The sequence below is a fragment of the Schistocerca cancellata genome, chromosome 10, assembly GCF_023864275.1.
Source record: "Schistocerca cancellata isolate TAMUIC-IGC-003103 chromosome 10, iqSchCanc2.1, whole genome shotgun sequence".
Taxonomy (NCBI): Eukaryota; Metazoa; Arthropoda; class Insecta; order Orthoptera; family Acrididae; genus Schistocerca; species Schistocerca cancellata.
In genome coordinates this window covers 73,666,954-73,811,132 of record NC_064635.1, presented here as the reverse complement: position 1 = coordinate 73,811,132, position 144,179 = coordinate 73,666,954, and the positions used below count along the sequence as shown (strand labels likewise).

The following is a 144,179-nucleotide window of genomic DNA, read 5'->3' as shown; positions in this document are numbered from 1 at the left end:
TTGTCTTTCCGTCCATGTCCTGGGAAACACATTCCTGAAGCTCTTAATAAATACAACAGGGTGGACATTTCGTTTTTCGCTATTGAAAGGTTGGAATGTCCTGTGTTTTATTACATTGTCCTCTTTTTTGCACGTCTGATTGTTACATTCTGGGACATTCATCACTTCGTGATGTGCGCTGCACGGTATCGCATGTTGTTCGTGCTCATAATTCGCATTAGGTTGCGGTTGCGCACTCGTACCCTGCCTACCGTCAGCGTTATTATAGTAATCAGTGCGCGGAGTCGGATTCATGATCTGTCCGCCACTGTTTACATTGCTTTCCAACGCAGACAGTCTTCGCGCGACCTCCTGTTGCCAATTTGGCGACTCCGCTGTCACACGGGACTTGATCTGTGCTAATTCGGCATGTAGTGCTGCAGCGCTAGCGTCAGTATTTACACTCGCGGCCGCAGTCGCTTGTTCTACAGCTGTTTTTACATCGCTTTCAATCTTTGCAGATATCTCGCGATCCTTTACTTCTAGCCATTCATTTAATTCTTTTTCTACTTTTTGAGCTTGCACTTCCAAATATGCGTCAATACTTTTCCGTGCATCTATCTCCACATTATCCACGCGGTTGGTTAAAGTCTGGACATTGTCTTCAAGCCTAGCCTGCGATATCTGTAGTTTTTGCATCTCGCCGGCCAAGCTTTGCACAAGATCGGGTATTTCTTTGCACGCGTCCCGCATCTCGGCAAGTTCGCTTTGTATACGGTCTAGTTTCGCTTCACTGCGCTGCTCTTGCTCACTGAGCTTTTGCGTAAATTCTTTCCCTTGGTCATGTAGCATTTGCGTTAATTTTTTCTCCTGCTCATGTAGCATCTGAGCCAGTTTTTCGTCTCTTTGTTTTTCCCTCTGTTCTAACATTCTTTCTTTTCCCCTATCTCTTTCTTCTAACCTGCGCAGAAATTCTGCAAATGGGTCTGCAATCGGTGAGCCTACTGGTGTCCCGCTTAATCTAGCACTCGATTGGCCCCCGTGCCCAGGCAGTGGAGTTGTTACTCTATTCTCATTCTCCTCACCCCCCGCTCTGAGGCGGTGGCTTGGGACTCGTTTACGTATTGCAAATGATCCTCACTTTCCATATTAACAGAATTTTGTTCTTCTGGTACGGATGCTTTAGGTTGTCCTATCTTACCCATACTAAATTCACTTTAAGCCAATGACAAATCTTTAACACTGATACACACAAAATTAATTATCCCCTCCAAAAATAAACATATAAATAAAGAAAACGAATAATTATCCCCTCCAAAAATAAACACATAAATACACAAAACACCGAAGGTATCTCATGTGCACATGGGTTCGATATTCCGCACAGAGCTACACAGGATGCTTGCACAATAGGCCTTACCTTACTTATTTTTCTTTCTCGCAATCCTTTTTCTTTTCTACTCTTTTTCCTCTCCAAATCTCCTCAGGGTGTGGTTTTGTTGTTGTACATGTAAAAGAATTCATACAAGCATTAATATTTTACAACAATTAGACACATACATAATTACATTCAGTACAATAGAATCATATTAATCGGGCCCCAAAGTTGCGGCGCCAATCTCGCGACGTCGGCTGTCGTAATTTAATATATATATATTGTTATTGTGATTATTGTTATTTGATTGTTGCCGACTTACGTGGTGGGCCTTAATAAAAATGATATTTCATTTAAATTTTGATTTTACGATTAAATGCGTTCCTGAAGTTCTCCTTTTTAACAATATTAATTTCAAATTATTCGTTACGTTAATGAATGTTAGACTCGTTGAATCTTAAAACATGAGCTTATAAGTTGTACAATGTAATAAACTTTTCATATTAATTTCCTCGGCTAGTCAGTTCACCTTAAAGCATAAGATCTTTAGTTATTAGTTACAATTGCGGCCCACACACGCGCGAGAGTATTTTTCTTACCTCCGTTAACCATTGTATTGTAGTCAGAGTCCTGGCTCTGAGTCTCGGCTATGGTACTGAAAATAAGAATCTTAAAGCTAAGTATTTTCTGCAACGTCGGGCGGCTGTGGAGAAAAATTAATATTATGCTAATAGCGGGCGAGTTTTCAGCTTCCGCTAATTTTTTTCATAAGTTAATATCGCCACGTAATGGCGTCGTTGGCTGCATCGGCCGCCGCAGTTGTTGAGCTGTAAATTACTTGAATGCAGGTTAATTCAAGGAAGGCGGACATGAAATCGGGATCACCTCTTACAAATTAAAAGTGCACAATAATATTAAATCAGTATATTATATGCTTAACTCAGACAAATATGCTTACATTTGTCAGCACACGCAAGATGTCCGTCGACACACAAGAAAAACAAGAGAAGAAGTAATAAAGACGACTAAAAAAATTAACAAAAGAGTGTATCTTGTCACCTCTTTAGATCACTTTGTCATAAATTATTTCTTTGCATTTGAAACCTGGACAGAGAAATTATTATTTTACGGCTACATGAAAAAAAAATCTCTTACAAATTATGAATGTCTTCTTTATAAATATTGTCTTTTCGTAATATGGCACTGGGGGCGCTATAAGCAACAACAGACGAGAAAAAAACACTGCCTAAAAACTACATTAGCGGCCAGGGCAGGTAAACAGAACACTAACCGGCACAAGGCAGAAAGTTCTACTGGTTCACTTAACCCTTTCGTGAGCCGTGGGAAACATGCTTCCCACTACAATGAACTCTCTCCTAGTCCCGTGGGATTCACAGTTCCCACCTCTGTATGGTGCTACCACCTAGTGAACAGTATAGGGTACTACTTCCAATCGGAAATTCGCGCCGTGTTTGCTGTACCTTCGCGCAGAGGCACTGTGTAGCTGAGTGTTGCTCTGTAGACGAGCCTTTCAGTGCTATTTGCGTGACATTTTGTGAATCTTTTCCTCAGTGCTATAGTATAAGGTAAATACTTTTGATTTACCCAAATTTATGAAGGAAAACGTAAAATTGGAACGAGGAGAATTCCAGTTTGAAACAAATGGAGCCACTTCTGCAGTAAAATGGATGGATAACCGTCCAGTCACTTTCCTGTCCTCAATTCATGACCCATGAGGAACAGCCACAGTGAAAAGGAAAAACATGGATGGTACTAGTACAGAGATTTCTTGTCCTGAAGTTGTGGCAGAATACAACAAAATAATGGGTGGTATGGATAAGTATGATCAATTATGAGAAAGGTTGCTATTGGCAGACGTTCTGTAAAATGGTGGCACAGAATATTTTATTTCCTGGTGGACGTTACTGCAGTGAACAGTTTTATCCTGTGGAAAATAAGTAAAAGAGAAAGTGGACAGCATGATCAGCTCACGTACAGGATCCATCTAGCCAGGCTTCTCATCTCAAAAAAGGCGTGTCCGAAAACCTGTCTTTCTGGCAAAAAGGGGTAAAGTACCTGAAGATTTTCGTCATGTGGCTGTAGGGGAGCATCAACCCATTTTAGGAGAAACCTACTGGACGTGCCATCATTGTAGTACCAAAGCTGCGGAAAAGAGCACTCGCTGTGTTTGTACATATTGTCAAATACCACTTTGCATAGACCCATGTTTCAGAAAATTTCATGGCAAATAATTGTGAACAATCATTGTAACAAGTAAATTTATCAGATAAATATGACACATATTGAAAAAGTTGTTTGTGTCATTTAACTCCAAGGAAGGGCAGTGGGAAGAATACTACCCACCTTGTTGTGTGACCTCACTTTCATAGTTGGAGCAAATTTGATATTCTGTATGATAAATATACCTATCTGTTAACAACTATCTGCTCTCCATTCATTTAAAAAACTGCTCAATAATTTTGCCCACGAAAGGATTAACTACGAAACAAGATAATACGGTTAACTTCACCCAAAATGAACACTGCCTGAATTTACGTTAGCGGCCAGGGCAGGTAAACAGAACACTAACGGCCACAAGGCAAAAAATTCCGCTGGGGCGCTTGACTATGCGCAAATTAATTTGATCAATTGCACCTGACGGCAGCTATCTCGAACACTTCACTCGTCGTTGCTCACAGGAAAAACCTCCACAACAGCAACGCCGGAACCAACAACGTTATATTCAAAACGACTCAACCTTCACGTCCTGGGTCAGCGAGCGACGATGCTCGCACCGATCGGACAGCTCCAGACGGACTCCGACACTGCGCAGAGACCGTCAGCGGCCCAGTCGACAACGCGGCACGGAGATTTCCTCGGACCAACCGACCGGCCAACAATACACCAAAGGTCAGGCGCGGCTTAAGTGATGCGTGGCGGCAAAGGTCGGGTGGGCGATGTCCACGCAGGGCTCACTGCTGCTGCAAGCCAGCGACTGGCTGGCCCGGGCTGCGCTCCAGACGCGTTGCAACTGACTGCCAGGGCCCAACTCACGACCCCAACTGCCGCCGTGAACTCTCCTCCTCGCACGTTCCGACTGACTCCCTCAGAATGCCGACAGCATCTAAATTATTCGTCAGTGAAAATAGCGCCAACTACACACACGACCTGAGAAACACTTGCACGAAGACCTGAACGATACCGAACAGTAACTAAGCATGCACGAAGACAAATGGGGAGTCGATGCGCACACACAAACACACACACACACACACACACACACACACACACACACACAGCCGACGATCGGCGAGTCAAAACGCGTCGTCCGGTAGGACGACCGACCGACGATCCACCAAGACCGTGGCCCGGCTCAAGTGATGCGTGGCGGCAATGGTCGGGCGAGCCACGTCGACGCAGACCTCACTGCTGCCCCAACCCGACTGCACCAGTGCCGCGTTGCAACTCCCCGACTGGCGGGTCCAGACTGCGCTCCAGACGTGTTCCAAATGACTGGCAGACCCGAACTCGCAACGCGAACTCCGAACTGGCTTACGACAGACCTTTTTTTTTTCCTTTATCGAATTTCGAGGGCTGGCAGCAGCTTAGTACGCTGCTCTGCAGCCTACAGACTTTTTAAAACGTAAAAAGAAGATAAGAAACAATAAAAGCAGGCGATAAAACGGTGACTTAAATTGTAAAATGGCGGAAAATTGTGGAAAGTTAAATCATAAAGCAAAGGGTTGGCAATGCTAATAAAATACACAGGAAGCAGGCATGTAACATAGTAGACAGACAATTAAAAAAACATGGCGACAGTCTGGTTTCTGTTCGCAAGAGATATAAAAATCACACCCGGCGACAGTATTATGTCTGTTCGCAACACTTCAGAAAAGACACACAACACTGAACACTCACTGTGAACACTGCACTAAAATGTCGGCACAAAGATGACACACCATAGCCAAGGGCATATGGGGGGGGGGGGGGAATGGACAGATGAGGGGGAAAAAAAGGAGGGAGGAGAGGAAAAACGAAAGGGGGGCACCAAAGGGAGAGGACTCATAGGGGGGGGGGAGGGGCAGGGCAGATGCGAGAGGGAATGGGAAAAGGCAGAGGAGGGAAATGCAAAAGGACTCGTGGGAGAGAAGGGGGGCAGAGAGAGGGTAGGTGAGGAAAAAGAGGAGGGAAGGGGGGAGAGGGAGCCCAGGAAAAGGACGGAGGAAAGGAGGGGGGCTGAGGATCAGAGTTGATAGGAGGGATAAATGGAGGGAGAGAGGGCATCATCCGGGAGGGGGAGTTGATGGAAGCCACCTTGGGAAAGGAGATGACGGGTGTAGAGATGGAGGTTACGACAGACAACGACCGGAGAGTAAAAGCAGTTGAGCGAAGATACTACGATAGGGGATATATCGATACACGCTGCTAGCGCCGGTCATGGTGTCGCAAAGCAGCAACTCAGTGACAGTAGTAATTTAAATTAACGTAGTGAGGTGGAAGTACGTTAAAAACAGAGGGTGTAAAATAGATGATGGCTGGAACACTAGCCACGAATGGCTCGCTGCATCTACATAAACACTCCGCAAGCCACCATACGGTGCCAGGCAGAGGGTAATCAGCACCAGTACCCGTCATTTCGCCTCCTGTTCCACTTGCAAATAGGGCGGGGGAAAACGACTGTATGTGCGCTTCCGTATAAGCCGTAATTTCTTTCATGTTATCTTCGTGGTCCTTACGCGCGATGTAGTCGGCGGGAGCAGAATCGTTCGGCAGACAGCTTCACATGCCGGCTCTCCAAATTTCCTCAGAAGTGTTTCCCGAAAGGAATACCGCCTTATCTCCAAGGATTCCGATTTGAGTTTCCGAAGCGTCTCTGTAACGCTTACGTTTTGTTCGAACCTACCGGTAACAAATCTAGCAGCACTCCTCTAAACTGAATCGATGTCTTCCTTCAATCCGACCTGGAATGGTGCGCGCCAGCGTCCTCCATGCGGTCTCCTTTACAGGTGAACCACTCTTTCTTAAAATTCTCCCAATAAAGCGAAGTCGACCATTTCCCGTCCCTATAACAGTTCTCACATGTTCGTTTCATTTCATATCGCTTCTCATTGTTACACCCGGATATTTAAACGACTTGAGTGTGTCAAGCTGGGCGCTAATAATACAGTATCCGAATATTACAGGTTCGTTCTTCCTACTCATCCGGATTAACACATTTAGAGATCGCTCCAATTCATCACACCATCTGGAAATTTCGTCTAAGACGTATTGTATCTTCCCACCTACAGTCACTCAACTTCGACGCCTTACCGTACACCACAAGAACAAAGTTTTTACCACAACTCAATAAGCAACAAACCTATCATGAAGTACATAAAATGAATACTGATTAAATGATAGATGAAACTATTAATAAAAATTCGTTTCACTGTAAGATGAAACTATACTTTACCCCACCCCTGTACAATAAAATGCGGCATTCCTTGAAGTACCTCTTTAGAATGAAGATTAAAAACCTTTTTTACATGTCGCAATACACAGGCGAAACTAATATACACTACTGGCCATTAAAATTGCTACACCACGAAGATGACGTGCTACAGACGCGATATTTAACCGACAGGAATAAGATGCTGAGATATGCAAATGATTACCTTTTCAGAGCATTCACACAAGGTTGGCGCCGGTGGCGACACCTACAACGTGCTGACGTGAGGAAATTTTCCAACCGATTTCTCACACACAAACAGCAGTTAACCGGCGTTGCCCGTTGAAACGTTGTTGTGATGCCTCGTGTAAGAAGGAGAAATGCGTACCATCGCGTTTCCGACTTTGTTAAAGGTCGCATTGTAGCCTATCGCGATTACGGTTTATCGTAACGCGACATTGCTGCTCGCGTTGGTCGAGATCCAATGACTGTTAGCAGAATATGGAATCGGTGTGTTCAGGAGGGTAATACGGAACGCCGTGCTGGATCCCAACGGCCTCGTATCACTAGCAGTCGAGGTGACAGGCATCTTATGCGCATGGTTGTAACAGATCGTGCAGCCACTTCTTGATCCCTGAGTCAACAGATAGGGACGTTAGCAAGACAAGAACCATCTGCACGAACAGTTCGACGATGTTTGCAGCAGAATGGACTATCACCCAAGAGACCATGGCTGCGGTTACCCTTGACGCTGCATCACAGACAGGAGCGCCTGCGATGGTGTACTCAACGACGAACCTGGGTGCACGAATGGCAAAACGTCATTTTTACGGATGAATCCAGATTCTGTTTAAAGCATCATGATGGTCGCATCCGTGTTTGGCGACATCGCGGTGAACACACATTGGAAGCGAGTATTCGTCATCGCCATACTGGCGTATCACCTGGCGTGATGGTTTGGGGTGCCATTGGTTACACGTCTCAGTCACCTGTTGTTCGCATTGACGGCACTTTGAACAGTGGACGTTACATTTAAGATGTGTTACGATCCCTGGCTCTACCCCTCATTCAATCCCTGCGAAACCCTACATTTCAGCAGGATAATGCACGAACGCATGTTGCAGGTTCTGTACGGGCCTTTCTGGATACAGAAAATATTCGACTGCTGCCCTGGCGATCACATTCTCCAGATCTCTCACCAACTGAAGACGTCTGGTCAATGGTGGACGAGCAACTGGCTCGTCACAATACGCCAGTCACTACTCTTGATGAACTGTGGTATCGTGTTGAAGTTGCATGGGTAGCAGTACCTATAAACGCCATCCAAGCTCTGTTTGACTCAATGCCCAGGCGTATGAAGGCATTACGGCCAGCGGTGGTTGTTCTGGGTTCTGATTTCTCAGGATCTATGCACCCAAATTGCGTGAAAATGTAATCACATGTCAGTTCTAGTATAATATATTTGGCCAATGAATACCCCGTAAACAGAACCTGGATGCATCCGAAAAAATGACGTTTTGCCATTCGTGCACCCAGGTTCGTCGTCGAGTACACCATCGCAGGCGTTCCTGTCTGTGATGCAGCGTCAAGGGTAACCGCAGCCATGGTCTCCGAGCTGATAGTCCATGCTGCTGAAAACGTCGTCGAACTGTTCGTGCACATGGCTGTTGTCTTGCAAACGTCCCCATCTGTTGACTCAGGGATCGAGACGTGGCTGCACGATCCGTTACAGCCATGCGGATAAGATGCCTGTCATCTCGACTGCTAGTGACACGAGGCCGTTGGGATCCAGCACGGTGTTCCGTATCACCTTCCTGAACCCACCGATTCCAGATTCTGTTAACAGTCATTGGATCTCCACCAACGCGGGCAGCAATGTCGCGATAGGATAAACCGCAATCGCGATATTCTACAATCCGACCTTTATCAAAGTCGGAAACGTGATGGTACGGATTTCTACTCCTTACAGGAGGCATCACAATAACGTTTCACCAGGCAACTCTGGTTAACTGCTGTTTGTGTATGAGAAATCGGTCGGAAACTTCCCTCATGTCAGCACGTTGTAGGTGTCGCCACCGGCGCCAACCTTGTGTGAATGCTCTTAAAAGCTAATCATTTGCATCTCACAGCATCTTCTTCCTGTCTGTAGCACGTCATCTTCGTGGTGGAGCAATTTCAATGGCTAGTAGTGTAGGTTAACCACCCACATTGCTTAATCTTGAAAGATGGGCAAAACACGGCGGACGATTCAGCCCGGTATACAGGGCGGAGTAAAATTGTGTCACGAAATTTTAACCCCGGCTAGTTGATGCCACTACGAACCAAAATTACTAATGTTGTGTAGGTCGACAACGCAAAATTTTTAAACTACGGAAACTTGGCGCGACGAGCCCCGATTGGCCGTGGGATTGCCCTGTTGCCGGATACTCCGGACAGCGCGTGACCGCAAATGCTTTGCCTGCCGCAGATCGACTTCTTCTCTTTTTTATTTTTTATTTTTTTTTTTTGGCTTCTAGCATACAAACGTTTTAGCCACCATAAATAAATGTACTGACACACATAACAAGGTAACATTTTTTCTTCGTCATACATCGTGTTTTAGGGCATACATTCATATGTTTTCATATCAAAATTATTGTAATCAGATTACAAAACACAGTTGACTGCTAGAAATTTATTTGTTAATTTCTTTAGCTAAGTTCAATTCATTTTAGATTTTTATGTCTTCTTTCTCTAGAAACCGGGATATGGCATCCTATGTACTCCTGGTTGTATCTCCGAGAATTGGGATTGTGCATAGCGGTTGGCAGTGACCAAGTCTTAAGACCTCCTTTAAAAAGTTAACTCTGCCTTTCCCATAGCGTCGACACTGAAATATGATGTGATTTACATCACCAATTATTTCCTCTTCACGTTGACAGTAGGGTGTCTCCGAAACGCCCATTCTATGTAACTGGGGAGGAAAGATTCATGACTGAGACGCATTCTCACAATGGACGTTATAATTTTCCTTGAATGTTTGAAGTTTGCAAACCATGTCTGTCTTGGTATGAATGTATGTATACGTGCATAGCTTTCACCTCTTGTTTGTTGGGTTTCATTCCATACTTTCTGCCATTAGAGAATCGCTTGTTGCTTTACTTTTAGGAGGTATTCTGTGTATGGGAGGTTAATATCCGTAGGTCTTCCACTGTTAATCGCATCTCTCGCTATTTGATCTGGTTTGTCATAGTACAGAATGCCGGAATGTGACTTGCCCCATACAAATTCTATAATTTGGCCAGTCTTTTTAGCTTTGTGATAATGATCCACTATGTCGAGGGTGTGTTTACTAGTACTTTTGTCCCAATTCCTGTAACTAATGAATTTCAGAACGCTTTGAGAGTCAGTGATTATTACTGCCTTGGGTATTTGGAGAGATCTTGCAAATTTGATTGCCTTTATAATAGTGGAAGTTTCATCAAGAAATATGGAAGCATCACCTGGTAGTTGAAGCTTCTTCTCTTCTGCAGATTCTGGACAGAGGAAAGCACATCCGGTATAATTTTTCGTCGCGATGTTTCCAAGGCGCCCTGCACGCTCGGTGGTAACGCGGCCAATCGGAGGGCGTGGCGCCAAGTATCCGTAGTTCAAAAATTGTGCGCTGTCGACCTATAATTTTGGTTCCTACTGGCATCACCTAACCAGCGTTAACATTTCGTGACTCAATTTTTCTCCACCCTGTGTAAGAGTTCTAGCAAGGCCATTCACGTCAGCGGCGCGTAGTGGTGCAGTACCGCCTCATCTACATCTACATCTACATCCGTACTCCGCAAGCCACCTGACGGTGTGTGGCGGAGGGTACTTTGAGTACCTCTATCTGTTCTCCCTTCCATTCCAGTCTCGTATTGTTCGTGGAAAGAAAAATTGTCGGTATGCCTCTGTGTGGGCTCTAATCTCTCTGATTGTATCCACATGGTCTCTTAGCGAGATATACGTAGGAGGGAGCAATATACTGCTTGACTCCTCAGTGAAGGTATGTTCTCGAAACTTCAACAAAAGCTCGTACCGAGCTACTGTGCGTCTCTCCTACAGAGTCTTCCACTGGAGTTTATCTACATCTCCGTAATGCTTTCGCGATTACTAAATGATCCTGTAACGAAGCGCGCTGCTCTCCGTTGGATCTTCTCTGTCTCTTCTATCAACCCTATGTGGTACGGATCCCACACTGGTGAGGAATATTCAAGCAGTGGGCGAACGAGTGTACTGTAACCTACTTCCTTTGTTTTCGGATTGCATTTCCTTAGGATTCTTCCAATGAATCTCAGTCTGGCATCTGCTTTACCGACGATCAACATTAGATGATCATTCCATTTTAAATCACTCCTAATGCGTACTCCCAGATAATTTATGGAATTAACAGCTTCCAGTTGCTGACCTGCTATATTGTAGCTAAATGCCAAAGGATCTTCGTTTCTATGTATTCCCAGCACATTACACTTGTCTAGATTGAGATTCAATTGCCATTCCCTGCACCATGCGTTAATTCGTTGCAGATCCTCCTGCATTTCAGTACAATTTTCCATTGTTACAACCTCTCGATATACTACAGCATCATCCGCAAAAAGCCTCAGTGAACTTCCGATGTTATCCACAAGGTGATTTATGTATATTCTGAATAGCAACGGTCCTACGACACTCCCCTGCGGCACACCTGAAATCACTCTTACTTCGGAAGACTTCTCTCCATTGAGAATGATATGCTGCGTTCTGTTATCTAGGAACTCTTCAATCCAATCACACAATTTGTCTGATAGTCCATATGCTCTTACTTTGTTCATTAAACGACTGTGGGGAACTGTATCGAACGCCTTGCGGAAGTCAAGAAACACGGCATCTACCTGGGAACCCGCGTCTATGGCCCTCTGAGTCTCGTGGACGAATAGTGCGAGCTGGGTTTCACACATCGTCTTCTTCGAAACCCATGCTGATTCCTACAGAGTAGATTTCTAGTCATTATACTCGAACATAATACGTGTTCCAAAATACTACAGCTGATTGACGTTAGAGATATAGGTCTATAGTTTTGCACATCTGTTCGACGTCCTAGGCGCTACATTCTGGAACCGCGGGACCGCTATGGTCGCAGGTTCGAATCCTGCCTCGGGCATGGATATGTGTGTGATGTCCTTAGGTTAGTTAGGTTTAAGTAGTTCTAAGTTCTCGGGGACTGATGACCTTATCAGTTAAGTCCCATAGTGCTCATAGCCATTTTTGTTCGACGTCCCTTTTTGAAAACGGGAATGACCTGTGCCCTTTCCCAATCCTTTGGAACGCTTCGCTCTTCTACAGACCTACGGTACACCGCTGCAAGAAGGGGGGCAAGTTCCTTCGCGTACTCTGTGTAAAATAGAACTGGTATCCCATCAGGTCCAACGGCCTTTCCTGTTTTGAGCGATTTTGTTTTTCTATCTGTCATCTATTTCGATTTCTACCATTTTGTCATGTGTGAGACAGTCTAGAGAAGGAACTACTGTGCAGTCTTCCTCTGTGAAACAGCTTTGGAAAAAGACATTTAGTATTTCGGCCGTTAGTCTGTCATCCTCTGTTTTAGTACCATTTTGGTCACAGAGTGTCTGGACATTTTGTTTTTATCTACCTACCACTGTGACATAAGACCAAAATTTCTTAGGATTTCCTGCCAAGTGAGTACATAGAACTTTACTTTCGAATTCATTGAACGCCTCTCGCATAGCCCTCCTCACACTACATTTCGCTTCGCGCAATTTTTGTTTGTCTGAGAGGCTTTGGCTATGTTTATGTTTGGTGTGAAGTTCCCTTTCCTTCCGCAGCAGTTTTCTAACTCGGCTGTTGTACGTCGGTGGTTCCTTTCCTTCTTTTACGATCTTGCTTGTCACATATTCATCTAATGCATATAGTACGATGGTTTTGAACTTTGTCCACTGATCCTCAACACTATCCGTACTTGAGACAAAACTTTTGTGTTGAGCCGTCAAGTGCTCTGAAATCTGCTTTTTGTTACTTTTGCTAAACAGAAAAATCTTCCTATCTTTTTTTAATATTTCTATTTACGGTTAAATCATCGATCCAGTAACCGTTTTATGATCGCTGATTCCCTGTTCTACGTTAATTGTTTCAAATAGTTCGGGTCTGTTTGTCACCAGACGGTCTAATATATTATCGGCACGAGTCGGTTCTCTGTTTAACTGCTCAAGGTAGTTTTCAGATAATGCACTTAAAAAAATTTCACTGGATTCTTTGTTCCTGCCACCCGTTATAAACGTTTGGATCTCCCAGTCTATATTCCGCAAATTAAAATCTCCACCCAGAACTATAACATGGTCGGGAAATCTACTCGAAATATTTTCCAAATTTTCCTTCAGGTGCTCTGCCACAACAGCTGCTGAGCCAGGGGGCCTATAGAGACATCCAATTACCATGTTTGAGCCTGCTTTACCCGTCACCTTCCCCCAAATCATTTCACATTTCGGATCTCCGTCAATTTCCTTCGATACTATTGCACTTCTTATCGCTGTAAACACGCCTCCCCCTTCACTGTCCAGCCTGTCTCTGCGGTGTACATTCCAATCTGAGTTTAGAATTTCATTACTGTTTGCATCTGGTTTCAGCCAACTTTCTGTGCCTAGTACTATGTGGGCATTATGACCGTTTATTAATGAGAGCAGTTCTGGGACCTTTCTATAGACGCTCCTGCGGTTTACTATTACCACATTAATACTGTTATTCCCTGTTGCGTTTTGCCTACTACTACCTTGTCGCGTCTCGAGGAGGCGTCTTGTCGGGCCTAGGGAGGGAATTCTCTAGCCTAAAAAACCCACTTGTGTACTCTATACGTACTCCGCTACCCTTGTAGCCGCTTCCTGCGTGTAGTGCACGCCCGACCTATTCAGAGGGACCCTACATTTCTCCACCCGATAGCGGAGGTCGAGGAATTTGCACCCCAGATCTCCGCAGAATCGTCTGAGCCTCTGGTTTAAACCTTCCACTCGGCTCCAAACCAGAGGACCGCGATCGGTTCTGGGAACGATACTACAAATAGTTAGCTCAGATTCCACTCCGCGAGTGAGGCTTTCCGCCTTCACCAACTCCGCCAACCGCCTGTACGAACTGAGGATGACCTCTGAACCCAGACGGCAGGAGTCACTGGTGCCGACATGAGCAACAATTTGCAGTCGGACGGTCCTCAGCTCCGCTAACGGCTGGTAGGCGCCATGTCCCATCGGCTCTGTGACCAAAATGGTACTGAAACAGAGGATGACAGACTAAAGGCCGAAATACTAAATGTCTTTTTCCAAAGTTGTTTCACAGAGGAAGGTTGCACTGTAGTTCCTTCTCTAGATTGTCGCACAGATGACAAAATGGTAGATATCGAAATAGACGACAGAGGGATAGAGAAACAATTAAAGTCGCTCAAAAGAGGAAAGGCCTCTGGACCTGATGGGATACCAGTTCAATTTTACACAGAGTACGCGAAGGAACTTGCCCCCCTTCTTGCAGCGGTGTACCGTAGGTCCCTAGGAGAGCGTAGCGTTCCAAAGGATTGGAAAAGGGCACAGGTCATCCCCGTTTTCAAGAAGGGACGTCGAACAGATGTGCAGAACTATAGACCTATATCTCTAACGTCGATCAGTTGTAGAATTTTGGAACACGTATTGTTTTCGAGTATAATGACTTTTCTGGAGACTAGAAATCTACTCTGTAAGAATCAGCATGGGTTTCGAAAAAGACGGTCACGTGAAACCCAGCTCGCCTCATCCACGAGGCTCAGAGGGCCATAGACGGGTTCACAGGTAGATGCCGTGTTTCTTGACTTCCGCAAGGCGTTCGATACAGTTCCCCACAGTCGTTTAATGAACAAAGTAAGAGCATATGGACTATCAGACCAATTGTGTGATTGGATTGAGGAGTTCCTAGATAACAGGACGCAGCATGTTATTCTCAATGGAGAGAAGTCTTCCGAAGTAAGAGTGATTTCAGGTGTGCCGCAGGGGAGTGTAATAGGACCGTTGCTATTCACAATATACATAAATGACCTGGTGGATGACATCGGAAGTTCACTGAGGCTTTTTGCAGATGATGCTGTAGTGTATCGAGAGGTTGTAACAATGGAAAATTGTACTGAAATGCAGGAGGATCTGCAGCAAATTGACGCATGGTGCAGGGAATGGCAATTGAATCTCAATGTAGGCAAGTGTAATGTGCTGCGAATACACAGATAGATCCTTTATCATTAAGCTACAAAATAGCAGGTCAGCAACTGGAAGCAGTTAATACCATAAATTATCTGGGAGTACGCATTAGGAGTGATTTAAAATGGAATGATCATCTAATGTTGATCGTCGGTAAAGCAGATGCCAGACTGAGATTCATTGGAAGAATCCGAAGGAAATGCAATCCGAAAACAAAGGAAGTAGGTTACAGTACGCTTGTTCGCCCACTGCTTGAATACTGCTCAGCAGTGTGGGATCCGTACCAGATAGGGTTGATACAAGACATAGAGAAGATCCAACGGAGAGCAGCGCGCTTCGTTACAGGATCATTTAGTAATCGCGAAAGCGTTACGGAGATGATAGATAAACTCCAGTGGAAGACTCTGCAGGAGAGACGCTCAGTAGCTCGGTACGGGCTTTTGTCAAAGTTTCGAGAACATACCTTCACCGAAGAGTCAAGCAGTATATTGCTCCCTCCTACGTATATCTCGCGAAGAGACCATGAGGATAAAATCAGAGAGATTAGAGCCCACACAGAGGCATACCGACAATGTTTCTTTCCACGAACAATACGAGACTGGAATAGAAGGGAGAACCGATAGAGGTACTGAAGGTACCCTCCGCCACACACCGTCAGGTGGCTTGCGGAGTATGGATGTAGATGTAGAACTCGGCACAGATGGCGGAGGGGAGGTCGCCACGACGGTAACCCCACGTCCCGGGAGCGACCCAATGTAGACAGACATTCTCAAGCCCATGGCTGCAGCTGGCAGAGCAGAGTCGCCTCGCTGTCCAGCGGTCGTGACGGTACTGCGGGTTTCCGGCTATGATGTGTGGTCCGTGCCCCAAACTCCAGATTTATGCACATTTGTTTCACTAAGGCCAGGCGCCTAGTCACACGTTGCCATAAAAAGAGGCTCGCCCTGGTGTGGGTCACTTCCCCCTTGCTAAGCGGTTACCACTGTGTGGTGCTGTTTGCTGCTCAACTCGGCTTTCCTTGCTGCAAGATGCGCTGGCGTATCTGTTATTGTGACCCACCTCTTGCTACACTGGTGGATACCAAGCTGTGGCTCCTACTGTAATTCTCTATGGTTCTTCTATGTTACTTCTTGTATTTTTGTTAAAGACTAATAATTTCTTGATTAAAGACTGGATCGCGGCACTACAACCCGAATCGAAAATTTCACTTGACTATATAGCTTAAACGAAGACAGCAATGCCATACATCCCCATAAAACAATCACACTATGGAAAAACAACACACCGCAAAGTTGGAATCGATTATTTCGCTGGACCTCTCGGGGAAGATCAGTTTGGATTCCGTAGAAATGTTGGAACACGTGAGGCAATACTGACCCTAGGACTTACCTTAGAAGAAAGTTTAAGGAAAGGCAAACCTACGTTCCTAGCATTTGTAGATTTAGAGAAAGCTTTTGACAATGTTGACTGGAATACTCTGTTTCAAATTCTAAAGGTGGCAGGGGTAAAATACATGGAGCGGAAGGCTATTTACAATTTTTACAGAAACCAGATGGCAGTTATAAGAGTCGAGGGACATGAAAGGGAAGCAGTGGTTGGGAAGGGAGTGAGAGAGGGATGTAGCCTCTCCCCGATGTTATTCAATCTGTATATTGAGCAAGCAGTAAAGGAAACAAAAGAAAAATTCTGAATAGGTATTAAAACCCAGGGAGAATAAATAAAAACTTTGAGGTTCGCCGATGACATTGTAATTCTGTGAGAGACAGCAAAGGACTTGCAAGAGCAGTTGAACGGAATGGACAGTGTCTTGAAAGGAGGATATAAGATGAACATCAACAAAAGCAAAACCAGGATAATGGAATGTAGTCGAATTAAGTCGGGTGATGCTGAGGGGAATTAGATTAGGAAATGAGACACTTAAAGTAGTAAAGGAGTTTTGCTATTTGGGGAGCAAAATAACTGATTATGGTCGAAGTAGAGAGGATATAAAATGTAGACTGGCAACGGCAAGGAAAGCGTTTCTGAAGAAGAGAAATTTATTAACACCGAGTATAGATTTAAGTGTCAGGAAGTCGTTTCTGAAAGTATTTGTATGGAGAGTAGCTATGTATGGAAGTGAAACATGGACGATAAATAGTTTGGACAAGAAGAGAATAGAAGCTTTCGAAATGAAGAATGCCGAAGATTAGGTGGGTAGATCACATAACTAATGAGGAAGTATTAAACAGAATTAGGGAGAAGAGGAGTTTGTGCCACAATTTGATAAGAAGAAGGGACCGGTTGGTAGGACATGTTCTGAGGCATAAATGGATCACAAATTTATCGTTGGAGGGCAGCGTGGAGGGTAAAAATTGTAGAGGGAGACCAAGAGATGAATACACTAAGCAGATTCAGAAGGATGTAGGTTGCAGTAAGTTCTGGGAGTTGAAGAATCTTGCACAGGATAGAGTAGCATGGAGAGCTGCATAAAACCAGTCTCAGGACTGAAGACCACAACAACAACAATAAAACTTAACCCAAGACAGAAATACCAGACGCGCCCATAAAACAATCACGCTATCGTAAAGCATCACACAGTAGACAGTACTTCCACCAGAATAAACGGAACAAAAAAAACCAATAAAGACACAGAATAGGAATCGATTATTTCGCTTGACCTACGTAGTTTAAACGAAGACAGCAATACTACACAACCCCATAAATCAATCATACTATGAAAAACGGCACACAGACTTCCTCCAGAATAGACGGAACAAGGAAACAGAGAAAAAAGGCAATGTTGGAATGGAATATTTCACTTGACGTACGGATATATAGCTTAAACGAAGTCAGCAATACCGGGCGCCCCCATCAAACAATCACACTATCGAAAAACAACACACAGAACTTCCTCCAGAATAAACTAAAAAGAACACAAAGGTGGAATTGATTATTTCGCTTGACCTATATAGCTGAAACAAAGACAGCAATATCAAAAAACCCCATACAACCATTAAAACAAGTATCCAACAAAAATTAAACTAACCAAACGCAAACTTGGAAACCCTCATGTCGAAAAGATTTGCCTTCGTTAAACAAACTACGATCTCACAATAAATGAAGAAGGTCATAAAACATACGTACGAACCACGGAAACTCTACAATAATGAAGTTTGGCCACAACACACACACACACACATTACCGCTAACAACAAAATACTCATACACAACTCCAAAGCAAAAGACAGTCATTCTCTCTCTCTCTCTCTCTCTCTCTCTCTCTCTCTCTCTCTCTCTCTATACAGGGTGTCCCAGCTATCTTGTCCACCCAAAATATCTCTGGAACAATAAGAGCTATTGGAAAACGACTTTCACCGGTATCAATGTAGGGCTGGGGCCCATGAATGTACATATTTGGAAACAATCTAAAACGAAAGCATATGTGTTTTTTAACACAAACTTATGTTTTTTTAAATGGACCTCCTATATTTTTTCTTCAGCAATCCATAGCATGACAAAGCACATACACAATGGCGTTGATTGCATCGCAATATTCCCATTACATCCCGAGATATTGAGACGCGAAGTTGACGCTTGAAACAACCGACATGCGCTGCTAGCGCACGTCCTGAGGCTCAGGCGTGAACCCCATGCTGCCCGTAATCGCGATGTGATTGACATGTGTAATCACGCCTCCATACTTATCAAGAGGGACACTTAATTGTCAATCACATCGCGATTACGGGCAGCATGGGGTTCACGCCTGAGCCTCAGGACGTGCGCTAGCAGCGCATGTCGGTTGTTTCAAGCGTCAACTTCGCGTCTCAATATCTCGGGATGTAATGGGAATATTGCGATGCAATCAACGCCATTGTGTATGTGCTTTGTCATGCTATGGATTGCTGAAGAAAAAATATAGGAGGTCCATTTAAAAAAACATAAGTTTATGTTAAAAGCACATATGCTTTCGATTTAGAATGCTTCCAAATATGTACATTCATGGGCCCCAGCCCTACATTGATACCGGTGAAAGTCGTTTTCCAATAGCTGTTATTGTTCCAGAGATATTTTGGGTGGACAAGATAGCTGGGACACCCTGTATACAAACAAACTGCAAACGAAAGCTAATAGCTTAAAAACAAGAAAACAAATAAATAGCCACTAGGTACAAAAGGCTCAGTTCCATCAACTGAACCATTACCACCACCACAGAAACACAAATATTCGCCGAAATAGTGGTCCACCGCTAACAACAACACGACCTCTACAAAAACAATCCATTTTAAATATGCTGCGCCTTCACAATGTCACATTCGAAAGAAACAATTAGCTATTTGCGAGAAACAAGATTATAAATAAGATTACCATTCGTTTCAGTCGCAACAATTTGAGCTATACACTTAGGTTCCTGCCTAACCCCACTCTCAGCAGACGTGAAACATTACAGAAACAGCCAAATACTTATAAGAAACTATAATCACTAATCGTTTCACACCCAACAACTTAAACTGTGATCTTGCATTTTTGCTTAGCCTTATCCTCGGAAATATGGATAGAAACAGCCAGGCATTTGTGACGGGAATACGAATATAACCGGTATTAGTTTCTCTAGCAACATTTTAAGCTGTGCCCTCAGGTCCAACCTAGCCACACCCTCGCGAATAGCGACATATTTAGAATAAGGCCCTAGTCACACGACATTTACATTTAACCGAATGATTTACACACATCGGTTTACACCGGTTACCACACGCTGGACCAGCGTTTCTCAAACTGTGTCCCTCAGAACAGTGCTGATCCGTGGGAAGTTAATAAGTGCTTCAGGAATAGTTATTACTAGCAGGACTTTTTTTTTTGACATTTTGAGGGTTCCAACTATTTTTATAAAGTTTTATTATGATTATTTACAATTTGTTATGATTTACAATGAAGTAATCATTGAGTAAAACAAGTTTTCTAATTCCAGAATGAGATTTTCACTCTGCAGCGGAGTGTGCGCTGATATGAAACTTCCTGGCAGATTAAAACTGTGTGCCCGACCGAGACTCGAACTCGCGACCTTTGCCTTTCCCGGGCAAGTGCTCTACCATCTGAGCTACCGAAGCACGACTCACGCCCGGTCCTCACAGCTTTACTTCTGCCAGTATCTCGTCTCCTACCTTCCAAACTTTACAGAAGCTCTCCTGCGAACCATGCAGAACTAGCACTCCTGAAAGAAAGGATATTGCGGAGACATGGCTTAGCCACAGCCTGGGGGATGTTTCCAGAATGAGATTTTCACTCTGCAGCGGAGTGTGCGCTGATATGAAACTTCCTGGCAGAATAAAACTGTGTGCCCGACCGAGACTCGAACTCGGGACCTTTGCCTTTCGCGGGCAAGTGCTCTAAGTTCTAGGGGACTGATGACCTCAGAAGTTAAGTCCCATAGTGCTCAGAGCCATTCTATCAAAGTACGAGGATTCTCAAAGTGTTCCGTGGGAGAGTAACGAAACAGAAGATTGCTCGATAATTTTAGTTGCATTCTGCTTACAGCTGATTGAAACCGAAGGCGTGATTCCGGTCGTAATTTTCGCACCGATAAGTAGATTTGTTTGTGTCGTGACTACTCTGACGCAAACTTGTGACACAGTTGTGTTGTTGCACAAAAAGTAGTCTCAATATTTGAAAGCCTGACGTCAGATTTGTAAAAAATTCTAATACTTAGTTATTAAAATTATAAATTTATTAAATGTTTCTATTTTACACTTCGATGTCTCTTTTTAATTTTGTTTTTTAGAATTTTGTAAATTTCAAGTTGTAGTTTTTCTAGGAATACATGCATAGGCCTTCAAAATCGCTTGTCTATCGTGAGCAAAGTATCTATGCACAACTACATTCCACCTGAAGTCTGGTGGACAGTTTATAAACCATCACGAATAGTAGCACATCATATAAATTCATTGTCACTTACGTGTCTATGGGACCTTGCACTAATAACTATTTTTTCGTTATGTTAAGTTCACACTATGATGTTCTCATTTTGGGGTGGTAATGTTGTGTGTTTTTTATACTGGTACACACTCGACTAACGAGCCGTAACTGTCTGCATCTACATAATTACTCTGCTATTCACAATTAAGTGCCTGGCACCTTCAACCTGTCTCTCTACCGTTCCACTCTCGAACGGCACGCGGGAAAAACGAGCACTTTAATTGTTCCTTGCTACCCTTATTTTTCTTATTTTATTGTGATGGTCATTTTTTACTTCGTAGGTGGGTGCCAACAGAATGTTTTCGCAATCGGAGGAGAAAACTGGTGATTGAAATTTCATTCGAAGATCCCGTCGCACCGATAAACGCCTTTGTTTTAATGTTTTTAATATTTCGCGATAATACAAAACGAGCCGCCCTTCTTTGAACTTTTCCGATGTCATCCGTCAGTCCCACCTGATGCGGATTCCACACCGCACAGCAATACTCCAGAATACGGCGGACAAGCGTGATGTAAGCAGTCTCTTTAGTAGGCCTGTTGCACCTTCTAAGTGTCCTGCCAATGAATCGCAGTCTTTGCTTTGCCCTACCCGCAACATTATCTGTGTGATCATTCCAGTTTAGGTTATTTGTAACTGTAATCCCTAAATATTTAATTTAAATTACAGCGTTCAGATTTGTGTGACTTATCGCATAATCGAAATAAAACGGATTTCTTTTAGTGCTCATGTCAATAAACTCACACTTTTCTTTATTCAGGGTCAACTGCCACTTTTCGCACCGTACAGATATCTAAATTATTTAGCAATTCGATTTGGTCATCTGATGACTTTACAAGACGGTAAATGACAGCATCATCTGCAAACAATCTAATAGGGCTACTCAGATTGTCTCCTTTGCCATTAATATACTTGTAAATCAGGAACAATAGAGGGCCTATAACAATTCCTTGGGGAACACCGGATGTTACTTCTGTTTTACTCAATGACTTTCCGTCTATTAGTACGAACTGTGACCTTTCTGACAGGAAATCACGAATCCATTCGCCAAATAAGGAGATATTCCATAGTCACACAGTTTGGTTAGAAGACGCTATAATGGTACGCACATAACAAGGTGGGTGGTGCAGCGATGAGCGGTGCCAACGGACAGCCAGTAGCGTATCTGGACGTAGTCTGCCTTTGGGGTGTGCACTCTGCCTTTGGGGTGTGCACAGATCTTGTAGCACTGATTTTCTTGTTACTGTACGTATGGTGAGGATAAATAACCGCTGCAGTGGGTAGCATAAAACAAACCCAAGAAGAGACATTCCTTCCGTTCTACACGAGTGTTCGAGACGCAACGACATGAGATTTCCATATTTAAAAAAAGTAAAATCTCCAAGATTAGCGACAATTTATACAGGGTGGTCCATTGATCGTGTCCGGGCCAAATATCTCACGAAATAAGCGTCAAACGAAAAAACTACAAAGAACGAAACTTTTCTAGCTTGAAGAGGGAAACCAGATGGCTCTATGGTTGGCCCCCTAGATGGCGCTGTCATAGGTCAAACGGATATCAACTGCGTTTTTTTTTAATAGGATCCCCATTTTTATTACATACTCGTGCAGTACGTAAAGAAATATGAATGTTTTAGTTGGACCACTTTTTTCGCTTTGTGATAGATGGCGCTGTAATAGTCACTAACGTATGTGGTATCACGTAACATTCCACCAGTGCGGACGGTATTTGCTTCGTGATACAGTACCCATGTTAAAATGGACCGTTTACCAATTGCGGAAAAAGTCGATATCGTGTTGATGTACGGCTATTGTGATCAAAATACCGATCTGGCGTGTGCTATGATTGCTGCTCGGTATCCTGGACGACATCATCCACGTGTCCGGACCGTTCGCCGGATAGTTACGTTATTTAAGGAAACAGGAAGTGTCCAGCCACATGTGAAACGTCAAACACGACCTGCCACAAATAATGATAACCAAGTAGGTGTTCCAGCTGCTGTCGCGGCTAATCCGCACATCAGTAGCAGGCAAATTGCGCGAGATTTCGGAATCTCAAAAACGTCGGTGTTGAGAATGCTACATCAACATCGATTGCACCCGTACCATATTTCTATGCACCAGGAATTACACGGCGACGACATCGATTGTCGTGTACAGTTCTGCCACTGGGCACAAGAGAAATTACGCGACGATGACAGATTTTTTGCACGCTTTCTATTTAGCGACCAAGCGTCATTCATCAACAGCGGTAACGTAAACGGGCATAATATGCACTATTGGGCAACGGAAAATCCACGATTGCTGCGACAAGTGGAACATCAGCGATCTTGGCGGGTTAAAGTATGATGCGACATTTTGGGAGGAAGGATAACTGGCCCCCATTCTATCGATGTCAATCTAAATGGTGCAATCTATGCTGATTTCCTTCGTAATGATCTACCGATATTACCACAAGATGTTTCACTGCATGACAGAATGGCGATGTACTTCCAACATGATGGATGTCCGGCACATAGCTCGCGTGCGGTTGAAGCTGTATTGAATAGCATATTTCATGACAGGTAGATTGGTCGTCGGAGCAATGGCCCTCACGTTCACCGGATGTGACGTCCCCGGATTTCTTTCTGTGGGGAAAGTTGAAGGATATTTGCCATCGTGATCCACCGACATCTTTTGACGACATGCGTCAGCGCATTGTCAATGCATGTGCGAACATTACGGAAGGCGAACTACTCGCTGTTGAGAGGGATGTCGTTACACGTATTGCCAAATGCACTGAGGTTGACGGACATCATTTTGAGCATTTATTGCATTAATGTGGTATTTGCAGGTAATCACGCTGTACAACATGTGTTCTCAGAAACGATAAGTTCACAAAGGTATCACTTTGCAGCCGGGATAAAATGTTCAAACGTTCCTACAGCCTGTATTTTAATTTAAGAAACCTGCTGTTACCAACTGTTGGTCTAAAATCGTGAGCTATATGTTTCTGACTATTACAGAGCCATCTACCACAAAGCAAAAAAAGTGGTCCAACTAAAACATTCATATTTCTTTTCGTACTACACGAATATGTAATAAAAATTGGTGGTTCCTATTTAAAAAAAAAACGCAGTTGATATCCGTTTGACCTATGGCAGCGCCATTTAGCGGGCCAACCATAGCCCCATCTGGTTTCCCCCTTCAAGCTAGACGAGTTTCGTTCTTTGTAGTTTTTTGGTTTGATGCTTATTAAATGAGATATTTGGCCAGGTCACGATCAATGGACCACCCCGTCCGTATATGATCGAAACGTATCTCAGATTTAAATGTTTTTAACACATTCCTCAACGAAACTCCGTCTAGAAATCTCGTAGAAAATGGAAGAGGTTCTGATCGTATGTAAAGCATACGGTACTGATGACAGCGACAATAAGCAAAGCTACCAAATAATGTTTCCCGAAATCTTTCATCAAAGATGAAGCTGTGAATAATCCAGAATTAAGTTGATAACATGGGTGATTTGGAAGTAGACAATCGGAGTGTAACGAAGCAGCTTGTGCCACCAAAGTCAAGTCTTTCGGTCCAGAGTGTATGTCTGTTAAGTTCCTTTCAGAATAGTGATCAAATAGCTGCATGAATAGTAATCGTATACGAAGGGCTTTCAGTAATAACGCAACACGTTTCTTCCCAACCAATTTTGGATCACGAAAATTGTAATTTTCTTTGCGGCATTTCGTACATTCCCAGAAACTGCCGGTGGATGGCAGCGCTATAACCAATCTTCAACATCAAATACACTACTTGCCATTAAAATTGCGACACCACGAAGATAACGTGCTACAGACGTAAAGTTTAACCGACAGGAAGAAGATGCTGTGATATGCAAATGATTAGCTTTTGAGAGAATTCACACAAAGTTGGGGCCGGTGGCGACACCAACAACGTGCTGACATGAGGAAAGTTTCCAAACCGATTTCTCATACACAAACAGCAGTTGACCGGCGTTTCCTGGTGAAACGTTGTTGTGATGCCTCGTGTAAGGAGGAGAAACGCGTACCATCCCGTTTCCGACTTTGATAAAAGTCGGATTGTACCCTATCGCGATTGCGGTTTATCGTATCGCGACATTGCTGCTCGCGTTGTTCGAGATCCAATGACTGTTAGCAGAATATGGAATCGGTGGATTCAGGAGGGTAATACGGAACGCCGTGCTGGATCCCAACGGCTTCGTATCACTAGTAGTCGACATGACAGACATCTTATGCGCATGGTTGTAACGGATCGTGCAGCCAAGTCTCGATCCCTGAGTCAACATGTGGTGACGTTTTGCAAGACAACAACCATCTGCACGAACAGTTCGATGAGGTTCGCAGCAGCTCGGACTATCAGCTCGGAGGCCATGGCTGCGGTTACCCTTGACGCTGCATGACAGATAGGAACGCCTACTCAACGACGAACCTGGGTGCACGAATAGAAAAGCGTCATTTTTCGGATGAATCCAGGTTCTGTTTACAGCATCGTGATGGTCGCATCCGTGCTTGGCGACACTGCGGTGAACGCACACTAGAAGCGTGTATTCGTCATCGCCATACTGGAGTACACCCGGCATGATGGTATGGGGTGCCATGGGTTACATGTCTCGGTCACCTCTTGTTCACATTGATGGCACTTTGAATAGTGGATGTTACATTTCAGATGTGTTACGACCCGAGGCTCTACCCTTCATTCGATCCCTACGAAACCCTACATTTCAGCAGGATGATGCACGACTGCATGTTGCAGGTCCTGTACGGGCCTTTCTGGATACAGAAAATGTTCGACTGCTGCCCTGGCCAGCACATTCTCCAGATCTCTCACCAGTTGGAAACGTCTGGTCAATGGTGGCCGAGCAACTGGCTCGTCACAATACGCCAGTCACCACTGTTGATGAACTGTGGTATCGTGTTGAAGCTGCATGGGCAGCTGTACCTGTACACGCCATCCAAGCTCTGTTTGACTGAATGCCCAGGCGTATCAAGGCCGTTATTTTGGCCAGAGGTGATTGTTGTGGGTACTGATTTCTCAGGATCTATGCACCCAAATTGCGTGAAAATGTAATCACATGTCAGTTCTAGTATAATATATTTGTCCAATGAATACCCGTTTATCATCTGCATTTCTTCTTGGTGTAGCAATTTTAATGGCCAGTAGTGCATATTCGTAGTTGGGAATACGGACAACCATCAACTGTATAATGGAATGACGACAATGAAAACTTCTGCCAGGCCGGGACTCGAATCCGGATTTGCCTTTTATCACGAGCGGTCGCCATACCATTAGACTATCCGAGCACACCTCACCGCCAGACACAAACTTCCATATCTCGTCAACCATGTGTCTCTAACCTGGGTTCAAGTGCTGGTCCGGCACAAATTTTCACTGTTGTCATTCCATTATACGGAAACTGCAAATACATTTCATGTATTTCATAACGGCTTTTGTCGCCGCAGTACCTGTTCCTTTGGACACACATACATGTCCAAAGGCATACTGCATCGTTTTTCCGAACAACACAGGCACTGAAATATTGTAATCTTGAAAATGGCGTCTGCATCTGGGGTGTGTTCCAAATTAAGAGCAGTCATTGAATTTCATTGACGGGAAACAAAACCATCACAAATAATTTTCTGGTGTTTTCAGCATGTCTAGAGACAGTGGCAAAGTATTTGTCGTCAACAACGTAAGGGGAAGGAAATCTGTGTGATTTCCCGTGCACAGGCAGACCGTCACATTCGAGGCGATCGACGAATAACAGTGAAGCAAATCAAGGCTTGACACCGAGGGAGGTGGCGCAGTGGTTAGCACACTGGACTCGCATTCGGGAGGACGATGGTTCAATCCCGCGTCCGGCCACCCTGCTTTAGGTTTTCCGTGTTTTCCCTCAATCACTTCAGCAAAATGCCAGGATGGTTCCTTTGAAAAGAGCACGGCCGACTTCCTTCTCCGTTGTTCCCTAATCCGTTGAGACCTATGACCTCGTTGTTTGGTCTCTTTAGCCAAATCAACCAACCAAGTATCGACTTTACATCTCTCTTGGTAGTGCTGACATATTTGTCCACAGCGTATTCGAAGGTTTCCTCGAAGGCTAACTGAAGAACATAAAGCAGGAAGATGGATCATCTGTGTCGAATTTCTACAGCCCTGGCATCACACCTTCTGACCGCCATTCGTGTGGCCCACAGAAGAATAGACTCCGCGGGAAACAGTACGTGGATGATGGAGATGTTACTAACTGATGCAGCATGAACTAGGCTGTGGCGCAGAGCAGTTTAGCAGTGTCATGACGGCATACAAGCTGTGACATTAAGATGGCGTAAGCCCATAGAACTGCACGGAGATTACGCTGAAAATGATGCTTTATAGCCAAAGAATATCATAGCAATATGGAGTATTTCAATCACGAATAAAACAATCCTATTTAGAGAAAAATAAATTTTGGGGTACTTGCTCAACGACCCTCATACAACCGATCGCTCATGAAATACACTCCTGGAAATGGAAAAAAGAACACATTGACACCGGTGTGTCAGACCCACCATACTTGCTCCGGATACTGCGAGAGGGCTGTACAAGCAATGATCACACGCACAGCACAGCGGACACACCAGGAACCGCGGTGTTGGCCGTCGAATGGCGCTAGCTGCGCAGCATTTGTGCACCGCCGCCGTCAGTGTCAGCCAGTTTGCCGTGGCATACGGAGCTCCATTGCAGTCTTTAACACTGGTAGCATGCCGCGACAGCGTGGACGTGAACCGTATGTGCAGTTGACGGACTTTGAGCGAGGGTGTATAGTGGGCATGCGGGAGGCCGGGTGGACGTACCGCCGAATTGCTCAACACGTGGGGCGTGAGGTCTCCACAGTACATCGATGTTGTCGCCAGTGGTCGGCGGAAGGTGCACGTGCCCGTCGACCTGGGACCGGACCGCAGCGACGCACGGATGCACGCCAAGACCGTAGGATCCTACGCAGTGCCGTAGGGGACCGCACCGCCACTTCCCAGCAAATTAGGGACACTGTTGCTCCTGGGGTATCGGCGAGGACCATTCGCAACCGTTTCCATGAAGCTGGGCTACGGTCCCGCACACCGTTAGGCCGTCTTCCGCTCACGCCCCAACATCGTGCAGCCCGCCTCCAGTGGTGTCGCGACAGGCGTGAATGGAGGGACGAATAGAGACGTGTCGTCTTCAGCGATGAGAGTCGCTTCTGCCTTGGTGCCAATGATGGTCGTATGCGTGTTTGGCGCCGCGCAGGTGAGCGCCACAATCAGGACTGCATACGACCGAGGCACACAGGGCCAACACCCGGCATCATGGTGTGGGGAGCGATCTCCTACACTGGCCGTACACCACTGGTGGTCGTCGAGGGGACACTGAATAGTGCACGGTACATCCAAACCGTCATCGAACCCATCGTTCTACCATTCCTATACCGGCAAGGGAACTTGCTGTTCCAACAGGACAATGCACGTCCGCATGTATCCCGTGCCACCCAACGTGCTCTAGAAGGTGTAAGTCAACTACCCTGGCCAGCAAGATCTCCGGATCTGTCCCCCATTGAGCATGTTTGGGACTGGATGAAGCGTCGTCTCACGCGGTCTGCACGTCCAGCACGAACGCTGGTCCAACTGAGGCGCCAGGTGGAAATGGCATGGCAAGCCGTTCCACAGGACTACATCCAGCATCTCTACGATCGTCTCCATGGGAGAATAGCAGCCTGCATTGCTGCGAAAGGTGGATATACACTGTACTAGTGCCGACATTGTGCATGCTCTGTTGCCTGTGTCTATGTGCCTGTGGTTCTGTCAGTGTGATCATGTGATGTATCTGACCCCAGGAATGTGTCAATAAAGTTTCCCCTTCCTGGGACAATGAATTCACGGTGTTCTTATTTCAATTTCCAGGAGTGTATATGCACCTATAGACTCAGTGGTTGCACAAGTCACACCAATAAATAAGAACGAAAATAGATGTAATCCACAACACATATATAGCAGGGTTTTTGGTTCATATACCGTTTCCCAATATTATGAAATATTTCGAAGAAAACGATCTGCTGACACTTAATAGAATGGATTCAGAAAATATTGCTCTTATGAAACACATATGGCTGTTTATTCACAGCAAGTAACGAGTGTTCTTCAGGGGTTTCGGTCGATTTCTGTTGTCTAGCTCTCCAGAAGACTTTTGACATCGTTCCTGGCAAGCGGCTGCAAATCAAATTTTGTGCCTGTAGAGGTTTGTCGCAGCTTTACGACTGGATTCGTGCTTTCTTCTCAGAAATATCGCATTTCGTAGATATTTCATCGAATGAAACAGATGTGATATCTGCGGTTCCCCAAGGAATTCTCTCCTCTGAATACCAAAGCATTTTGTGGACTCTACCTGCATAGAGAGAGAGATAACCACAATGATAAACTAACAGAAATGAGTCGAGACACAGAGGAAGTAATGACGGGAGTTGCCAGTGGGCATTGATTTAAATCGATGGGAAAAGTCGAAAATTTGTGCCCCACCGGGATTCAAACCTGGGTCTCCCACTTACTACGTAGATGCTCTGACCACTGAGCTGTCCGACATAGTGGTCAGTGCAACTACCCGACTACCCTAGCAAGCCTCCCGTCAGATCCAAATTCTCAACCACACACTACTGATGTAATGCCCCTTGCCCTTTAGCCTCATTACTCGCGGCATCTCACCGATTCCCGTAAGTATTTGTGCTTGGTAAGCATCCACACTGAAGGGATCATTGGCCGTCCTCACCTGAATTATGTGTATGTGGTGTCTGTTCTTTCGAACATGCCGAAAGACAGAGAGTTTGCAGAGAAAAATTTTGGTCTTCATTTTTACCACTTGCTGTTCGAGAGTGAAGCAGTCTAGAAATAGTCTGTAAGTTGTTCAGTGAAGCCTCTGTGAAACACTTAAATATAAATTGTAAAGCTGTGGACGTAAATGTAGATAAAGAAACACATGTGAGCCAAAACATTATGTCCTTCTGTTTAAAAGAGTACTAATTTGCGCGTGGAACGCAATAGAGTAGCGGTTCTGCTTGGCAGAGATTCGACAATTGTTTGATAGGTTTCCGGTGGTATATACCAGCAGATGTCTACGCACAGACTACACAATTCCTGTCAATTACGAGCCGGTGATTGGTGCGAGCGTAGCTGGCGCCCGATGGTGTCTCGGGTATTTTTCATCAGTCAGGTCAGGCGAAACTGGTGCCGAAGACATCAATGTGAGTTCACTATCATACGTCTCAGGACGGTACAGCACGAAGTCACGCTTGTGAGAACGATAGTTGTCCTGCTGGAATGTGCCATTGACACCAGGGAAGTTCGAATCCTGCCTCGGGCATGGATGTGTGTGATGTCCTTAGGTTAGATAGATTTAAGTAGCTCTAAGTTCTAGGGGACTGGTGACCTCAGAAGTTAAGTCCCATAGTGCTCAGAGCCATTTGAGCCATTTGAACACCAGGGAAGTCACAAGCGTGAGGGGATGCCGGTGGTCCACAAGAATGTTTACGTCCTCAGGTTCCAGGGAATCCCAGATGAGCGTTTGCCTTAGCATAATATTGCCGCCACTGACCTACCTTCATGGCGCTTGTAAGGTGGCGTGGTCTCCTGACCTTCATTTCTTACTTATTCCATCCTCACAATCGTATTCTGCACAGCAAGACGCTTCATTCGAACCCAAACTCGATAAGGTAGAGTCAATCTTGTATGAATTCATATAAATATAAGTTTCGTTCTAGGGAGGTGGCCAACCCGCTGGGAGGCCCGTCCCTTCAGAGAGGTGGGTCGACGCACGCCTACTTTGGCCGGAACGACCGCCCAGAGAGAGGACAGCTTTTCAGACAAATTTAATTTTTCCTGTCAACGAAGCTCTTGCTTGCATATCTGCCATATTTCCTACTGATATTGTAGCTTTGTTTAGACACTGCCTTTCCACGAATTAGTTTCAGTACAATAATGTGTTCTATGAAAAAATTAATAAAGTGGCAATGGGTAGCCCTCTAAGTCCAGCCGTTGCTAATATTTTTATGGAATTTTTTGAACAGCAAGCACTGCAGTCAGCCAGAATAAGGTCTTTGAAGTGGTATCTGTATGTGGACGACACTTTTGTCATATGGAATCACGGTGAAGAAGAACTGAACCGTTTTTTGAAGCATTTGTATAGCATCAATCCGAAAATACAATTCACTATGGAGACAGAAAGTAATGGACAGATTAATTTTTTGGACGTCTCAGTGATTAAACGAGCAGATGGGACTCTGGGTCACAAAGTCTACAGAGAAGATACGCATACCGATCGTTATCTTCATAAGGATTCAAACCATCATCCCAGGCAGAAGAGAGGTATTATCAAGACATTGGTGGACAGGGCTAATAAAACCTGTGAGCCAGCTTATTTGCAAGAGGAACTAAATCACTTGCGAACCGCTTTCCAGAAAAATGGGTACGCTGGAAAGGAGATAGATCGAGCACTCCATCCCAGAAGAAAAATGTCCGAAAACGTGCAACAACAACAACCATCGGTGGGGAAAGTTTTTCTTCCATTCATCCACAATATTACGGACCGTATCGAGAAAGTGCTGGCCAAGTTCAGAGTCGAAACAATCTTCAGACCCATCAAGAAGATTAGTGAATGCTTAAGATCGGCGAAAGATGCACGACACCCTTTAGCTACTCCTGGTGTGTATAAGATTCCGTGTAGTTGTGGGAAGGTTTACATTGGAACCACAAAAAGAAGTATCAATACTCGCCTAACTGAACATAAAAGGAACTGTCGACTGGGACACACGGACAAATCGGCTGTAATGGAACATGTTTTTGAAACGGGTGACCATGAAATAAAATTTAGTGAGACGAGCGTGCTAGCTAAGACATCGCATTATTATGCACGTATGTATATAGAGGCTGTAGAGATTTTTAAACACCACAATAATTTTGACAGGAAAGAAGAAGGCTTGAAGTTAGGTGAGATATGGCGATCGACTTTGTACCAAAGATGTGACAATCGATTACCTTCGGTCGAGAGTAATGACGCCAGCCAGAGATAGGTTTACTGTTGACAACACGTGACGAGTGGTGGTGCCCTCTACACGCTCTATATAAACAGAACCTCCACGGCCTAGCAGCCAGTCGTAGACGCACCTCAGATGATGTTGCCCGCAGCTGGCAACGAAACGTCAGGGAGAAGTATTTCTACTATTGGACCACGGCCTCTTAGCCCGGAAGTTTTAATTACTGAAGACGCTAGCCGTGAAAGCCTACACGCTATGACTCCAGTGAGTATTGCTAAGTAGAATCAGTGGAAGAGTTAGGGAAGATGCATGGCCCTGGTAAAAACTGCTGTTTTGCAGGGCGCGCCGCAGCACGTTGTGTGAAGCAGTCGGCCTCCGTTTCTGGCGGTGGCGCCGCTGGGGCAGTCGCGGCTTTGGTGTCTCCCTCTGGTGGTAAAGGGGAAAGGTTGCCTGTTCGCGTGAATTTAAGGGGCGCAATGAGCTCGCCAGTTGATCAGTCTGGGTGAGTCTGGAGTCAGTCTGGGGTCAGTCTCTCGTCCCCAGCTTGCTACTATGTCTCTCGTCCGAATTTGTGGCGCAGTGAGAGAACTCAACGAGTGGTCGCCCAGTCGGGGGCGGAGTTCCTGCATCTGAGTCTGCGCGTTAGGCCGCCAGTCTGCTCGAGTTTGCTCAGGCAACGGTCACTGGCGGTTGGATCGATCGGTTGGTCGGTCGCGCATGTGAGGTCGACATGTGAGTCCAGTGGGCCGCGCCTTATGGCGAGGGGTAGTGGCTTCGCGGTCGACACGAGAGCAACAGGAGTCCACCCACGACATCGGTCTGGCCGGTACGAGCTGCGACGCCGTTGAAGCGGCTGGCAGCGGACGGTTCGGCAGAGCGTTTTGGGGGTGCTGTGCCAGGTCTTCGCCAGAAATCGCAGTTTATTAGAAGTTAAGTGCTTGGTGATGTGTTGTTTCATTTACTGGCTAAATTCTACTTGTTTTCTTGTTGAGGTCACCAGCCGCTTTGTTTTGGGTTCGTCCCACCACTCTTCTCCGTTTGCCCAACCGCAGGAAGGTGGTTATTTATGACTTGGGTGGATCGTTTTTCCCTTGTGGAGTAGGGGCGGGTTATAGCAACATGCGGTTAAGATTGTTCGGTAATCTCCCTATCAATCTGCCGTACGTTAATAGCTGCCTGTCGGATTCGGTGTGTTAACGAATTTATTGCTTGAAGTGTAACGGCCTAAGTTAAAATCAAGTTGCACCTTCGGTGGCAAGTTAATCTTTTAATTTTTGTGTTTTGTACCATTTCCATCCCTCCTATGGTGCGCATAGTTTGTGTGCTTGTGTGAATTGTTAAAACTTTTACTTTAAGGTAATCTGGTGTGTTGCAGATTTGCACCTGTGTAGTCTTTCAGAGATTGTTGTAAGCGGTCGTGACTACGGCCGTGTCAAAAGGGAGCGGCAAGGTTCTCAGCCTGGAAGCTCATACACTCAAAATTTGTTTCTTTCTACCTCTGAATAAATTGTAACTTGATATTTAGAGGGTGTTTTCTGCTTATAATTTTAAATCTGTATCTTAAAAAAAATCCTATAGGAATAAACTTCTCATTTGTTAAAAGCAATTTCATTTTGATTTCATCAGTTAGTCCCTGGCAACTACTTCCACGCTCACATAGTGTGATTAAATGTGTTAATGTTCTTGATGAATCGCTAGTAAATAAAGTAAAATCTTAAGAAAAAGTTTTGAAAGTCAAACAGTTCAAACAGCATTCCATGGGGAATTTTCCAATAGGATAACCGTCGCCCACATACCGCAGTTGCAACCCCACACGCTCTACGGAGTGTCGACATGTTGCCTTGGGCTGCCAGGTCACTAGATCTGTCTCCAATCGAGCACATATGCGACATCATCGTACGACAACTAGGGCATTGTCCACATCCACCATTAACTGCCGCTGTGTGACTGACCAAGGGAAACAGGCATGAAACTCCTACCCACAAACTGACAATCGATTCTTGTACAAGACAATGCATGCACGATTGCTTGGGTTCGTCTGGCACCTGTCCAACACAATGCATGCACACTTGTTTGCATTCAACATTCTGGTGTTACATCGGTTATTTATGTACTAATACACTACTGGCCATTAAAATTGTTACACCGAGAAGAAATGCAGATGATAAACGGATTTTCATTGGACAAATATATTATACTAGAACTGACGTGTGATTACATTTTCACGCAATTTGGGTGCATGGATCCTGAGAAAGCAGTACCCAGAACAAACACCTCTGGCCGTAATAACGGCCTTCATACGCCTGGGCATTCAGTCAAACAGAGCTTGGATGGCGTGTACAGGTACAGCTGCCCATCCAGCTTCAACACGATATCACAGTTCATCAACAGTAGTGACTGGCGTATTGTGACGAGCCAGTTGCTCGGCCACCATTGACCAGACGTTTTCAATTAGTGAGAGATCTGGAGAATGTGCTGGCCAGGGCAGCAGTCGAACATTTTCTGTATCCAGAAAGGCCCATACAGGACCTGCAACATGCGGTCGTGCATTATCCTGCTGAAATGTAGGGTTTCGCAGGGATCGAATGAAGGGTAGTAACACATCTGAAATGTAACGTCCACTGTTCAAAGTCCCGTCAATGCGCCAAGAGGTGACCGAGACGTGCAACCAATGACACCCCATACCATCACGCCGGGTGATACGCCAGTATGGCGATGACGAATACAAGCTTCCAATGTGCGTTCACGGCGATGTCGCCAGATACGGATGCGACCATTACGATGCTGTAAACAGGACCTGGATACATCCGAAAAAATGACGTTTTTCCATTCGTGCACCCAGGTTCGTCGTTAAGTACACCATCGCAGCCGCTCCTGTCTGATGCAGCGTCAAGGGTAACTGCAGCCATTGGTCTCCGAGCTGCTGCAAACTGCAAACGTCGTCGAACTGTTCGTGCAGATGGTTGTTGTCTTGCAAACGTCCCCATCTGTTGACTCACGGATCGAGACGTGGCTGCACGATCCGTTACAGCCATGCGGATAAGATGCCTGTCATCTGGACTGTTAGTGATACGAGGCCGTTGGAAAGCAGCACAGCGTTCCGTATTACCCTCCTGAACCCACCGATTCCATATTATGCCAACAGTCATTGAATCTCGACTAACACGAGCAGCAATGTCACGATACGATAAACCGCAATCGCGATAGGCTAAAATCCGACCTTTATCAAAGTCGGAAACGTGATGGCATTTCTCCTCCTTAGACGAGGTATCACAACAAAGTTTCACCAGGCAACGCCGGTCAACTGCTGTTTGTGTATGAGAAATGGGCTGGAAACTTTCCTCATGTCAGCACGTTGTAGGTGTCGCCACCGGCGCCAACCTTGTGTGAATTGTCTGAAAAGCTAATAATTTGCATATTACAGCATCTTCTTTCTGTCGGTTAAATTTCGCGTCTGTAGCACTTCATCTTCGTGGTGTAGCAGTTTTAATTGCCAGTAGTGTATTTCGCATTTGCAATGGCTTATCTCGCATTTACATCAACCTGTCTTGAATATGACACCTATACAAATGTATCCCCTCAATTTCATTACGCTACATTAATTTATTTTCTGATGGTCCGACTTTTTTTACCGTTGGTGTATACCGCGTTAAGAAGCGATAGCGATAGCGGCGGTTTTCGTACAGTATAAATTTGTAGGAATAGCCAGAAGCTGAAACAGTGGCCCAATAAGCACAGCCTTGCGTTGCCAGTTAGCTGGGCAGGCAACACCTTGAGCATAAGACGTGGAACACACACACACACACACGCACATATTCACACACACACAGAGAGAGAGAGAGAGAGAGAGAGAGCACAGTGGCAGCACTGCAAAGTATTCTCCATCCCACTGTCTGCGCAAAATACATCACGCAGTCGCCTTCTTACTTGCAAGCCACTATAGTTGTGTAAATAAAAAGAAGTCTCAGTAAATATTGCACCATATGTGAACAAGCGTAGCGTTCATTCTCCTTCGTTCTGACAGCTAAATGGGATGGGGTCGAAGAAGAAATGTGGCAATATCAGACTGAGGCCGCACGTTTGCCTGAATGCAGTCGTCGACGTCTTGTGCTGGAGATACAGGGGCACGAAGTATTTTCGCCGTATCAAAGCCCTGTGATTAGATATAAAAGAGAGCAGTATAGTGTGATACAGCGGCGGAACCGCACGAACATTCGGCAACGCCAGCTAGGTAGATACCGCCTGTGGCACCACAGCTTCAGTGTGCAGCAGTGAGGACAACTGGCTTGGACGCATGGCAGAAAGCTTCTCAAGGACCGGTAAGCTGAAACTCCTTACGATTTTATAGTGCTCGTCAGGCAAATGCCGGGATGGGTCCTTTGAGAGGGCACGGCTGACTTCCTTCCTATCCTTACCTAATCCGATGGGACCGACGACTTCGCTGCTTGGTCCCCCTCCCAGAACCAACCAGCCTATCAAGCAAAAGAAAGTTAGGCGCACTAATACACAGTACGCGAGATGGTGGAGAATAGCAGTGCCACGAAATTTGATCCCTGGATAGCTGACGCCACTGCGAACCAAAATTATGACTGTTGTGTAGGTCGACAACGCACCGTTTTTAGACTACGGAAACTTGGTGCCAACGCTCCGAATGGCCATCCGACTGCCCTGTTGCCGTTCGCGGGTTGACGGGCAGTGTTGGTAACGAAGAGAAATATACGGATCGCTTTCAACATGCCGCCAATGCCAGGAATCTTTGAAAAAGTTTGACAAAACACCGTTCTACGTTACCAAGCTTGTGTCGCGTCAGTGGGTTGCCAGTTCGAGAACCTACTTTAAGTAAACAATAACCTAGCTACAAAAAGACTGTTTTCAGAGCCGATACAAATTTGTAAAAGACTTTCTGTATGCAAACTAAGGGAATTAGCTATCCAGGGTTAAAACTTCACGTCACAATTCTTCTACTGCGTTTTTTTTAAAATAGGAACCCCCATTTTTATTACATATTCGCGTAGTAAGTGAAGAAATATGAATGTTTTACTTGGACCACTTTTTTCGCTTTGTGATAGATGGCACTGTAATAGTCACAAACGTATAAGTACCGCCAGTGCGGTCGGTATTTGCTTCGTGATACATTACCCGTGTTACAGTGGACCGTTTACCAATTGCGGAAAAGGTCGATATCGTGTTGATGTATGGCTATTGTGATCAAAATGCCCAACGGGCGTGCGCTATATATATGCTGCTCGGTATTCTGAACGACATCATCCAAGTGTCAGGACCGTTCTCCGGATAGTTACGTTATTTAAGGAAACAGGATGTGTTCAGCCACATGTGAAACGTCAACCACAACCTGCAACAAATAATGATAAACAAGTAGGTGTTTCAGCTACTGTCGCGGCTAATCCACACATCAGTAGCAGACAAATTGCACGAGATTCCGGAATGTCAAAAACGTAGCTGTTGAGAAAGCTACATCAACATCGATTGCACCCGTACCATATTTCTATGCACCAGGAATTGCATGGCGACGACTTTGAACATCGTGTACAGTTCTGCCACTGGGCACAAGAGAAATTACGGACGATGACAGATTTTTTGCACGCGTTCTATTTAGCGACGAACCGTCATTCATCAACAGCGGTAACGTAAACGGGCATAATATGCGCTATCGGGCAACGGAAAATCCGCGATGGCTGCGACAAGTGGAACATCAGCGATCTTGGTGGGTTAATGTATGGTGCGGCATTATAGGAGGAAGGATAATTGGCCCCCATTTTATCGATGTCAATCTAAATGGTGCAATGTATGCTGATTCCCTACGTAATCTTCAACCGATGTTACTACAAGATGTTTCACTGCATGACAGAATGGCGATGTACTTCCAACATGATGGGAGTCCGACACATAGATCGCGTGCGGTTGAAGCGGTATTGAATAGCGTATTTCGTGACAGGTGGATTGGTCGTCGAAGCACCATACCCTGGCCCGCACCTTCACCGGATCTGACGTCCCCGGATTTCTTTCTGTGGAGAAAGTTGAAGGATATTTGCCATCGTGATCCACCGACAACGCCTGACAACATGCGTCAGCACATTGTCAATGCATGTGCGAACATTACGGAAGGCGAACTATTCCCTGTTGAGAGGAATGTCGTTACACGTATTGCCAAATGTATTGAGGTTGACGTACATCATTTTGAGCATTTATTGCATTAATGTGGTATTTACAGGTAATCACGCTGTACAGCATGTGTTCTCAGAAACGATAAGTTCACAAAGGTACATGTATCACTTTGCAACAGCCGAGATAAAATGTTCAAACGTTCCTACAGCCTGTATTTTAATTTAAGAAACCTACCTGTTACCAACTGTTCGTCTAAGATTGTGAGCCATATGTTTGTGACTATTACAGTGCCATCTATCACAAAGCGAAAAAAGTGGTCTAACTAAAACATTGATATTTCTTTACGTACTACACGAATATGTAATAAAAAATGGAGGTTCATATTTTTAAAAAACGCAGTTGATATCCGTTTGACCTATGGCAGCGCCATCTAGCGGGCCAGTCATAGCGCCATCTGGTTTCCCCTTGAAGCTAGACAAGTTTCGGTCTTTGTAGTTTTTTCGTTTGACGCTTATTTCATGAGATATTTGGCCCGGTCACGTTCAGTGGACCACCCTATATATATATATATATATATATATATATATATATATATATATAAAGAGGAAGCCGCCTTGTAGAATTTTGCACAGAGCATAACTTAATCATAGCCAACACTTGGTTCAAGAATCATAAAAGAAGGTTGTATACCTGGAAGAATCCTGGAGATTCTAAAAGGTATCAGATAGATTATATAATGGTAAGACAGAGATTTAGGAACCAGGTTTTAAATTGTAAGACATTTCCAGGGGCAGATGGGGATTCTGACCACAATCTATTGGTTATGAACTGCAGATTGAAACTGAAGAAACTGCAAAAAGGTGGGAATTTAAGGAGATGGGACCTGGATAAACTGAAAGAACCAGAGGTTGTAGAGGGTTTCAGGGAGAGCATAAGGGAACAATTGACAGGAATGGGGGAAAGAAATACAGTAGAAGAAGAATGGGTAGCTCTGAGGGATGAAGTAGTGAAGGCAGCAGAGGATCAAGTAGGTAAAAAGACGAGGGCTAATAGAAATCCTTGGGTAACAGAAGAAATATTGAATTTAATTGATGAAAGGAGAAAATATAAAAATGCAGTAAATGAAGCAGGCAAAAAGGAATACAAACGTCTCAAAAATGATATCGACAGGAAGTGCAAAATGGCTAAGCAGGGATGGCTAGAGGACAAATGTAAGGACGTAGAGGCTTGTCTCACTAGGGGTAAGATAGATACTGCCTACAGGAAAATTAAAGAGACCTTTGGAGAGAAGAGAACCACTTGTATGAATATCAAGAGCTCAGATGGCAACCCAGTTCTAAGCAAAGAAGGGAAGGCAGAAAGGTGGAAGGAGTATATAGAGGGTTTATACAAGGGCGATGTACTTGAGGACAATATTATGGAAATGGAAGAGGATGTAGAGGAAGACGAAATGGGAGATAAGATACTGCGTGAAGAGTTTGACAGAGCACTGAAAGACCTGAGTCGAAACAAGGCCCCGGGAGTAGACAACATTCCATCTGAACTACTGATGGCCTCGGGAGAGCCAGTCATGAAAAAACTCTACCATCTGGTGAGCACGATGTATGAGACAGGCGAAATACCCTCAGACTTCAAGAAGAATATAATAATTCCAATCCCAAAGAAAGCAGGTGTTGACAGATGTGAAAATTACCGAACTATCAGTTTAATAAGTCACAGCTGCAAAATACTAACGCGAATTCTTTACAGACGAATGGAAAAACTGGTAGAAGCCGACCTCGCGGAAGATCAGTTTGGATTCCGTAGAAATGTTGGAACACGCGAGGCAATACTGACCTTACGACTTATCTTAGAAGAAAGATTAAGAAAAGGCAAACCTACATTTCTAGCATTTGTAGACTTAGAGAAAGCTTTTGACAATGTTAACTGGAATACTCTCTTTCAAATTCTGAAGCTGGCAGGGGTAAAATACAGGGATCGAAAGGCTATTTACAGTTTGTACAGACACCAGATGGCAGTTATAAGAGTCGAGGGGCATGAAAGGGAAGCAGTGGTTGGGAAAGGAGTAAGACAGGGTTGTAGCCTCTCCCCGATGTTATTCAATCTGTATATTGAGCAAGCAGTAAAGGAAACAAAAGAAAAATTCGGAGTAGGTATTAAAGTTCATGGAGAAGAAGTAAAAACTTTGAGGTTCGCCGATGACATTGTAATTCTGTCAGAGACAGCAAAGGACTTGGAAGAGCAGTTGAACGGAATGGACAGTGTCTTGAAAGGAGGATATAAAATGAACATCAACAAAAGCAAAACAAGGGTAATGGAATGTAGTCAAATTAAGTCGGGTGATGCTGAGGGAATTAGATTAGGAAATGAGACACTTAAAGTAGTAAAGGAGTTTTGCTATTTAGGGAGTAAAATAACCGATGATGGTCGAAGTAGAGAGGATATAAAATGTAGACTGGCAATGGCAAGGAAAGCGTTTCTCAAGAAGAGGAATTTGTTAACATCGAGTATAGATTTAAGTGTCAGGAAGTCGTTTCTGAAAGTATTTGTATGGAGTGTAGCCATGTATGGAAGTGAAACATGGACGATAACTAGTTTGGATAAGAAGAGAATAGAAGCTTTCGAAATGTGGTGCTACAGAAGAATACTGAAGATAAGGTGGGTAGATCACGTAACTAATGAGGAGGTTTTGAATAGGATTGGGGAGAAGAGAAGTTTGTGGCACAACTTGACTAGAAGAAGGGATCGGTTGGTAGGACATGTTTTGAGGCATCAAGGGATCACAAATTTAGCATTGGAGGGCAGTGTGGAGGGTAAAAATCGTAGAGGGAGACCAAGAGATGAATACACTAAGCAGATTCAGAAGGATGTAGGTTGCAGTAGATACTGGGAGATGAAGAAGCTTGCACAGGATAGAGTAGCATGGAGAGCTGCATCAAACCAGTCTCAGGACTGAAGACCACAACAACATATATATATATATATATATATATATATATATATATATATATATATATATATATATATATATATATATATATATATATATATATAACAACAAACTTTACATATTCACATACTCCTTTACCTTTAATCCAAATAAATAGAGACTCATTTACAGCTATTTTTCTTTTGTTACGAGTATACAATGACAAGGCAGAGGTAGACATATAAGCAGATTTACCAAAGTCATTATTTGCAAGTTCAGCCATATGGTATGTACGGTAGGCGATAATGTCTCTATCCACAAAACTTTCAAGTCCAGGAACATTAGGTACTCCTGTACCTCCACGTACAATAGCTACAGTCAGCCAACCATTACATCTACATCTACATCCATACTCCGCAAGCCACCTGACGGTGTGTGGCGGAGGGTACCTTCAGTACCTCTATCGGTTCTCCCTTCTATTCCAGTCTCGTATTGTTCGTGGAAAGAAGGATTGTCGGTATGCCTCTGTGTGGGCTCTAATCTCTCTGATTTTATCCTCATGGTCTCTTCGCGAGATATACGTAGGAGGGAGCAATATACTGCTTGACTCTTCGGTGAAGGTATGTTCTCGAAACTTTGACAAAAGCCCGTACCGAGCTACTGAGCGTCTCTCCTGCAGAGTCTTCCACTGGAGTTTATCTATCATCTCCGTAACGGTTTCGCGATTACTAAATGATCCTGTAACGAAGCGCGCTGCTCTCCGTTGGATCTTCTCTATGTCTTGTATCAACCCTATCTGGTACGGATCCCACACTGCTGAGCAGTATTCAAGCAGTGGGCGAACAAGCGTACTGTAACCTACTTCCTTTGTTTTCGGATTGCATTTCCTTAGGATTCTTCCAATGAATCTCAGTCTGGCATCTGCTTTACCGACAATCAACATTATATGATCATTCCATTTTAAATCACTCCTAATGCGTACTCCCAGATAATTTATGGTATTAACTGCTTCCAGTTGCTGACCTGCTATTTTGTAGCTAAATGATAAAGGATCTATCTTTCTGTGTATTCGCAGCACATTACACTTGTCTACATTGAGATTCAGTTGCCATTCCCTGCAACATGCGTCAATTCGCTGCAGATCCTCCTGCATTTCAGTACAATTTTCCATTGTTACAACCTCTCGATACACCACAGCATCATCTGCAAAAAGCCTCAGTGAACTTCCGATGTCATCCACCAGGTCATTTATGTATATTGTGAATAGCAACGGTCCTATGACACTCCCCTGCGGCACACCTGAAATTACTCTTACTTCGGAAGACTTCTCTCCATTGAGAATAACATGCTGCGTCCTGTTATCTAGGAACTCCTCAATCCAATCACACAATTGGTCTGATAGTCCATATGCTCTTACTTTGTCCAATAAACGACTGTGGGGAACTGTATCGAACGCCTTGCGGAAGTCAAGAAACACGGCATCTACCTGTGAACCCGTCTATGGCCCTCTGAGTCTCGTGGACGAATAGCGCGAGCTGGGTTTCACATGACCGTCTTTTTCGAAACCCATGCTGATTCCTACAGAGTAGATTTCTAGTCTCCAGAAAAGTCATTATACTCGAAAACAATATGTGAAAACGAATCATTAATGTCAATACTAAAATTAAGTCCACAAGTTCAGCCATATGGTAGGTACGGTAGGCGATAATGTCTCTATCCACAAAACTTTCAAGTCCAGGAACATTAGGTACTCCTGTACCTCCACGTACAATAGCTACAGTCAGCCAACCATTACATCTACATCTACATCCATACTCCGCAAGCCACCTGACGGTGTGTGGCGGAGGGTACCTTCAGTACCTCTATCGGTTCTCCCTTCTATTCCAGTCTCGTATTGTTCGTGGAAAGAAGGATTGTCGGTATGCCTCTGTGTGGGCTCTAATCTCTCTGATTTTATCCTCATGGTCTCTTCGCGAGATATACGTAGGAGGGAGCAATATACTGCTTGACTCTTCGGTGAAGGTATGTTCTCGAAACTTTGACAAAAGCCCGTACCGAGCTACTGAGCGTCTCTCCTGCAGAGTCTTCCACTGGAGTTTATCTATCATCTCCGTAACGGTTTCGCGATTACTAAATGATCCTGTAACGAAGCGCGCTGCTCTCCGTTGGATCTTCTCTATGTCTTGTATCAACCCTATCTGGTACGGATCCCACACTGCTGAGCAGTATTCAAGCAGTGGGCGAACAAGCGTACTGTAACCTACTTCCTTTGTTTTCGGATTGCATTTCCTTAGGATTCTTCCAATGAATCTCAGTCTGGCATCTGCTTTACCGACAATCAACATTATATGATCATTCCATTTTAAATCACTCCTAATGCGTACTCCCAGATAATTTATGGTATTAACTGCTTCCAGTTGCTGACCTGCTATTTTGTAGCTAAATGATAAAGGATCTATCTTTCTGTGTATTCGCAGCACATTACACTTGTCTACATTGAGATTCAGTTGCCATTCCCTGCACCATGCGTCAATTCGCTGCAGATCCTCCTGCATTTCAGTACAATTTTCCATTGTTACAACCTCTCGATACACCACAGCATCATCTGCAAAAAGCCTCAGTGAACTTCCGATGTCATCCACCAGGTCATTTATGTATATTGTGAATAGCAACGGTCCTATGACACTCCCCTGCGGCACACCTGAAATTACTCTTACTTCGGAAGACTTCTCTCCATTGAGAATAACATGCTGCGTCCTGTTATCTAGGAACTCCTCAATCCAATCACACAATTGGTCTGATAGTCCATATGCTCTTACTTTGTCCAATAAACGACTGTGGGGAACTGTATCGAACGCCTTGCGGAAGTCAAGAAACACGGCATCTACCTGTGAACCCGTCTATGGCCCTCTGAGTCTCGTGGACGAATAGCGCGAGCTGGGTTTCACATGACCGTCTTTTTCGAAACCCATGCTGATTCCTACAGAGTAGATTTCTAGTCTCCAGAAAAGTCATTATACTCGAAAACAATATGTGAAAACGAATCATTAATGTCAATACTAAAATTAAGTCCACAAGTTCAGCCATATGGTAGGTACGGTAGGCGATAATGTCTCTATCCACAAAACTTTCAAGTCCAGGAACATTAGGTACTCCTGTACCTCCATGTACAATAGCTACAGTCAGCCAACCATTACCATGTGAAAACGAATCATTAATGTCAATACTAAAATTAAGTCTACATCCACAGAAAACACAGGGTCCATCGACAAGAGCGGTGGCAGCAACGGTCTTCACAGCATTCTTCTTCTTGTCTGCAGCAGATGTTGAGAATTCAATGTTCTCAATTGTTTTATAAATTGTTTGTCTGGAACGACGTCGTGTTTTCTGTGGATGTAGACTTAATTTTAGTATTGACATTAATGATTCGTTTTCACATGGTAATGGTTGGCTGACTGTAGCTATTGTACGTAGAGGTACAGGAGTACCTAATGTTCCTGGACTTGAAAGTTTTGTGGATAGAGACATTATCGCCTACCGTACCTACCATATGGCTGAACTTGCAAATAAAGACTTTGGTAAATCTGCTTATATGTCTACCTCTGCCTTGTCATTGTATACTCGTAACAAAACAAAAATAGCTGTAAATGAGTCTGTATTTATTTGGATTAAAGGTAAAGGAGTATGTGAATATGTAAAGTTTGTTGAAGACTGTACTTTATATTTTCATAAATAAAGTGATCTGTAGCGTAGCTGAGAACCGGACAACGGTACATCTAGAACCTGTCGGCATAGAGTATGTAACAGCATGTTACGTCATCACACTGACCAGTTGACCTTTGACCCCGCGCCGATAAGGCCGGCCGACGTCATCTTGGCAGCGCGCCAGCGGCGGACTTAGCGCTCAGCTCAATATATATATATTTGTGTGTGTGTGTGTGTGTTTGTATGCATAATCTCGGCCGCAGTGAGCTCCCTGCCGCCGTTGGATAAGTAGCATCTAGCAGTAAGTCGTACTCTTAGCTCACTTATTTGTTTCATAGTCTAATTACTAATTTCTTTGCGTGTGTTTGGGAACTTGCATAGTTTAATTCACAAATTTCGGGCGTGTTATGATATTTGAGAGTTGTAGCAGCACGTTTTATTACCCGTGTAGCGTAAATTCGCGTAATCATCAGTCATCTGTTTGTTTTGAACGCTTTGTGAGATGAAAGAGAGGAAAAAAATGTTAGGGATGAATAGGGACTGCGCCTGTTGTGTACGGATCCTTGGGAAATTGGCCGCCGTCCGTGAGTTGGCCGTGGTCGACAGGCTCCAGGCTGCTGCTCTGGGTCGCGGTGACATTGGGACACCCGAGGCGAGCGCTTCGGCGCCTCTGGAACCTGTAGCATCGCCTGGGATCTCTGATGCAGCCGCGCCCTCGCATTCTGACGTCCCTACTGGTCGACACTTGCCTGGCGGTGATTGGCGAACGGTGGCGGGGTAGCGAATCCCTGGGCGGAAGGCGAAAGTTGTTGCTGGCCGCAAGGCTGTACCCTTACGCCTCCGTAACAGGTTTGGGGTGCTGCCCACTGCTGAAAGAACTTCTGAGCCAGGAAGGGCGGCCTCGCCTGTTGCGGCAGTGGCCGGTCTTCCTGAGAGGTTCGGACAAGCGCAGAGGGTGGGATTGCTTGTCATTGGGAGCTCCAGTGTCAGGCGGGTGATGGAGCCCGTTAGGGATATGGCAGCTAAGGACAGGAAGGGAGCCAATGTGCACTCCGTGTGCATACCAGGCGGAGTCATCCACGATGTGGAAAGGGTCCTTTCGGATGCCATGAAGGGTACAGGGTGCAGCCAACTGCAGGTGGTGGCTCATGTCGGCACCAGTGATGTGTCTCGCTATGGATCGGAGAAGATTCTCTCTGGTTTCCGGCGGAGTTGGTGTAGACTGCCAGTCCTGCTAGCGAGATGAAGGCAGGGCTCACCATCTGCAGCATCGTCGACAGGACCGATTGCGGACCTTTGGTTCATTAAAAATGTTCAAATGTGTGTGAAATCTTATGGGACTTAACTGCAAAGGTCATCAGTCCCTAAGCTTACACACTACTTAACCTAAATTATCCTAAGGACCAACACACACACCCATGCCCGAGGGAGGACTCGAACCTCCGCCGGGATCAGCAGCACAGTCTATGACTGCAGCGCCTCAGACCGCTTCGCTTATCCCGCGCGGCAAGGACCTTTGGTACAGAGCCGAGTGAAGGGTCTGAATCAGAGGCTCAGACGGTTCTGCGACCGTGTAGGCTGCAGATTCCTCGACTTGCGCCATAAGGTGGTGGGGTTTCGGGTTCCGCTAAATAGGTCAGGTGTCCACTACACACAGGAGGCTGTGTGGCGTGGACTGAGCGGTTTTTTAGGTTACACAGTCTTGGGAAAGATCAAAACGGGCTCCAGTCTCAAAGGGTGCAGAGTAAAGAATCGACCAAGCAACAGTCGGTATTGTAGTTGTAAATTGTCGCAGTTGTGTTGGAAAAGTACCAGAGCTTCAACCCCTGATAGAAAGCACTGAAGCTGAAATCGTTTTAGGAACGGAAAGGTGGCTAAAGCCGGAGACAAATTCTGCCGAATTTTTTACAGAGGCGCACATCGTGTTGGGGATAGGATAGATTAAATAAAGTACGTGGTGGCTTGTTTGTATCTGTTGGTAGTAGTTTATCATGTAGTGAAGTAGAAATAGATAGTTCCTGCGAATTACTATGGGTAGAGGTCATACTCAACAGCCGTACCAAAATAATAATTGGCTCCTTCTACCGATCCCCCGGCACAGATGATATAATAGCTGATCGCTTCAAAGAAAACTTGTATCTCATTACAAATAAGTACCCTACTCATACAGGTATAATTGGTGGAGACTTCAATCTACCCTTGATTTGTTGGCGAATATACATATTCAAGGCCGTACTGAATGCTTTCGTTGAGAATTGCTTTGAACAGTTAGTTCATGAGCCAACACGAATTGTAAATGGTTGCGAAAACACACTTGACCTCTTAGCCACAAAAATGGTTCAAATGGCTCTGAGCACTATGCGACTTAACTTCTGAGGTCATTAGTCGCCTAGAACTAAGAACTAATTAAACCTAACTAACCTAAGGACATCACATACATCCATGCCCGAGGCAGGATTCGAACCTGCGACCGTAGCGGTCGCTCGGTTCCAGACTGTAGCGCCCAGAACCGCACGGCCACTCCGACCTCTTAGCCACAAATAATCCTGATATAATTGAGAGCTTCATCACGGATACAGGGATTAGTGAGCACATGGTCATTATAGTGAGGCTCAAAACCATATCAACCAAAACCACTAAAAATAAACCCAAAATACATCTATTTAAAACAGCAGATAAAAATTCGCTTGATGCTTTCCTAAGAGAGAGAGTCGCCATTCCTTCAAGCTAATTATGTAAGTGTCTCTTGCTCGGAGACCATGGCTGCGGTTACCCTTGACTCTGCATCACAAACAGGAGCGCCAGCGATTGTGTACTCAACGACGAACCTGGGTGCACGAATGGCAATACGACATTTTTTCGGATTAACCCAGGTTCTGTTTACAGCAACATGATGCTCGCATCGGTGTTTAGCGAATTCGCGGTGAACGCACATTGGAAGCGTGTATTCGTTATCGCCATACTGGCGTGTCACCCGGCGTGATGGTATGGGGTGCCATTGGTTACACGTCTCGGTCGCCTCTTGTTCGCACTGACGGGACTTTGAACAGTGGACGTTACATTTCAGATATGTTACGACCCGTGGCTCTACCCTTCATTCGATCCCTGCGAAACCCTACACTTCAGCAGGATAATGCACGCCCGCATGTTGCAGGTCCTGTACGGGCCTTTCTGGATACAGAAAATGTTCGACTGCTGCCATGGCCAGCACATTCTCCAGATCTCTCACTAACAGAAAACGTCTGATCAATGGTGGTCGAGCAATTGCCTCGTCACAATACACCAGTCACTACCCTTGATGAACTGTGGTATCGTGTTGAAGCTGCATGGGCAGCTGTACCTGTACACGCCATCCAATCTCTGACTCAATGCCCAGGCGTATCAAGGCCGTTATTACGGCTAGAGGTGGTTGTTCTGGGTACTGCTGTCTCAAGATCTATGCACCCAAATTTCGTGAAAATGTAATCAGATGACAGTTGTAGTATAATATATTTGTCCAATGAATACGCGTTTATCATCTGCATTTCTTCTTGGAGTAGCAATTTTAATGGCCAGTAGTGTAAAAGGGGAGCTATCAAAATAGCCCAAACAATAGAAAAATAAATATACGAGAAAATTTACTATAAACGTTTTACCTGCAGTACGCACATATGTAAAGAAAGTAAATTAATGCGATCGTTGAGTTTATTTCTCATTTGAAAGTTTCTCCATACGTGGGTCTAAATTGTAAACACAGAGAAGCAAATTTTTTTCGAGTGATAAAAGAAGATTTCCTGTTTTTAGTTTTTAGAGCAACTGTAGACAGAAAACACTTTGTCCAGGGATTAATACACCTCCCAATATCGTGTCGGACCTCCTTTTGCCCACCGTAATACATCAGCTCGACACGGCATGGACTCAACATGTCTTGGAAGTTGGTTGCAGAAATATTGAGCCTTGCTGTCTCTGTGGTTGACCACAATTCCAAAAGTGTTGCTGGTGCAGGATTTTGTGCGGTAACTGAGCTGTCGATTACGTCTCATGTCGGGCGATCTGGGTTGCTAAATCATTCCCTCGAAATGTCCAGAGATCAAATGTGGCGTGGCACATTGCCATTCATGGAAAATTCCATCGTTGTGTCGGAACATGAAGTCCATGAATGATTGCAAATGGTCTCCGAGTAGCCGAAGATAACCATTTCCCGTCAACGATTGGTTCAGGTGGTTTAGAGAACCCACTCCATTCCAGGTCAACAAAGCCCACGTCCTTATGGAGTCACCATCAGCTCGCACAGTGTCTTATTGACAGTTGGGATCCATGGCTTCTGGTGTCTGCTCCACGCTCGAACCCTTCCATCAGCTCTTACCAGCTGAAATCGCCACTCATCCGGCCAGACCGGGGTTTTCCAGTCGCCCAAGGTCTAATTGGTACGGTCACGGAGCTGGAGAGGCTCTGTACGCGATGTCAGGCTATTAGCAAAGGCACTCGCGTCGTCTTCTGCTGCCGTAGCTCATAGACGCCAAATTCAGCCGCATTGTGCTAACGGATACGTTCCTCTTGCGTTCCACATTGATTTCTGCGGTTATTTAACGCAGTGTCTCTCATCTGTTACCACTGACAACTCTACGCAAATGCCGCTGCTCCCGGTCGTTAACTGAAGGTGGAGCAAAAAAAAATGTCCAGACACTCTGTGACCAAAATGGTACTGAAACAGAGGATGACAGACTAAAGGCCGAAATACTAAATGCCTTTTTCCAAAGCTGTTTCACAGAGGAAGACTGCACAGTAGTTCCTTCTCTAGAATGTCGTACAGATGACAAAATGGTAGATATCGAAATTGACGACAGAGTGATAGAAAAACAATTAAAATCGCTCAAAAGAGGAAAGGCCTCTGGACCTGATGGGATACCAGTTCAATTTTACACAGAGAACGCGAAGGAACTTGCCCCCCTTCTTGCAGCGGTGTATCGTAGGTCTCTAGAAGAACGTAGCGTTCCAAAGGATTGGAAAAGGGCACAGGTCATCCCCGTTTTTAAGAAGGGACGTCGAACAGATGTGCAGGACTATAGGCCTATTTCTGTAACGTCGATCAATTGTAGAATTTTGAAACACGTATTATGTTCGAGCATAATGACTTTTCTGGAGACTAGAAATCTACTCTGTAGGAATCAGCATGGGTTTCGAAAAAGACGGTCGTGTGAAAACCAGCTCGCGCTATTCGTCCACGAGACTCAGAGGGCCATAGACACGGGTTCCCAGGTAGATGCCGTGTTTGTTGACGTCCGCAAGGCGTTCGATACAGTTCCCCACAGTCATTTAATGAACAAAGTAAGAGCATATGGACTATCAGACCAATTGTGTGATTGGATTGAGGAGTTCCTAGATAACAGGACGCAGCATGTTATTCTCAATGGAGAGAAGTCTTCCGAAGTAAGAGTGATTTCAGGTGTGCCGCAGGGGAGTGTAATAGGACCGTTGCTATTCACAATATACATAAATGACCTGGTGGATGACATCGGAAGTTCACTGAGGCTTTTTGCAGATGATGCTGTGGTCTATCGAGAGATTGTAACAATGGAAAAATGTACTGAACTGCAGGAGGATCTGCAGCGAATTGACGTATGATACAGGGAATGGCAATTCAATCTCAATGTAGAAAAGTGTAATGTGCTGCGAATACATAGAAAGATAGATCCTTTATCATTTAGCTACAATATAGCAGGTCAGCAACTGGAAGCAGTTAATTCCATAAATTATCTGGGAGTACGCATTAGGAGTGATTTAAAATGGAATGATCATATAATGTTGATCGTCGGTAAAGCAGATGCCAGACTGAGATTCATTCCGAAAACAAAGGAAGTAGGTTACAGTACGCTTATTCGCCCACTGCTTGAATACTGCTCAGCAATGTGGGATCCGTACCACATAGGGTTGATAGAAGAGATAGAGATCCAACGGAGAGCAGCGCGCTTCGTTACAGGATCATTTAGTAATCGCGAAAGCGTTACGGAGATGATAGATAAACTCCAGTGGAAGACTCTGCAGGAGAGACGCTCAGTAGCTCGGTATGGGCTTTTGTTTAAGTTTCGAGAACATACCTTCACCGAAGAGTCAAGCAGTATATTGCTCCCTCCTACGTATATCTCGCGAAGAGACCATGAGGATAAAATCAGATAGATTAGAGCCCACACAGAAGCATACCGACAATCCTTCTTTCCACGAACAATACGAGACTGGAATAGAAGGGAGAACCGATAGAGGTACTCAGGGTACCCTCCGCCACACACCGTCAGGTGGCTTGCGGAGTATGGATGTAGGTGTAGATGTAGAAGTTCGTCGACCACTGCGTTGACCGTGGTGAGGAAATGCCTGAAATTTGGTATTCTCAACGCCATCTTGACACAGCGGGTATTGGAATATTGAATTCCCTAACGATGTCCGAAACAGAATGTCCCACATTTCTAGCTCCAAGTACCACTCCGTTCTCAAAGTATGTCAGTTCCTGTCGCGCGGCCATAATCACGTCGGAAACCTTTTTACATGAATCACGCGAGTACAAATGACAGTTCCAGCAATGTGTATCGCGGTCCCATGACTTTTGTCGCCTTAGTATATTTTCAGTGCATCTGTGACTTTCTTTTACTTGTGCCTTGTTCCCACAATGACGCAGGGTCGGCATGGTTAATCGTAATTGGCAAGGTTAATTTAAAGGGTGGCCAGATGCCTTTCCTCCCGCCACCCCGTATCCCCCGCGACAGAATTAGTGTACCCCAACTGTCTGTGTCTAGTGTAATCCGTGGAATAGTGCGAATGTGTTCAGATGTCTGCGAGCTGTGTAACTGAGGCGGAACGTAGGGAACAGCCCGTTATTCACCTAGTGGGATGTGTAAAACAGCCTAAAAACCACATCCAGGCTGGCCGGCACACAGGCCTCCGTCGTTAAGCCGTTGGGCGGATCGATCCGGGGCCGGCGCGCCTACCCGAGTCCAGGAAGCAGCGCGTTAGCGCTCTCGGCTAACCTGGCGGTTTCAGTGGTTCTGTGACTAAATTTACAAATTCATTCCGATGACAAAGCAAAAACGTATTTCAATCTTCATATGTAAATTCCATTTGCACAGTCATGTCCGCAGTCATTTCGGTACCCATGTCTTCGAGAAACCATTTTTATCTTCCGGGAAATACGTCAACTGAGTTTTCAACTAACGCAAGTGTATCTTCGTGTAGTCCAAACTGTGGTGAATAATAGCGACTTGTTCATCCGAATTTTTCTCAATAATCCTAAGTGAGCGGGAACACACTCAGATTTTTCTTTGAAGGCGAATAATCCAAATATTTACCTTTTTAATGAAAGCATGCACTTTGTCATTAATAAAACGTTTTCATTACGTCCTAGTAAATTCACATTCAGATCTTCAAGATCAACTAAGGTAGCAAACCACATACACCATCATTCTGTAAACGCAATGATAATGAGGTTTGTTTATTGTGGAAAATATTATTAATTCATCTCGAAATTCCAGTACCTGGGTTAACACTTTCTCTCACGATAACCATCTAACTTCTGTACGGAAAACAATAGGGTTTTTTTTATTTTCGCCCATTTCATCGCAAGGACTAGCAACTGTCGGCCTTTAATAAAATTAACAATTTTTCCTATTTCATAATCAATGTGATTGAGATTTTTCAGCAGGTTTTTTGTGACAAGAGCATGTCAATGAAGCAACCATTAAAAGAAAATGGTTCAAATGGCTCTGAGTACTATGGGACTTAACGTCTGAGATCATCAGTCCCCTAGAACTGAGAACTACTTAAACCTAACTAACCTAAGGACATCACACACATCCATGCCCGAGGCAGGATTAGAACCTGCGACCGTAGCGGTCGCTCGGTTCCAGACTGAAGCGTCTAGAGCCGCTCGGCCACATCGGCCGGCCTACAACATATTTTCTTTGACCAATGTGTACCCATCACGTAATATTCACTCCTCACAAAACGTAAGAACTGATACATGTCTGTTAATTTGATTCAGCAGAATGAATAGTAAAAACTTCAACTCATGTGCTGAGTTATCTAATCGCGAATTTCATCCGCGATGTCATAGATTGACCTTGATATTGTGTCGTCAGAAAGCGATATATTACTTTTTTTTATTTCTTCCACGCCTATTACTAGGCTAAACATATCAACTGCAGAAGCCAATATGATGCTTTCGGGTATTGAGTGAAGGTTGGACATCTTAGCTACTCTTAACGCTGAGAAATAAAACGCTTCACTCATACCTTTATTTGTACGGCTTGACTTAGACAAACAGAAGGTTGATGATTTCTCAAGTTATGTAATTTTCTTTCGAAAAATCCCAAGGTTTAGATTCAAAGTGTCGAACTAATTCTGATGTGAGGTAAAACCGTAATTTAAATAATTGTCATTGTACAACTTGGTCTTTTTTACCGACTGATTCACTATATGTACATGGCTCACTTCATTTTTTTACAAATTTATTCATTAAAAAGAAAGTAATCCAGTTTCAAGGTTGACCATACACTAAAATAAAAGCACCAGACAAATTCTTCGCATTCGAAACTTAACTGAAGTGTTCAACCGCAAGCACCTCTTTTATACTGGTGACAGTCCGAGTTGTTCAAACGCATCCATATGCCTGTTCAAACATGCACTTACAGCGAGTATTATAGAAAGAGACGAGATTACAAAGGGCAGGTACACATCAAATTGGAACTTGCAAATTGGTCATGACTGTACATGTCATCCATGCATGTTCATACATGTCGCTATAAATACAGCGACATAAAATAATAGGGACCGTCGTATTACATTTTTTATGCCGTCGGTATTTTCTTAATGTATAAAAGTAATGCAGCGTGATTATTAAATAATTTTTTTCATGTATAAGAAAAGTAAAAGGCTTGCGAGTGAGGTTCAAGAAATGTTAATTTTATTTACATTATTATATTTATATTTTATTGTATATTTACTATTTTGGGATTACAGAGCTAAGAAGGTTAAGAATAACTGTTCTCGATCACCACAGCCCTTTCTCACCTCTAAAAGCAACAATAAACACGTCAGAAATACGCCTTGTTTTGTGTTGAGTACCTGCAGGAGGAAGGAGATAACCAATCCATATGAAAGTGACGGTGAACAGGAAGTCTACTGTCATCCAAATGAGAGGGCACGTGCTTCTACAGCAAGTGAGCAAACAAGTTCGATTGCTGTTACTTTCCTTCCCCCTTTTACTTCCGCTCACATGCTCAACCTTGAGCTACCTCGAGGTATCGTAAGTAACACAGAAATCAGAGGTATTAGAAGAAATGTAAGAATTCATAACAAATTTCTCGACAGGAGAATCTACTGCAGATAGAGTATTTCTACTGATGGTGGCTGTGCAACTGACGGTATGTAGTGGCAAGAGCAGTGGAGGAGGAGGGGGGGAGGGGGGGGGGGGGAAGGGGCTGCTCATATTAGTTTCGAGGTGAACGGCGAAGTAGTTTCCTCAGATTTTACCACAAATTGCCCTGGACATAACTGCTGGTTGTCAGGCTCAACCCACACATTGAGGAAATATTAGATACAGCACAAGTAGGGTTCAGAAAAGGTAAATCGACAATCGACCAAATATTCACACTAAGACAAATATTAGATAAGAACTGGGAGCACAGTCATGATACCTTTCGCCTGTTTACACATTTCAACAAAGCATACGACAGCATAGTAAGAGGGGAAATGTGGAGGATAATGGCAGAGTGTCAGATACCTGAAAAGCTGATAAAGCTAACTAAAATGTGTGTGATGGAGTCGAAGGGTAGAGTGAAAGTACAGGGGGAGTTCTCAGAAGCATTTGAAATAAAAACAAGAGTGAGACAGGGAGATATTATATGACCAACCCTGTTCAATTTGGCCCTCAACAACGCCCTGAGGACAGTAACATGTGAAACTGCAGGAGTCACCACAGGAAAAAAGTTAAATGTCCTGGCTTTTGCGGATGATATTTTGCTGATAGGAAAGAACGTGGAAGACCTGGAGGAAATGGGGACTGTGCTAATGGAAGAAGCTAAGAAAGTAGGTCTAAGTGTAAATTAAAGTAAAACAAAGTTCATGGTAGTAGGAAGAAGCGCTCGTTTAGAACCAAACCATCGAAAAATCGGAAATCTAACAATATAGAAAAAAATGGTTCAAATGGCTCTGAGCACTATGGGACTTAACTTATGAGCTCATCAGTCCCCTAGAACTTAGAACTACTTAAACCTAAATAACCTGAGGACATCACACACATCCATGCCCGAGGCAGGATTCGAACCTGCGACCGTAGCGGTCGCGCTGTTCCAGACTGTAGCGCCTAGAACCGCTCGGCCACTCAGGCCGGCTAACAATATACACTCCTGGAAATTGAAATAAGAACACCGTGAATTCATTGTTCCAGGAAGGGGAAACTTTATTGACACATTCCTGGGGTCAGATACATCACATGATCACACTGACAGAACCACAGGCACATAGACACAGGCAACAGAGCATGCACAATGTCGGCACTAGTACAGTGTATATCCACCTTTCGCAGCAATGCAGGCTGCTATTCTCCCATGAAGACGATCGTAGAGATGCTGGATGTAGTCCTGTGGAACGGCTTGCCATGCCATTTCCACCTGGCGCCTCAGTTGGACCAGCGTTCGTGCTGGACGTGCAGACCGCGTGAGACGACGCTGCATCCAGTCCCAAACATGCTCAATGGGGGACAGATCCGGAGATCTTGCTGACCAGGGTAGTTGACTTACACCTTCTAGAGCACGTTGGGTGGCACGGGATACATGCGGACGTGCATTGTCCTGTTGGAACAGCAAGTTCCCTTGCCGGTCTAGGAATGGTAGAACGATGGGTTCGATGACGGTTTGCATGTAGCGTGCACTATTCAGTGTCCCCTCGACGATCACCAGTGGTGTACGGCCAGTGTAGGAGATCGCTCCCCACACAATGATGCCGGGTGTTGGCCCTGTGTGCCTAGGTCGTATGCAGTCCTGATTGTGGCGCTCACCTGCACGGCGCCAAACACGCATACGACCATCATTGGCACCAAGGCAGAAGCGACTCTCATCGCTGAAGACGACACGTCTCCATTCGTCCCTCCATTCACGCCTGTCGCGACACCACTGGAGGCGGGCTGCACGATGTTGGGGCGCGAGCGGAAGACGGCCTAACGGTGTGCGGGACCGTAGCCCAGCTTCATGGAGACGGTTGCGAATGGTCCTCGCCGATACCCCAGGAGCAACAGTGTCCCTAATTTGCTGGGAAGTGGCGGTGCGGTCCCCTACGGCACTGCGTAGGATCCTACGGTCTTGGCGTGCATCCGTGCGTCGCTGCGGTCCGGTCCCAGGTCGACGGGCACGTGCACCTTCCGCCGACCACTGGCGACAACATCGATGTACTGTGGAGACCTCACGCCCCACGTGTTGAGCAATTCGGCGGTACGTCCACCCGGCCTCCCGCATGCCCACTATACGCCCTCGCTCAAAGTCCGTCAACTGCACATACGGTTCACGTCCACGCTGTCGCGGCATGCTACCAGTGTTAAAGACTGCGATGGAGCTCCGTATGCCACGGCAAACTGGCTGACACTGACGGCGGCGGTGCACAAATGCTGCGCAGCTAGCGCCATTCGACGGCCAACACCGCGGTTCCTGGTGTGTCCGCTGTGCCGTGCGTGTGATCATTGCTTGTACAGCCCTCTCGCAGTGTCCGGAGCAAGTATGGTGGGTCTGACACGCCGGTGTCAATGTGTTCTTTTTCCATTTCCAAGAGTGTAGAAGACAGACACATTAACGTACCTCGGTGTCAACATCAACCAGCAAAACCTTATAGATCAAGAGATAGTAACGAGAATTCAAGTTGGGGGAACATGTCTAGGAGCTGTGCAGAACATCATAAGAGTGAAGTTACTGCCTAGGCAGGCAAAATTAAGAGTATATGAGACTATTATCAAGCAAATAGTGGGCTATGCAAGTGAGACATGGACCCTGACAAAGAAAACAGAGGAAAAAACTCATTTTCATTTTGAAAATAAAGTACTGAGAAACATATATGGACCAATGAAAGAAAATGGTGGAGAGAGGAAAAACAGAGAACTCAGACATTTATACACACTGCCTGACGTCGTAGAGAGTGTGAAAATAAAGAGACTAAGATGGTAGGGACGTTTGAGGAGGAGAGGGGAGAACACGGTAATAAAGGCTGTAATGGATGTAGAAACTGAAGTAAAGAGACCACTGGGACGGCCGAGAATGAGATGGAAGGATAATACCATGGCAGACATGCAGATACTGGGTCTCGGAGGTGAAGATGCAGATGACAGGAAAGTGTGGAAGTCTGGACTGAATGAGGCTAAGGACCGACTGCGGTTTGTGTGGCCAGTAAAAGTAAGTCAGTCTTCTACTACGTGTTCCTCCTTCCTTCAGACATGCTGTAATGATAAGTCGCTCTGCGTGGCAGGGCAGGATGCGAGGTCGGACCGTGGAGATAACTTTTTTTCCCTAGTTTCTGCCTCCCTTATACCAGCTAGGAATCCACATATGTACAGTTGAACAATGAAACGACTACGATTTGTGTGACGCGATTAGAGCGCAGATAAATTTTTGGTGACAAATTCATGAATGCAGACCCAATCCGCTGGGTGGTCACACAATGTTTTATAGCATATTACGCGATGCTCACTTTACGGTACTGTATGGTGCATATGTAAAAGAACAAGTTGTTAATAAAGCTCGACTTCAAACTGTTCGTGTGTTGTCAGAGCAGAGAATAAGGTAATATTGGAAATAAGAGCTTACAAGACATGTATCTTGTAAGTGCTGAACAGAACTTTTATTCATAGTCCCGACTCAGTTGCTGTAAACGCAATATAGCGGATGGGTCCAATGTAGTAATTGTTGTTTCCCACTTCTTGGAAACTGAGGTGGCTAGTACTAATATACACTACTGGCCATTAAAATTGCTACACCACGAAGATGACGTGCTACAGACGCGAAATTTAACCGACAGGAAGAAGATGCTGTGACAACTATTTTGAGGCCTGGAGGAAACTCATTTTCGTGATGGGATCAAGGCACTGAAACATCATTGGACCAAGGGCATTAATCTACAAAGAGACTACATTGAAAAATAAAAAGTTTCAGTGACCTAAGTACTTTTTTCTATCCCGTCCCTAGAACTTTTGCTGACCACCCTCGTATTTCAAAAATGGTTCAAATGGCTCTGAGCACTATGGGACTCAACATCTTAGGTCATAAGTCCCCTAGAACTTAGAACTACTTAAACCTAACTAACCTAAGGACATCACACACATCCATGCCCGAGGCAGGATTCGAACCTCGTATTTCCATCTTTCATCGATCCACTGAACAAGATCTGTATATTGCTTTCTCCATTGTAAGTAGCTGTTCCGGCCAGATTGCTCATGTTTAATGTCCTGGAATGCCGCCATGAGCTCAGATGCAGAATTTGGTAAAGCTCTGCTCCCTAGGTCTGGCTTTTACTTCCAGGCTCATTACATCGAACGCAGCTGGATCTCTCTTTCTTTCTCTGCAGAATTATCTCAGTATGACAATCGCAGCCGCTCTCTTTATCTTAAAAAGCCAAAGCCTTAAAAAGCCAGGTCTGAGATGGGATTGTTGATTGCGCTTCTGCGGAATGTCTTCCCTGAATGAGTCTCCAGGTGCTCCATTTTTCTAACATTCTCACGCAGTTCTCGATGCTATCGCAGGATTATCTGCAGCTGCAGAGATAATAATGAAACGGTTATTCCCCATCCATGACGTCAGGATATTTATCGAGAACATGATACCGGCAGCATTAACAAAGGAACAGTTTTCTGAGTTTCATATCACAAATGCACTACTGGCCATTAAAATTGCTACACCACTAAGATGACGTGCTACAGACGCGAAATTTAGCGGACGGGAAGAAGATGCTGTGATATGCAAATGATTAGCTTTCCAGAGAATTCGCACAAGGCTGGCGCCGGTGGCGACACATACAACGTGCTGCCTGACATGAGGAAATGGCCCTGAGCACTATGCGACTTAACTTCTGAGGTCATCAGTCCCCTAGAACTTAGAACTAATTAAACCTAACTAACCTAAGGACATCACACACATCCATGCCCAAGGCAGGATTCGAACCTGCGACCGTAGCGGTCGCTCAGTTCCAGACTGTAGCGCCCAGAAGCGCACGGCCACTCCGGCCGGCTGACATGAGGAAAGTTTCCAACCGATTTCTCATACACAAACAGCAGTTGACCGGCGTTGCCTGGTGAAACGTTGTTGTGATGCCTCGTGTAAGGAGAAGAAATGCGTAGCATCACGTTTCCGACTTTGATAAAGGTCGGATTGTAGCCTATCGGAATTGCGGTTTATCGTATCGCGACATTGCTGCTCGCGTTCATCGAGATTCAATGAGTATTAGCAGAATATGGAATCGGTGGGTTCAGGAGGCTAATACGGAATGCCGTGCTGGATCCCAACGGCCTCGTATCACTAGCAGTCGAGATGACAGGAATTTTATCCGCATGGCTGTAACGGATCGCGCAGCCACATCCCTGAGTCAACAGATGGGAACGTTTGCAAGACAACAACCATCTGTATGAACAGTTCGACGACATTTGCAGCAGCATGGGCTATCAGCTCGGACATCATCGCTGCGGTTACCACTGACGCTGTATCACAGACAGGAGCGCCTGCGATGGTGTACCCAACGACGAACCTGGATGCACGAATGGCAAAACGTCATTTTTCCGGACGAATCCGGGTTCTGTTTACAGAATCATGATGCTCGCATCCGTGTTTCGCTACATCGCGATGAACGGACATTGGAAGCGTGTATTTGTCATCGCCATACTGGCGTATCACCCGGCGTGATGGTATCGGGTGCCATTGGTTACACGTCTCGGTCACCTGTTGTTCGCATTGACGGCACTTTGAACAGTGGACGTTACATTTCAGATGTGTTACGACCCGTGGCTCTACCCTTCATTCGATCCCTGTGAAACCATACATTTCAGCAGGATATTGCACGACCGCATGTTGCAGGTCCTGTACGGGCCTTTCTGGATACAGAAAATGTTCGACTGCTGCCATGGCCAGCACATTCTCCAGATCTCTCACTAACTGAACACGTCTGGTCAATGGTGGTCGAACAACTGGCTCGTCACAATAAACCAGTCACTACTCTTGATGAACTGTGGTATCGTGTTGAAGCTGCATGGGCAGCTGTACGTGTACACGCCATCCAAGCTGTGTTTGACTCAATGCCCAGGCGTACGAAGGCCGTTATTACGACCAGAGGTGGTTGTTCTGGGTACTGATTTCTGAAGATCTATGCACCCAAATTGCGTGAAAATGTAACCACATGTCAGTTCTAGTATAATATATTTGTCCAATGAATACGCGTTTATCATCTGCATTTCTTCTTGGTGTAGCAATTTTAATGGCCAGTAATAGTCAGTGAATCTTATCATTGACATGGTTTCACCCAGAATTTTAATCCCACTCTTGAATCTTCCTTTCATTTCCTTCATTACTTCTTCGATGTGTAGATTGAACAACAGAGGCGAAAGACGTTTTAACCTGAGCACTTCGTTCTTGGTCTTAACATTTTTCCTGCAGCCATTTAGCCTTGTCTCCCATGCACTTCCGATTTGTTTCATTCCTAAGTGATTTATATTGCTGTATACCTGTGTTTCTCTGAACGTCTGTATACTTTCACCTTTCGTCGATTAATTGAATTATTTCTTCCGACATCCAAGGTTTCTTCGGAGTTACTTTCCTTGTTCGTATATCTGAGTGTTCGACGCCTGTGACTGTCCTTTTTAGAGACATCGATTCCTCTTCAGCTGAACTGCCAACTGTCATACTCCTTATCGCAGCATCCACGTCCTTACCAAATTTCAAATGCGTCACATAATTCCTCAGCACGTCAATATCCCGCTTCCTTCCACTCTGATTGTTCTCTAGAATTTTATTAAGCATAAATCTACTCTTCATCACTACTGACTTATGAGCCGAGTCTTTGTCTGCTCCTGGGTACGCTTTACAGTATCTAATTTCAGCATTAATATTTTGGTTTTCAAATGGCAGCACCTCCCCATCCATAAACTTCTCTATAAATTTGATAATTAAATTATCAGTAATAACACTTACAAAGCTGTCCTTACGTTGGTGTAAAAAATCAACAGAGTAAATCTTACTGTCGCGTGGAAATTGCTTAACTGTAGTGTTACCCCACATGCCAGCACAATTATTGGTAAAGGTTTTAACCACAAAATTTTCCTGCAACTCAGCAAATTTCTCTTTCATGTTATTCATTTTGCTACTACATGCATCTAGCACTCTGTTGTTACAATGATCTTTTAATTTTTTTAAGCGAAATTCTAAGTCTGACCTGTTGTTATTTATTACAGGTTTGAATACATCATATCTGTCTACTACGTTTTTCTGAACAACATTGAAACTGTGTTCAGTACTAGCAGTTTCCACATTTTCTGTTTTGGTGTAACACCTTTGGTTTCCATAGACCAACTAGAGAATCTACCTGTTTTAGATACCTTTCTACCTAATTTTTAAGCTCTGTTATTTCCTGTTGTTTGTTGTGATTATTGTATTACTATTTTCCAGTTGTATATTAAGGGCCTACAAAGCATGGTTTGTTAGGAAAATTTTGCCACTTAAGGTGGTAGTTAAAATATTAGTGGTTTCCGTAATTCTGCCACGTAAGGTATTAGTTGTTTCGTTAATTCTGCCATCTAACGTGGTAATTATAGTATTAACTGTTTCGCTTAATAGCCACGAGATAGTTCCTGCGTTCGAGCCCGCAGCTTCATTTTCGTCAAAACCAGAGAATGTCGAACGAGCACACAAATCAACACATTGTACCCCTTGATTGCCACAAATCTAGTCCTGTACTGCCTCACTGTTTACTTAGGTTTCGCTTTCATTACCTGTAACGCTGCTGTTTAAGCTTTCAACATTGTCTACTTCCTGCTCCTGATTTTCTACTGGTACATTATCTTGGTTACTATTGGTCGCCATACTTATAAACACAGTTCTAAACACTCTGAATAAAAACTTCAGTCTTCAACCTAAAATTCTAGTCTTTACACGAAATTTCTGCCACACACACAAAAAAAAAATGCAAACAATCAAAGTACTTATCTCAGTTGTCTGAGATGACATAGTTCCATGCCACAAATATCAATTTCTTTTGTGTCCACTTTCGAGTTACCTTCTCTTTATTTACCTTCTTGTGTTAATATTTAGTCTCTTTCAGGTTTCTATGCCAGTGCTATGTTCTAAATTTTCCGTTGCGCGCGTTCATTATTGCATAAACCAACTTTAACCCCTAACTCGCGAGGTGACTTTCCTGTAACGTATACCACAAGATGGGCTCTCTGGGAGTCCCATGTTTAAACCGAGATTTCAGGCAAAAATCATTCGAAATTTTTAAGTTATGCTATATAACATTAATTTTGACAATTGTTTGAGTGTTGTTTAAATGCTTCTAGTTTATTTTATTGCACTAAACAAAGCCTGCAACATTTTACTATTTATCACACCAAAACACATAATCTTGTGTGGTTCTTTTAAATAGTACACATAAATAGACTGTTACTGAATTTTATATTCTGAAAAATTATACAGTCTCTGTAGCAAATAAATTTCCAAATAAAACTAAATTCCAGGTTTAAAATTTGAGCATAAACTTCCACCTGCCAGTTACACAAAGAAAGTCAGTCAAATTGACATTCATTGTTGGGAACTACATTTTTCTTATCACTTCTCAGAACACATTCTATTTTAACAGACACTTTAAGTGTTTCATTGAAGAGACAGACACATCCCCGTCACAACTTTCCTGAAGTTCTTCCTCCGAATGATACTCTTGTTCGATAGCAGAACTGTGATCACTGGCTAATGTAAAATCGTCGTCTTTTTCGTTTATTTCTTGATCTATATCACTGACACCTTCCTCCATAGACCGACTAACATCAAACTTGGGAAAGTTAAAAATGACACATTCGTGCCAACACATGTTGAGCGCAATGGTACCGTACTGAAGAAAACAGGTACATACACTCCTGGAAATGGAAAAAAGAACACATTGACACCGGTGTGTCAGACCCACCATACTTGCTCCGGACACTGCGAGAGGGCTGTACAGGCAATGATCACACGCACGGCACAGCGGACACGCCAGGAACCGCGGTGTTGGCCGTCGAATGGCGCTAGCTGCGCAGCATTTGTGCACCGCCGCCGTCAGTGTCAGCCAGTTTGCCGTGGCATACGGAGCTCCATCGCAGTCTTTAACACTGGTAGCATGCCGCGACAGCGTGGACGTGAACCGTATGTGCAGTTGACGGACTTTGAGCGAGGGCGTATAGTGGGCATGCGGGAGGCCGGGTGGACGTACCGCCGAATTGCTCAACACGTGGGGCGTGAGGTCTCCACAGTACATCGACGTTGTCGCCAGTGGTCGGCGGAAGGTGCACGTGCCCGTCGACCTGGGACCGGACCGCAGCGACGCACGGATGCACGCCAAGACCGTAGGATCCTACGCAGTGCCGTAGGGGACCGCACCGCCACTTCCCAGCAAATTAGGGACACTGTTGCTCCTGGGGTATCGGCGAGGACCATTCGCAACCGTCTCCATGAAGCTGGGCTACGGTCCCGCACACCGTTAGGCCGTCTTCCGCTCACGCCCCAACATCGTGCAGCCCGCCTCCAGTGGTGTCGCGACAGGCGTGAATGGAGGGACGAATGGAGACGTGTCGTCTTCAGCGATGAGAGTCGCTTCTGCCTTGGTGCCAATGATGGTCGTATGCGTGTTTGGTGCCGTGCAGGTGAGCGCCACAATCAGGACTGCATACGACCGAGGCACACAGGGCCAACACCCGGAATCATGGTGTGGGGAGCGATCTCCTACACTGGCCGTACACCACTGGTGATCGTCGAGGGGACACTGAATAGTGCACGCTACATCCAAACCGTCATCGAACCCATCGTTCTACCATTCCTAGACCGGCAAGGGAACTTGCTGTTCCAACAGGACAATGCACGTCCGCATGTATCCCGTGCCACCCAACGTGCTCTAGAAGGTGTAAGTCAACTACCCTGGCCAGCAAGATCTCCGGATCTGTCCCCCATTGAGCATGTTTGGGACTGGATGAAGCGTCGTCTCACGCGGTCTGCACGTCCAGCACGAACGCTGGTCCAACTGAGGCGCCAGGTGGAAATGGCATGGCAAGCCGTTCCACAGGACTACATCCAGCATCTCTACGATCGTCTCCATGGGAGAATAGCAGCCTGCATTGCTGCGAAAGGTGGATATACACTGTACTAGTGCCGACATTGTGCATGCTCTGTTGCCTGTGTCTATGTGCCTGTGGTTCTGTCAGTGTGATCATGTGATGTATCTGACCCCAGGAATGTGTCAATAAAGTTTCCCCTTCCTGGGACAATGAATTCACGGTGTTCTTATTTCAATTTCCAGGAGCGTATTTCAGGAGATGCGGTCAAGGAGACTCCAACACCTATCAATAACTCGTGTCAACATTAGACACAGCACGTGACAACGCAACCGACATCAAAAAATCGTAGGCTTGGCAATTTAAGGAGGGCGGGGTGAGTGTAGAAGTGACCCGCCAGGGTAGCCGAGAGCGCGTTAGCTTCCTGGACTCGGGTAGGCGCGCCGGCCCCAGATCGAATCCGCCCGGCAGAGTAAAGATGAGGGCCAGTGTGCTGGCCAGCCTTGATGTGGTTTCTAGGCGCACTAGGTGAATACTGGGCTGCTCCCCATGTTCTGCTTCAGTTACACGCGTCACAGACATTTGAAACGTGTTCGCACTATTCCATGATTGACACTAGAAGTAGGCAGCTGGGGTACACTGATTCCATCCTTGGTGGCACGGGGTGGCGGCAGGAAGGGCATCTGGCCATCCCTCAAACTAACCTTGCCAAATCCTTTCTAACAGCGCCCACCCTGCGATCGCTGTGGGACTATGGCGTAAGCGAAAAAAAAAAAAGAAAGTATAGAAGCATTCCACCACAACTATTTTTGGAGAGCGATTTCGAAAATTTTCGCGCAGAAAGAGAGGACTTGTGAGTTAACGGTTAAACTCAAAATTCTGTTGGCAAAACATGATAGGAGGACAAATGTAATCGCTGGATCCTCCACCGCAGTTCAAATACAATGGGATATTTCTGTGTGTAACAGTTAAAAAACACTCATCTTCGCGTTTCGACGACCTCAGATGCTGCAGTGGCTGCAAAATAATGACGAACATTTGCTCCATCAAATTTGCTGTAGATTCCCGAGTTCTCCACAGTGTAGCTAATGATTTGGTATGCCAAGAGAAATTTTAAGTAAACAGGTTGACACGAAGTTTAACTTTCACGATTACGTGTTTACTGCGCAAAATTGACACTAATCTGTAACAGGACTCACTCTTCCTGGCTGATTAGCTACTGCTTATATATCGTTTCAATAATTACCGGTTTCATCACGTATTATTTCAGAAAAAAATTTAAGGATTACAGTCAGAAACGTGTTAGTGTTTATAAACTGACATTACAGAATTAAATATTAACTGTCTTCTCCCACGCTGTGACATTGTTTTACTTGGTTCTTAGTTTCTAGTACTGAAAATAGTAAAATATGTTCGGCCGGCCGGAGTGGCCGTGCGGTTCTAGGCGCTACAGTGTGGAACCGAGCGACCGCTCCGGTCGCAGGTTCGAATCCTGCCTCGGGCATGGATGTGTGTGATGTCCTTAGATTAGTTAGGTTTAATTAGTTCTAAGTTCTAGGCGACTGATGACCTCAGTAGTTAAGTCGCATAAAAAAAAAGAAAGAAAAAAGTAAAATATGTTCGACGACAATGGTTTTTATAGTTATTTATATCGTGAAAATTATTACTTTGAAAATGTTCCTAACATGTGTATGTGTTCTTTACATGAATATTAACGAAAAGCTAGTTCCACTTCCTGTGAAAAATATACTGGAATTGCAAAAGGAGAATTATTTATGATTTATAGTCAAATATCGATCAGTAAAAGCCGAAACAATGCAGAAATGTATTGAGATTAATGACAGTATATTAAATTGGTATTTAAAATGATCAGGTAAATGAAATAAGGATGTTACAAAATTTTAGTAAGCCTGTAAATGTGGCAGCCTGGCGCTTGAGGTCAACACTTCATGCTACATTTATCCTAACGATCATATATTGGTACGTTTCTTATACAATCTGTACAACAACCAATAATAGATAATAAGAATTGGAAGACTAACGACTAAGTACTGGGAATAAAATTGGTGTAAGATTGGGTTCCAGTCTTCCGCCATTTCTGTTCAGTCTATACATCGAAGTAGCAACGACGGAAGGATAACATTGCTATGTTAAGTGGAAGGAAAGAGCAATCACAGAACGACTGAATGCAATTAACAGTCTAACGAGTACAGAACACGAATTGAAGTAAAGCGAAAGACGAAAATAACGAGGGAGGAGCTGGAAAGAGATTAGTGATAAAGTGGTGTCTACGAAGTAGACAAAGTGAAGGAATTCTGTTGCCATGGAACCAAAATAACACGTAAAGGACGAGGAAAGGACATAAAAAGTATAGGCATAGAGGGCATTCCTGGCCAAAATAAATCTACCATTATCAAACATGGCCCTGCGTTCAGGAACGAATTTCTGAGAGCGTACGTTTGAAGCACAGCATCCCATTGTACTGAAACATGGACTGTGGGAACGACGGAAATGGTAACTGAAGCATCTGAGATGTGGTGCTATACGATTGGTGTTGAAAACTAGGTGGACTGATAAGGTAAAGAATAAGGAGGTCCTCAGCAGAATCAGCGGAAAATGGAACATATGGACAAGAAGAAGGAACAGGATATGAGGTCACCAGGGATAACTTGCCTGGTATAAGAGGCAGCTGTAGAAGACAGAAGCTGTGGACTGAGAGAAACAATTGAAGACGTAGGGTACAAGTGCTGTTCTGTAATGGATATGTTGCCACAAGAGAAGAAACGACTGTGTATATTTGTTGGATACTAGTTGTGAGCCACTGTATGGTCGGTGTACCTGGTGCCGCCATCTGTTGATGGGAAGAACAATGTGGGTCCAACCAGCCTGGCCATTCACACTCTGTATTAGTGATTTAAATTCAAAATGAAAAAAAAAACATTACATGGACAGTTACATGAAAAGTGTATGAAGTACATTATGAGTGGTTAAGGAACATAATGAACGGGGGCAGTGCACAACTATAGAAAAATAAACTGGAAGCCGGCGACGTAAAGTTTATGTACAAACCATAAAACACAACGTTTTTCCATTTTCAAGAGCGGCATACAGGCTTTTAATTTAGTGGAGATACACAGGGTGATTCACGAAGAGATGCAAATATTTTAATATGTTATTCTACAACTAAAACTAAAGAGAAAAGTTCATATAAACATAGGTTCGCAAATGTTTAGTCACGGAGTTACGGCTAATAAAAGATTTTGCCTGAAATTTAGCAACTTCGCTAATATGAAGCCATTGCGAAACTGTAGGATGTTAAACTAAAGCACAATTTCCATTTATTTTGTTATTATTGGTCTGGTGAATCTAATAAATGCCCCAGACGTGTATCTACAGTAGTTTTCCAGAACATCCAGAGAATCAAAGATTATTATACAAGTATATTTGTTTACTTTCCATTAAGATAGTAGAAACATTTATGTCATTGTTGGCAACCGTTACTGAGTTGTTTCAGTCGCTTCCTAACCTGGAAACGAGTTAGTTTTCTGTATTGTTCAGTGAAAAAACATAATAACAACAATGTATTTAAGTGAAACCAAATAGTAACTGTTGTAGTGTTGTGTACATAGTTCCACGTAGTCAGCACGTACACAACTTTCCCAATGGAGCGCGACCCACTAAGCACAACAGCACAAGCGCAGCGCTCGTCCGTCTCCGCACTACGAGATGGCGCTGTCTTAGAGACGGACCAAATTCTGCTTCCGCCGATCCGCGTATTAATATGTAACGCAGCCAATGAGATTGCTGCTGACGTAGAACCTTTTCTCCTCGCGGATCACACTCGCGCAGTGATACCTGAACGCGCGAGGTATTATAACGAGTGTACAGACCTCCGATTAGTCAGTCTGCATTTGTCTGCACCAGTCTGTAGTTAAGTTTCAGTCTGCGCCTAATAAGATTATCATATTCCTGTACATAGCCATGAAGATAAATGTATAGACACTTTGTCAAGTATCAGAGATATGTGAGTATAAGATTAACGTACCAAGACCAAAGGAACTTCAGATTGTCAATTGTAAATAGCATCCAGAATGAAGTAAAGTAAGGTTTATGATTTTTTATTATTTTAATAAATATTTGTGAAAATTAATCAAGTTCTGTTTAAAGTTGGTCACCGTCAATCTGCTACTCTAAGTAGCAGATTGCAGAAGATAAACACGCCACAATAAGACCACGAGACATATTGCTGACACTCGCCTACTTCGTTAGAGCGACAAGTCAATAATCTGATGGTGTCTGTACCGAAGGTCTTACAGTACGCACACAACATGTAGTTTGTAGATTATTTATGAAACAGGGATGATTTTCAAATTTATACACCGGTAGGGTATTTATTTTTGGCAAATGTAATTGTAATGCTAAGGCTGCAGTTAACGAATATCGCGTGCTTTATCCAACTCGAAGGATTCCGAATGCACGTGCCATTAGCGGAGTTCAAATGGTTCAAATGGATCTAAGCACTATGAGATCTAACATCTGAGGTCATCAGTCCCCTAGACTTAGAACTACTTAAACCTAACTAAGCTAAGAACATCACGCACATCCATGCCCGAGGCAGGATTCGAACCTGCGACCGTAGCAGCGTTCCGGACTGAAGCGCCTAGAGCCGCTCGGCCACAGCAGCCGGCTCATTAGCGGAGTAGGCTATTTCGAATGTTACGAGAGACAGGTTCTCTCCTAGTGCTCGATACGCGAACACAATCATTGGGATTTTATGGATGCTGTTCAACGTAGCCCGAATACCAGTACACGACGTATTTCTCGACGATTAGGCATTTCACAATGTAAGGTATGGCGTACACTGAAGTACAATAATTTGTATCCTTACCATAAACAAAAAGTGCATGATTTACATCTGGGAGATCCTGTCCTTCACGTGGAGTTGTGCAACTGGTTAAATACTAACCGACAGTTACACAAATACATTTTATTTACTGACGAGGCACAATTTACTCGAAATAGTATAAACAATTTACATAACGAGCACGTATGATCTGAAGAAAACCCACACGCTACAGTGCAACGCAATTTCCAGCAGTGATTTAGGATAAATGTGTGGTGTGGTATAATCAACACACACTTTATTGGACCATTCATTTTTCCAGGACGTCTAACTGTCGAGACGTACTTACAATTCCCTCAAGAAAATGTTCCACTTGTAATGCGATTGTATATGTATTTTCAACATGACGTCGCGCCTTCACATTTCACCAACGTTCTAACGTTGCTGAAGACCTACATTATGCCAGAGGAAAAGTCTTATGATCTGCCCACGTAGAATGATACAGACTGACGTGAAGGCATGAGAGGTCCCGTGATTCCTGGAAAAATCTGAAGCAAGTGTTAATTTAAAAGGCAAGTGTTAACGCCGTATCAACATTTCGAGAGAATAGTATCACGACTATAAGTGTGACCTCTACCAGCGCTATAGGGGTTCTGATTGCGACTTGTGTAATCTATTTCCGCTTTAAAGTCAATGCACTGCTCAGATTTACCTATGCACAGGCTACCCGTTGACTGGTTTGTAAATGAAGCTCAGAAGTAGTAAGGGAATTACTTGTGAGCTAATAGGTGAACCTATAAGTATATGAGTAATGGTATTAGTATGCAAGAAATGACTTCAGCAAAGATCTCCATTACCGCTTCGATTTACCAACCGTTGAAAATAATGTAAAGTAGCTGTGTCGTAATGGAGTACAAAAAAATGGTTCAAATGGCTCTGAGCACTATGGGACTCAACATCTTAGGTCATAAGTCCCTTAGAACTTAGAACTACTTAAACCTAACTAACCTAAGGACATCACACACACCCATGCCCGAGGCAGGATTCGAACCTGCGACCGTAGCAGCCTCGCGGTTCCGGACTGCAGCACCAGAACCGCACGGCCACCGCGGCCGCCCAATAATGGAGTACAGTTGTATAATGTGTACTTAGTGGTGAAAAATACACTCCTGGAAATGGAAAAAAGAACACATTGACACCGGTGTGTCACACCCACCATACTTGCTCCGGACACTGCGAGAGGGCTGTACAAGCAATGATCACACGCACGGCACAGCGGACACACCAGGAACCGCGGTGTTGGCCGTCGAATGGCGCTAGCTGCGCAGCATTTGTGCACCGCCGCCGTCAGTGTCAGCCAGTTTGCCGTGGCATACGGAGCTCCATCGCAGTCTTTAACACTGGTAGCATGCCGCGACAGCGTGGACGTGAACCGTATGTGCAGTTGACGGACTTTGAGCGAGGGCGTATAGTGGGCATGCGGGAGGCCGGGTGGACGTACCGCCGAATTGCTCAACACGTGGGGCGTGAGGTCTCCACAGTACATCGATGTTGTCGCCAGTGGTCGGCGGAAGGTGCACGTGCCCGTCGACCTGGGACCGGACCGCAGCGACGCACGGATGCACGCCAAGACCGTAGGATCCTACGCAGTGCCGTAGGGGACCGCACCTCCACTTCCCAGCAAATTAGGGACACTGTTGCTCCTGGGGTATCGGCGAGGACCATTCGCAACCGTCTCCATGAAGCTGGGCTACGGTCCCGCACACCGTTAGGCCGTCTTCCGCTCACGCCCCAACATCGTGCAGCCCGCCTCCAGTGGTGTCGCGACAGGCGTGAATGGAGGGACGAATGGAGACGTGTCGTCTTCAGCGATGAGAGTCGCTTCTGCCTTGGTGCCAATGATGGTCGTATGCGTGTTTGGCGCCGTGCAGGTGAGCGCCACAGTCAGGACTGCATACGACCGAGGCACACAGGGCCAACACCCGGCATCATGGTGTGGGGAGCGATCTCCTACACTGGCCGTACACCACTGGTGATCGTCGAGGGGACACTGAATAGTGCACGGTACATCCAAACCGTCATCGAACCCATCGTTCTACCATTCCTAGACCGGCAAGGAAACTTGCTGTCCCAACAGGACAATGCACGTCCACATGTATCCCGTGCCACCCAACGTGCTCTAGAAGGTGTAATTCAACTACCCTGGCCAGCGAGATCTCCGGATCTGTCCCCCATTGAGCATGTTTGGGACTGGATGAAGCGTCGTCTCACGCGGTCTGCACGTCCAGCACGAACGCTGGTCCAACTGAGGCGCCAGGTGGAAATGGCATGGCAAGCCGTTCCACAGGACTACATCCAGCATCTCTACGACCGTCTCCATGGGAGAATAGCAGCCTGCATTGCTGCGAAAGGTGGATATACACTGTACTAGTGCCGACATTGTGCATGCTCTGTTGCCTGTGTCTATGTGCCTGTGGTTCTGTCAGTGTGATCATGTGATGTATCTGACCCCAGGAATGTGTCAATAAAGTTTCCCCTTCCTGGGACAATGAATTCACGGTGTTCTTATTTCAATTTCCAGGAGTGTATGTAGGATGAAGTTATTGCAGGTATGTATTAAACCGGGGACCTAGAAACGAAGGACAGGCTTTGTCCCGCCGTAGCCCTCAGTGGTTCACAACCCCACAACAGGCCACAGCAGTCCACCCACCTCAGCCCCGCTCCACACCGAACCCCGGGTTATTGAGTAATTCGGCCCCCACTGGACCCCTTATACAAGGCGAGTGTAACTCCAAATGTTTGCGTGGTAGAGTAATGGTGGTGCACGCGTACGTGGAGACAGTGTTTGCGCAGCAATCGCCGACATAGTGTAACTGAGGCTGAATAAGGGGAACCAGCGCGCATTCGCCGAGTTAGGTGGAAAACCGCCTTAAAAACCATCCACAGGCTGGCCGGCACACCGGACCTTGACACTAATCTGCCGGGTGGATTCGTGCCGGGGTCCGGCACGTCTTCCCAGTTGGTAAGCAGCGCGTTAGACCACACGCCTAGCTGACCGGGCTTATTACGGGTATTAAAAACTGAAAAATTCAAAACGAATTTTCTGAAGGAAAGGGAAGATGTTGCGGCCCACGTTATTATCCATGGTAGACCCCAAAAATTCGTCCAAGTTCTACCTCGGCAGCTCACATAAGGTGAACTGCCTGTGTCAGTGACCAGCAGGTTGCCAGATAGGGGGAAATGCTGAAACAGGTGCGGCAAAAACGGAAGCTATCTCAGCACTGAGGACTACCGAGTGCCCAAGTCTGGAAGCGAAGCATAATGACATCATCGAAGCCGAGAAATACCGAGATACCGTCATAGTGGTGACAAACCAGAGTTTCATATCGGAAGCTAGGTACAACACAACTTTAAATATTCAGGTGTCGAGCCAGCAGAAAAGAACCTCTGAAAGGTGAACTGGCCAAAGTCTGAAGTCACTAGGAGAGCTGACAGCGAGGGAAAATATGATGTCATAGCCATCACCACCGCCTCAGAGCACACGAGAAGCGCCAACATAAATACCCCATCATTTTTAACAAATGTCTGATTGCTAAATGCCGACTGCCCAGTGCTTAGTCTCAGCCCTTGTTAAACGCGTTCACAACCTTGCAAAAGAACGACGGAGATGGGGCTTACGCAGGAAAACGCTCGGCATACAAGGCAGCAGCAGCCTAAACATTTCTCCTACATTCTTCGTCAATGAGGACCATTTCAATTTTTCTTCTGTGGTTGCAACATTCATCTTCGACTTGCACGTCTGTTCTGCAATCGATAGGTAGATGTGCAGGCAGTAAACACTGCACCAGTAATGTTATGTTTGGAGCCGCTATCTGTTCTACGTCTGCAAGATACGTCAGCTCCGATCAGAATGGACTGCCTGTTATCACACGTTGTAGTTCGCTACACGGCCACGGTGGCGCTTCGAGTAGTCTCCTGTTCGATATGTTGGACGAATACGACGTTGCGTATGGGGCTTTCAATTAGAAGTAAAGAAATTCTGACCTGTCCTACCCTCACAGCACGGAGGTGGGGTCCCACGTGCCACTGGATATGCAAGGGCTATGGAGAAGCATGTCGTAAATTACGATTGTGTGCGCATTTCTATTCCTCCGATTACAGAGCCGTCTGTGGCGAAACGAGGAAAATGCTTCAGACCAAACGTATGTAGCTTTTGTCGTAGAATCATAATCTGCAATAAAAAGGGGGGGGGGGGGTTCCGCCCTACTCCCCCTACTCCCCCCCCCCCCCCCCCACGGCCATTCTTGCAGGTCATCTTGTCACGCCCTATACAGCTGTTAACTTCACCAATTCAGTGCTCATGCTTGCAGCAGGTGTCGGGAGTGAGACAGAGATCTACATCTACATCTACACCTACATTTATACTCCGCAAGCCACCCAACGGTGTGTGGCGGAGGGCACTTTACGTGCCACTGTCATTACCTCCCTTTTCTGTTCCAGTCGCGTATGGTTCGCGGGAAGAACGACTGTCTGAAAGCCTCCGTGTGCGCTCGAATCTCTCTAATTTTACATTCGTGATCTCCTCGGGAGGTATAAGTAGGGGGAAGCAATATATTCGATACCTCATCCAGAAACGCACCCTCTCGAAACCTGTCGAGCAAGCTACACCGTGATGCAAAGCGCCTCTCTTGCAGAGTCTGCCACTTGAGTTTGCTAAACATCTCCGTAAAGCTATCACGGTTACGAAATAACCCTGTGACGAAACGCGCCGCTATTCTTTGGATCTTCTCTATCTCCTCCGTCAACCCGATGTTGTACGAATCCCACACTGATGAGCAATACTCAAGTATAGGTCGAACGAATGTTTTATAAGCCACCTCCTGTGTTGATGGACTACATTTTCTAAGGCCTCTCCCAATGAATCTCATGCGGCGAAAAGCCACATGATGCTGTAGTATACAGAGAAGTTGCAGCATTAGAAAATTGCAGCGAAATGCAGGAAGATCTGCAGCGGATAGGCACTTGGTGCAGGTAGTGGCAACTGACCCTTAACATAAACAAGTGTAATGTATTGCGAATACATAGAAAGAAGGATCCTTTATTGTATGATTATATGATAGCGGAACAAACACTGGTAGCAGTTACTTCTGTAAAATATCTGGGAGTATGTCGCATCTCACTATGACAACCACCAGCTGTCACCAAAACGGGGAGCACTGGCAGATTACGTATTCCTCTCGTACAGAGCTACGCCTGTCTGCTGGCCGGTCTACTATAGTGCTGTGCTGAATGAAGTATTTAATCTATTATCACCACCGTAACCATAGCTTCCCTGCTTAGTTTATGGACTGCCTTGGTTTCACTATTGGTTTACACTTAGTGTGCAGCTTACAACTACTGCTGCTATGTTTATGGTTTACGGTTTCACATCTGATGTGGACAGAAAAGAGGTGACAAGGATTTACGCTGCTGTGCAAATTTCTCGAACTTTGACAACTATAGCAGCAACAGAGCTAGGAACACCAAAACCTGCAACAAGGAAAGCATGGTGCTCTCCTGCAGGGCTTATCTCAACAGCGGCAACCATCTCAGTCGGTGATCATTGCTTCCCCCCCCCCCCCTCTTCCACCCCACCCCCCTCCTGTCCACCATTCGCCTGCTTTGACAGGGTTTCAGAGATTTTGAATGTATACTTCCGACTTTTGAGCTCCATTGTCTGTCTAATAGAATTTCTGGTAAACAACAAAGTTTTGTTTTCCATCAGTCATTTCCACAAAGCGGTGCAGAAATTATTGTCACTCTTAAGGGGAGCCAGAGGTGGCTATGCTGCCCATGTTAAAATCACTAAGTTTGAGGAACATTTATGAATAAACTACCAAATAGAAAAATTTGAAATTTTTTACATATAGAGTGGTTTAGTATTGCAGTTATGACGGAGGGATTTTGGAGTATCTTTTCTAGTTTCCTTCCAATTATTTTTTTTATTAATGACCCAAATTTTTTTTACAAATAATTGCTTTATAGTTAAACTGAAATGAAACTACTGAACATATTGCCAAATGGCTGTGTTACAATGTAAGTTTGACCACTAGGAGTGCTATACAAAAATTTCCTCACTCTAGCTTGAGTGGATTTTGAGAAAATGTTCCTTATATTCGGAAAATTCTAATTTACGGGAAATGGCTATCGAAGTTTCTCAATACATTCCTGCACTATAGGATGGATTATCAGGGTCTTCTTCTTCATCCTCCAAAAGCTTCCTCTTCTGTCTTCTTTTCTGGCCTGTTGTTCCATCATACTTCATATGCCTTTCTCTTCTTTCTGCTCCTCTTATCCTTTCTCTGTCAATATTTCTTAGTGCTCCTACAGTGTTCACCCCAGCTGTAAATCCTAATGCCTTCAGAACTTCACAGTTCACACTGTTCCCTTGGTTGTAGGTTGCTATTGCATCATAAATGCCAAAGTGCAGTGTTTTTATGCTTACAAACACCCTTTTAGGAATCACTTTCCAAATCAAATTGTTTACACTCTCATTAGGATTCTGCGTCTTTCCGTGTAGACATTTGTGTAACAATTCTGGCTGTGCTAAGTCATGAAAAATATCACCACTGTCACTAACATATTCACGAAATCTGTCACTTCCACCAGTCAGCTTCTTGCTAGAAGATGTCACAGGGCTATGGCCGGCCATGTGTTGCTTAGCAGAAGACGCACTCTTTCAGTAATTGTAGTATCGCAACTTGGTATTAGTGTTAATTTTCTTTTCCCTACGTTCTTCCTCTTCTTATATACACGGTTACTAAAACGTGGCATCGTAACCAGAACAACGCTTTACACAAGAAGTATAATACTACCAACAACAGGCGCAACACTGAACTAATTCGAAACAGTAAACAGCAAAGAGACGATGTTCCGCGCTCTTAGCGCTTCATTTGTCACAGAAAACAATGTAGCCAACCCTTTCACACTCGCTGTATGCGTAACATAAGGCGCTGTATGCGTAACAGGCCGAGAAAATCCCTAGCAGTTCGCCAGGAAGTCACGAGAGGGTGTTAGATGCATTCAGCGCCCGCCCATTTCCTCTGCAGGCGTGGGGGAAAATGGTAATAACTCCACTTCCAGGGCGAGTAGAACAATAAATCAAAGTTTACATTAAAGAGGAATGTTCCAATTAATTTTCGGTAGCAAAAAAAAAAAAATCGTAATTTTTTGGATTTGACCACCTCCGGCTCCCCTTAAACCATAGAGAGTTATCTCACAATAAACTATACAGGGTGGTCCATTGATCGTGACTGGGCCAAATATCGCACGAAATAAGCCTCAAATGAAAAAAAAAAAAAAGCCGGCCGCGGTGGTCTCGCGGTTAAGGCGCTCAGCCGGAAGCGCGTGACTGCTACGGTCGCAGGTTCGAATCATGCCTCGGGCATGGATGTCTGTGATGTCCTTAGGTTACCTAGGTTTAATTAGTTCTAAGTTCTAGGGGACTGATGACCACAGATGTTAAGTCCCATAGTGCACAGAGCCATTTTTTTGAAAAAAAAAACAACAACAAAGAACGAAACTTGTCTAGCTTCAAGGGGGAAAGCAGATGGCGCTATGGTTGGCCCGCTAGATGGCGCTACCGTAGGTGAAACGGATATCAGCTGGTTTTTTTTTAAATACGAACCCTCATTTTTTATTACATATTCGTGTAGTACGGAAAGAAATATGAATATTTCAATTGGACCACTTTTCTAGCTTTGTGATAGATGGCACTGTAATAGTCACAAACATATGGCTCACAATTTTAGACGAACAGTTGGTAACAGGAAGGTTTTTTAAATAAAAATACAGAACGTAGGTACGTTTGAATATTTTATTTCGGTTGTTCCAATGTAGAACATTACGTAGGAAATCAGCATACATCGCACCATTTAGATTGCCATCGATAAAATGGGGGCCAGTTATCTTTCCTCCCATAATGCCGCACCGTACATTAACCCGCCAAGGTCGCTTATGTTCCACTTTTCGCAGCCATCGTGAATTTTCCGTTGCCCAATAGTACATATTATACCGGTTTACGTTACCGCTGTTGATGAATGACGCTTCGACGCTAAATAGAACGCGTGCAAAAAATTTGTCATCGTCCCGTAATTTCTCTTGTGCCCAGGGACAGAACTGAACACAACGTTCAAAGTCGTTGCCATGCAATTCCTGGTGCATAGAAATATGGTATGGGTGCAATGTCAACACCGACGTTTTTGAGATTCCCGATTCTCACGCAATTTGTCTGCTACTGATGTGAGAATCAGCCGCGACAGCAGCTGAAACACCTACTTGGGCATCATCCTTTGTTGCAGGTCGTGGTTGACGTTTCACATGTGACTGAACACTTCCTGTTTCCTTAAATAACGTAACTATTCGGCGAATGGTCCGGACACTTGGATGATGTCGTCCATGATACCGAGCAGCATACATAGCATACGCCCGTTGGGCATTTTGATCACAACAGTCACACATCAACACGATATCGACCTTTTCCGCAATTTGTAAACGGTCCATTTTAACACGGGTAATGTATCCGAAGCAAATACCGTCCGCACTGCCGAAATCTTACGTGATACAACGTACTTATCGTTTGTGACTATTACAGCGCCATCTATAACAAAGCGAGAAAAGTGGTCCAACTGAAACATTCGTATTTCTTTCCGTAATACACGAATATGTAATAAAAAATGGGGGTTCCTATTTTAAAAAACGCAGTTGATATCCGTTTGACCTAAGGCAGCGCCATCTAGCGGGTCAACCATAGCGCCATCTGGTTTCCCCCTTGAAGCTAGACGAGTTTCGTTCTTTTTAGTTTTTTCGTTTGATGCTTATTTCGTGAGATATTTGGCCCAGTCACTATCAATGGACCACCCTGTATGCTCTGTTACCTGATATTGAGGTCGTCAGCTTAATGAGTGTCATGATCAACTGGGACAGCACGGGCTGACCACTGCAGGGTCCCATACACCAGACAAATTCCCTTGTCATAATCGTAGTTACCTACATCAAATAATTGATTTATGATATGGTTGCATCGTTCATTACACTGTATTGAGACAGTCTTCAAGGCGTTGAAAAGCCTGTTGAGATGAGGCTGACCCCGCACAACTGTTTCAGGAGTGCGAGGTTTGTGCTGCTCGGCGAATAAACTTTTATTTTGCAAACGATCTTACCAAGGAAACATTGTAACAGTTTGACGTTAGTGGGTGCTGGCATGTTTACACTTAAGCGTCAAATAAACTGGTATAGGCATGCGCATACAAATACAGAGATAGGTAAGCAGGCAGAATTCGGCGCTGCGGCCGCCAACGCCTATATAAGACAACAAGTGTCTGGCACAGTTGTTAGATCGGTTACTGTTGCTACAATGGCAGGTTATCAAGATTTAAGTGAGTTTGAATGTGGTTTTATAGTCGGCGCACGAGCGATGGGACACAGCATCTTCGAGGTAGCGATGAAATGGGGATTTTCCCGGATGACCGTTTGACGAGTGTACTGTGAACATCAGGAATCCGGTAAAACATCAAATCTCTGACATCGCTGCGGTCGGAAAAATGTCCATCACGAACGGGACCAACGACGACGACTGAAGAAAATCGTTCGACGACAGAAGTGCATCCCTCCCGCAAATTGTTGCAGATTTTAGTGCTGGACCATCCACAAGTAGCAGTGTGCGGACCATTCAGCGAAGCATCACTCTTGCACCCTTGATGACTGTACAACACAAAGGTTTACGCCACGCCCGGGCCTGTCAACACTGACATTGGTGTGTTGATGACTGGAAACATGTTGCCTGGTCGGACGAGTCTTGTTTCAAATTGTATCGAGCGCATGGACGTCTTCGGGTATGGAGACAACCTCATGAATCCATGAACCCTGCATGTCAGCAGTGGTTTGTTCAAACTGGTGGAGGCTCCGTAATGGTGCGGGGCGTTTGCACTTGGAGTGATATGGAATCCCTGATACGTCTAGATACGACTCTGACGGGTGACACGTACGTAAACATCCTGTCTCATCACCTGTATCCATTCATGTCCAGAGTGAATTCCGACGGACTTGGGCAATTCAAGCAGCACAATGCGACACCCGACAAATCCAGAATTGCTACAGAGTGTCTCCAGGAACACTCTTTTGAGTTCAAACTATTCCACCGGCCACCAAACTCCCTAGACATGAACATTATTGAGTATATGTGGGACGCCTTGCAAAGTGCTGTTCAGAAGAGATCTCCACCTCCTCAGAGTCTCATGGATTTATGGATATCCCTGCAGGGTTCATGGTGTCAGTTCCCTCCAGCACTGCTTCAGACATTAGTCGAGTACATGCCACGTCGTGTTGCGGCACTTCTGCTTGCTCGCGGGGGCCCTACACGATATTAGACAGGTGTACCACTTTCTTTTGCTCTTCACTGTATTACTGCGTCTACTTTGCTGCGTGCGTGAGTGATACCGTTGCTACTCATGATGTGCCGCAGGTACTGAAAGCTGGGGGAGACAATACTGCACTTGCCTAATTGACCACATTGAACTATTTTCCAAGAGCCGTTTGAAAAGGAATTCAAGCTTCTAAAATGGTTGAAATGGCTCTGAGCACTATGGGACTTAACTTCTGAGGTCATCAGTCTCCTAGAACTTAGAACTACTTAAACCTAACTAACCTAAGGACATCACAGACATCCATGCCCGAGGCAGGATTCGAACCTGCGACCATAGAGGTCTCGCGGTTCCAGACTGTAGAGCCTAGAACCGCTCGGCCACCAAGGACGGCGGGGTTCAAGGCTCATGCAATATTCCGCATGTGACGCTGCTGTTGTAACTATATCGTCTAAATACGTACGTGAAGTACCCTGCCCGAAAAAAGGTCTTTCACACAAATATGTCTATCAAATATTTTAGCACTTTTGCAAGCTCATTGTGGAGACGTGGAAATTACCTGAGGAAAGCAACGAAGGTGTCCTTGGCAGAAAGGATTCTACATTAAAAAGGAAATTATCTTGTAATCATTTACATCTGCACATGCACAGCGTTGAGAAGGAGGCTTTAGCAATTATGTATGGCGACAGAATTTCATGTGTATTTCTATGGCGGGAAATTCGACTTGTTAACGGAGCAAAAGCCATTAATTTTGATTTCTGGGCATTGATCTAAGCTGCTTCCAGAAAAGACAGCGCAGCGTCTGCTGTGGTGCTCGTTGTTTTAAGTGGTCTTAACTACGAAACTCAATTTCGCCCCACGACCAACTTGCCAACGTATACGCCACCTTTCCAACACCCCGATGCAAAATTCAGCCGCCAGGAAATGGTCTTTACTGCACTCGATCAGCATTTTCAAATAGCCCTGGACGATTTCCTGCTGACTGCACCTGAGATAACCAGATTGTCGGCGCGCAACACTGTTCTACACTAAGTTTAGTCAGCGGTGAAGTATATGTGACTGGAGTGCTTACGAAAACAGCAGGTCTGGTATTTCGGAATTGTTTTTCGATGCAACGTAGGCTCAATGGCACAAAAGGCGCCTTAACGTTGGCCGCTGACGACTCTGAATGCCGGATTGTTATCTCACTCCGGCTTCAGCCCCACATCCTTCAGCAAATTCTACGCCTCCCATTGGGGGATGACATGTACGACAGCATTAGTCTGGCAGCACGTATATTGGCCTGCTATTGAAGCTGACTTTGAAGAAGCCTGCCACACCTGTAATGGCTGCTCCCTGCACCAGGTGGCCCCAGCACATTTCTCTACATGGCCACATTCAGACCAGCTATGGAGGAGGATCCACAACGATTACTTTGCCAGGATATTTCAGGGAAGTATGTGGTTACTGATGCTGGACGTTCTCTTCAGATTTCGTTAGGGCTGTTATAAAAAGCCATCCACACTACCGTCCACGCCCCCTATTTGTATTCATCGGCCCCAGTACAACAGACGTCTTGTACGGCCACAGGCATAGAACCAAGCTAGACATTCTGTGCCCCATGCAGCCCTCCCAACCATTGTACTGATCCATCTACGCTACTGGCCATTAAAATTGCTACACCACGAAGATGTGCTACAGACGCGAAATACACCGACAGGAAGAAGATGCTGTGATATGCAAATGATTAGCTTTACAGAGCGTTCATACAAGGTTGGCGCCGGTGGCGACACCTACAACGTGCTGACATGAGGAAACTTTCCAACCGATTTCTCACACACAAACAGCAGTTGACCGGTATTGCCTGGTGAAACGTTGTTGTGATGCCTCGTCTAAGGAGGACAAATGCGTTTCATCACATTTCCGACTTTGATAAAGGTCGGATTGAATCCTACCGCGATTGCGGTTTATCGTATCGCGACATTGCTGCTCGCGTTGGTCGAGAACCAATGACTGTTAGCAGAATATGGAATCGGTGGGTTCAGGACGGTAATACGGAACGCCATGCTGGATCCCAACGGCCTCTTATCACTAGCAGTCGAGATGACAGGCATCTTATCCACATGGCTGTAATGGATCGTGCAGCCACATCCCTGAGTCAACAGATGGGGACGTTTGCAGGACAACAACTATCTGCACGAGCAGTTCGACGACGTTTGCAGCAGCACAGACTATCAGCTCGGAGACCATGGCTGCGGTTACCCTTGACGCTGCATCACAGACGCCTGCGATGTTGTACTCAACGACAAACCTGGGTACACGAATGGCAAAACGCCAATTTTTCGAATGAATCCAGGTTCTGTTTATGGGGTATTCATTGGACAAATATGTTATACTAGAACTGACATGTGCTTACATTTTCACGCAATTTGGGTGCATAGATCCTGACAAATCAGTACCCAGAACAACCACCTCTGCCCGTAATAACAGCCTTGATACGACTGGGCATTGAGTCAAGCAGAGCTTGGATGGCGTGTACAGGTACAGCTGCTCATGCAACTTCAACACGATACCATAGTTCATCAAGTGCAGTGACTGGCGTATTGTGACGAGCCAGTTGCTCGGCCACCATTGACCTGACCTTTTCCGTTGGTGAGAGATCTGGAGAATGTGCTGGCCAGGGCAGCAGTCGAACATTTTCCGTATCCAGAAAGGCCCGTACAGGACCTGGAACATGCGGTCGTGCATTATCCTGCTGAAATGTAGGGTTTCACAGGGATCGAATGAAGGGTAGAGCCACGGGTCGTAACACATCTGGAATGTAACGTCCATTGTTCAAATTGCCGTCAATGCGAACAAGAGGTGACCGATAGGTGTAACCAGTGGCACCCCATACCATCACGCCGGTATGGCGACTACGAATACACGCTTCCAATGTGCGTCACGGCGATGTCGCCAAACACGGATGTGACCATCATCATGCTGTAAACAGAACTTGGATTCATCCTAAAAAATGACGTTTTACCATTCGTGCACCCAGGTTCGTCGTTGAGTACACAATCGTAGGCGCTCCTGTCTGTGATGCAGCGTCAAGGGTAACCGCAGCCATGGTCTCTGAGCTGATAGTCCGTGCTGCTGCAAACGTCGTCGAACTGTTTGTGCAGATGGTTGTTGTCTTGCAAACGTCCCCATCTGTTGACACAAGGATCGAGGCGTGGCTGCACGATCCGTTACAGCCATGCTGATAAGATGCCTGCCATCTCGACTGCTAGTGATACGAAGCCGTTTGGATCCAGCACGGCCTTCCGTATTACCCTTCTGAACAAAGCGATTCCATATTCTGCTAACAGTCATTGGATATCGACCAACGCGAGCAGCAATGTCGCGATACGATAAACCGCCATCGCGATAGGCTACAATCTGACCTTTATCAAAGTCGGAAACGTGATGGTACGCTTGTCTCATCCTTACACGAGACATCACAACAACGTTTCACCAGGCAACGCCGGTCAGCTGCTGTTTGTGCATGAGAAATCGGTTGGAAACTTTCCTCATGGGCCGCCCAGTGTGGCCGAGAGGTTCTATGCCCTTCAGTCTGGAACCGCCCGACCGCTACGGTCGCAGGTTCGATTCCTGCCTCGGGCATGGATGTGTGTGATGTCCTTAGGTTAGTTAGGTTTAATTAGTTCTAAGTTCTAGGGAACTGATGACCTCAGAAGTTAAGTCGCAACTGTTGCCACCAAGAATAGCTCCGAAGCTAGGGCTGAAAAGTTTGTGACAATGGGACAACGGGGGCCATAATATGACGTTGGTTTTTTGTTGCTAGGTGGGGTCTCTTCAGAGATATGAAGGTCAACTTTGTTTGTTTTTTTAAATGGGATGCTATAGTTTGGTACATATTTTCTGATAGCGGCTATCGAGACGAATCCAATGATGTGTAACAGTAAGGTCTTTGAAGGTCAACGAAGGTCGCAAAGGTGGCAGAACGTCCATATACAGAAGGTGTTCGAAGTGATGACCATTGGTATGAATGCAGTGCTGCAATCTTCTTATCATGGATTGAGTGGTATTCCTTATCATGTCGGCACTTATCGAAGTACGTGCTCTGACAATTCTCTCTCGCATATATTCAGGTGTAGTTGGAACGTCTTTATAAACAATGCCTTTTACGATCCCCACCAGAAAAAATCCAGAGGCGTCAAGTCTGGCGAACGAGCCGGCCACGACATATTTCCTCCGCGTCCAATCCATCGATTTGGGGATTGTCTCTGCAACTAATTCTTAGCCATCAGCGAAAAATGTGCCGGACGCTCATTATTTTGACAGCACATTCTGTTCCTTGCTCCTAAAGGTATTTCTTCCAATAACAGACCTAATGATTCTTGCAGAAATGTGGTGTACTTCTTACCGTTAAGTTTTCCTTCGATGAAAAAATGGGCTTATAATTCTGTCCTCCAGAATCCCGCACCACACATTCACCGACCACGGTTTTGGTGTGCAACTTGCCGCAGCCAACATGGATTTCAGTTGCCCAGTAATTCACGTTATGCAAATGAACATTTTCATGGTTCGTTAATATAGCCTCGTCAATAAATCAAATCAAATTAATAAATGTCTCATCCCTCTGAATCTGAAGTTGAGCCCATCGGCAGAATTCAGTGCGACGCCTACAATCCGTACCAGTTAACTCTTGGTGGAGACTCATATGGTAAGGATGATATTATGGCGATGCACAACACGAACAACACTACTCTGGCTCAAGAGAGATTGTCCTGCGGTTTGATGCGATCGACATAAGGATCTCGAACCACAGTGGCAAGAGTACCAATTTCCGTTTCCTCATTAGTGACTTTCCTTTGCCGGACATCTTTCCGATGCGTTAAAGATCGAGTTATTCTCAATTTATCATACACATATTTAAATGTACGATGTGTAGTGTGGGTACGTTTAGGACATCTTTCAGCGTATAAGTCTCTAGCTCTCACTGAATTTCGTTGGCATTTTGCGTAAATTAGAACCATATAAACTTGTTCTTCGAAGGAATACATCATTCACATTTGGTAGTCTTACCGTTCCCATTAGTGTTGTTGTATTGCTAAACCGTCGAGTGGTGTTTACATGTCAAAGGCACGTTACATGGATACGCCGTATTCGTAGAATGTTTACTATTTGCACGATGTAGGAGAGAGAATTGTCAGAGCATGTGCTTCGATCGGTTCCGCAGTGATAAGGAGTACTACTCAATCCATGATAAGAATATTGCAGCACTGCATTGATACCAATGGTCATAATTTCGAACACCTTCTGTAAATGGACGTTCATGCCATCTTTTTGACCTTCACTGACCTTCAAAGACCTTACTGTTACACATCATTGGATTTCTCTCGATAGACGCTATCAGAAGATAAGTACCAAACTATACTATCCCATTTTTCTAAAAGAAAGTTGACCTTCATATCTCTGAAGCGACCCCACCTAGCAACAAAAAACCAACGTCATATTTTGGCCCCCATTGTCCCATGCAACTTCTGTGTTTGTTCACCGATGCACTCAGAGATTTTAAACTTCATTATTATGGTGAGACTTTCATAGTCGAACCTTAAGACGGTGCGGAAGAGTTATTCTTGGTGGCAATAGTTAGATACTCACTCTGTAGAATATATCCACCATTCGCCTTGATTCTGGCTTCATCTCTGCTTGGGACACATTCGATGAGGCGTCTGAATCTTTGTGGACGAATAACAGCCCATGTTTGCTCAAGAGCCGAAACTAGAGGAGGTAGTGATATTGGACGCTGGGGTCTCGAGTAGAGTCGATGCTCTAACTTACCAAAAAATCTGTTCCATTGGTTTCCAGTCGGGACTCTGGACATGTCTAGTGGCTAGCGCTGCTGCCTCTGGATCACGGGGACCCGGGATCGATTCTCGGTCGTGTCGGGGATTATCTCCGCTCGGGGACAGGGTGTTTGTGTTGTCTGCATCATTTCGTCATCATTCGTGGAAGTGGCGAGTCTGGAATGCGTAAATATCGGGATATTGTACAGGCGCTAATAACCAAGCAGTTGAGCACCCCACAAACCAAGTCATTATCATTGAGCCGTGGCGAACTGGTGCCACTGTTATTTTGTTCGTGTATCGCTGAGATCGATTGTGGTTGAGCTAAGTCATCTTTGCTTTCGAGTGTCATATCTTCAGGGTTGGCGGGTGAAGCGAGTTGGTTGATAGTCTTCGACGGATAACCGTCGAGATCTCGTGACATTCGCGGGGAGACGAGTGCCTACTGCTGCTCAATGTGCGTGATGACCGTTACACGTTGCGGTGTGAAATTGGTTGGGCGTTTTGCCGACATGTTCAGCTTGGAGATACAAGTTCTATGACTTCGCTGGGAACCAAATTTGAAGGGAAGCGGTGAAGCTGTGGAACCCGCTCCCTCGTATTGTGTACCTGATATGGAGTAAGTCGTCGTAATTGTGTTTGTTCACTGATGCACTCAGAGATTTTAAACTTCATTATTATGGTGAGACTTTCATAGTCGAACCTTAAGACAGTGTGGAAGAGTTCAGGTGTCCTAGTTAAATGGTGGCTGTTATTTGAAAATTTTTTCAGTGCTTTGTGTCTCTTGCAATCAAATGATTTTATGTTGCCGTTTTAAAAGCCTGCACTCTATTAATACAGTTGTCCATGTGTAAGTGATTCAAAGGTTCTGCCGAGCATTTCTATGTTTCAGAGTTATTGGAATGTCTTTGTGATTCGGGCAGAAACTTTTGATTGTGCCAGCGCCTTGTTGGGGAGTTAAATGTCATCCGAGTTCTAGGCATGGCAGTGTTTAAGAACTTGGTCACAACCAGAGTTGTTTACATATCGCCTTCCAAAGTTTAGTATTTACCTTCCTTCCGTCAAGGCGGGTTAAGCAGGTAGATATATATATTGTATGTAACCTGTTTGTATATGAACATATTTTCTTAAATATTAGGGACTGGCAACTGGCTAAACCTTGAACTGCATAGCATCTGCTGAGTTTCTTGTGCAGCTTTTTCTAGTAATTTTTTTAACACGTCTGAGCACTTAAACATTTATTTTTTAAAGATCAGTGTTTCTGTTGAAGTTTTTTTTTATTTAAGTGGTTCTATCATGTTATGTAATGGCATCTTAGCTGGCACAAGTGTTCAAGTGTTCTTAAGTCACCCTTTACCTGTAATTGTTTTCATTATATCTAAAGTTAAAGGGTTATTATTTTTCATTATATCTATTTTGAGGGAAGTAATATATTGGTGTTTGAAGTTATCAAGTTTGTCAGTAACCCTGTTTTCTTAATTTGGAATTGTTTGTTAGAGTACTCAGTATGCTGAGTTTCAAACTCTATTTGATTTGCAAAGTTTTATCTAGTGGCTTGTCCACAATTTGTAGTTGTCAATTTTTTTAAAAGTGGTATTGCCAGTAAACTGTCTTAATTATGAATTGTGACTACCAACCATGATTCCATCCCTCTTCCTCTTTTATGGTATTTAAGGTATGGTGTGTAAGTGAGTTACGATTAACGAATCATGTATCAATCATCATCATCATCTGGGCATGTGAGTCCACTTCAGTAACGTTATTGTCCAGAAAACATTGCCTCACAGATACTGCTTTCTGACAGTTTGGCTTGTCACCAAAGCACAATGCCAAATAGTCATCATGCCTGAACTGTTAGTCTACAGTACGCAGTACATAACGCCTTAAAATGTATTCATATCCTTCCGCGTTCAGCGATTGCAATAAGGGGACGACATCTTAACCTTGACAAACATCCTCGTCCTGCAACAAGATCTCCTCTTTACTACAGGCATTCGTGAACCTCAAACATCTCCTCAGGATTGAAACAGGGTATAACGTGATTCATACTCCAGGTCACTAGTTTCCAGTCATGTGCTTTCCAGTGGCGACCCTCTTTGCTCCACAGTGACAGTGTTAGTTTTGACTTCAGGAATGTCTAGCTCCATCATTGTACCCCATTTTTGAACTCCCCACACATGGTCATTGTGTTACCTGGACTGTTTTGTGGCACTTTGGAACTCACAAATGGTTATCTCTGCCGATTTCATGCGATTGTTTTACAACCAGTCTTCACAATGCTCAATGGACGTCCATCTCTACGTGAGGTCCCCAGGAGTTTGTTTAGCTTTGGTGGTTTCTTCGTGTTTCCACTTCACATCACCCACAGTAGACTCAGGCAGCCTTGGAAGGATTGAAATGTTCCTGAAAATTTTGCTACTTCGGTAACATCCAGTGACTAGTCCACATTCAAAATCACTGAAATCACCTGACCGACCCATTCTCCTGCCACTGCTTCTCTACTGAGAACTCCTTTTGTAATGACGTGTCAGACTCTTGTAACATCTTATGGCCTGGAATGAGATTTTCACTCTGCAGTGGAGTGTGTGCTGATATGAAACTTCCTGGCAGATTAAAACTGTGTGCCCAACTGAGACTCGAACTTGCAGGAGAGCTTCTGTAAAGTTTGGAAGGTAGGAGACGAGATACTGGCAGAAGTAAAGCTGTGAGTACCGAGCGTGAGTCGTGCTTCGGTAGCTCAGATGGTAGAGCACTTGCCCGTGAAAGTCAAAGGTCACAAGTTCGAGTCTCGGTCGGGCACACACTTTTAATCTGCCAGGAAGTTTCATCTTATGGCCTCTTTCGAATTAAATAGTGGGGTCCATATACTTTTGATCAGATAGGGTATTATGTTAACAGTTGCAGATAATTAATGTTACAGATTTTGTACTATGTAATTTGTCATTGGATTGGTACGTTTTACATCTGAAGATAGGAACATCACTGTCAAAACATATTGTGAGTCATCAATACATTGTGAGCAATATTTTTCCTTTGACTTTTTATCCAAATGAAATTTATTAGTGTCATGATTCTAATCATTTTATTTTGCTGCTAGATAAAAATGAATTACTTCTTATGGTTTTTGTTTGATTCCCAATATTTGAAATTAATTTCCGTGTTTAATCCTACACTGTGGTATTATAGCTTCTTTAGTATAATAAGTAATCCTGTATTTCTGGCCAATTGTTCAGGTAATTTATTCGCACTGGTAGAACAGAAGTGTAGTTTTTTCTGTTATTATGGTTTGGTGAAATTTGTTTTTGTTCTTTTGTTCTTTCAGTCATGCTATTTACTTTTATATTTCTTCTCCGCTTAATGTATAAACAATCAAGTTTTCTGGTCAGTGGATTGTTTTTAATTTTCTTTTTTTTTTTGCAGGACTAATTGTCCGTCCACCGTGTGTCACCTATACTGAAAGAATGAATGTGAGAAGCTCTATTCACCAAACATGTACGTTGTTTATCATATATCTTACTCCAGAAATTCTCTAAAAATCTGAAGATCTATTATTTTTTACATTGAAATTGTGGCTTCATGAAATATGTGTACAGAGCACTGGCTTTTTGTTCCAGTGAAAACTAAAAGTGTATAGTAAAACTGCAAGTGTATAGATGCTACATCACTTTCTTTGTTGTTCAAGTCTACAAGCATGTTTCATTTGACTATCTGTCAAAGTCTACAAGCATTGTATAAGTCTACAAGCATGTTTCATTTGACTATCTGGCTTCTGTAGCTCATAGTAAATATATGTGTTTACAGTGTCTTGCTTCTACAGTCACTTTTGTGCAGTGCAAGCGTTTTACATCCTTATTTTTGTGTTTTTATGGCTTTCTATAGGATACTGATCAACCCATTTTTCGCTGGTGATATAGGAACTGAGGCACATATATGTTATGCATGTTTTAGCTTCTGCAGAATGATTATGATCACAGATTCGTTTTGCCACTGTGAGAGTGTCACTGAAAAGCTCAACAAACTGTGGGGACAGGCGTTACGTGAACAATGATGTGCATGTCTGATGGATTAGCAAAATTCGGAGAGCTCATTTCCCATTCGCGTCAGAAGCATATTAACTCTCCAGCATGTATCTTATGTGCAGATTGCGACTCTAAGGTTAAAGAAATCCATAAAAAGAGTACCAGCAATTTTTCTTCCGTTGTGCCATTCATGAATGGAATAAAAAGGGAGAAAGTGATTTTGATATGCTAAGCACACGCCATATGGGCTTGCAGAGAACAAGTCTAGATATATATTCACTCCTCCTTCTGACGTACATACAACGTCATTTCACGTATATCGTCTCCTGGCCTAAAAGTAAGTTGGATGCTGGAACCATATTTTACTAGATGGAGTGTGTAGAAGGTAAAAGAAGAGATGCAAACACCTCATCTGCTTCAAATTAGCTGGACTCTTTTTGGTAATCATATGCACTAATTGAGTATGGAATAAAGTGTAAATTTATGATTTATTAAAACATATAGAGATCACTGAAGAAGCGTTTACCTTGACACTAAAGCTCTATAACCTTTAGTGACGATAAACTTTGATTTGCATGATATATTAGGACACTGCGACTTTGGGAGAAACAAAGATGTTTTTTATGTTTTAGAATTCAGTATTGAAGCATAAATATTTACAATAGGTTTCCTTCCATATTCAATTCAGTTTGAACTCTTACTCTATCTCTAGTAGTCAATCGGAATAGTTGACCGATCACAAGAGACTGAGGTGGCAAAAGTCATGGAATACCTGCTAATACCATGTTGGACCTCCTTTCTCCCAGTGTCGTGTCGCAACTCGACGTGGCATGGATTCCAAACGTCGTTGGAAGTGCCCTGCAGAAATATTGAGTCCATAACTGCGGAAGTGCTGCGGGTGCAAAGTTTGCATACGAACTGACCTCTCGAATATGTCTCATAAATGTTCACTGGGGTTTATATTGGATGATCTGGGTGATCCAGTCGTTTGCTAGAACTGTCCATAATTTTCTTCAAAGCAATGACATGGCACTTTGCCATCCATAAATAATCGTTCTTTCTTTGGAAACACGAAGTGCATGAATGGCTGCAAATGATCTCCAAATAGTTAAACGTAGGCATTCTCAGCTGTGATCGGTTCTGTTGATCAGAGAACCCTGTCAATTCCATGTAAACACAACCTACACTATTAACATCATTATGGAGCCACCACCAACTTGCACAGTGCCTTGTTGACAACTTGGGTTCATAGCTTTGTGGGGTCTGCACCACACTCAAAGCCTACCATCATCTCTTACCAACTGAAACTGGGTCTCGACTCCTGTCATAGCCCATCAACGCCAAGTTTAGTCGCACTGTCCTTTTTTTTGTCATCAGTCTTCTGACTGGTTTGATAGGCCTGCCACGAATTCCTCTCCTGTGCCAAACTCTTCATCATCTCAGAACCTACGTCCTCAATTATTTGCTGTATATATTTTAATCTCTGTCATCCTCTACAGTTTTTGCCCTCTACAGTTCCCTCTAGTACCATGGAAATCATTCCCTCATGTCTTAACAGGTGTCCTATCATCCTGTCCCTTCTTCTCATCAGTGTTTTCCACATATTCCTATCCTCTCCGATTCTGTACAGAACCTCCTCATTCCTTACTTTATCAGTCCACCCAATTTTCAATATTTGTCTTCAACACCACGTCTCAAACGCTTCGGTTCTCTCCTGTTCCCGTTTTCCCACAGTCCATGTTTCACTACCATACAATGTTGCACTCCAGTTGTACATACTCAGAAATTTATTCCTCAAATTAAGGCCTATGTTTGATGCTAGTAGACTGCTCTTGGCCAGCAATGCCCTTTCTGCCATTGCTAGTCTGCTTTCTACGTCCTCCTTGCTCTGTCCGTCACTCGTTATTTTACTGCATAGGTAGCAGTATTCCTTAACTTCATCTACTTCGTGACCATCGATTCTGATATTGTCTCGCTGTTCTCATTTCTGCTACTTTTCATTACCTTCGTCTTTCTTCGATTTACTGTCAGTCCATACTGTGTACCTATTAAATCGTTCAATCCATTCAGCATATCATGTAATTCTTCTTCACCTTCACTCAGGGTAGCAATGTCATCAGCGAGTCGTATCATCGATATCCTTTCGCCTTGAATTTTAATTCCACTCTAGAACCTTCTTTTTATTTCCATCATTGAGCCTTCGATGCACAGATTGAACAGTAGGGGGGAAAGACAACATCCCTGTCTTACACCCTTTTTAAACTGAGCATTTCGTTCTTGGTCGTCCATACTTATTATTCCCTCTTGGCTCTTATACATAGTGTATATAAACTGTCTCTCCCTATAGCTTACCCCTATTTTTCTCATAGTTTGGAACATCTTGCACCATTATACATTGTCGAATGCCTTTTCCAGGTCGACAAATCCTATGAACGTATTGTGAATTTTCTTTAGTCTTGCTTCCATTATCAGTCGCAATGTCAGAATTGCCTCTCTCGTGCTTTTGTCTTTTCTAAAGCCAAACTGATCCTCATATAGCACACCCTCAATTTTCTTTTCCATTCCTATGTATATTATTCTTGTCAGCAACTTAGGTGCATGAGCTGTTAAGCCGATTGTGCGACAATTATCGCACGTGTCAGCTCTTGCACTCTTTGGAGTTGTGTGGATGATATTTTTCTGAAGTCAGATTAGTATGTCGCCAGACTCATACATTCTACACACCAAAGTGAAAAGCCATTTTGCTGCCATTTCCTCCAGTGATTTTAGAAATTCTGATGGAATGTTATTTATCCATTCTGCCTTATTTGATCTTAAAGTCCTCGAAAGCTCTTTTAAATTATGATTCTTGTACTGGATCCCCTATCTCTTCTGAATCGACTCCTGTTTCCTATTCTATCACATCATGCGGATCTTCCCCCTCATAGAGGCTTTAAATGTATTCTTTTCAACTATCCGCTCTCTCCTCTGCAATTAGCAGTGGAATTCCCGTTGCATTCTTAATGTTACCATCGTTGCTTTCAATGTCACCAAAGGTTGTTTTGAATTTCCGGTATGTATGTCCTTCCGGAAATCATATCTTTTTCGATGTCTTCACATTCTCCATGCAGCCATTTATTCTTAGCTTCCTTGCACTTCCTATTATTTCGTTCCCCAACGACTTGTATTCCTGCATTCCTGAGTTTCCTGGAACACTTTTGTACTTCCTCCTTTCATCAATCAAATCAAGTATTCCTTCTCTTACCCATGGTTTCTTCACTGTTACCTTCTTTGTACCTATGATTTTAGTAGTAAGTTGGCGGATTGGGTGCTCTTGCAGGTAATTTAATATGTTTTTCATTTTCTTGTAAACAGTTAGGTTGAGCACACTAGCCACCTAGTTACTAATATTTTTTTATAAATAGATGCAAGCTAATACATCCACAAAAAAATAAAAATTTCTGATCAAATTCTGCAGCTACACAACTAACTCCAGACCATGAAACTCATTATCATTATTTTTAGTTCTCTTCATTCCTTTATACTTTAGTGTAATATCACCATCTTTAAAAAGTGACCTATTACTTATTATTTTATTGAACCTTTCTGGCAAAAAAATTATAAACTTATTATCGAGCTCGAGAGAAATTTTCTCCCCCTGCCCAGTTTTTAAATGTTCACAATCAGTAATGTAATACCACTCATTACCTCAAGCTCACTAATCTTTTAAACAGATTAGAACTTCTATCATTATTGAGCTTCTTCAGTAGAGTCTCCATTTATATAGAACAAAATTTTTATAATCTTTTAAATTTTTAATCTTTATAAATATGACTAATGTGTGGGATAAATTACAGTTTGACATCTTTGTTGAAAGAAGCAATAATCCAAGAGAGAAACAAGTTGAGTGTAATATTTGCAAGGAATATTTTAAACGATCATTAATTATAGAACACTTGAGAAATCAGAATTATACTGAACGTGTTAGTGTATTAAAGAGAATTTATGGAGAAGAAGATGAAAAGTACTTTGATAGCTATGAGGAAACTGATATAGAAAATTCGGATTCTCTCTTTTCTATGACTGTAAAGCAAATAGTGGATTCTAATTTGCCAATTAATAATTTACATGCAAAATTACAAAATTACATTAAAGCCTATTCATTATTTTTAAAAATTTATCACTCTATAACCAAAAAGTTAGACAATATAGAATACAGCAAAATGCAACTAACTAATTTATTCTATTTGTATAAGGAATGTATTGTGAAGCTTTTATTTACAGTAGAAGATATAGATTAAAAATTTAACAAGATTAAAATTTTAAGGTTATTAAAATTTGTTATATAATAAATAATTTTCAGTAACCATAACACATTGTACCATAATTTTCTAGAACAATTATCATACTGAAACGAAAATTCTTTCTTAACCTGTTTGTTAACCAGATTTTTAGTATCAACATCTCTAGTTATCTGATTGTATTCTAATTGTATCTTTTCTTTTACTTCACTTTCTATTAGCCTTATAATTGATTCACCATTCCACTTTTGAATATTCTTGTAATTTAATGTGAATCCTTTCACCTTGAACTGTTTTTCTGTCATTTTCTTCAATAACTTTTTGCACCTGTTGAAGCCCAGTCTGTAACCCAATTGTTTCCTAATTCAGTAGTCCATTTACCTAGCATACAACCTGTTTCCACAGTATTTTTTTATCATTATTAATATATATGACAGAATCTGTTTCAAAATATGCAACAGATTCTGCTAGTTTGTCTAGCATATCACACAATCTAAGCCTTGCATTTGATGTAGTGAACGCAGCTATGAAAATACCTTCATAGCAGCATTATTTTCCACGTAATAATCCTTGAAATTGTGCCTCATGTGAACCATCTGCTATGTAATAAAATTTAAATCTGAATTATCTAATCGGTCATCCAGCAGTATCTTATAAAAATCTGTTACATATTCAGTTTGACTCATACTTTGCTGTGCAATTTCTCCCATAATGAATTAAGACATATCTTGGCAACAGCTTGTTTTCCTGGATTTTCCTTTATCCTGTCATGATCTAAGTTAATATCCAATTTTTCTTTAATGCTTTTGATGTATTCTTCATCACTTACAAAATTATGTGCACTAGTTTCTAATTTTATCTTCAGAAAATCTTTCACATAATTTTTAAACAGAATATTGCTTTTACTTTTAAAATCCTAAACTTCATACACATCTAAAACTTCATACCTTTTTTCTACAGCTTTCTTAACTTCATCAGTCGTCCAAGTTCCAATAAAACTTCTTTCTTCATCACTGTGATTGCATGTACTTACTTGTTCTTCAGCACATCTGACACACAAAGGAAACAACAGTTTTTCATTTCTATCGATCTGCATATGTACAGTCAAAACAGGGTGATACAATCCTCTAGGAGCCAATAATTTACATTTAATTAAGTCATATCAATTTGCAGAATAATATCTTGGTCTATATATTTTTCTCAGATGTTATTCAGGATAAAAGTCATGAAATTACACAGTAGGATAAAGACTACATACATCAATATATTTTATTTTTATGCTAATACCCCCTGCTTTAGCTCTTAATTTTATTACATTTGTTCATCCACCATAAAAAGCATTTCTTGTATTCAACAGTTCAACAATTTCAGGCAATTGCTTTAATTTCTTAAGCCTTCTATACTCTGCTGAGTTCAGCCAATCACATTCCCATATTTCCACTAAATTGTATCCAGCATTTCGTACTTCTGCACTTCCTGTTAAAGTCTTTTGATAAAGATCATCCATCATCTCCTTATTTTTATTGTTAATCGTTTCACTTTTGAAACATTTTTTACATCCATGCCAATAACAACCATGGTATTGGTAAACAGTATTAGTTTCTTTATCAAATCCATCTACTTTTACTCCAGCAACTCTTACTTCTCCACAATTAAGAGCATTTTGAATGTTGCTATTATTTTAACTATTCAACCAAGCTATCGATTGTTTACTGTAATTCTCCTTCTGTTCTTTATCCAATACAGCGATTGTATTTTCAGGTAAATATTTAGATCTGTAAATAGCCATGCAAACTCCAGCGATAGTTAAATAACAGAATGGATCAATGTAAGCTATCTCTAAAAACTATTTCTTAATTCCAAGCAACCTCTTCTTAATATATCTACATCAGAATTACAGTACTTGTTAATTTCTTTCTTCATATTGAACACATAATTTTCTTTAACTCTAGAGCTGTGCCATTTCAGAAATGCTTCTTTATCTTTTGGCTTCATAGTGTCAACACAGAAATAATCAGTATCAGAAATCGCTCCTATGTAGTTTTCATTTTCTGGCTTATTGAAGAAATGTGAGAAGTACGCTTTCTTCAATTCTTTCAAATCAAATGTTTTTCGAAAACTACTAAGTGGATCTTGTACAAAATTACTGCTCTCTATAATTGTTATGCCCAACTGTTTGATCTCCAACAGCATCAGTTTAGTTCCTGTGTAAATGTTGTATGGCCTTACTGTATTTTCAACACAATACTTCAAAATGAATTGTGAATCGTAACCTTTTGCATAGTGAGCTATGAATGTGTCATAACTGTTCTTTTTAAATATCATCCACCAACAGAATTCATCATTTGTCTTAAATTTATAAACAGTACCACCTTTAAAATTATGAACAATTACGACATATTTGAGTTGCTTCATAACCAAACCACATGTATCTCTCAATATAGCTACAATTCACTTTCTTTGGAAAGCCTTTTTTACAACTTTTAAACTCTTTGTCACCAACTATTTTATTACATTCGAAGCACTGGTAAATATAAAAATCTTTGAATTCTCCGTTAACATACCAACCTTCTTCATTACAATTTGGACAACTTTGCAGTATAAATTCCTCACCAAATCTTTCACAGATACCACCTTTTTGCAGTACATGTTGCATATAACATTTATGATATCCAATTTCCACTACTTGTTTACAATTTCTGCGAAGTTCAAAGCCACATTTATGTTCTTTAGATCTTAAACAAATGTTTTGACATTCTTCACACTTGTAAGCTGTATGACATACTTCGTGGTGATTGTTCAAGTATTCTTCATTATAACAGTATATATTGCATTTCTCAGAATAAATCTTATTTTCTTCACTTTTATGTTCTGTACATTTGCAGAATACGCACACGTTTCTATTTTACATCTGTGAGCATCCTTGTTGTGATAAGCTTTCTTGCATTTATCATATAAATATGAAAATACCAAGTAAGCAGTCATACTGTTAATTACACCAAAATGATTGTGATCTTTGTACAGATAAATCTTTATATCTTTCTGAGATCCACTGCATTGAAATTTTCTGCATATACAACATTTATTTGGATATCCAACAATTCTTCAACTTTTTAATATCATCTAAAGTAATCCTTCTTCATCGTATTCACCCAACTGATTCTGCAATTCGTATTTGTCTCCTACTCTGATTTTCTTAATTTCATTATCAGTGCCTTCTCTTCCCAAAATATTATTTGTTTGGTATGTCAAAGCCACAATTACAGCTCTAGGACAGCAAAGATTATCATTGTTATTAATTCTTATGATACATCTCTTAGTCTTTTAGTCTTCAGCTATATTTATTATTTTTTTGCCATTACCACCTTGGCCTCTAGGAATTCCTATCATCTGAGTATTAAACGATGTTTCTGCTATATCAACAGTCTCATCAGATGTTAAGATGTCCCTCATTTTATTCCACAAAACTTTAACAGATTCTCGAGTATTATTCGATGCATTACAACCTGTAGAAATTGGATGAAACATTTTTGGGTTATTGACTGTTATATTCAACTTATCTTCTTTCCTGGAATTGGTTCTCTTTTCAGCAACATCCACCATCGAATTGAGTGCTTTCGTTGTATATCTGTTTTCTCACTAAAAGTATCGAGTTTGGCAATGTTAGCATTGTTAAAGACAATTTTACAGTCAACAGAGCACACTTTAAATTTTTCATTAAATTTCGATTTAATTTCTTTAATCTCAAATAAATGCTTTTTAGTTGACTCAGCTTCCTTTTCTTGTACAAATATTTTGTTACTAAATGGGTAAATTTGATCTAACCTGACTATTTTTTCCTTTCTTGGTAGATGAGACTTTTCAGTAATATCATCATCAAATCTGTAAAAGTAATTTATGTTGCGTACACTCTTTGATCTTAATATAGTCTTTTGGAATGCATCTTGGTGGAATTTAAACTCTCGTAATCCAATAATTAATTCTGATTTCTTTAATGTAGTGTATCCTCTAATGCCAAGACTTTTGCTTTAGCTTTGAATTCACTTACTTCCAGATTTTTGAGAGTTCTTGTAGGACCTGATAAATTATTTGAAATGATTAAGTTGATAATATGATCCTTTTATTATTATTGCAAATAATCACGAAGTTGAGCAACTGTGAAATCTCTCAGCGATGCATCCATTTTACTATGTTTTACTATAGAAAAATTTTCATTAAAGTTTGAAAAATGGGCAGTGGTAAATTATTCAAAACAATTAAATTAATTAAATCATCTTTTCTAAATCTGTTATGTACTTGTAAATTATTCCTTCTGCAATAATTACACAGTGGAGTGACTGTGAAATCTCTGAGAGAGCCTTAAATTTTATTATCTTTGCAAAAAAAGAGAATTTTCATCTTCGATGTGACTATTTGTTTCTAAATGTTTTTTGAGATGTCTTTTAACTACTTTTTTTCTACACTTACACACTATTGTTTTGCCTATTTTCTAGTTGACAAGTCTTGCATCTACTTGCAAGTTTGTCCCTAGATGAATTACTTAATTAAAAATAGCCAAGATCTTTAATTTCTTTACTGCCAATACATTTCATACAATGTTGTTCTCTATTTAACTCTTGTTGTTGTTGTTGTTTGTAAAAATGAAGAAAATCCTTCATATCTTTAAACATTGCCATAGGACTTTTTTATATTATCATATACTTTTCTATAAAGGATTCTAGTACATTCTTTACAGGCATATGAAAGCTTATCCTTCGCATATTTATCAACTGACTTCTCCACTTCGCATTTTTTACACTTCTTGTGCACTTCCATTTATTTAGATAAAATTTTCATTAACAATTAAATTTTTTTCCTTAATAAATGAATCCTTTTTCATGCTGTGGGCTTGATAGCTGTATAGATAAAGTTTTTACATTCTTAATTTTCCTTCTGTCACTAGCATTTCTACTGTGTGTTTTTTATTTCACAAAAAGGAAATTGTAATCTTTAATGACACACTTTTAAAGAAATTGCTGACATATGAATAATTAACAGGCCATGATGGATGCTGACAGTAAAATGTTTGAAGATTTAAAGGTGAACGATTCCTTAAGAGGTAATGAAAAATCTGATGCCTGCTGTTAAAAAGAAAAATTTTAATTTATTAATGTATTTTCATTCTATATAAATGGCACTTGCCGCTAGTTCAGAACTGAACATTTTCGAATTCCTTCAAGAAAGGAAGTACAAATTAAATTTGGGAATGTGGTTCAATGACATTTGGGTTCCTTTGTATAATAAAAAGAATGATAACAAATGACATTTTACACTTCATTCACTATGGAATTTCAGGGTCCGTGCTCCTGGACCATGTAAAATTATAAATAATAAAAAATCTTCTACTTGAATCTTTGTAAAATTATAGCCTTGAAAACAAAGTGATCAGACATGATGATCCTCTTGCTTCAGAGTACGAATACATCCAAAATGAAATAAAATCGTTAGCTCCTCACAATTTAGCTAAAAAGACATGGAATTGTTTGCCTGTGCAAAACTTCAAGAAACTCATCATGAGTTTATATACCAAAGTCGCTAATGAAATTAAAGATTATTATATAACAAATGAGGATATATTAGTTAACTATCTTAATTACACAACATCTGTTGAAAAAGAGAAATCTCAAAAAGTTATTGAACAATAAGCAATAGAAATAAAAGCACATGATCAAGAATTGAAAGAAAAGGAAAAAGAATGTTTACAATTAAAATAAATAATATCTGATGTAGTGGATACATTGATACATGAAGAATACACATTGCCACATCCGAGCAGTATGCCAAGAAAAATTATATTAAAGTTGGTGGTGTATTATCTGAAAATCATCTTTCAAAAATATTATCAAGCTATTATAGTGGTAGACTAAATATGATAAAATATTTTATGTAAGAAAATATAAATGTACTGACTATAAATTAATAGAGCAAATGCTTAATATTTATTTTTCGTGTACACAGAGTAGATAAAAGAAAAGAAATATACAATATGCCCTTCAACAGTCTATCTTACTTTGTTGGGAAATTATGTGACCAATCCAACAATATTGTTGATGAAGTAAATGAAAAGAGAAAAAATATTTATGATGAAATTTTAACTGTCACTGCTGCAAAATTTTAATTTACTAATGTATTTTAATTCTGTATACATTGAGGCACTTATTGATCTAAAGAATAATAAGCTTCCCTATAACAACCAAAATATTCTAGTAATTATTGATGGAAATAGTGAACCATGGTTTAAAGCTATAGATGTTGCTGGAATATTAGACTATAATAATCTAGGGATGCTATTAAAAAACATGTGGATGATGAAGATAAACAAAGATTTATAGACACCGTACAACAAGGTGTCCAAAATATTGACATAAAAACTATATTTATTAATGAATCACGATTATATTGCCTAATATTAAAATCAAAAAAAGAAGAAGTAAAAGCATTCAGAAAATGGGTTACACATGAAGTTATACCAGCAATTTGCGAACATGGTGAATATAAGATTGAAAAAAAAGGAAGATTGATGCTTATAAATACCAAATAAAATATTTACAAGAAATATGTGAATTGGATAAAAAACATATTGAAGATTTGAGGGAAATAGTTAATATGACTTCTGAAGTAATAAACAAAGGAAACAGAGAAATAGATACACTATTACTACATGTTCTTCCTCAAGCAAACAATGAAAATATAAGACCAGCTATTGTTGTTTTAAGATTATATAATTTAAATTATGAATAATATGTCATGTAAGCACAATTAAAAAATGTACAAAGGAAAATGAATATAATCAGGAATATGCATCAAAACAGTGAACAAATTTTAAGAATTGATTATGTGCCAAATTAATAAATTTATATCAACAAATGAAAGAAAATTTGAGAATTGTTTTCTATCGAAATTATTTTAACACTTTGAATAACTATACACAAGTTTTAGAGAATATTAAAGGGGGCTCCTTTCTAATGCTTCAGCTAGTGCTGTTGCTTGTAATATTCATAAGCAATACAAATTTCATCTCCATTGAGATCATAGAAATAATTTACTTTCATCAGTTAATTGATGTATGAAAGTAGATATTATATCATCATACAATAACATACAGATAGAAAGAATGAAAGTGCCAGTTTCCTCATTCGCACAGTTTGGAACATTTAATAGAAAAATTTTAATTAAAAATTTATTAAAAAAATAGGTGCTGTTGTGTAGCACAACCATAAATATACAACAATACAATAGTGTCAATCACCAACTATTTCTTTATCTTTATTTACCCAACTGTTGTACGAATTATCAAAGCCCAACCACTTATCATAAACTTTATCTTCTTTCTTTCTCATAACTTTTTCAATGAGATACACATCTGGATATTTCGTTTCACTGTAGCTATTGCTCATAAAAATTACCCTCAATATCTTTCAGTTTATATGTGATTGGATTAGAACGAATCACATTTTGAATTTCAAAAATTTCTGTTGACCGATTGGCAGTATATCCTTTTTCAAAAAGTCCTTTAAGTTTACTGACCCTAACTTTATCTCCTTTTTTAAACTTAGCTTTTTCATTAGACACGTTACCAATTTTTAAATTTTTGTCACTAACTTTAATTGGTTCCATTTTAATAGTTTGATGAACTGTGTTATTCTATTCACTAACTACATTCGAAACTAGATCGATCCATTTGTAATTTCCTTCAAGATCAAATTTCTTCCACATCTTTTCTTTAAGTATTCTGTTAAATCTTTCAAAAACAGATGCTTTTAATTCTGAAAAAGTTGAATAATGATAAATATTGTATTTCTTCATCAATTCTTGAAATTCTTTGTTATAGAATTCTTTACCATTATCTGTTTGTAAACTTTTTGGCTTTTTAATTTTGAAAATAATGTCGAATGCAATAGCCACATTCTTACCTATTTTATCTTTAACTGGAACAGCTCAAGCAAATTTCGAAAAGACATAAATAACAGTCAATAAATAATTATATCCTTTGTTTATTTTTGAAATTCCTTTTAACTTGCATGAACCCATTTTGACTAAGTCAACTTGCCATAAATCATCTGTACCAAGAGAAACTACATTTATTCATGTAAAATTATTTCTCACTGGCTTACGTAGCAAAATTTTTTTCACAAATTCACTTTTCTTCTTTTTACAAACTGTGCAAAGACCTTCAATTCTTTGCCTACCATTTTTAGTTGTTACTCTGTGTGGATTATGTGTCTCAGTACATTTTTAACACTTCAAACACTGAATGTGATAATCCTTAAGGAATAATGTGAAGTGTGGTTATTCATTTACATAGAGATAAAATTGATTAAACTTTAAATTATTTCACCAAACTCAATTGTATTCACATCAGCTGGAACTGTTTTACAGAATCTTTCAATCTTACAGTTAGAAAATTTGATTTGTGTACCTTTATAGATTGATTATTAATATTTATTTGGTATAGCTTATTAGCCACACTTACTGTAATATCAAAGTCATCAAAATTCAAGGTTCTATTTATATTCTCACCAACAACAATAATTCTTTTAAACATGAAATTGTACTCGAAATTGTGCGTTTTGTGCTCACCCCCTATCATAAATGTAAATTCGAATATTTGTTTATCATATAATTTATCTTCCAGATTACTTAACTGTTCTAAGTATGGAGTCAAATCTGTTATGAGAAATAATCTGAAAAAGCTTCTTCTACTTCTTTTTTGGTAAAATAATTATTGAACTGTGTTAGAATGCTTGCATATTCAGGTTTTGTAACAACTTTTAATAGAAAGTCAGCTTCATCTGACACAAACTCACTAACGAAATAATGCTTGTTTGCTGCATCTTTTGCATCAACTGGATCATTTACATTCGCAAGTCTTCTACCTTCAAAGCCAAAATAACCTCTATTTACTTTAAAAATAGCATTAAATTCTTTCTGGAATTGTTTGATTGCATTGGCTATCTTTGGGTCTATTGATAATCAAAATTGCTTAATCATATTTTCTTCAATTTTTTCTAGGTTGAACACTGGTGCGCTAAGCCCTTCAGTTCGACCTATTTTATTTCCAAAAATTTTCATTTATTAAATCCAAAATTTCCTTAAACTTACAATTCCCACATAACAATTTCAAAACAAATAGACACAAATGACCACAAATTACTTCATAAGAATTTTGTTTTCTTTCTGTATTGTAGTATAGTTCATTTTTTCCTAAATAGTTAACGAGTTGTGTTGGTATATCAACACCAAATTAATCGAAAACAAATTATAAATTTTTATCTTTATAATAACAAATCCAATGAGTACCAATCTGATCAGATGTATCTAAATTAACTATTCCATATTCATGTTCTTTTGTATGATGCAGTAATTCATCAATCACATACACACTAAAAAAGTGTTTGATTTTCAGTAGTTTAGCAAGTTTTTCTATGTCGAAATTACTTAATGCATTAGGATATTTATCAATCAATTTTTGCAATTTTTTTTGCTTTCTTTATTCCAGTTCCAGCTTTGTTCTCAATTGCTTGATTATGTCTTAGTCTGTTCTTCTAATTCTTTATCAGCTTTTTTCTTGTTTATGACTGCATTTGCAACTGCTGCAGATCCTCCAGCAAGTGAATCAATTGTTGCTAGATATGGTAATACAGCTAATAATAATGGAGGAAATCCACCTTCATGCTGTGTTGGTCCTTTACCTTCTTTCTTTCTTGTTAGATATTCAAGAATTTTTTTCAGAACAGCAATAGCTAAAGTAACAAGTAAATTTCCACCAACGTTCTTTTCTTTTTTTCTCTTTTGAACATCAGTCAAAAATGGTTCAATTGCATTTAATTGTTCATTATTTAACTTTATTTTAATTTATTTTTGTTTAGTCTTGCCACTAGGTAGCAAAGTATAATCAATAATAAAATTCTTCATTTATATAGATTAAAAGTTTAATAAGATGAAATTTTTATATTCCCCATCTATTGTCATCCACGCCTAAGCCAGTCCTAGCTGAAGCAGGCTGAGGACTGCATGCCATTCCTAATTTTTCGTTTTCCATACATTGTTCCTCTAACTGCTGTTGCTGCAACTTTTTCTCCTCATGAAGCATCACTTGCATGCATTCATTCTTTTGCTGCTAAGTGAAGTTCTTTATCGGCTTCATGTCTTTTTTCTAAATCTTTATGAACATGATAAGCAATATCATGCTGTTTACAAGCTTCATCTAATGGATTTATTCCTGGATCACCACGTGCTACTCTTTCTTCAAGGTTAGTAAATGGCCCACAGTAATTAAATCCTGGTAGATGTATTTCAAGCATTGGTACATTATTTAAAACCCAATTAACTAACCCTTTACCATGTTTCTCGCTGTTCCAAGATGTATGAGGAAGATTATTCAAAAGAGAACCGACTCGTGGAGATAACATCTTGGACTTACTGGTAACAAACAGACCTGAACTTGACGACTCTGTAAGCGCAGAACAGGGAATCAGTGATCATAAGGCCGTTGCAGCACCCCTGAATATGGAAGTAAATAGGAATATAAAAGAAGGGAGGGAGGTTTATCTGTTTAGCAAGAGTAATAGGAGGCAGATTTCAGACTACCTAACAGATCAAAACGAAAAGTTCTGTTCCAACACTGACAATGTTGAGTGTTTACGGAAAAAGTTCAAGGCAATCATAAAATGCGTTTTAGACAGGTACGTGCCGAGGAAAACTGTGAGGAAGGGGAAAAACCCACCGTGGTTCAACAACAAAGTTAGGAAACTACTACGAAAGCAAAGAGAGCTTCACTGCAAATTTAAACGCAGCCACAACCACTCAGACAAACAAAAGCTAAGCGTTGTCAAAGTTAGCGTAAGGAGGGCTATGCGTGAAGTGTTCAGTGAATTCGAAAGTAAAATTCTGTGTACCGACTTGACAGAATAACCTAGGAAATTCTGGTCTTACGTTATATCAGTAAGTGGATCGAAACAATATATCCAGACACTCTAGGAAGATAATGGCATTGAAACAGAGGATGACACGCATAAAACTGAAATACTAAACACCTTTCTCCAAAGCTGTTTCACAGAGAAAGACCGCACTGTAGTTCCTTCTCTAAATTCTCGCACAAACGAAAAAATTGCTGACATCGAAATAAGTTTCCGAGGAATAGGAAAGCAACTGTAATCACTCAACAGAGGAAAGACCACTGGACCTCACGGGATACCAATTCGAATCTACACCGAGTACGTGAAAGAACTTGCCCCCCTTCTAACGGCCGTGTACCGCAAGTCTATAGAGGAACGGAAGGTTCAAAATGATTGGAAAAGAGCAACGGTAGTTCCAGTTTTCAAGAAGGGTCGCCGAGCAGATGCGCAAAACTACAGGCCTATATCTCTGACATCGATCTGTTGTAGAATTTTATAACATAATCTTTGCTCACGTATCATGTCATTTTTGGAAACCCAGAATCTACTCTGTAGGAATCAACATGGATTCCGGAAACAGCGATCGTGTGAGACCCAACTCGCTTTATTTGTTCATGACACCCAGAAAATATTAGATATAGGGTCCCAGGTAGATGCTATTTTCCTTGACTTCCGGAACGTGTTCGATATAGTTCCGCACTGTCGCCTGATAAACAAAGTAAGAGCCTACGGATTATCAGACCAGCTGTGTGGCTGGGTTGAAGAGTTTTTAGCAAACAGAACACAGCATGTTGTTCTCAATGGAGAGACGTCTACAGACGTTAAAGTAACCTCTGGTGTGCCACAGGGGAATGATATGGGACCATTAATTTTCACAATATATATAAATGAAGTAGTACATAGTGTCAGAAGTTCCAATGCAGCTTTTCGCGAATGATGCTGTAGTATACAGAGAAGTTGCAGCATTAGAAAATTGCAGCGAAATGTAGGAAGATCTGCAGCGGATAGACACTTGGTGCAGGGAGTGGCAACTGACCCTTAAATGTAATGTATTGCGAATACATAGAAAGAAGGTTCCTTTATTGTATGATTATATGATAGTGGAACAAACACTGGTGGCAGTTACTTCTGTAAAATATCTGGGAGTATGCATACGGAACGATTTGAAGTGGAATGATCATATAAAATTAATTATTGGTAAGGTGGGTGCCAGGTCGAAATTCATTGGGAGAGTCCTTAGAAAATGTAGTCCATCAACAAAGGAGGTGGCTTACAAAGCACTCGTTCAACCTATACTTAAATACTGCTCATTAGTGTGGGATCCGTACTGGTTCGGGTTGACAGAGGAGACAGAGAAGAACCAAAGAAGAGTGGCGCGTTTCGTCACAGGGTCACTTGGTATGCGTGATAGCGTTACAGAGATGTTTAACAAATTCAAGTGGCAGACTCTACCAGAGAGGTGCTCTACATCGCGGTGTAGCTTGCTCGCCAGGTTTCGAGAGGGTGCGTTTCTGGATGAGGTATCGAGTTTATTGCTTCCCCCTACTTATACCTCCCGAGGAGATGACGAATGTAAAATTAGAGAGATTCGAGCGCGCACGGAGGCTTTCTGGCAGTCGTTCTTCCTGCGAACCATACGCGACTGGAACAGGAAAGGGAGGTAATGACAGTGGCACGTAAAACGCCCTCTACCACACACCGTTAGGTGGCTTGCGGAGTATAAATGTAGATGTAGATGTAGATGTAAATCAGCAACGTTACATTTCAGACTGGAAAAAAGTCTTATCTAGAATCAAGTCGACTACGTGAACGTGCCCCACACATCGGTACGTTAACCCGACTATGGAGACATGTTTATGCATATAATAGAACACAATTATGAATAAACAAAACACATTGCTAATATTTTCGAAATACGTTTTATTTTCTGAAAACAAAATGGCAGTGTTTCTTCCAGCAATTTTACTGGCAGGAAACAAGTTTTGGACCTACTTCCATTTGTTATCATAACATGGTCCACATATAAGTATGAATGTTAAATGCTTACCCATCATCACTGTCTGAATTGTAGTTTATGCACACAAACTGTAAGGTGATCCAAGATGGAACGAAGGTCAGCACGGGCGTAAGTTTTTAATACATTAAAAGCATTAAACAGATAGAAGAAAGGGCAGCATCGGTTGTAAATTTTTAATACTATTAGTGCGTTAAATGGATTAAAAACTTACGACAGATGCTGGTTTTCCTCCTATGTTGGCTCTCATTCGCGAAGTGCACAGGTCCTGAAGGACACACACACACACACACACACACACACACACACACACTATACAGAGTGGTCCATTGGTAGTGACGGGGCCAAATATCTCACGAAATAAGCGTCAAACAAAGAAACTACAAAGAACGAAACTTGTCTAACTTGAAAGGGGAAGCCAGATGGCGCTCTGGTTGGCCCGCTGGATGGCGCTGCCATATGTCAAACGGATATCAGCTGCGTTCTTTTACATAGGAACCCCCATTTTTTTATTATATATTCGTGTAGTACGTAAAGTAATATGGATGTTTTAGTTGGACCACTTTTTTCTCTTTCTGATGGATGGCGCTGTAATAGCCACAAACGTATAGGTACGTGGTATCACGTAACATTCTGCCAGTTCGGACGGTATTTGCTTCGTGATACATTACCCGTCTTAAAATGAGCCGTTTACCAATTGCGGAAAAGGACGATATCGTGCTGATGTATGGCTATTGTGATCAAAATGCCCAACGGGCGTGTGTTATGTATACTGCTCGGTATCCTGAACGACATCATCCAAGTGTCCGGACCCTTCGCCGGATAGTTACGTTATTTAAGGAAACAGGAAGTGTTCAGCCAAATGTGAAACGTCAACCACGACCTTCAGCAAATGATGATGCCCAAGTATGTGTTTTAGCCGCTGTCGCAGATGATCCGCACATCAGTAGCAGACAAACTGCGCGAGAATCGGGAATCTCAAAAACTTCGTTGTTGAGAATGCTACATCAACATCGATTGCACCCGTACCATATTTCTATGCACCAGGAATTGCACGGTGACGACTATGAACGTTGTGTACCAACAGCGGTACCGTGAACCGGCATGATATGCATTATTGGGCAACGGAAAATCCACAATGGCTGCGACAAGTGGAACATTGCAACCTTGGCGGGTTAATATATGGTGCGGCATTATGGGGGGAAGGATAATTGGCCCCCATTTTATCGATGGCAATCTAAATGGTGAATGTATGCTGATTTCCTACGTAATGTTCTACCTATGTTACTACAAGGTGTTTCACTGCATGACAGAATGGCGATGTACTTCCAACATGATGGATGTCCGGCACATAGTTCGCGTGTGGTTCAAGCGATATTGAATAGCATGTTTCATGACAGGTGGATTGGTCGTCGAAGCACGTTCACCGGATCTGACGTCCCCGAATTTCTTTCTGTGGGGAAAGTTGAAGGATATTTGCTATCGTGATCCACTGACAACGCCTGACAACATGCGTCAGCGCATTGTTAATGCATGTGCGAACATTACAGAAGACGAACTATTCCCTGATGAGAGGAATGTCTTTACACATATCGCCAATTGCATTGAGGTTGATTGACATAATTATGAGCATTTATTGCATTAATGAGGTATTTATAGGTAATCACGCTGTAACAGCATGTGTTCTCAGAAATGGTAAGTTCACAAAGGTACATGTATCACATTGGAACAACCGAAATAAAATGTTCATATGTACCTACGTTCTGTACTTTAATTTAGAAAACCTACCTGTTACCAACTGTTCGTCTAAAATTGTGAGCCATATGTTGTGACTACTACAGCGCCATCTATCACAAAGCGAAAGAAGTGGTCCAACTAAAACATTCATATTTCTTTATGTACTACACGAATGTGTAATAAAAAATGGGGGTTCCTATTTAAAACAACGCAGTTGATACCTGTTTGACCTATGGCAGCGCCATCTAGTGGGCCAACCATAGCGCCATCTGGTTTCCTAGTTTCCTACTTCAAGCTAGCACCCTGTATATATATATATATATATATATATATGTGTGTGTGTGTGTGTGTGTGTGTGTGTGTGTGTGTCCATCAGGGCCTGTATATATATATATATATATATATATATATATATATATATACATATATATATATATATATATATATATATATATATATATATACGTGTGTGTGTGTGTGTGTGTGTGTGTGTGTGTGTGTGTGTGCTTTCTGTGACAGAATCATCTTGGGCCCACCTTTTTACAACTATGGACATACTTGATATGCCAGAATGAGATTTTCACTCTGCAGCGGAGTGTGCGCTGATATGAAACTTCCTGGACTTCCTGGCAGATTAAAACTGTGTGCCCGACCGAGACTCGCACTCGGGACCTTTGCCTTTCGCGGGCAAGTGCCCTACCATCTGAGCTACCGAAGCACGACTCACGCCCTGTGTTCACAACTGGCAGAAGTAAAGCTGTGAGCACCGGGCGTGAGTCGTGCTTCGGTAGCTCAGATGGTAGAGCACTTGCCCGCGAAAGGCAAAGGTCCCGAGTTCGAGTCTCGGTCGGGCACACAGTTTTAATCTGCCAGGAAGTTTCATACTTGATATGTTTTTGACTGGTTGTATTGTCTGAAGCGGTAATTACAAAGACAATTTTCATCCTCTTACCCTCTTCATCAAATTGCTGCAGGCTATAAGAGAAAGGAATGAAATGAAATGATCCAATATCATTGATGGTCCAGAGTTGCCATCTGGGGAGGTACGCCAGCCGAGTTGCAAATCTTTTCACTTAACAACACATTGGGTGACTTGCATGTTGATGATGATGAAATGATGAGGAGAACATAATGTCCAGTCCCCGAGCGGAGAAAAACTCTGACCCAGCTGAGAATCAAATCCCGGTCTGCTGCATAGCAGTCAGATTAGTTGGTTGATCTGGGGGCAGGGACCAAGCAGCGAGTTCATCAGTCCCATAGAATGAGGTAAGGATGTGGAAGGAAATCGGCCATGCCGATCCAAGGGGAAAATTCCGGAATTTTCCTGAGGTGATATAAAGTGATATAGGGAAATCACTGAAAACCTAAATCAGGACGGCCGGACGTGGGTTTGAACCACCGTCCTCTCAAATGCGAGTCCAGTGTGCTAACCACTGTGCCACCTCTCTAAGTGGGGTAGTCAGATGCGGTGACCACTCAGCTAAGGGGGCGGACAAGAAAAAAGAAAAAGAATGGGGTGGGACATTCGTTGAGACAGGAGTGCTTGCCAACAGACACTTTGAAAGGACTAGTGTAGATTGAGAGGAAGGAGGACGTACAAGAATGGTAGACGACGTAAAGGGAAGTGGAAATTACGTGGGCCAGAAGAGAATGGCAGGAGGCAGGAGAGAATGGAGAGTAAAACACGTGAAAACCTGCCTTTGGGCAGAACACTAATGATGACCTTTAGAGTAGGCCTATCCAAGTTTTTCCTTGTTCTTGCATGTAGAAATTTCTTGCCCTCATCAGTCTTTTCTCTCATAGAACTACTTATTTCTGCATGAGATTCATTACATTCAAATAGATTTTTTTAGCAAGTTCTTCCTTTTATTCCCCTGTGCCTTCAGGTAACAGTTAGATGGCAGTGAAAATAGTGTGCAAACGTGCCCGAACAGAACTGCGTAAGTGTGTCCCATTACCATCTTTCATTACGTTCTAAATTACAGCAGTAGCTTTTAGGCTTTAGAATTATAAAAATGCACCTTGCAAACTAGAATAATCTCCTGTAAACGAATGTATATTTATCTGGTCTCATTTCTAAAAGGTATCCTTCCTAGGAGCTTCGATACTTGAGTAACAAAAAGTACTCACCCTGCACAAAAACACAAATATGTTCTTCACGTTAAGACGTTCACTCGATGGTGCCGTGAAGTTTGAGAGAGCGCTCTGTAGATGGCAGTACTAATCTTCCATTGTCGGAAGCGCTCTAGCAAGAATGGGTCCCGAGAAAAGCGCCGTGTGCAAGATGACCTTAATTCAGTGAGGAAGAGACTCTACAAGTTTCTACACGAATGCCAATTCCACCTGAAGCCACTCATCCATAAGTAAATCCGTTCAGCTATAAAATTGCGAAGATGTTGTGTTAAATTTACACCTACTGCCACAAAAGAGTCGCAGACTTTTTTTCTAGAGTTAAGATCAGGTGATTTAGCGGGCCACTCGAAAAGCGATAGACTGATTGAGTGTTGGTGGAACCAGAAACGCAAGCTTGCAGCTCTGCAGAGATGGCTGCTGTCATCTTGGAATGCAGGCATACCATGGAGATGTACGGGTGATTCAAAGAAATGAGATATTTTGAAAGTTGTGTTGGTAGCCGTGGGCGATTGGTAGGACTGAATAACGTATGCCAGCCTGTCAACGACATCTTGCTATTTAGTTATCATGAATGCTTGGAGTGGTGTGTAACGTACATTTGCGATCGATGCGTTTTACAAGAACAACGACACTGTGGAGGGGCACGTAGAGAAATCCCCCATATTTTCATTTAGGACGCCACGATCGTGTTCCAGCAGCACATGCAACGAAAACATGGGTATGTAATTTCGAGGAAACTGATTTGGCAACGGAAAAGGAACCTCCAGGCCTTGTGCAAACTGTTCGAATACCAGACAATATCCAAAATGTTCGAGATGCTGTCATAAGAAGTTCACTCAGAATCTAACAGACGAATATTTCAAGTGCTCGAAGAATGAAACTGCAGGATTTGCAATGTCATCCCGTATAATTTGCAGATCGTCCAGGAGCTGAAATCCAATGGTCATGTCATTTGACGACAACTCTGTGAATTAATGCTTCAAAATAAAATTGAGGACGAGTAGTTTATTAACAAACTGTGAATGTCAGACGAAGCACATTTGTCACGGCAGTAGATTTGCTAAGAGACCAAATTTTAGATATTGGGCGCAAGACGGTCCTACAGAGCTACACCAGCTTCCAATGCATTGCAAGAAAATTACTATGTGATGTGCTTTGTCTCCATACATGAAACCTATGTTGTGCAACAATTTCAGGGATTTACACATTTTACTGACGGCCTGGTTTCAGTAAGATGGAGAAATGTCACACATGGAACGAATATCGATGGCTGCTGCACGTCAATTATTTGGGGAACGTGTAGTTTCGAGAAATGGTGACATTCAGTGGTCTACCAGATCCTCGGATGTGTCAGCTTGTGATTTTTTTTTTTTTTTTTTAGGTCTAGAATGGCCATATGATTACAGTCACATGGAATTTTTACGTCGCCGTGCATGAAACCTATGTTGTGCAACAGTTTCAGAGATTTACACATTTTACTGACGGCCTGGTTTCAGCAAGATGGAGAAATGTCACACATGGAACGAATATCGATGGCTGCTGCACGTCAATTATTTGGGGAACGTGTAGTTTCGAGAAATGGTGACATTCAGTGGTCTACCAGATCCTCGGATGTGTCAGCTTGTGATTTTTTTTTTTTTGTGAGGTCACCTTCAAAGCAAAGTGTTCTTTAGTCGACCTACGACAACGGAAGAAACGAAACCCTAGAGTCGAGAAGCAGCTGTTGAAGTTCCAGTTGTAACAATGTAACGAAGAGACTGCAGGAATGTTTACATACAAAAGTATCTCATGTGCAAGATGTCACCTTAAAAAAATAAACTGTATTGTACGCAGTCTAAAACGAGAATTCATTCACTTTTAAATGAGATCAATAAATATTTTAAAAAATTGCTTCCATGAAATTATTTCATTTTCAAAACTTTCCATTTCTTTGAATCACCGTGTACAAGGAAGTACAACACGTGATCATTGAGAGTCTTGAAATAAACATTCTACTTCATCTTGAACTTAATCTGAATGGTGAGGCCAAAACATGGTAAGAAAAACACCCTCAGAACACCTCAGAACCATATATGACCTGAACTGCACCTTGTAACCAGTGATCGTTAAATGACCTATTCGGACGCTGGCGCACTCCAAGCATTGTATAATTTGAAAAGAAGAAAAACTGGGACTTTTTGGAACGCATTGAACGTCTTCAACTAGATGCTGCGTAGTTTTGGTGTTAGTTGGTCCACTGAGGATGTGCAACTTTATGTGCCTGTGGGATCTATGGTCGTCTGTGATGTACCTGACTCCAAATATCGACTGCATTGTTTGATAATGTTCACACCGAAGCTGGTAGAGATGCACCTGCATTCACTGATAGGAGAAATTTAACTCACTTTGAAACTAATTGCTTTTCACAAGACATGGGATCCGTCCCTAGTCCCTGTCATTTGAGTTCTTTTCACAAGTGCTATTCTTATGACATGTTACAAGGCTTTGACTGGTACAGGATTCCCAGTAGATGCACTGGACAGGTCACATCTATACATCAGTCATTGGGCAACTTCATTCATGGTTAGGACATGAGCTTGTCCACTTGTAATAATACCTTTCATCCATTCTGACAAAGATGTCTCCATGTCGACCCATCTTACTACACTGACAAGTGCGTCCATACAGCTAACTTCTTCATGTACAACACTTCACTTCCATGACTTAACACGACAGTCGAAGGTCACGTGAGTGCCTTGTAGTGGTCGTCCGCCAAGTAAAACGCTCAAATGCTAGCAGTGTACTTTTTTATTGGGTTACTAATCTTTTATCTACTGGACTTATATGTACTTGCGTTAGGTGAATTATTCGGCATGAATTCATTAATTGGAAAATAATTGCTTCAAGATTCATTGTAATTTGTGTGTGTGGCAGCGAATATGTTATATTGTTCAACATAGTTTGACGATACATGTTTGTTGCAGCAAGCAGTATTGAGGAAATTGCAGCACGTACACCAACTGTCATCGAGTACTCGAGTGATACAAGCTTAGAGGACTTCTCGTGTGTCAACACTTGGACTGTGAAGGGATTGAAGAGACTGTGCGTAGGAACAAGTATTGAGTCGGCTGTCTTAACCCATCAGAATTCCAGCAAATGGTGCATGGTCCTTACGAAGACATCCAACGAACTTCATTTATGTTTTTTGCTAAAAAAGAGTGAAACTAATAAGGTACTGAGAGCAAAGCTAAAAGCTGACGAGATTCTCCCAAATGGTGCAATACGTGAAGCATTTCCATGCAAATGGTATAAGTTGAAGGAAGGAGAGAAATCAGAAACACGGGTCATTAGGAAAACAGACACTGCTGGAGAGAACTACAGTGAAAATGAGATAGTACTAAAGTGTGAAGTATGCATACAGTACATTATTCAGGACGAGCTGCCAGTGGCAAATGCAGCAGAACCAAACGCTAGTATAGTGAGGGACCTGGATGAGATGTTGCACAAAGCAGTCCACACGGACTTTGAGCTGCACGCAGAAGGTAATGTTCTGAAAGTACACAGGGCGCTACTGTCAGTACGGAGCCCATACTTTGCTGCCATGCTGCAGCCTCACACGAAGGAAGCAAAGGATGGTTGTGTGGAGGTGACGGATGTGAAGCTGGAAGTACTGAAGCAGGTTCTGTTGTTTATGTACACGGGAGTAGCTCCGGCTCTCAGCAGCATGTCATGGGATCTGTTGACAGCTGCGGATACGTACCAGCTGCGACAGCTGAAGCGCCAGTGCGAGACCCATATCGCCAGCTGTTTGAATGTGGACAACGCTGCCGCAACTGCACTCTACGCCTCTGTGTTCTCCTGCGACCTGCTGTGGGATCGTGCTATCCTCTTCATCAAGCGCAACCTCTGCAACGTGATGCGCACCGCTGGGTGGGCTGAGGCTGTAGCTGCACATCCGGAAGTCATACAGCGTATCAGCGAGATGATGGAATGAGTCGATGAGAGGTAACTAATTATTTTCACCGCTTATGTAAACTTTCCATTGCTGGAAACACAGGAATACAGTTGTATCATAAGTTGAGATTAAAAATGAATTTTTCACAGACTGCAACTGGATTAATTCCAATTTTTATTGGGACATATTACAATAAAATAAATAAATAATAAATAATTTGAAGACCACGTAATTGTATCCTGAGGCATATTCATTCTTACTCTTAGCTTCTGTTACACTTCTCAAGTACTGAATATGTTCAGTGTATCATCTCTGATTGCAATTACACCGAAATAATGGTTATATTTCAGTATTTAAAATCAAATCTGAGGACAGGAAGTACAACATATTTTTTACTTGTTTTCATGTCATCAGTCTTCCTGAAAGTTCGTTGCAGCTTAATGATTTGTATACTCCATTTTTTACCTGGATTCTCCAGGACTGTATGTTGCAGGGGAAGTACTGGTTTTCTTAAAATTAATTTCTTTGGAATTCATGTTATTAAGATTTGCTTATATAATCTGAATTACAAAACATTACTTTTGACCATTTGCCTGAATTTTGCATCTACAGTCATACAACTCCATACTAGCAGCGTGTCGTCTTTACAATACAGGGTGTGGCAAACATTTTGTCACAGATATTCATAGACATTAAGAGATTAACAAAAATATTATTCGAGTTTTGTGAATGTTGTCAGTAATCTTTAAATCATATATTTTCAATCTACAATATTGTATCTCATTGAGCTTTGTTCAGGCATAAATAAATGAAAATGAACAACTTACAATGAAATTGTAATTTTACATTGCGATTAGGAAAACTGAAAAAATGCCTTAATATTTGGTTTGGATGTGGCAAACACACACACACACACACACACACACACTCTATATATATATATATATATATATATATATATATATATATATATATATATATGTGTGTGTGTGTGTGTGTATGTATGTATGTATGTATGTACACACACTAGTGCTATTTATACAAATATTATTTCAAAAGAAAATTATAAATATTTAGCTGAATCCAATGTCATGATAATAAATAGTGAAATGATTGATAGTACCCTGTAACATGATATTAAACGAACAAAACCTGACAAAATCATGTGCATAACGAAAAGCTAATATAACATTTGTCTGACAACTTTCCCAAGATTCAGTATAAAAACTTTCCCTTGACTAATGGATCTCTTAGTTTCAGTGCATTGTTGGAAAGTCCTAGATAGAATGAAAATAGTGACTAAGTTTACAGATACCACTCGCACTAGAGATAAAATAATGTATGGCCACAACAACCCAGAAAAAATATTGATCGCTGAGGTATGAAACCTGTTTTCCTCTTTCGAGCTATGACAGAGTTTCACACATAGTGTGAACTATAAAGCAATGTGTAGCTCCCTCTAGCCTCTAAGATAGAGCTAAGGAGGATCAACTCTGCTAAGGATTGGATGGTGACCCTTCATCCTCCAAATGGTCCAAATGGCTCTAAGCACTATGGGACTTAACAGCTGTGGTCATCAGTCCCCTAGAACTTAGAACTACTCAAACCTAACTAACCTAAGGACATCACACACATCCATGCCAGAGGCAGGATTCGAACCTGCGACCGTAGCAGTTGCGCAGTTCCGGACAGCGCGCCTAGAACCGCGAGACCACCGCGGCCGGCTCTTCAGCCTCCAGGCAAGGTGATCATCACTACACAATTTTTGTCACTTGTATATATTTGCACGTCACATTTTAGTAGAAACCTCACAGTTTACCTAAGATGGCATATGACACCTTGGCTGAGAGCGTGTTCTACATTTTCGATGGGAACTTTCAATGACCCTTTTAAAAGAAAATTTTTGTGTGATTAACATTAGTCATTTGACTTTTGTTAGTTGCATACTAAAAGCTTCTTTTCAGCAGACGGTGGTACTAATTTTTGTGCAGTGAACTAAGTTACTCACAATATCAGGTTGCGGTAGAAAGAGACCACCCACATAAAAATTTTTAATTAGATTCAGCATTTGACATGGAACATACACTCAGACTCTACTTGTATTTGCTGCTATGTCATCATTACACTTACAGTTTATATCTTTCAGCAATGGTCAATTTAAAAAGTACCTTAAATCCATGTCTCACAGGTATGAAAACCTGCCATTGATTAGTACCTAATAGACGTCTTTTCCAGAGTATCAATTTCAATTTTTTCACCCAAATCAGTCTCATTAGTGCAGTAGTTTGGCATCTCAATCAAGTCATAGAGTTTGTATGTCAGAGCAAAGTCAAGTAATCTTTTGACCTGATCTTTCATGAGTCTAGTGATGTATGAAATGCTTGGACAAAACCACTTTTTCATCATATTTTCTTAAGAATAAGGTACTGTAACGGAACTGAAATGAGGGTAGACTGCCAGTAATTTGGAGCCTGCGCATCGGAAACGGGCGCACTGGTGTGAGACTGCCAGGGAGTGCACCCTGATGCCATCTATTGGCGAAACTGGGAATTAGCGCTACCTGTCAGACAATGCACTAAGCTCTCGGAGTCAAATGTATTCTTTTTCTTGGTAATTATAAGTTATTACTGTATAATTTAATGTTGTAAAGCGCTAGTAGTAAATTATGATGACTGGTATGAACTCCAGGGTAATAAATATAAATATTCTTAAATACTAAATGATTTCAGTAAAAAGGTGGTAGGGGAACGCCCCCACTCTTGGTGATACGAGCGTAGCTAGGGGTAGCTGGAGACACAGGGACTGAACAATGGAATGGCCTGGGGAGTGTTGACGTGATCGGACGTGTGTAACTGTGCTCACGCAAAAGTGATTGTGCAACAGCGAAGAGGCGAATATCGTCGCCGTTTGTGGAGTAAAACCCGACGAATGGTTATCGAAGCCGCCTCTATGCCCCTGGGGCTGATTCTAAGAGTTCCTGCGCCCAGATTTTATGGCGGACGTGCAGTAGCTTATACGAGTGCTACTGCTCGCAGTTCCAGCCGCCATTAAGGGCATGAGGCGTGAAGAGCTGCGTTAGCCACATGCATCTCACCACCAGCACCGACACGTCTACCCAAGGCAAGACTGCTTGAAATTGTTAATTCAAACTTTGTATACATGTATAAGGAAAATACCAGTCTTCTTTTATGCAAGTACAGAGGACAGAATATAGTAATGAGTACAATTACGACACATGTTGTTCATTGTAAAGTGTAGTAACCTCAAACATAGTATAGTGAAATCAGACTGAGGCCACCATCGCCTCTTTCATTTACAATTATTTTTGTTGTAGAATACTTTAGCCTGTAAGAATGTTGAAAAGAGCAATGGTCACACCAGAATGAGTCACCTATTTATAGTTACTTAAATTTTTCTGAGTAACCTTTCAAGTAAAGTCACTTAAGTAATTCTATATCAATTGTCCAAAGAGTAATATCCAAAATCATTAGATAAAGTTGAAGGATAGAATTTTGTTAACCTAAGTTGCATAAATAGTCTTCGTAGTAATTACCAAGGCAACTTACGGAAATTGAAAGAGTATTTGCTTTGTAGAATCACCTTGAATGATCAGAAATAGTAATATTCAGAATTAAGTTTAAATTCAACTCAAGCCGTTTCACTTTGAAACGAGCCAAAAATTGATTTATTCTTTTGCTCCTTCAGAGCTGGCGACCGTAGTTATAAGTATTTTCAGGAGGATTCGACGGTAAGTCTGCTGCTCTCGTCGTGCTGATAGGATTATCCACTGCTGCTAGCAGTGGTGATTGGATACATAAGCTCACTACCAAACTAAGTGGGTCAGGTAGGCAGTGTTACCGTGTGAACTGTAGGGCACTGTAGGCCGTGGATCGAACCCGTTCAATCATCACAGCTCTTTGGGAAATAGTCCGGTTAGGAGTGTGCTAATAATTAGGTAAATACTGGCGAGTAGCGGTCAAAATGTACACGCAAGTGAATTTAGCAAGGTCCACGTAGCACCTAGTTAATGTGATGCAACGGCGAGGGCAGGAGTGGAGTAAAAGTGAGCTGAGCTTGTGGCAGCTGTGCTGTATTCAAATATTAACAACGTGAATTCACTACTACCTCTTACCATTAGGTCTGAGCTATTTACAGTTAAAATACGTAGCAGTAAGCGCAAAGGCGTGACAGCTACAAGTCCGTATTGGTTTTATACATACGGAATTAGGAAGCGGGTCATTCCGTCAGTGGAGGGGGTTAAAACAACCGAGTCAGTTGAGAACATACCCCATTTACTGATGGAAAGATTCGGCAGTTCCGTCGCAGTACTCTGGAAATGAGTATTCAATCAAAAACTTTTATGAAGTGTTTTGACATATACTGTCCTCCACTTTGTGAGAACAAATTTGATAAATTTTGAAGGTGGGTGATGATGTAATATGATACTCTGGTACCCTGCAGAACTTCAGTAACATATTTACCAAATAGTTTGAGAGGCACCCACATGCCTTGCTCATACTGTGGCATCAAGCAGTCAGGCCTGCAAGATGAGTGGTCTGCCAAGCGAGTGGATTCATTCTTATTTATCGTGTAACATGAGCTCTAGTACTCACAATTAAGTTACAAATTATTCTCCTGTATTAATATTACGCAACGGAAACGGATAACACACATCTGACTATTAGTAATTTACACAACTCTGACTGTTCACTATGCACTGGCAATACCACATTTTCTTTCTTACCCAATGGCTTTGATCAACACGTGGCCATCGCACTGAATATGAGTGGCGCACACATTATAAATTCTGGATATCATGACAACATACAATTCGAAGGAAAAGGCCACCAACCTTTTTCTTTTCGCTATCTATTTTATTCCGATAAATTCTATAACCTAAACACACCATTACATTTTCTCCAACAATTGCACATGAGAAACTCCGCCCAGTGGGCATGGCCTTACATTGGTGATTCTCTATCTTATGGTCTTGTAATTATCTAACACTACAGTGCACTTTCTGGATAGGATGGTGGATCTTTTGCTATATCTCACACTTCGACTCTCACACCCATCATCACGAAAATTTCATCCAGACCGAGCGGTACAAAAGGAACATGCATAACCCACTACCTCTGAACCTATCTTGCTACTCTCCCATGCAAACCACACATACTTAAATTACATGAAATACACTACACTGGCAACATGGAATCCAACACAAGAAATAGTCACAACGTTATAATCACTTTCAGCTATCGCACTTCAATTAGTATTCATCCCAGTTTCACATGACACTGCCCCACTTCGTAACTTTTCTTTCCTGCTATGAACTCTGGAGGATATATGCACATCTTCCTGTGCAACGCAAGCCAAGTGGCGTTGCTGGATAGACGGCTGACTCACCTTGCTTCACTCTCAGAGTATTACAGTTTGAATCAAGCGTCACACGGAAACATAACACGCAAAGTAATATTAAGAACATATTCATCACACACGCGAGTCCTCAACTGATACTATGCACGAGTACTTCTCCTTATCCTTTGTCTCATCCACAGATTGAGACTCACACAGTACTCACCACGTGGAAGTACTCGTCTCTAATTTCAAGTCCTGTACACGCCATTTCTTAAATATTTCAACTTATACTACACGCGCCAGTAATTCAGCTTAACTTAAGCACACGGAAGTATTTCAACTTCTTGCTACACGTGGCTTCATAGTGACCGTTGGTCACTTCCGAAGATTACTATGATCCCCTTAATATTACCTGCCTGACATTTAATTCTCCCCACAAGAGTCCCTGAACTAGAGAAATTATTATTCCAAACTACTCTTAAGTATTCCACATGCATACCATTTTATCCACTCTTTTGCCTTTACGGAGCACACCTAAGACAGGTCTCACCAACACAAGATCCAGCGCCAGAATGCTGAAACATGGCCGATCTCGCACCTCTGCCAAGGTGGGGGAGCACCATGCAACTGTATTGGTCAGCCACATTTCAGGCGCTCAAAGCTCAGGTAAATTTCATCTCTTTGGTTCCACCAAAGGTGACCAAAGGACCATCTCAAAGATGATCGTATATTGCCCATTCACTATCTGCGGTTAGCAGACGACCATACATTCATTCATATCGCAGATCTCACCAAATTGGATGTAGGGATTTATTTTGTGGGAGTGCACATGTGATCAATTAAATAAATAAACTGTCATTCTTTCCTAAACTGGTATCCAGCTTTGGTGTATTAATTGAAATTGAGTTATTATTACAAAAAATATTTTGTTCTGACAAGAATAACGAAGAATGTTGTACCTATTTTCAATGTCGGGCGGTACCCTTTCAAGTTGTAAGACTAGGATCACACCATGTTTTCCACAAGAAGGTTGACACTGAGACTTCGGAGAAAATCCATATGAGTGCTGAAGCAGAGCATTACGTTCAGTCTTGTGAAGAAACATCAGTTTTTCGAGTGATACTACTAACAGTTGAGAGTCATTACTGTTTTCATCAAATTTGTGGCATTTAGACAAAATCTGAGAGCATTCCATTAATTCATTTATTACATACACTTAAATAATATGGGCAAAATGAGTTATAAACAACAGCGGATGAGTTAAGATAGATAGGCACAGGTTAACTATAGTGTGTTTTGAAAATTAACTAATAAAAATGGTTCAAATGGCTCTGAGCACAATGGGACTTAACAGCTATGGTCATCACTTAGAACTTAGAACTACTTAAACCTAACTAACCTAAGGACATCACACAACACCCAGTCATCACGAGGCAGAGAAAAGCCCTAACCCTGCCGGGAATCGAACCCCTGGAACCCGGGCGTGGGAAGCGAGAACGCTACCGCACGACCACGAGCGGACAAAAATGAACAAATAAATGCCATGCACTTTCTGTTTGTCATTTTGTCACTGGCTATCCAAAGAAATCCTGAAACCAATATTTTGAAGACTACACAATATTTACCTTATATACAAAGAAAAATTTTCCAAGTCTAAGGGTTTTTACTGGAAAGAACATGAACTGTTTCTTTCAAAGAAGACAACAATACTTGGCTGATAAGGAAATATGCTGGAGTAGCAGTCTTGTGACTATCACATGCTGCTCCTTGAATGTTGCCATCCTTCAAGAAGACGATTCATTTGGATCTCATCCAACGTTAGAGAACCAGTGTAGACTGTTTCCTGCGATGATTTAAATATTTCCTTTAGATATATAAGTATAGAACCATCATTCCGCGTATTACTATGAGTTACCAGCATGTTCTCCAGACATGAATCCTATGGAACATGCCTAGGATACATTGGAAAGGGCTGTTTATGGACGACGTGACGCACCAACGACTCTGAGGGATCTACGCCGAATCGTCGTTCAGGAGTGGGACAATCTGGACCAACAGTGCCTTGATGAACTTGCGGATAGTAGGCCACGACGAATACAGGCATGCATCAATGCAAGAGGACGTGCTATTGAGTAACAGAGGTACTGGTGTGTACAGCAATCTGGAGCACCACCTCTGCAGGTCTCGCTGTATGGTGGTACAACATGCAATGTGTGGTTTTCATGAGTAATAAAAATGGTGGAAATGATGTGTATGTTGATCTCTATTCCAGTTTTCTGTACAGGTTACGGCACTTTAGGAACTGAGGTGATGCAAAACTTTTTTTGATGTGTGTGGTTGTTGGCTGGGCACATAAGACACAAATCTGGACATTTATTGAATTTATGATCCTACCGTATAATCTACAACACTCAATCTGCAAAACATCTGAAAAATATGATACGCAAGCAGTTACGAATCAGCGCTACATGTACATTAACTTTACAACAATCCGTCAACACGAGACGATCATATTAGCGTGACTTCCATAATATTCAACGTCTAATTTATCCAGGAAGTGCACAGTTTGGACAGTCATGAATATAGTTAAGACATCTCATCTGATCAAAAGCAAAACTACCTTAAGTACAATCCAGATGCAAAGGACACGAAATACACGTAGCGAGTAACTAACGCAACACGTAATACGCAGAAAATCGAAGAGCGCTCACTGTACAAGTCAAGCTAAGAAGTTAATACTGAAGTGAATGTTACATTGAGAGGTAAGTGGAAGATGCATTTTCCGTAGAGTAAGCAAACCATTAGAGTTTAAGTTTCTTTTGTGGTCAAGATCAGGTGTTAATAAAGTGGATACTTATCACAAATAATGATGCCGAGTGTTATTTAACTTTTACTCAAATAAACTGTTTAGTTAATGTCATTTGTACACTTTGCTTAGAAGGCAAATAAAGACAAATTCATGATGCAATGTTTAAGTGCATGGATAACTAATCGAACAAAGAAAAATAGAAGTTTCATCTCTGTCACAATTCCTTAATCATCTTCACAGAAGCAACACTTTATTTACGCTGTTCTTGTGTTGATCCGAGTACCTACTGTTCCTGTCGTCGTCTGCGTAGACAGAATTTCTCAGTCGAAGATTGCAGCTAGCCATTATATTTTAGAAATAATGAGTACTATGAGAGTACATATTCTCTTCACGGTCTGTTACTGTTTCAGAAATAAGAACGGTAGGCTCTCATTTACCAATCTGGCATCAGGCATAGAACGTCAATCATACCCCTCGGAATACCAGCGTGATATTCACAATTCGTATTGTCGATTTTAAACTGCTCAAGCACGAGAAGCAGCGGTTTAATCTGCCGCAACGCGGACGGCCTAATGTCGAAAATCGATGGCGATGTATACAAACCAGTAGACTCCAACGCTACATGGTGAGCGGGTCTTTCCTTTCGGTATTGTCAGACCACCTCCTGTCGCATGAAGCAAGGCTTTACCAACATGTGGATGGCTCTTGATACTGACGACCATTTTAAAAAATCGCACCACCACTCCACTGTCCTTATAACCAATGGAAACACAAAGTATAATACTTTGACAGAAATAGAAAGTGTTACACCATGAAGCACCAATATGATATTTATCAAAGTTTGTAGAGATGTTGATCACATAAAATGAGTTAAAAGATTAATTTTTCGTCACATTCCGAACTGATGCCCATAGGCAACATCAGTATTTGTTGTGGCGATGGATGGCCAGTGTGGCCGAGCGGTTCTAGGCGCTTCAGTCTACAACCGCGTGACTGCTACGGTCGCAGGTTCGAATCCTACCTCGGGCATGGATGTGTGTGATGTCCTTAGGTTAGATTGGTTTAAGTAGTTCAAAGTTCTAGGGGACTGATGACCTCAGATGTTAAGTCCCATAGTGCTCAGGGCCAAGAGCCATTTTTTGTTGTGGCGATGCTTTCCTGTAGCATCCCAGACATGCTCTATGGGTGCCAAATCAGGTCAGTCAAGGATCCATACATTCCTCAAGGCCTTTGTGTTGCGGCCCGCCAGTATAGAGTTTTGCACCATCCTGTTGGTATATACTATTTGGTACTGTTGGTATGAAGTATATGTCAACAGAATTTGTAATTGTTGTCACATACTAGCGAGCATTCGGCCTCCCTTCAACAAGTGCCAAGTCAGACCTGTATTTTTATCTAACTGCTCCCCACACTATGTTTTCTGTATGGGTATTGAGAAGGTTTGCTTTCTTTGACCTTCCAGCAGATCGTCTTCAGACGGGTTGACATCGATTTTGCCTCCATAAACGGAAGCGAGACTGAACAACAAAGAGTGTAGCTCAATGTCCAAAGTTCCTCTGGGCATAAACCATCCTATCCTCTGTTGCCTGTTGTATAATGTCAGCGATAAGCAATACATGACAGCAGCAGGTCTCAACCCAGTTTGCATTAATCTGTCCTCAACAGTTTGTGGTGACATGCTGCCTGTACCCAAGCCTCAGTTATAGCTGTTGTTATTCGTTTATTAGTCAAAGCCAGCTGAACAGCACTATGGCCTTCTAAAGTTGTAATCATTCTGCAAAGATGCGTGAGCATCCTTCTTGGCAAACTGTTGCCCTGACTTCATATCATCACACCTCACTTACTACACCAGGCCTCGGAAGGCCCACCAATACCGACCATCCGCATTGCCAACCTCAGCCAACAGGCATCACTGGATGCAGATATGGAGGGGAGTAGTGGGACAACCTATGTGCTACCCCACATTCCATTGTTGCCAGATGTATGCAAGATGGCGTCGTGTAGACTTGGCAACAGCACATGACGTCATTCAAGACGGCGGATTTTGGCGGGAAGATAGGTCAACTGTGCCATCTCCACTAACCTAACCCCCCCCCCCAGGAAATGGCAGGAAGATCAAATTCCAACATGATAATGCGTCACACCTAGGAAAATGGCGGGAAGATGGACTTGTCTTTATTATGTAACCAATTTCAAGCATGTGTGTTCGCCACTGGGTCTGGACTCAAACTGGCTTAGTTGATTTTGTTGCCAGCAGAGAACGCCACTGTGACATCATCGAAGATGGCGTATTTTGGTGGGAAGAAGGTCAATTGTGCTACCTCCACTAACCTAACCCTCACCCCAGGAAATCGCGGGAAGTTCAAATTCCAACATGATAATGCGTCACACCTAACAAAATCGCAGGAAGATAGATCACTTGCGCTTTCGCAACCAAACTAAGAAAATTGTGGGAAAGAAGGGACACTTTTACTAACCTCAGACACCCGACCACCACCACCTTCTCCTAGGAACCAGCGCAAAGAAAGATCACTTGGCCTTTCGCTACCAATGTAAGGAAAAAGTTGCAAATGAAGCTCACCACCTCTGCTAACATAAGTCAACAGGCCGCCACCTCTTCCTAGGGGTTGCTGGTAAAAGGACTCAGCCTGCACTAGGCTTATGCAGAGAGGAAGCATTGTACTTTATTTATTTTGGAGCAATTTGTTTAGCGATGGAGTATATGTATCACAAAACACATGCTCTGACATGCCTCACAGCATACAGACCTGCAAACTACTCCTACATAACTCATGTATAAGACTCTACACACACACACACACACACACACACTTGCTAATTGTAAACAGTAAAAAATAACCCATTGCACAGCCTACAGACATGCAAACCACTCGTAAATAATTCAATACATTTCTGACCATATAGCCAAACAACTCTTAAACAATAACAATAATAATGATAGTCCATCTAAAAGACTCTGCTCTGCTAATCGTCAGCTCAGTCTGCTCAGAAGAGCTTATTTGGACAGACTATTTTCCATATAAGTGTATTTGTCTATGGAGATCATAATTGTGATACAGTGTCAGACTCTGCAATCACCATAATGTCAAGTCTTCATACGTGTGGAGACAGTAATTGCGATTTTGTTAATATTGTCGAAGCAGATTTTCTTTTTTTGGTCAGTAAGCTTTTGTGATTTTTTATCACTGTCTTTCCGGTGTCAGCATGAGCAGCTCATCACAACAACAGATTAATTTTAACACCTGAGTCGTTATTTGGTAGAACTTTGGTGCAGCAATATTTCAGTATTTCACGGCAGTAGTAAACATAATTATACATATCAAATTAAAGCCAATGCAAAAAATACCCTTGGATTTACCTGTACCGCCCAAAAACCGCGCCTGTAACGCCCAAAAAGAATGTCGATCAAGAAAAATGTCGCCCAAAGCGTGATGTTTGCATTTCGTCAAATAATATGCTCAAAATTCTAGTCTCAATAGCTCACATGGCAAATGTCACCCAATCTGGCCACCCGAGTGCTACTCAATTACGAAAACCAGTCTCGATATGGGACGATAGGGAGGGGTTTGTTGAGAACGTAAGGGGTATGTGATGACAGCACATTCTATAGTTCGCTCGTTTCTAAAAGCTTTTTTTCAGCAGGTTGCTTGAATTCGTCCTAGCCGACTGCAAAATGAATCCCTGCCTTCGTCCCCTTTCGTCCATAATTTATTTACGCTCTTGCAACACTATATTAACTGAAGCGTTTTCAAATTAGTATGTTTATCTTCAAACTGTAATGTTTTAAATTTGTAGAAATAATTATATAATATTTTTCGTTACTTTTATACCAGTAAATATCTTAATTTGGGGAATAGTTATTTATTTCTCAGGCAGACAATATTTAATTTTAATATTGGTTTGCGTAAGATTTCTACAATATGCGTCGTTCAACGATATCTACATTCGAACGTAGCGTCATTTTGTACTGTACATCTGTGCATAGAGACGCCACACTTGTGGAACGGTGATACAATCATGTCTTCAAGATTTACTGCAAGGAAAATTTCTGCTGTAAAGTGTCTTATTCATAAGAACCTGGGAACGGTAACTTCAATCATGAAAACTTTCACATATTTGTACATAAACGTCATATAAGCAATAACGTATGCTGTACATCACAAAGGAGGTTACTAGCAACAAAGACAGGGTAACCATATTATCAGGGACAAACGCTAACTCATTTGTGCATTTGTTGCATACATTACAAATCCAGTTGAAATCATGCTTGAATCAATGTTAAGATCCCAAAACTCATAATATTTGCGTATTCCGTTTTGTTTTATGAATAAATGTGGTTACTATGATTTCAAGTTGACTATTGAAATAATAATTTAAAAAGTTCTTGATCACTTAAGTAAACTGAAGAATGGAAATGAAATGAAAGATACTTAATTTGAGACTGATTCGAGCAACTTAGAACACTTTGATATGCTGAAGGAATTCTAGGTTGGTTTTAGATAACTCGGAAATTTAAGTACTAAATTGTAGTAGGAGAAAAATAGCTGTTGTCAAAGGAGGTTTCAACCCTTTAACATTATAAGTTTCTCAATGTAACGTTAAGATTTTCCTACTCTGTCATTGTGATCCTTATATTAGAAGACAGATCTGTCTTTTGTTACAAAGGGGGCAATACTTTGTGTTAGAGTTTTAATTCGTTTGACACTAGAGTGAAGTTATCATATTTCCAAATTTGTATATATACTGCAGAAAATGTGTGTTATACTTAATTAAGAAAAGTTTTTCTCGCTTAATTTTATAGACCAAATACCATTAATATGAAAGACTACCACAAATAAATTATGTACACAAGATTAAGAAATAAATAAATTTGCATTCAGAATGAAGAAGCAAGAGAATTTTTAATGTTCTCTTTAACAAAACGAACTGGCCCCTTCACAAAATCCTGTCTACATCCTTTTGTTCATGCCTAATGTTTTTTTCATGAGTGGTAGTTGCTTGTAACTGGTTAACTCAGTGCACGAAGCTACGACATAATAAGCAGTGTTCCATAATATGAAGTATGATGAATAATGGAGGATTAACCTGTAGCATACCTGTAAGATTTTAAGTGAAGATATGATGAATTTTGGCTGTTATTGCCCAGAGGACAATAAAGCTTCGTTCATTTGAATATATATGTGTGACGTTTTTATTGGAGTTACTTCTGAGCAGAATGAGGTCCTGTAGTTAATGTGGCTGAAGGTATCTATATGCAGGCAAGGGTTCCTGTGTCAGTTATTTACGTGGTGATGTTTCTGTCGTACAGATAATATTTCGTGGTGAAGGCTGAGAATACCTTTTCTGATAATGTGGAGATGATAAAGTGACATTGAACGGTGTGTTTTGTGCTGTCGCCCGCTACGATGAGAGTATAACCATTAAGCATGTTTCTTCATCTACATCTACATCTACATCTACGTGGTTACTCTGCAGTTCACACTTAAGTGCCTGGCAGAGGGTTCATAGAACCATTTTCATACTACTTCTCTACAATTCCACTCTCGAATGGCGCGTGCGAAAAAGGAACACTTAAATCTTTCCGTTCGAGCTCTGATTTCTCTTATTTGATTTGCGCAGTTTATCGTATACCCAAAATTTATCGGATTTCTTTTAGTACCGATGTGAATGACGTTGCACTTTTTTTGTTTAGTGTTAATTGCCACTTTTCGCACCATACTTCTCTCTAGATCATTTTGTAATTGGAATTGATCGTCTGATGATTTTACTAGACGGTAAATTACAGCGTCATCTGCAAACAACCTAAGGGGGCTGCTCAGATTATCACCTAGAGCATTTATACAAATCAGGAACAGGCCGGAACTGTGACCTCTCTGAGAGGAAATTACGAATCCAGTCACACAACTGAGACAATACTCCATATTCACGCAGTTTGATTAATAGTCGCTTGTGGGGAACGGTATCAAAAGCCTTCTGCAAATCTAGGAATATGAAATCGATCTGAGATCCCTTGTCGACAGCACTCATAACTTCATGGGAATAAAGAGCTAGCTGTGTTGCAGAAGAATGATATTTTCTGAATCCGTGTTGGGTATGTATCAAAAAGTCATTTTCTTCAAGGTGATACATAATGTTCGAGTACAGTATATGCTCCAAAATCCTACTGCAAATTGAGGTCATTGATATGGGTCTGTAATTCAATGGGTTACTGCTATTTCCTTTGGTTGGTTGGTTGGTTGGTTTAAAGGCGGGAAAAGGGACCAAACTACGAGGTCATCGGACTGTTGTTCCTAATAAAACAATGCCACAAGTGTGAGAATAAAACGGACGAAACATATAACACAAAACGGAAAGAAAGGAAAAGCCACAAGAACGAAGGGAAGGCAACGATCATTAAAAGGAACAAAAAAGGACAAGAAAACAACAGAGAGACGCTAGAAACAGAAGAGAGTAAAACATGAAAGCAGATTACAGTGGCTGCCCAACCACGAGAATAAAAAGGGAAAGCCAGCCACTCTGCAACACATTAAAACCTCCACAGTAAAAGCACTAGGATGGAGAACACAGAGGGACAAAGGACATGCGCTAAAACCTACATAGAAGTATAAAACCCACTCTCAGCGATAAAATGTAAAACTGAAGCTGCTGTGGCGGCATTGTCGCCCAACACCGAAGGCAGGGTGCTAGGAAAGCTAAAAATCTGCCGCAGGGTGGCAGAGGGCACTCCGACGTGGCCTGTGGTCCACACAAACACCACGGAACGGCGGGACTGTTCGAGGGCATAGATGGACTCCTGAATGGACGCTACCAGAGGTGGCGAGGGTAGCACTGGTCGATAGCCTGTAGGCTGCTCAATGAGTCAGTACACAGGAGAAATGACTCGCCAGGGCATGAGCGGATGTACTCAAGAGCACGAGATAGGGCGGCCAGCTCTGCAGTGAAAACACTGCAGCCAGCTGGCAAGGAGTGCTGCTCAGTATGTCCTCCATGAACCTATGCGAAGTCTACATGACCATCAGCCATTGAGCCGTCGGTGAAAACCGCTACAGAGCCCCGGAACACGTCTAGAATCGAGAGGGAGTGACAGCAGAGAGCAGCGGGGTTAACGGAGTCCTTAGGGCCATGCAAAACGTCCAGACGAAGCTGCGGCCGAGACGTATACCATGGAGGCGAATGTGAACGGACCGCATGTAGAGGTGGTAAAGAGAAGGACTCCAGAAGGGACCGCATGCGAACCGCAATCGTTAGCCCCAATCTGGGCCGCCGGTGCGGGAGATGGACTGCTATGGGTGGGAAAAGGAGACGGCAATTCGGACGCTCAGGGTAACTATGAACGTGTGCTGCGTAACTGGCGAGCAGATGCGCGCGTGTGATCTGCAGTGGAGGGCCACAAGCCTCCACAAGTACGCTGGTCACCGGATTCGTCCTATAAGCTCCTGTCGCTAATCGAACCCCACAGTGATGTACAGGGTCGAGTAAATGCAATGCTGAAGGCGCTGCCGAACCATAAACCACACTCTCATAGTCAGTTCTGAATTGGAAAAGGGCTCTGTAGAGCTGCAGCAGCATACAGCGATCTGCACCCCAATTGGTGTTGCTCAGGCAACGGAGGGCATTGAGGTGCTGCCAGCACTTCTGCTTAACTGACGAAGATGGGGGAGCCAAGTCAATTGAGCATTGAAAACCAGTCCTAGGAATTGATATGTCTCCACTACAGTGAGTGGATCGTCATTAAGGTAAAGTGCAGGTTCCGGATGAATGGTACGACGCCAACAGAAGTGCAGGACGCACGACTTTGTGGCTGAAACCTAGAAGCCGTGGGCTAGAACCCATGACTGCGCCTTGTGGATGGCTCCCTGGAGGCGCCGCTCAGCAACAACAGTACTGGAGCAGCAGTACAAAATGCAGAGTAGTCTGCATACAGAGAAGGTGAGACGGAGTGCCCGACAGCTGCTGCTACACCGTTAACGGCCACTAAAAACAGAGAGACACTCATTACAGAGCCATGTGGGACTCTATTCTCCTGGATATGAATGGAGTTATGGGAGTCACCAACTTGGACAAGAAAAGTACGGAGCGACAGGAAGTTCTGGATAAAAATCGGGAGTAGTCCCCAGAGACCCCACTCATACAATGTGGCAAGGATGTGATGTTGCCAAGTCGTGTTGTATGCTTTACGTAAGTCAAAAAAGACGGAAAACAGGTGTTGCCGTCTGGAAAAGGCTGTTCGGATGGCAGACTCGACGGACACAAGATTATCAGTGGTAGAGCGACTGTGCGGAAGCCGCCCTGACATGGAGCCAGCAAGCCACGTGACTCCAGGACCCAACCCAACCGCCGCCATACCATACATTCCAGCAGCTTAGAAAGAACGTTGGTGAGGCTGATGGGCCGTTAGCTATCCACATCAAGTGGGTTTTTACCGGGTTTGAGCACCGGAATGGTGGTGCTCTCCTGCCACTGCGATGGAAAGACGCCATCGCACCAGATCCGGTTGAAGATGACGAGAAGATGTCGCTTGTAGTCAGATGAGAGATATTTAATCATCTGGCTGTGGATGCGATCAGGCCCAGGAGCTGTGTTGGGGCAATGTGCAAGGGCACTGAGGAGCTCCCACTCTGTAAATGGGGCGTTACAGGATTCACTACAGCGTGTAGTGAATGAGTGGACGTTCCCTTCCAGCCGCCGTTTGAGAGTGCGAAAGGCTGGGAGGTAATTCTCCGACGCAGAGGCTCGAGCAGATTGCTCAGCAAAGTGCTCATCAATCGCGTTTGTGTCGGTACATAACTCGCCATTTATGGTAACACTGGGAATAGTTGTTGAGGCCTGGTACCCAAAAAGACGTTTGATCTTTGCCCAGACTTCGGAAGGTGATCTGTGGCAACCAACGGTGGAGACATATCTCTCCCAACACTTCTTCTGATAAGGTAGCGAACACGCGCACAGAGCCGTTAAAAGGTTATGAGGTGCTCCAGGGTGCCGCTTCTGTCGCTGTAGAGCTCGCCGACGCTCCTTAATTGCTTCAGCGACTTCCGGCGACCACCAAGAGACTGCCTTACGCCTCGGGCACAATAAAGAGCGAGGGATTGCGTTTTCTGCCGCAGAAACAATTGTGCTAGTCACCTGCTCAACCATCACATCGATGTCACCGTGTGGGGGACATTCAGCAGCGACAGCAAAGGTGAAAGTTCCCCAGTCCGCTTTGTTCAAAGCCCATCTGGGCAGGCGTCCATGTGCCTGACGCTGGGGCAGTGACAGGAAGATGGGGGTCACTACCACACTGGTCGTCATGTGCTCTCCAGTGGATAGATGGGAAAAGTCCTAGGCTGCAAATTGATAAAACAATGGCCGAGTAACTACCATGAGCCACAGTGAAATGTGTGGTGGCCCCAGTATTTACGAGGCAGAGGTCGAATTGCGACAGTAAAGTTTCAACATCTGTTGACCAGCTGCTTTTGCGCTCTTCGGCCAGGTGTCTTTCCCACTAGAAGAAACCTGGGAAGGGAGTGACCCAAGGGACTCCTTCCCAGCGAGAGAAGCCGAAGAAGACTTACGCTTCTCTGGCTTAGAAGTGGTCACCGACGTCCCTGAAGGTTGGAGGGGAAGGGGGGGTTGCTCCCAAAGTAGGTGTTGCAGGAGCAACAGGGAGGGAAATGCCCCCCACCATTAAGGGGCATTTTTAGTCTTCTGGCTCTGAGAGGTGACCTGGGTTAGCAGAGCTCATGGTGCCAGAACTGTTGTAGCGACGGCATAAGACGATGTCATACACACAGGAAGCAGACCAAATTTTCTCTTAGCCTCAGTGTAGGTCAGTCGATCCAAGGTCCTGTACTCCATGATTTTCCTTTCTTTCTGGAGAATCCTGCAGTCAGGCAAGCAAGGCGAATGGTGCTCCCCGTAGTTGACACAGATGGGAGGCAGGGCACTTGGAGTATTGAGATGTGATGGGCATCCGCAATCTCGGCATGTGATGCTTGAAGTACAGTGGGAAGACATATGGCTGAACTTCCAGCACTTAAAGCACCACATTGGGGGAAAGATATAGGGCTTTACATCACACCCGCACACCATCACCTTCACCTTCTCGGGCAATGTATCACCCTCAAAGGCCAAGATGAAGGCACCAGTGGCAACCTGATTATACTTTGGACCCTGGTGGACACGCGGGACGAAATGTACACCTCGCCTCTCTAAATTGGCGCGTAGCTCATTGTCGGGCTGCAAAAGAAGGTCTCTTTGAAATATGATACCCTGGACCATATTTAAGCTCTTATGGGGCGTGATGGGTGCAGAAACATCCCCCAGCTTGTCACAAGCGAGTAACGCCCATGACTGGGCAGAGGATGCTGTTTTGATCAGGACTGACCCAGATATCACTTTGGAGAAGCCCTTCACCTCCCCGAACTTGTCCTCTAAATGCTCAACAAAACTGAGGCTTCATCATACAAGGTACCGGGGCAAATAAGATCCGCTGCCATGCTTAGCCTGACGTTCCTCCCATGGTGTGGCCAGACAGGGGAACGAATTGGGTTGTACTTCTGTGCGTTGAATATTGAGCTCATGATCGCTTAGACTACGTTTCATCGCGTGTCATCTGCCCTGATGCCACCCACTCTGACCAGGGGCCCTCCCAACAGGCGCCACCCAGTCCAAAGCCACCTGGCAGGATGGCCATTGCCAGGAGTCGTGATGCCCCAGGGGGATGCACTACCCTATGGTATACAAGGGGACTTAACAGCCCAGGCATCAGCAGAGCGATCCCTGTGTGGCCAGGGGGCTACAACCAACAGGGTACATGGCAGCCCAATCACAACGGACTGGCTACCATGCTGGATATCAGGTGCAAAGAAGTCCATGGTCATCGTCGACACAGAAATCGACACTGCATAGTGCATGACGGAAAACACACCCAGGAAGGTGTCTTCGCCCAAGAGATGGAGAATGGGCAGGACTACAATGCGACGACGAGAAAGTGGGCTAAAGGTCTCACTGCACGATGGACCAATGCACCTTGTAAGGCGCCCTTCCCCAATTGACTCGCTCTTCGGGGGACAGGGGACCATCACATAAAGTCCTAAACGTGCGAAACTCCTTTTAGTAGCCTCATGCGACAGGCAGGAATACCTCGGGCCTATTTTAACCCCGGACCCGCAGGGGGGCTATTTCCATTCTCGAATATTGGTGTGACCTGTGCTACTTCCCAGTCTTTAGGAACAGACCTTTCGTCAAGTGAGCGGTTGTATATGATTGCTAAGAAAGGCGCTATTGTGTCTGCATACTGGGAAAGGAACCTGATTGGTATACTATCTGGACCGGAAGACTTGCCTTTCTTAAGTGATTTGAGTTGTTTCGCAACACCTAAGATATCTTCTTTTATGTCACTCATACTAACAGCTGTTCTGGTTTCGAATTCTGAAATTTTTACTTCCTTTCTTGAAGGAATTACGGAAAACTGTATTTAGTAACTCCGCTTTAGTGGCACCATCATCGCTAACATGTCCATCGCTATTGCGCAGTGACGCTATTGAGTGTTTTTTGCCACTGGGGTACTTTACATACGACCAGAATCTCTTTGGGTTTTCTACCATATTTTGAGACAATATTTCACTGTGAAAACTATTAAAAGCATCTCGCATTGACGTCCGCACTAAATGTCGAGCTTCCGTGAAACTTACAAGGGAACCTCCCCATCGCACCCCCCCGTCAGATTTAGTTATAAGTTGGCACAGTGGATAGGCCTTGAAAAACTGAACACAGATCACTCGAGAAAACAGGAAGAAGTTGTGTGGAACTATGAAAAAAATAAGCAAAATATACAAACTGAGTAGTCCATGCGCAAGATGGGCAACAGAGAGGGACCTCTGGTTTCAGTAGCGCCGTGGTCCCGTGGTTAGCGTGAGTAGCTCTGGAACGAAAGGTTCTTGGTTCAAGTCTTCCCTCGAGAGAGAATTTTTACTTTCTTTATTTTCGCAAAGTTACGCTCTGTCCGTTCGTTCATTGACGTCTCTGTTCACTGTAATAAGTTTAGTGTCCGTGTTTTGCGACCGCATCGCAAAACCGTGCGATTAGTAGACGAAAGGATGTGCCTCTCCAATGGGAACCGAAAACATTTTATCTCAAGGTCATAGGTCAACCGATTCCTCCACAGGAAAACACCTCTGGTATATTCTATACGACACTGGTGACGGCATGTGCGTCACATGACAGGAATATGTTGTCGACCCACCTAACTTGTACACTTGGCGAATGGGTGAAAAGATTCTTCTACATTGCCCGATTTAGGTTTTCTTGTGGATGTGATAATCACTCCCAAAAACGTGATGAAAACATAAGAGTTTGTCACATAAACTGCAACAAACAAATGCAACAGTTTCACAGTCGCACAGTTTTCCCTGTGCTCTGTCAAAACATATGTTTTTAACGTTTTAAAATTTTTCCGTGTGTAGACTGTCAAATCCTGCATATGTCTAAGCAACTCTGAACATGTCCTGGAATTTTGGAGAGCGAAGTTGATTATGTTTGAGTACCTGAACTTTTATAATTGTCTCAAAATTAAAAATAAAAATTTTCACTCGAGGGAAGACTTGAACCACGAACCTGTCATTCCGCATCAGCTCACGCTAACCACGGGACCACGGCGCTACTGAGCCCAGAATGTTCTTGATGTTGGCTATCTTTCACATGGACTACTCAGTTTGTATATTTTGCTTATTTCTTTCATAGTTCCACACAACTTCTTACTGTTTTCTCGATTGATCTGTGTTCAGTTTTTCAAGGCCTATCCACTGTGCCAACTTATAACTAAATCTGAGAGGGGTGCGATGGGGAGGTTCCTTTGTTAGCCAGTCTTGGGGATTTTGCGTTTCATTCTACGATGCAGCGAATTTCCATTTGAGATAATAATGTGCTTTTGGAGTCGTTTAAATTGCAGCCTCTGTTATCTGTGAATTCTTCCTATAAGCAGAGACCGCATGGTGCAAACGCATGGAGAGACACGGTTGTCACTTTCCTATAAGCCGATAGGTCATCCCTCTCTTCATCTTATCTGCGGTAATTAAGTCTAGTTTTCACTTGGTACAAATTTTAAGTAAGTATAAACATTGTCTAACTTTGTGGGAAACTATTTCATCATCTTCTGAAAGATGTTTCGTCTACTGGCTGTATTTTAAGTTGTAGTTTTTCTCTAACTAAGAATTTATTTGGGGCAATTTACTTGTTCAGTCGACTATGGTTATATGTAAACGTTATTAGTATTAAGAGAAGGATAGCCCAGGCACGTACCCATTTGTATTTTGTGTTGAGTTTAAGTGTATCTGAAGATTTTGAGGTGTTTAAAGGTGCCCTCTCTCATCTGATGTATAAGTCTTTCTCATTTGATTACTTTAGGTAATTTCCATTATTCAGCCTCGTTGTAGAATGAGAGAGTGCATCTCTGTACTGACTTCCAGCAAACAGAAGATCAGGAAACGATAGCCTTCCGTAAATGGAATTTACTGTCCATATAAGAACCACAACAACCTATTCACTATATTTCCCTTGTAGATATCTTTCCGTTGACAAGGATTTTGTGTTGTCTTTCGAAAGAATATTAAGTTTACCTTACTCAAGTTTTTCTACAATACCTTTTACAGATCTGTTTTGTTGAGTATTTCATTTTGTTATCAAATATAGAATATACAGCACCTTTTTATTATGTTTATTCTGTTTGTTCTTTTATAGTTCAATGGACTGTTATACTTGGAATTTTCATCTAATTTTTGTAATTGATGATCCACTGCTCTACAGATGAACTAATTCCATTGCTGTTTCAGAAGATTTTATTTCTGTATTTTCTTTCTTTTGCTAGCGTTAAAAATAATTGCGCGTGTTTAATTCATGTGTCCACTAAACTGACCGTCTCCCTTCAGTCTCCCTATATAAAATCTTCCTGACCTGTGCCCAGTTACTTAGTAAGCCCTCTTTTCCTGCTCATCTGTCTGAATCAGAATAATTTCCATACGAGACTTTAACTGCAGTAGGCCTTACCGCACCTCAATCCTTCTGTATCGAAATTTTCGTCGTTCTCAGCTCACTCTCCTATGGTTTTTATACGGACAGTAAATTCCTGATACAGGAGGCGGTCGTTTCCTGATTTTGTATTTGCTGAAAGACAGCACAGAGATGCATGCACAGTGTCATCCTATTTCTGTTTCAAAATTAATACAAGTACTATAAGACCTAATTAAAACGAATGCTCCAAAACTAGCGGCAATAAGGTAATGTATTTTAATACTTTAAACAACAGCCCTGTTTCGACTTACTGCCATTATCAGTGACCAGCAAAAACAGCATTGGTAAGATTATGTGTACGTAAATCATGGCTATTTTATTTTTACATTTGCATTCATACTTAAATCTCTTTGGAAGTGACGGCCTTATTCTATCTATAGTAATTCTTATCTGTCATTTCTTGATAAGTATGATACTTTTTGTAGTTACGAAGGTATTCTGACAGTTCGTTATTACGATGCTATATGTTTCCAAAGAATATACAACTTATCAGAGATGATGTTACATTTCGTTGTTCTTACTTTCCATTATTTATGGCCTGTGTAAGTTTTGTTTACCACGTGATTGTAACTTTTCGTATTCTGTCATTAACGTTTCCCAGATGGTATTTACGTTTAAAATATGTGTGTTCATTTACATTTCGTGTGGATATTTCCTTGTATGAATATATGTGGTTCAAATGGTTCTGAGCACTATGCGACTTAACATCTGAGGTCATCAGTCCCCTAGAACTTAGAACTACTTAAACCTAACCTAAAGACATCACACACATCCATGCCCGAGGCAGGATTCGATACTTCGATCTTAGCGGTCGCGCGGTTCCAGAGTGAAGCGCCTAGAACCGCTCGGCCACACTGGCCGGCTTATGAATATAAATTTCCAGCCCTTTGCGAATGTTCATAGTAAGTTCTTTCGGTATTTTCTGTAATATTTCTAACGAAGTTCCAATTTTCTCTGCTTTGTGTTGACTTTTCAGATGTAAATAGAAGCTTGATAGGATACTGTCACTGTTTCTACTATTTTTTCAAAAAATCTGGTGTTAAAATTCCGTCCAGTTTGGTCAACTTCGAATGCAATTGTCGCAGGTATTCTGTATATTCCAGATGGGGCATATTCTGAGATTTTGGTTGAGCCTGAACGTAATTTCGTTATAAGATTGTTATTTGCACAGAAATCCAATTGTATGTGTGTGGATTTAAATAGCGCGTTTATCTTATTTGATATTCGTCATAGGTGAATTGTAGGTATGTAGACTGTTCCAACTTTGGTGCGGTTCTTCTCGTAAATTTATGCGACTATTTATTGGGATTAGTTTCGGTTTTGTACTTTTTTTATATAATTTTGTTACTATATCTGGATCAAAACCATTTTTGTATTTTATGTAACATTGTCACCTGTGACAATTGCAACAATTTCTATAATGACCAAACTGGGAGAAATTTTACCACGAGATTTAAAGAACAGACAAGGAACAGTTTAAGTAATCCTTCAAACTTCTATTTACAGCTGGAAACTCAACCTCATATAGCCGAGAAAATTGAAACTTGGATAGAAATATTACACAAAGTGCAGAGTAGACTTAGTATGAACATTCCTGAAGAAATGGAAATTTATATTCATACAAGGAAATGTCTGCACGAAATCCTAAATGGACACACAGATTTTAAATATAAATACAATCTGGGAAACTTCATTGACATAATAGAATACGAAAAGGAATATTCATGTAGTGAACAAAACTTATACGAATCACAGATAAAATTTAAAGGAAGGTAAGACCAACGAAATGTAAGATCATCTCTGATAAATTTGTGTATACTTTGTAAACATATAACATTGTGGTGAAGAACTATCAAAACTGAATTTAAAACATCTGACAAAAATGTATATTTTTACGTTCCGTAACTACAACAGTTATTATACTTACCAAGAAATTACAGAAAAAATTTACTATAGGTGCAATACGTTCGTCACTTCCACCTAGACTCAGATGTAAACATTTGCGTATAAATAATCTTGCCAATACAATTTTCTCAGTCGTTTGATAATGGCAATAAGCTGAAACTGGTCTGTCGTGTAAAATATTAAAAATATATTACCTTACTGCAGGTAGTTTTGGAGTATTCATTTTCATTATTTCATGTACTGACATATGCTACTCTGTGGGCCCAATGGAAAGTAAACACAAGGACTGCACTAATGATCTGAAAGGAGCTTTCTTAAACGTAGTCTACTGTGCTGTCTTGACTTTGGTTTTTGTCATAACAAAAGTTGAGATCCTTTCATGTTCAAATTTTGTGTCACTAAATGTGGGTTATTACCAGTATTCGACCGCCAGTTAGATAACATTGCCTATAATATTGTGTTGACCTTGGGATTTATAGTGAACCCTCTTTTTTATCTTAAAACCAGAACTACTCCTTCAACTGGAACAATCTACTTATATAGCATGACTTGTTATTTTATTGTTTCTGTATTTCACCATTATCATGGTAGAATATAAATTCCTGACATTCTAAGGATATCAGGTACCTGCTTGTATCCAGCAATTAGAAATTTTTCTGTGTGGGGATGAGCTGTGCTATAAATGAGAAAAGATTTTATGCTTCTGCATTTTAATATGGGTTAATGTGGATAAGGTTTGGTGGAACATCATCTCTTAGACTTCCTCACCGAATTCTGCATTTTACTGAAACCGTTTTACTGTGTTGCAGACCGCAGAACTCTGTGCACCTATTACAGACAACTAATACATGGAAGATGCAGTGAGACTGTACCTTCGTTATTCTTCTTTTTCAAAATGTACTTAAACCAGTTGTAATACAAGGTGGGTGTTAATGTTTCGCATTGAGTTTATTTATTATGTTTATCACATAAATACATTAATTTTTAGAGAATTAAGCATTCTGTCTTACTGATGATACAATTTGTATTTTGATATTTGTTCCTCTATGTAGCATCGAGATTAATATTTGCCAGACAGTGCAAACACCTACACATTTCTAGGTGAATCTGTAAACGTTTAAAAGATCAGAGCTGTTTCAGTTCAGTAAGTATTTACTCGTTTAATACACTGGGTTTAGCATTGTAACACTAAACGAAAGAAATTCTTGTCAATCATCAAAATTCATTCTATTATTTTACTGCAATTATTCTTTTACAAATGGTTCAAATGGCTCTAAGCACTATGGGACTTAACATATGAGCCCATCAGTCCCCTACACTTAGAACTACTTAAACCTAACTAACCTAAGGACATCACGCGCGTCCATGCCCGAGGCAGGATTCGAGCCTGCGACTATAGCAGCAGCGCAGTTCCGGACTGAAGCTCGGTCACAGCGGCCGGCATTCTTTTACAATTCTGAGTATGATGATTACTAATAATATTATATTCTTGCATAAAATTTGAACATCTTATATTTTATTATTTACTTATCTCTTGAAAACTTTCATGTAGCTCCCCTCTCTTTTACACCAAAGGAAAACAATTGTAACAGGTCCCCTACATGGGCAAACCATCTTCCCGGAGAAGTGGATGGCACTCTGTTGAAAACAATGTGAACCCCAATCGTGTGGAAGGGGGAAGGAATGTAGAAGGTGGCAGGAATATTTTAGGAACTTGGGTTAAAAAATTTTATTTGAAACGATCCAGTCAAATCTTTACAAGTACCGGGTGATTATAATGAAACTTTCCCTATTTAACACATTATAACATGGAAACTGATTACCGTACGAGGACGAGAATTGGTAGCGTTAATGTCAAGGACATAGGGAAGAGAAATAACGCAGAATCATACTGGTGCTATCACTGCTACAAAAGAGGCTCAATATTGCGCCCATCAGTGTCCAAAAGAGTCTGAAAGCGCAGAATTGCATTCTGCACAGCAGAATGAAGTATGTCTCTAGGTATGCTGGCTACCTCTATTGATATGTTGCTCTTCGGATCAGACATGTGTGAATGTTCCCATGCTAAACCCTGTTCTTCAGGTGGATCCGCAGTTAGTAATTACAGGGAGTGAGAGCAAGTGATCGTGCTGGCCAAGCCTGATAATTCGATCGTTTCCAAATGTATTTCGGAGAAGCAGGTGAACTTCAAGAGCCACGTGCGGTGGGGCCCATTTTGCATTAAAACTGTTTTCAATGCGTCTCTCCCCTGTAAGGCGAGTATGACATGTTGATGAAGCATATCGCAGTAACGCTGGCCAGTCACACTGCACGTATTTGGTCCTTGAGCGCCAACCTGTTCGAAAAAGAATGGACCAATGATGAACGTAGCTGTGAAGCCACACCATACGATGACACGTTCACCATACAGACCAACTCCAGGCACAGTGACTGGAGGTGAAGATTCCCCCACTCGGCAATTCTGTGTATTCACCTCACTCATCAGAGGAAAATAAGCTTCGTATTTCCAGAGGATGGTCCAGGACCAGCCCTAATCAACTTCAGTCCTTGTAATAAAGTGGAGAGCGGAGTCAACACGTCATTGTGCTTCCTGTGGTGGAAGCAGTTGTACGCTATGGCTCTTGTGTGGAAACCATTTGAGAATGGCTCGAAGCACCTTCTGTACAGTGGACCACAGGGTGTTCAACTGTCGTGACACAGCACGCGCACTGCCTGACGATCCAGAATTGCACGCAGCGTTGTCTGCCATAGCAACAGCGACTTCATCAACCACCCGTGGTGCAACCGGTCGTCAGCCAGTTCTCCAGTCGATTCTAACTTCTTCATCATGCTCCGCACAGCAGGTGGAGAAAGAGGACCTTTAGAGCTGGCGATATTCTCGAACTGTAGCTGCAGCATTACTGTTGTTTTGATAACAGAGCTTCGCTAGTAAAGCCCTGCTCCTTTTGTCCAAGCTCTTGTTAACACGTCAACAAGTGAGCTGCGACTGGCCAGGTGTGTCAGACTATGAATCACAATGACTTATCACAGCACTCGGTGGCCATAGCTGGATCTGGACGGTGCTACTGTGACGCATGGACATCATACACCCCATGGACATCATGCACCCCATGCTCTGGACATTAATGCTACCAAGGTTGGTGCTCATAGGGTAATTAGTTTCTGTTTTAGCGTGTTAAATGGGGAAAGTTTAAATATAACTTTTGGATGTGGCTACACAAGGTGGCTGGCTTTCACAACTGAAACAGCTCTGTCCAGTTACAGCTGCTGACAAGAGACACCTTCCGCCTTATTCTGATATCGATAACGAATTCACGCTATCGGTTGAGCCAATAGTATGTGTGGGTGGTAGGTCGCTGGAGGGTTCTGCAGGGCAGACCACACTTGCTTCTCTCTCTTGTGAACCAGACCTCGAGTAGAAGAGAAGTGTTTCTCCAGAGGCAGCGCCTCTGGCTTTGCGCCCCTTGACTGACTTAACATGACCCCCTCGACTCCCATTGTCCACTTTCTTTAGTTGTTTGGCCTCCTAGATTAGCTTACACCTCGTAACTTCCTACCCCAGGAGTGTCCCATACATTAAAATATATTCTCTTTTCTCGACCTAATTTCCTGTTGTGTAATTCAACATCAGTCCTGAACGCCCACTCAGAAGCCCTGACTGGTCGGTCACCTGTACACTGGATTTGTGCTCAACAATGCACTTCTCATGGAGTTTCCATTTCTTTGTCCGAGCTGCTGTGATAATAGGACCATTTCTCGTACTTTTGACCAACACTACCCCTGTAGGGTACTGGGACACTTAAAAAATAAAATTAAAAAAAAAACCCTGTAAGAAGCCGTATTGGACAGTGAGTGCAAGACTTCAAAAATCTTTAAAGGTCTTTAGCAATATGTTTGGTTATCTACTACGGTTATTAGTGTGAAGAAGTAATTGCAATAGGAGGCACAGAAAGCACATGAAGCCACCTCACAACGAAAATTTGTGTTATGTTTCTTTCCTTTTTAGAAATAAAGGATTCTATTACTCTGCAAGTGTCATGTACAGATCATCTCTCTTTCCTTGTGTCGGTACTGACTCACACAATAGTCGACAAAACAGTTATCTTCATAATCCTGGAAACCATTTCTTGTCTGCTCTCAAAAGTGTCTTCAGTTTAAAAGCAGTGGAAAACTTGATACGTTTTTGTGAGATTTAAATATATTACTTGACAAAAGATTTGTGCAAGTGAAAAACGACCGATGTCTCACAGAGTAAATTTTAATAATAACTCTTTCCTGTATTGAACTTTGTTTTCCTTCAAATATGATTAATTTCTTTTGATAGTTCGACAATCCGGTATATCGAAAATATTGATTTTTTGCTTCCAGTATTTCGTAAGCATCAATTTCACTCCCGCGATTTATCCATACTTCAGTAAATTTCGCCGTGTCTGCTGTCAAGATGTGTCGCAGGCGGTAACAGGGTGTTACACGCAAACAGACGCTGTCCGATCCATCGTGAGTGTAAATACAGACTGGGTCTTAATGTATGAGAGATGGTACTGTACGCCAATTCTCCGGTGAGCGCAGGGGACGTCGACGTCTATCAGTGAATTGTAGCCAATTCTTTGTCACTAAACTTTGAAAAACCACACTACATGCAGTTCAGAACTTGCAAGGGGTATCCCACGAGTATATGCCTAACATACGATGACAAACAGATAGAAGAACTGGACAGTGTTAAATTCTTAGGATTACAGCTTGATAATAAATTCAACTGGGAGGAGCACACCACAGAACTGCTGAAGCGTCTTAACAAATCTCTATTTGCAATGCAAATTGTGTCAGACATAGGTGATTTAAAAGTGAAAAAGCTGGCATACTATGCTTACTTTCATTCCATAATGTCATATGGGATTATTTTTTGGGGTAATTCATCAAGCCAAGCTAAAGTTTTCCGGGCACAAAAACCTGCGGTAAGAGTTACGTGTGGTGTGAACTCTAGAAGGTACTGCAGAAGCCTGTTTAGGGAACTAGGGATACTAACTACTGCTTCCCAATATATTTATTCCTTAATGAAATACGTCATTAAAAATATGTCACTTTTTCAAACCAACAGCTGAATTCATAGAATCAGTACTAGAAATAAGAATAGTCTTCACAAGGATTTAAAGTCACTTACTCTTGTACAAAAAGGTGTGCATTATTCAGGAACGCACATTTTCAATAACTTGCCAGCAGCAATAAAAAGCTTAACAACCAATGAAATTCGGTTTAAGGGAAGCCTAAAGGATTTATTGGTGGCCAACTCCTTCTACTCCATTGACGAATTTCTCAGCAGAACTGATTTGTGTAATATACACTCCTGGAAATGGAAAAAAGAACACATTGACACCGGTGTGTCGGACCCACCATACTTGCTCCGGACACTGCGAGAGGGCTGTACAAGCAATGATCACACGCACGGCACAGCGGACACACCAGGAACCGCGGTGTTGGCCGTCGAATGGCGCTAGCTGCGCAGCATTTGTGCACCGCCGCCGTCAGTGTCAGCCAGTTTGCCGTGGCATACGGAGCTCCATCGCAGTCTTTAACACTGGTAGCATGCCGCGACAGCGTGGACGTGAACCGTATGTGCAGTTCGCGGACTTTGAGCGAGGGCGTATAGTGGGCATGCGGGAGGCCGGGTGGACGTACCGCCGAATTGCTCAACACGTGGGGCGTGAGGTCTCCACAGTACATCGATGTTGTCGCCAGTGGTCGGCGGAAGGTGCACGTGCCCGTCGACCTGGGACCGGACCGCAGCGACGCACGGATGCACGCCAAGACCGTAGGATCCTACGCAGTGCCGTAGGGGACCGCATCGCCACTTCCCAGCAAATTAGGGACACTGTTGCTCCTGGGGTATCGGCGAGGACCATTCGCA

The 144,179-nt window shown here is 42.6% G+C and overlaps 1 protein-coding gene across 2 annotated transcripts; it reads left to right on the top strand.

Annotated features, from left to right (window-relative positions):
- The first annotated feature begins 44,963 nt into the window (after nt 1-44,963).
- LOC126106641 (speckle-type POZ protein-like) lies at nt 44,964-114,911 on the top strand. Of its 2 annotated transcripts, XM_049912996.1 has the most exons (4): nt 44,978-45,044; nt 85,971-86,157; nt 88,499-88,570; nt 113,162-114,911. In XM_049912996.1, the coding sequence occupies exons 3-4, from the start codon at nt 88,540-88,542 to the stop codon at nt 114,169-114,171; spliced, it is 1,041 nt and encodes a 346-aa protein (XP_049768953.1). In that variant the 5' UTR covers nt 44,978-45,044; nt 85,971-86,157; nt 88,499-88,539; the 3' UTR covers nt 114,172-114,911. The 2 variants fall into 2 exon arrangements, with proteins under 2 accessions (XP_049768954.1, XP_049768953.1); XM_049912997.1 differs by lacking the exon at nt 85,971-86,157 and having other exon boundaries at nt 44,964-45,044.
- The last annotated feature ends 29,268 nt before the right edge of the window (nt 114,912-144,179 follow it).

Bases quoted from the DNA above. Each gene is read 5' to 3' on its own strand.
- LOC126106641 (XM_049912997.1), top strand. From the start codon at position 88,540: ATGAATGTGAGAAGCTCTATTCACCAAACAT. The intron at 88,571-113,161 runs GTACGTTGTTTA...TGTTTGTTGCAG, and splicing joins AAGCTCTATTCACCAAACAT to CAAGCAGTATTGAGGAAATT.